The following is a 144,179-nucleotide window of genomic DNA, read 5'->3' as shown; positions in this document are numbered from 1 at the left end:
ACCCTGTAGAGCCCCTGGGAAAGACTTGGCTTTGGCAGGAGGGAGGTACTGAGGATCTGCGGAGCAGGACAGTCCCATGTCTTTCCTCCTTGTCCCTTCCTCCCCACCCGGCTCTTGTCCCTGGAGCAGCTTTCCCCCTGGCTGACAGCCCCTCCGTATCTCTAGGCCTCGGTCTCAGTTAAAGGACTTTTCGGGGGAGGGTCGGGAGGGGAGAGGGGGCCAAGGGCCTGCCCAGCGCCAGGGTGTTTCCTGGGGTGGAAGAAGGAAAGCACTGCTGGATTACCGAGTCGTAGTACCTCGTTCCAACTTCTCCCACACATGTGAGCCCCGGGAGGCTTGGGAAGAAGGCCAGGGCAGGACAAAAGCTCAAGGGGGTGAGGGGAGGGTTGGCTGGAAAGAGGAGCCCTGGGACTTCTTGTAGCTCAAAGAGAGCTTCTGGGCCTCAGGACTACAGACACCCTACGTACCCCCTTCCTCAGCACCTGGCCCCCGGACCTCCAGGTAAAGACAGTGTGATACCCCAGCCCTTCTGCCCCCCACCCTGTCCTCTTTTGCTTCCTGCTTCTTCCCCCAACGCTCCACTGATGGTCTCCAGGCCCTGACCTCATTCATGTGTGCACAGAGGATCCTGGCAGTCTCTGGTGGGGGGTGGGGGGTGCCTGAGCTGGCCAGGCCTCACTCAGGAGGCCAGGGGAGTTTGAAGGTGAGGACGATGGCACCCCCAGGGACAGGCAGACTGCGGCCCCCATCCCGGACCCCCATTTCCTGTCACTGTCTGCTCTCTGGGCATCTGCTGCCACCTGAGATCTGCCCTAGGCCCCTCAGAGCCCAAAGCAAGATTTCCGAAGCCCTCTGCCCTCCCAACTCTAGACCAAAAGCCTCTGCAGCTTCTCCTCCAGGTGGGATTTGAGGTTGGGGGCCTTTGACCTTCACCACGTACATACCCTTGGAAGGCAGGAAGCTGGCACAGCCACACCTTGGGGCCTGGGCTCCCTCTCTCCATGCCAGTGGCTTTCTAGCACCTGGGGAGGGTCTGTGGCCCTAGTTGGACCCCAGGCCTGCCCCCTCAGTGCTCCAGCTGCCCACTCTGGGGCAGGGACTTGAAATCCCATTCTTTCTGAGCAACCACCTCCATGGCCCAGTTTGGGACCACTGTCTCTCGGTCCCCAGGCTCCTCAGGACCCCAGAGTGGGATGGTCTCCCACCCAGCAGTTCCCCCCACCCCCAAGCTCTAGGGGCTCAGCCCCACCTGTCAGTGCTGGTGTTCGGGTACTCACCACCATGTGGGAGGGCCACGCCCCTCTCTGTGCCCGCCACCTCTTGTAGCCCCCTCCCTGCACCCTCAATGCTGCACGGGCCCGCTCCATGGGGCTCGGCAACTCAGTGTGTTCAGTTCCCAGTTAACCACCATTCTGCGGCCTGGCTCTGCCAGGGCCCGGGGCTGCCCTGCCGCCCGCCACCTGCTGCCCTAGGCTCCCTGACTCCATTAGTCCGACACTTGTGACCCTCCAAGAAGTGCTGTGGTCTCAGCAATGCACATGTTTTGTACATGATCGTGTAATTTAAAGGTCTATAAATACAAATATATCTCTCTCAGTTGTGATTGTATGACTGTGGATAAAATCCAGAACTGTGTCAACCTGGCTGGACGTGGTCCTCTTGAGTCTTGTGTGTCTTCCGAACTCTCTAGAGCTATCTGTGGTGGGAAGGTCTGTCAGGGAGGTGGCACCCAGCCTGCCGAGCGCTGACCGGCTGACCGCCAACGCGCTGGGGGACCGAGGGCTGGGCCTTTAACCTTCCAGGACCCTGAGCCCTGTCTGCACAGGGTGGGTGACGGATGGTCTCTGAGACTCTTGAGGCCGTGGCCCCAGGGTTCTGTATGCCTGAGGGATGAGCACTGACCAAGAGCACTGGGGGCATTTGGGGTCCCAAACTCACAGTTCAAGGGTGAACCCCCCAAATAGGTTTTAATTTTTCTTTTTTAAAAAGATTTTATTTATTTATTTATGTATTTGAGAGACAGCAGTGGGGGAGGGAGAGGGAGCAAATGGAGACGGAGAGGGAGAAGCAGACTCCCCGCTGAGTGCAGAGCCCCACAAGGGTCTCAATCCCCGACCCTGAGAGTCAGGTTGCCTTATTTGTGCAGGGGCCCTGCAGACCTGTCGGGGAATACCTGGGCCCATGGGGTTCTGACGGGCAGGTGTGCAGGGGAAGAGGAGGGATCGAGAGTTTGCTGTCGGCACACGAGGTGTCCGTGGATGGGTGTGCACTGGCCAAGGGGTTGTGTGCCTCGTGGCGAAGCTACAACAGCAAGGAGGGTGCCTCACCCCACCCCCCAGATGCCCCTTTCTGGAGGAGCTCCGGCTCCCCACTCCTAGCCTTTCCTCTCCTCCCTCCCAGCCCCAGCCTGAGACCCCAGGCTGCTCCAGGCCCAGGTCCAGCTGGGGGCACGCCAGCAGGTGGCTCCGGGGACTCCGCTTGGGGGCAGGGCAGGAAGGCTGGAGACAAAACCAGTTCAGCAGAGCTGAGCTGAGTGCTGGCCAGGGTCCCAGTCAGCCCCCTCCCTGGGAGGAGGCAGACAGCCGGGGGCCCAGAGAGGCACAGGCCTGGGGCAGGGCCCCCTAGTCCTGTCCCAGTCCCAACTGACAGATGCCAAGCTGTTGTTTGCTCACTGCCAGGAGTAAACTTTCTTCTGGAGACAATAAAATTGCTGGGGGCAGAAGGCAGCAATATGGGGCAGCATTTAACCCTCAGTGGTCCGGGCAGCGCTCCTGGCTCCCAGTCCCGTCTCTTGGGAGCCTGGCATCAGAAGTGGAGGGTTGTGGGGGCAAAAAGTGCTCACCAGTCACAGAGCAAGAGGCGTGGAGGGGCAGAGAGAGCACTGTCCTGTGGGTTCAGTGTTTGGTTCTGCCGCCGATCGGCTGTGTGACTCTGAATAAGTCACTTCACGGCTCTGAGCCTGTTTCATCGTCTGCAGAACAGCAGGGTAGCCCCGAGCTCACAGTTTTGTTGGAAAGGTTAATGACAGAAAACCAGTGCGAGCACCAAGTATGTATTCAGTACTCAGGACACAGGAGCTGGCTGAACAAATGTGACGAGGCTGAGACGTGCTGCCTCCCAGAGAGTGGGTGGGAGGTCCCCATCTCCCCCAGCGCGCAGGACTCTGACCCCCACCGCTCCCCATCGGCGTGGGGTGCTTCACAGGGGGCATCGCAGAGGTCCGTGACTCCCGCCAAGAGAGGAACACCGCAAACAAGCCAACCGCTCTTCCACCCTGTTTGCTGCTGCAGAGCAAGGGTCCCACGGCAGGGGCTGAAGAGCGCACCCTCCCTGCACCCCTGCTATCCCGTCTCAGAGGCCCCCGGGGTTGGCCAAGCAGAGACAGAGGCTCAGGGCCCCCTTGCAAGTCCCCTCCAGCTCCAGTCCTGCTCCCTCCTTTGGGCCCCCACCTGGGAGGGGAGGAGATGAGGGCCATTCCAGGCCCTCCTTGGCCTTGATGGCTCACTGCCTCTCTCCCACAGCTCCTACCAATCAACAATACCTTTCCTTGTCGGCTCAGCCCCAGGAAGCCTCCTTTGACCACCCCAAGGGCACTGTGACCACAATGACTCTGAGAATTGGTGGCCTCGGGGCTGTGCCACTCACTTGCTGCACAGACACTGCCTTGTTGGTTCTCTAGTATCTTTATTACCCATTCCCAGGGGCACCCCTGGCTTCCCAATGCAGGGGGCAGACGTGTCCCAGCACCACGCCGAGCATGGTGCAGAATGGGTGGCAGGGAGCACTGGACTACGAGTGGCCTTGGCTAAGTCATTAGCCATTTGGCTGGCTCTGCTCTGGAAATCCGAGGGTCAGAGGCTGGGGTGGAAGGACAGCCTTCCCCGGGGAGCCATGAATACTGAGGATGGCCCTGGATCCTTCTTCCATCCTCCAGAGGACCGGGCCTGTGAGCAGTCGGACCCGAGGAGGAAGCAACCCTACCCTGGGGTCTCTCGGGCCCCAGAGAGCTCGCTTAGACCCCCTGGGAGCTGTGGGCTGCCGCCTCCCTGACCTTGGACTCCGATGCCAGCAGACTGCCCTCTCCTGCAGCTCAGGCTCTGGCAGAGGCAGGGGCGGGCAGGAGGGAGGGCTGGTGAGGGCGAGTTTCAGGCCTAAGGCCTGGCCTGCAGCCCTCAGATGGGGTGCACAAACTGGTAGACGAGGCGCTGGGAGATGTCCGGCTTCCGGATGATGCCTTTCTTGTAATACTGCCGGATGGAGCGGCTCAGCTTGTCGTAGTTCATGGCAGGCCGGTTCTTGCGTATGCCCCACAGCCGGGCCACCTGGGCGGAGTCCTCAATTTTGAAGATGCCTGAGGGAGCGGGGTGGGGGGGGCATGGCAGGAGGGCAAAAGACCGAAACCAACAGGTCAGACTCAGAAAGCCAAGGGGGCCAGTGTTGACTGGGAGCAAGGGCCAGACTGTGGGGTGGGGGGCAGTGGGAGCATAAGAACTCTTCCCAAGGTGAAGGTCAAAGACATCTGTGCAGAGTGCATCACGGGGCCCAATAAAGTGGGAAATGCTACCTGGAGTCCCCCACCTCCGGAGTGCAGGGTGAGCCTGTGTCCTTTGTTGGGTTATCAGGGGCCCTGAGGGCCTGGCCCTTGCCAGCCTCTGCTTCAGCTGGGGGGTTGGTACTCCTGATCCAGAAGCCCTGCGGGCTCTGCCTTGTGCCCACGCCTCATCTGTCAAGGTCATCCACACCCCCACCACTGCCCCCGCACCGGCAGCCTTCCCCAGCAGTTCCCAAGCCTGAAAGACCTCTTTGCCAGCCCCAGACACTTAAGCTAGCACTGCCCTTTCTGGTAGGATCCACTCAGAGGATTTGGAGCCGGGCTGACCTGGGTTTGAAGCCAAGCTCTGCCATATTATACCATTAGAAGCTGTCCCCTTAGGGCACCTGGGTGGCTTAGTGGGTTAAAGCCTCTGCCTTCGGCTCAGGTCATGATCCCAGGGTCCTGGGATCGAGCCCCACATCGGGCTCTCTGCTTAGCAGGGAGCCTGCTTCCTCCTCTCTTTCTGCCTGCTTCTCTGCCTACTTGTGATCTCTGTCTGTCAGATAAATAAATAAAATCTTTAAAAAAAAAAAAAAGAAGCTGTCCCGTTTCTCCAGTTGGTGGAGGGGGCTGTAATGACTACCATTTTTGAGTGGTGACAGAAAGAGCTTACAGTGGAGCGTGAAGGAGCTGCCCCTTGAGAGGAACTATTACATGGTTTACACCCCAGGTCTCCTGGGAAAAACCCAGGTCAGCATACTCCCTCCAGGAAGCCTTCCCAGATCACCCCACCCTCCCTTGATCTCCTTCCCCTGGAAGTCTATCATCGAACCGTCTCCCGGAAGACCGGCTCACATTAAGTTTCAAATATACACGAGGGTTATGGCCCCTTGTGCAGGAACTTCTCTCTACCCCTCTCTAGCCCCGTTCATCCTTCCCACTCAGCCCAGGTCACTGCCTCGGTGAAGTCCTCCTGGACCAAGGCACAGCTGCCCCCACCACCCCATCACAGCCCTGCCATGCTCTGTAGGCCAGCTCCTTTCACGGCTAGCTTTCCCACAACGCTGCAGGTCCCTCAAGGATGGGAGGCAGCCAAATCCTCCCTAGACCATGAGGACACTAATTCTCCATAAATGTTGCCCAGGCAAGTGTGCACAGAGGAAGTATTCAATGAGTGGTTGTTGGATGAATGGACCCAGTCCATTTTCCAGATAAGAAGACTGAGGTCTCAGTACCCCTAGTTACAGAGGACAGGATGGGGACTAAAACCCAGGTTTCTTGACTCTGAGTGTTTTCCAACACACTCTCTCACGCACACACACATCTAGTCCTGTCCAATGAGGTAATATGTGGCCTTGAACACTTGAAATCTGGCAAATCTGATTGAGATAGGCTGTAAGGATAAAATACACTGAGTTTGAAGACTTAGAATATCTCATTAATAATTTTATATTGATTATATGTTGAAATTTTAATAATTTATAATAGCAGATTAAATAAAAGTATTAAAATTAAATTCATCTATTAAAAAAGGTTTATAATTGGATTATGGGGAAGTCTAATACGGCGTATGCGGCTCGCATGGGGTTTCTCGCTGGACCCCAGCGGCCTCCCCGGTGAAGCTAACAATGTGTCGCAGGCAAAGACTGTGTCCAAGTCCCAGCCTTAGTATGTCCCGGGCACCGTGAGGAGCCGGTGTCCTAAACAAGACAGGGCGCAGCCAGGAGACGGGTTCAGACGTGAACGCACACAGCCCCCGGGCCAGGCCCGGATGGCCCCGTGTCTGGAGTTCAGGGCCACGGTGGGGTCCATGCAGCCTCTCTGCCCAATCCCCAGCCCTCCCCTGTGTCTGGCGCCTGCCAGCAGCGCCCGCCCCCGCCCCCGGTCCCGGTCCCCGTCCAGGGCCCGGCTCACCCTTCTCCTTGTTGAGCCACCGGATGAAACGGCCGTAGCTGTGAGGCTTGAGCAGCAGCTCCTTGAGGAACTGCCACAGGTGGATGGGCTGCCCGGAGCAGGAGGAGTCCACCTCACTGTCGGTCCAGCTGTCCTCGCTGGCGGAGGCTGGGCAGCCGGGTAGGGTGACATTGAGCGGGGGCGCACTCCGCCTGCTTCAGGGGCAGCCATCCCTCAAGCCCCGCCCCCAGACCCCGGGCCCCCTCCCCCCACCACCCTGTGGGCCGTGGCTCACCACAGTAGTGGATGGTCCCGGGAGAAGTCCTCTCTTTCATCCAGGCCGCTGCAGGGCAGGGAGAGAAGGCTGGAGACCCAGGGCAGACTCCGAGGGTGGAGGAGGGGGCTTGGGTGGGACTGTGGGGCCATAGCAACCACCCCTGTGGCCAAGCAAACGGGATGTGGAGGCAGTGGGCTCCTGCCCCCATCACCACCTGGCTCTTGCCTGGCTAGGACTGCTCCTACACTTGCCTGCCCCTGGGCTGGGGTGGGACACTGGTCTCCACTGGTCATATGGGTGGGTCCCATGCCCAAGGGCGGGGGCCTTGATTCTCAGCAAGCACTGCCTCTTCCAAAGCTCATAGCTCTGTCCGGGACATCCGTTGGGATGAGAGACGATTTAAACATCAAGGGGATGGCACCCAGCCATTAGAAATAGGGCGGATGTAGAGATGCTGATGCGAGAACAAGATCCAAGATACACTGAGCACAGAACAGTGCGATTCTTTGGAGCTATTTATGTTACAAAGGGGTGAAAACCACACGTGTGTGTTTGCTCTCTGTGTGCATAGACTCTCTCCAGCACGGTGCCCAGGAAACAGGTAACTGTGTTTGCCTCTAGGGAGGGGGACTGGGGGTCAGGAGTGAGCGGGAAAATTACTTTTCATGGTATTATTTTTCACTATTGTCTTTTTAAAGATTTTATTTATTTATTTATTTGGCAAAGAGAGAGGGAGAGAGCATGAGCAGGGGGAGCAGCAGACAGAGCAAGAGGGAGAAGGAGGCTCCCCTCCGAGCAGGGAGCCCGATGCAGGGCTCGATCCCAGGACCCTGGGATCATGACCTGAGCCAAAGGCAGACGCTTAACTGATTGAGCCACCCAGGTGCCCCTCACTATGGTCTTTTTAGAAATCATGCACATGTATTACCTCACTACTTGTTTAATGAGAAACAGCACAAAATAAACAAATGAACTTAAAAAAAAAAAAGGACAAAGAGGGACCTCATAGTACCCATGGTCCCCATCAACTATGCCATCCGTGTTCCCAGAATGAAACTCCTGCCTTCTAACTTCCCCCATGCCCTGCCCTAAGTTCTGTGGGCTTGAGCGGGGCTGAGAGCGGGTTGGGGCTGGAGAGCTCATCCAGGATCCCTGGAAGCAGTTGCCAGGGGGACTGAGATTTAGAACAGAGCCCAGACTGGGAGCAAGCAGCTGCCGCTCCAGCAGCCAATAAGCCTGGCTAGTGTCCTGGACCGACCGTCCCCACCCCCACCTCCAATCCCCCCTACTCTGTGTCCCGGACCTGGAGCTTGGGAGGCGCTGCTCTCCCAGGCCATGTCTCACCTGATTTCCAGATGTCCAAGTGGGCGTGGAGCACGTCGCCACCCAGAGGGGAGCGCTGGCGGAACTGCTCCTCCGACATGGCACACAGCTCCTTGCCCCCCAGCTCCTGGAAGGCCTTGCCCACAGGCGGCAGCCGGTACTGGTGCTCCGTCCACAGGAGCCACTTCTGCACGTTGCCAGGGCTCCAGTCTACAGGGTCTGGGCAAGAGACACTCCCTCAGTTCCACGGGCGGGCGGAGAGCATCACCTGCATCTCGTGGGGCGCCCCTGGGAACTGGAAGCAGCTTCAGGCCAGGACCAGAGGCTCCGGGAGTGAGAACAGGCCAGGCCAGACAGGCCTGTGGAGGAGGCACCTGAGAAGAGAGGGGAGCGGGAGGGAGGAGCCAGGGCCCTAAAAACAAACTTGGCTCAGGGCAGGGTAGCCTAGGGCCTCTGCACCCCCCACCTCACCAGGACCTCAAGTCTTCCCGACCCCTCCAGGCCCTCCAAGGGGCCTTTCCGGAAGCCCCAGTCCTGGAGGGGAGTGTGACATTAGTGACATTAAACCAGACACCTGAGTTTGTCTCCCAGCTGCCTCTTGCCTTCTCCAAACCCTTCAAGGAACCAGAAGAACAAACAAACAAACAAACAAACAGCTAGGGAGTAGTCCTACAACCCCAACCTGGGCTGCATTTTACAGATGAGGAAACTGAGGCACAGAGAGTACTAGCCCCTTGTCCAACACCCAGCAAAGGGCTGGGTACATAGTAGCTGCTCAGTGCGTCTGCACTGAGTGAATAAATGGCAGGGCATCAAGCCATCGGGGGGTAGCTGTAGGCCTCAGAGGCCAGGAAGAGAATCACTGGTTAGGTCCTGGACGTCCCCCTGGGGAGCTGCTCTGGGCTGAGCCTGGCAGGACACATGGGGGGAGGCCGGGCTGCTAGTCATGGTCCCAATGGGGCCTCCAAGTGCACACTGTGGTCTAAGCTGGTGCCTCAGCTAGGTGACCTGAAGGCTGGGCTACCCCCACTTAATGAACTCATTTTCCTTCCCAGGGTCAAAGCAATTTATTTCTGTCCCCATTGTTCAGAGGGCAGGCCCCTCCTCAGCCCAGTGTGGGAGAGGAGGCACCATGGGAAAACCTCCAGCAGTAGAGACCGGCAGGGGCATTGGGTAACTGGAGGACGGGGTAGGGCAGGAGCTGCCTGGGGCGGGGGGCGGGGGCACACCAGCTGGGATGGTCTCGGGGGATGCGCGGGTCCAGGATGACTCTGAGGAGGAAGGGCTGGGCCTGAGGGATGCCTGAAAGCAGCTGAGACTGCAATGCTCAAAGGCCGGGACCTAGCACCCAAGGAGATGGGTCAGGTCTGCCCAAAGCTGGAGGGACAGTGCAGGAACAGGAGGCTGGAGGCCCACAGCATCAGTGCCATAACCACACTTCCCAGCCCGTGACAGGTACACAGGTGCTGTGTTCCTAGTGCCCCTTCCTCATCAGAGCCCTCATGACGACTGGACCAGGGACACACTTATCTCCGTATCTCTGATCTGCTTCCCTCGCTGTAATGTCAGGTTCCTGAAGAAGGGGGCCCTTGTGTCGTGTTCACCACTTAATCCACCCTCCCCCCACCGTGCTAGAACAGAGCCTGGCATGTTAAGAAACTACTGTTTGTTGAGCATCTACTATGTGCAAAGTGCCATCCTAGGACCTGGGGATGTAGCCATGAACACAACAAAGGAAAATCCCTGCCCTTAGGGTGTGTACATTCCAGCAGGGGAGACAGACGGCAAATACGGTCAATAAATAAAATACGCAGGGTATCAGTACATGCAACGGGAGAGAGAAAGCAGGGAGGAGGAATTAGGTGGTGTATGGACAGTAAATTCAATAGAAACGTCAGGAAAAGCCTCCTCAAAACAGTGCCATTTGAGTCTAGATCTGAAGGAGGCAAGGGGTGAGCCAAGTAAATATTTGGGGGAAAAGCGTTTTAGATCGAGAGACTAGAAGATGCAAAGTTCCTGAGGTATGAGTGTCATGGGAGCAGTGAAGAGCCGGTGTGGCTGGAGCTGAGTAAATGAGGAGAACGTGGAGAGGAGTCCAAGAGGAGGTGGTGGGGTGGACGGTGTAGAGCTCAGGTTCACTGCCCTCGGTAGTCGGGGCACAGAGAAGGTCAGAACCTCCCCTAGGCACCCAGCTGCTATAGGCTATGGGCCACCCGTAGGTGCAGAATCACCAGCACCACTGGGGCTGCTGAGGCTGGGCGGGGGGAGGTGGTGGTGGCCAGAGCGCCGCAGACAGTACCCTTGCGAACCCCCCCACCATCGTGACCTCCGCCCGACTTGTGCCCAACCTCCCAGAGGCGGCCCTGCGGGAGGCCTCACCGGCAGCGATGTTGAGCAGCTTGCAGGCAGTCTCGATGTCCTTGAGCACCTCGCCCACCACCATGGACTGCACCTGCTCCAGGGAGTGCTCCTCCAGCGTCAGCCCCCCCGGTGCCAGGTCCAGGCTGCCCCCGGCGGCTTGGCTGTCGATGACCGGGCACTGCTCGGGCTCCTCGGACGGCTCCTCCCGCGCACTGGCCCCAGGACCCTTGGCGGCCCAGCCGCTGTCCTCAGAGTACAGCATGTCGAAGTAGGAGAGGTAGAAGGCGGACAGGCCCTGCTCAGGCGTGGCTGGCGGGCTGGGGCTCCAGTCCCGTCTCTCGGGCCCCGCCACCCCTGCGGCGGCCTTTTCCAGGCCTGTCCGCAGCACAGTGTCAGGGGGCAGCAGGAGGCGGCTGGGGGACACGCTGCTCAGGCCGGGACTGGCGCTGCCCATGCCGCTGTCGCTTGGACTGGTGGCTGTGTCTACGGAAAGAAGAGAGGATGGGGAATCAGGTTCTGGCTGCTTCCCCAACCCCCCTGGGGGCCACTAAGCTGGTTACGGGGATGAGGGGCTCAGTGGGCAGTGGTTGGGCCTGGGAGAGAGCTGGGGCTTCCGGGTCATTGGGCAGTTAGGACAGGGCTGGGCAGATAGGCTGAGAAAGACAGTGAGGTATAAACGGACAGCTCCCTCACTCCCCAAGGAAGCTAGGGTGGCTGAAAGCAGCAAATCTTTACCCACATGGCACGCTTAAAACAACCTCTGAGGTTCTTGACCTCACTGAAGCCTCACTATTGAAGGCATGATTAGCCCCATTTGGTAGGTGAGCAAACTGAGGCCTGGACAAGGAGTCTTTAACGTCCGGGCCTCTGTCCCTGAACCAGCCCATGCCCAGAGCCCAGTCCACTGCCTTGGAGAGAAAGTTCCTTCTGAGATCTAACCTTAATCTTTCCTGCTATAGCAGAACTTGTTTTCTTTTATCCTTCCCTTAAAGAGGGTGGGGAAGGGAAAAAGTCACCATCACCTTCACCTCCAGGTGAAGGAAGGAAGAAAGGAGCAAGTGAGGGGTGTGATGGGGTAGAATCCCCTCACAAGTCAGGGAGAAAGACCCCCCATTCCCCTCCCACAGGGCCATCTGGGGGGTGTGAATAAATTTCCAGCTGAACACCACTGAGGTTGGGACCGAACACCACCACACCCACTCAGGACTGGATTTCTGGTTCCCACCCCACCTCATCCTCCCCAGAGATGCTGCCCCAGCCCTTCTCAGCTCCCAGGACTCTCTCGTTTCCTCTTTGCCCAGTACAGAGGTGCGGGTGGTGGGGAGGGGGTTTGCTGGTGTGGGAACAGAGCAGTTAGGGTGGGGAGGATGGATGAGATCAGGGGCTGGTGAGAAGACCCATGCTCTGGTTCCCCAGCGACTCACACATTGCCTCCTTCTACTGCCCCAAGGCCCCCCAGGGGTGTACCCCTGGTCTCAACACACAGCTAGAGGCCTCTTTTCCCATCAATCATGCAGTCCACTTTGCCTCTAGGCCCTTTCTCTCTGAACCCCATATTGGAGCTGGCAGCTTGGGGAAGTCAGATGTACATACACCAAGACAGACAGGTTTCTGGGCTGTTCCTGTGATCTGTGTGCCCGGGACTCAAGAATAAGTCCCCGTGGAAGATTATCAACATATATGCACCCTCAGTAAAATCAGCACAGACAAAAGGAACAGAAAAACACATTAAGGCTGAGTTAATGTGTGTTCATGTTCAGAAAGCAGTGTTTCTCACAGTGGGGTGCCTGGACCGGCAGCGACAGCACCCCGTGGGAACTTGGCAAAAATGAAGATTCTCAGGCCTGCCCCAGAGCTACTGAATCAGAAGCTGGGGGAAGCCCAGCAGTGCATTTCAACAGGCCTTGGGGGGGTGATTCTGTATTTGTTCACATTTGAGAATTGCTGCTTTAAAGGCCTCTGACCAGTAAGAGGGAGAGGCTTTAATCAAAGGACTGGTAAGCTCTCCTGGGAGCATTTCTTGTGCCACGCTGGGACTGGGAGGAAGGCTCCCTGCCCATCGTGAGTCACGCTGTGGGATTGACCCGCTTAGCCTTGGTGTTCATTTGCCCTAAAGAGCCCAGTTGGGAAGACACTTCTGGCATCTCTAGGGCTGCTGCTAGCCCATTCCATGCCTTCAAATATCTCAGCACAGGGTGACCTTTCTCTCTGGATAGCAGTTGGGTGACTGGAGCCCAAGTGGGATTTCAACTCCCTCTTCTCCTCTCCCTTGTGCAGTGCCCAACCTTCCCAACTGTACATGGCAGCCGTGTCGTTTCCTGTGGCAGAGAGAATGCCAGCAAGAGAGAAGGGTGTTCCCTTTGACTTTGACTCTCCCTTTCAAGGGCTCCTTTAAGTGACAAGGAAGGAAAGGTCAGGGTGGGGTGGGGTGAGCAGGGAAGGAGGGGGACTGGAGTTGCGGGGGACAGAGGGCAGGCCTGGAATCATTTCAAGGCCTTCTGTGCAAACACACATGTGTGCCGTGGGCCCAACTTTATTTATCTAGGCAGCGCCCACAGCCCGCTCTGCTCCTGGGTCCCCACCCCGGCCTGCGCCCACGCCCTCCCCACTAGGAGGCCCCACCCCTGGAGAGCCCCTCTCAGCCCCCCACCCCTCCCTCATCACCCCTACCTGCCTCCCGCCCCATCCACGTCCCCAGAGCTCCCATGCCTGCCACGTTAGGACAGTCTCTGCCAGCACCCTGGGCCATATGCCAGGAAGACGGGAGCTTTTCCAAGAAGCAGGAGAACACGCTTCTCTCATGGCCCTCCTGTTTGCTTGGCCGCAGCCACAGGTAGGATGGGAGCAGCTGCTGGGTTTCGGGGCACCATGGCCTGAGGGGTTAGTGAGGATGAATGGGCAGGGTGGGTGGCAGCATTCACTCAGTAAGGACAGGATGACATGGCCCTGATATGTCGAGTGAGCACCCTTGTATCCATCCCTCCCTGGAGAGAGGCAGCGTGGGCCCTATTCTCATTCCTAGTCTGTGGATAGGGAAGTGAAGGTGCACAGACCTAAGGGATTTGCATCCAGGTCTCGGGACTCCCGGCCCAGGGCTCCTTCATAGCAGAGAATTCCCACTTCCTCCCCACTCCACATTCCAGCTCCCCCCTCACCTTTCACCTAAATGCCAAGGAACCTGCTCCAAACCAAGGCTTGGTCCCAGCTCCCAACACCTCCCTGGTGAAAAATAAGTTGAAAATTAACCATGTGGTGGGAGGGAAGATCTGACTGTCCACAACTGGGGAGGTGGTGGGGAAAGCTCTGACCCCAGCAGCCCAGATCTGGGGGGACCTTGGTTTATTGGTCAGGGAGCTGGGGGTTTGGGTGCCCAGCCTACCACACTCTCTCCCTCAGGCTCCGGGGCCAGACTCAGGAGGGCATTGCCTATGCCCTGAGCATTCATGCCCATTATCCCCCTTACTGCCCATAACCCTGAGGGACATGGGCTCGAGAGCCCCAGGTTATAGATGTGGACAGTGAGGCTCAGAGGTCTTAGGCAGCTTACTTGAAGTCCCCAGCTGGCCCCATGCAGGCTCTGCTCATTGTGCCACATTCCCTCTGAGGCTTGTGCTCTGGCTGGTCCATTTTCCCAGAGTCCTGCCCACTTTCTGATTGGGCCACTTGATCCTCCATTTCTACCTCCCCTCGGCTCAATCCACCCCACTGTCAAGCTCATTTTCCTTCAACACTCCTCATTGGGCACCCCTGTGCTCAAGAAACTTCCATGGCTCCCTGTGGCCAGCCTTGCACCATTCTAGTGACAGGTACCCACCTCTGAGCCAACCTCCTACCCAGCCCAGATTATCAGAGTTAGAAGGGACCATACATTATGTGATCGTTTTGTAGATCACATATGGGGAAGGGATTCTTTTGTTGGTAAGAGGCAGGGTCTGGACCAGAACCAGGGATTGATCAACATGGTGACCATATCCAGGTTCTAATGACAATGACATTTCTCCCCTGGTCCCCTCTCCCCTGTGCTGTGGGCACAACATGGTTATTTTCTCTTGTGCTGCCATCCCCCTGCCCAAAATGCCCCTTCCCTCTCATCACAACTCAGCGCAAAGCCCTCCTCGCCCAGGAAGACCTCCGCAGCAGGTTCCTCCTCTGACTTCTCAGCTCTCCCCGACTGCGCCATGCAATTCAGCCATGATTATGTTCTCAGGTGATTGTTCGCCCAAGAAGACACGCACACATATGCATTGGGAAAAATGACACTCAGAGAGTGGCAAGGACGTGCCCACCGTCACGGCAGAGCTAGGACCAAACTGGGGGCCTGCTGACCCTCAGGCCATGGCTCCATAGGACTAGGGCCCTGGGACAAACCCTGTGTTTGATCCACATCCTTAGGACGGCAGGCCCGGCCCTCCTACCAGCCTCTGCCAGGCCCGAGGTAATGTCTGTCTCCTGAGTGATGCCTCCAGCTCCCAAACCTCGAGCTGATCTTTTCTGGATTAAACCACATGTCTGGATTAAGGCTCAGCATGTCCTGGCTCCCTTCTGCCCCAGAGGCTCTGGCTCAGACTCCAGACAAAGAAAGTTTGGTAACAGCTGGTGGAGGCGGAGGCCCAGATTCAGGGGGCAGCGGCCAGAGGGATTAGCCCCTTCTCTCAGCACCTCCCACTCCCTCAGGAAGACAGATCAAGGAGAGAGGGCAGAGGGACCCAGAGTTAGAGATTTGTAGCAGCTGTCTCCTGCCACTGCCCCGTCTGTGGTCTGCGTCTACTCTGCCCAAGCCCATCTCCCACACCCTGCTCTGTCCAGGCTCCCAAATCTCACCCCGGCTAGGGACTGCGGGTGGGACAAATGTTCTTGAACCCCTACCTCAATCCCGAGACCCGACTTCCGACTACCCAGAGCTCAGGACCCTGGCTACAGACCCCAGTGAGGGAGCATCAAGGAGAGTGGGCAGGGCAGGGAGGTGACCAGCGCCTGCCACTGAGCTGAGGTGGCCTTTCTCCACCGGGGGGGGGGGGCAGACCCACTCAGGCTTCCCCACTGCAGCCCACTGTCCTGCCCGTCAGTCCCTCTCTCCTTCCAGGCAAGGGCCTCCTTTAACGGGAGAGCCAGGGGACTCTGGGGGGTGTGACTAGGGCCTGGCCAGGAGCCGTGCAGAGTGGGCCAGGGCATGCAGGCCAGCCCCCCAGTCAGCTGGTCAGCACCTTGGAGAGAAGCCGGGACTGCCCAGGCCACAGAGAGTCTGCAGCCAGTGCCCACAAGCGGCCCGAGTAACGTGTTTGGATTCTCTGAACCTTCCCTGAGTCTGGACCCAGCCTCTTCCCTCTACCTTCTCACTCTTCTGCTCCTCCTCCTATACCCCACACTCCTCCCTCCACAGAACCCCATCTCCCTTGCCCTTTGAAGTTGCTCTTCAAACAAGTTAGACCCAAGAAAAGAACCCAGCCTCCTCCTTACTGACCACCCCACTGTTCGGAGTCCTCCCTCTCTGCACGGGACAGGCTTCCTTCCTACCCAGGAAGGTGTCCCAGGCTTGCCACCTCCGGGCAGCCCCAGCTTTTCTCCAGTACCCCATTGTGCCCCTCCCCACGCACCTGCTGCCCCTGGGTGGTCTCCAATGGTAGGAAGAAGGGAGGTGGGTCCCTGGGGGGCGGCCGGGGGGAGAACTTGCCTATCTTGGGCTCTGCGTGAGAGCAGGGGAGGCAGGTTTCTTCTTGGCCTCCTGGCTTTCTCCCACCTCCTCAGATCCCAGACTCGTGCAAGCCACAGGCCTCACTTTCCCAGGAGCCCTCCTCTCTGGAAGGCCGAGGAGCCAGTCAGTGGGCCCAGGAGGTATGTGTGAAGAATTGGGGGTGGGGGTGAGGCTCTAGGAATCGGGGACCACTGGCGTCCACACAGCCTCACTGACATCGCTTGTGACACTTTCTGAGACAAGGAGAAGGCCAACTAAGTAAGCTGCTTTGTGGGGCTCTCACAGCCACCCTGTGGGGCAGTCACTATTTCTCCCACCTGACAGACATGGGCGCCATGGTGACTGAGCACTTCTCTCTTTGCACTTGGTGCTGGGACTTGGCAGCTCCCAGCCCCGAGGGTCTCCCCAGCTGCCCACACCTGTCACTTCTGCTGAGGCCACCCGCTGACCCAGTCCCTTAGAAAGCAGCTCTGGGTGGCATGGAGGGCTGCAGACTGGAGGGGCAGGAACCCAGCTCAGCCCCAAGCTCTCCCCTGTATTTGAGTTTGCTCATAAGGGGGAGGGGGTGTGGCCTCAGCATCTGGAGATGCAGTCCCATCAGGCTCTGTTCATGCTGTATGTGAGGCCCTGGGCAGTGCCTGGGGCCCTCTTCAGTTCTCCGAAGCAGGGGAGTCATCTCTCAGGGCTTTTCTAACCCAGATACTGTCCAGATTCTACGATCCTATGCCCCCATCTTGCCCCTCAGCCTGGCTTGAAGGAGGATGGTGGAGAAAGAGGTGGGCCCCAATTCGTGGCAGACATTTGGGCAGAATAAGGGTATGGCTGTGCCCTCCCCACATCCTTCCTCCTCTGAGACACTCAGCCCCACCTTCTGATCAGGCTGTCTCACAGATCACCCGCCAGGTGGGGTCTCACCCTAGCAGCATCCCCTGCCCACTTCACGCAGTCACCCGAGACCCCAGCCCAGACAAGTCCAGGGCTTGGAGTCACTGATGCTGGGGTGGTCAGTCAGGCCACAGCCCCAGTTTCCAGCCAGGTCAAGTTCAAGACTTGCTTGACTTTCAGGGCTTTACAGAAACTGCAAATCACTTCTCCATTCAACCCCTCATCGAGCACATGCGTGGTGTAAATAAAGGTCATGTCCCAGCACCCCATCGAGCTCCTTTGCCCTCGCTCGGGGTCCCCACGCTCCTGCCTCACTCGGCTAGGCAGCCCTGGCCAGCTGGGTCCCCGGAGGTGTGAGAACACAGGGTTGCACCCGGCTTCTGCCATGGCACTGTGGTTCATCCTCGCAGCCTCCTTGTCGGTGACACGGGGACTCAAAGACGACTGTGTCTCTGGGGTTTGGCAGGACAGACTTTGCAATCTCCCAGAGGTGTGTGAACACATTTGTTCCCCTCCTCGCTCATCTCACGTGCCTCGGCAGCTGCCCCCAGGCCAGGCACAGTGCTGGAAAGGCAGCTTTCGGGTTGGGAAATCCATAAAATCTTGACAGGGCTGAGGGAGAAAATGTGCCTTCAGCCCTAATCACGGGGCCAGGGAGCACACCTCGGGCCTTGGAAGGCGGGGTTCAGGACAAAGGGAAAGCACTCCAACATTGCAGAAAACAATCAAAGTCCAGAATGAGCTGCCTGAGAGGTTAAGAACAGACATTGCTTCAAAAAGAAGTTTAAGGGCGCCTGGCTCAGTTGGTTAAGCGTCTGCCTTCGGCTCGGGTCATGATCCTGGAGTCCCAGGATGGAGTCCTGCATCAGGATCCCTGCTCAGCAGCGAGTCTGCTTCTCCCTTTGACCCTCCACCCCACTCATGCTCTCTCTTTCTCTCTCTAAGTAAATAAATAAAAATCTTTAAAAATAAGAAGGGGTTTTAAATGGGCGGGGTATTAGAGGGTTATTGGGGCCCACCCCCATCTGTGGGTGTCAGCAGGGACACATTGCCCTCCTGTCCTAGAGCCTGAGAAGGGGATGTGGGAGTCCAAGGCGGGAAGATCTTGCTGCCCAGGAGCAGAGAGACCCAGGGCCCCACCCATGTCACTAGTCCCAGGCGCTGAGACCCTAACTGGGCAGTCACCCCCAGTCCCCTCTCCTGAATTCCAGAGCTGGAGGAAGAAGGCAGGGCTCCCCAGTTCTGGTGGCAGCCAGAGAGACCTCACTGTCCCTCACTAAGGTCCTGGGTAGGCTCTGGTCTGTCTGGTTCCCAGCAGTCACGCTCTGGTCCCTGGCAGGGGAGGAGAGGTCAGGAGGGACAAGGAGGCTCCCCCTCCCCCTCCCCCTGCCCCCCCCATCTGGAGGCCCCACCCAGCTGCTGAAAGGTGGGAGAGGAGAATCTGGCAGGGGGCACGTCCTGAGCAGGGAGCATGCAAACGAGGCAAGGGAAGGAGCCCAGCATTAAATGTCAGGAAGAGCCCAGGGCAACTCGGCTTGTGCAAAGTTTGCTTTGGGAAGAGTTGTTCTACCTGACAGGCTGCTCACTTGGCTGGGGGTGCAGGGTGGGGCGAAGAACGGGATGGGGACAGTGGGGGCAGGGTGAGGGTCCCAGACCAGTTTTGAACCCTGTCTCCTTGCTCTCTAGCTCAGGGACTGGTTTAAGTGACTTGGCTTCCTTGGAGACTCAGTGATCCTGCCTATTAAATGGGCTGTCAAGAGCTTGCTTTAAGAGGTTATGAAGATTAAGGGCAAAGTGGATGAAAATTCCTTGTGAATTGAGATGGGCTGAACATTCAGGAAGGTGGCACCTGAGAGCAGGTGAGGGGATGGGGCGGGAAGAGGGGAGGGAAAGGTAGTGGGGTGAGGAATGAGGGGAACAAAGGAAGAAGGTGATGGCAGGTGGAGTCTGGGGAAGAGTGGAGGTTGGCCAGAGAGGGGGGCCCTCTGGGCCTTACCTGAGGTCATCCTGCTCTCTAGCCCAGTCCAGGGCAGCTGTGGGCCTCACTCATCCTTCCCTGGCCTCTAAGAGGAGCCAGAGCCAGGAGATAGTCTAGGGGACAAGGCTGGGAAAACACCCATCTTAGAGCGCTGGCAAATCCAGCAGGCTGTCCTGCCTCCACCAACTCCTACACAGCCTGCAAAGCCCTTGTCTAGGGGCACCTGGGTGGCTCAGTGGGTTAAGGCCTCTGCCTTCAGCTCAGGTCATGATCTCAGGGTCCTGGGATCGAGCCCCGCATCGGGCTCTCTGCTCAGCGGGGAGCCTGCTTCCTCCTCTCTCTATCTCTCTCTCTGCCTGCCTCTCTGCCTACTTGTGATCTATCTGTCAAATAAATAAATAAAATCTTAAAAAAAAAAAACAAAAAACCCTTGTCTAAACTTCTCATTACACAGACAAGCAGTTACAAGTACAGGGAGGAGAAATGACTGGCCCAAGGTCATCCATGGTGGGCCTTAAACCCATCACTTCTTGCCCCCTCCACCCAGAGTGTCTTTGTCCCTAGGTCCGTCTGAAACGATATCCCCAGGTTACACTCAAGCTGCACCACGTCATTTAAGCAAAAAATGTGGATCGAACTCTTTCAGGGCTATTAACTTTACATCTGCAATGACCTCAGCGGTAAAAAGTGGCTTCTCCTATTCCTACCCCCCCGACTTTTTTAAGATTTTATTTATTTGAGAGAGAACATGAGCAGGGGTAGGAGCAGAGGGAGAAGCAGACTTCCGGCTGAGCAGGAAGTCTGATGCTGGGTTTTATCGAAGGACCTCAGGATCATGACTTGAGCTGCAGGCAGATGCTTAACCAACTGAGCCACCCAGGCATCCCTTCCTGGTTTTTTTCTACTTATTGCCAGCATTGCAATTTCGGATCATCAACTGAGCACCTACTGAGTATCTACCCTATTCCCACAGGCTTGATGGACAGAGGAGCTCCATCTCATTCAGAGAGGCCTTGTGACAATCAAATGGCATCACACTTTATATTTTATATAATTACATATATTTATATAATTATATCTTATCACACCTTATCATTATAATCAGTATTTTCTAACAGGTAACTCACAGTACACAAGTCTAGCAGGGACTGAGTTCTCACCTCTGGGTACCCCCATGGTGCCTAGAGCAGAGGAAATGACTGTCATTTCTCAAAGGAGAGGGTGGCTTCTACATCCCTTCCCCCCTGGCCCCCCCACCGCCCTGAGCATCTCCTCCACACTTCGACCTCCTCAGGGGGGCCCTGAGGCTGTCTCTCACCCCACATTTCTGTGAGTCGGGGGTGATGAGACCCCGAGCCAGGAGTCCTTGGCTCCAGCCCCACCCCCAGCTGGGCTGGGCCATCTCCTGCCCATCCCATCCGCCAGCTGAGGCCGGGGGCAGCCTGATGCCTGTTTGCTTTGTTACTCAGCAGAGCAGCTGGTACTGGGGAGATGCGGCTTTATTGGGGGTTGCTGTGGAACTGTTTATTGAGGAGGTGGGGGCAGGAAATGAGGCCTGGTCCCAGCCTTGGCCAAGGAAAAGGAAAAAGGCCATTGCTGTCATACAGGGGACAGGTCCCTTGGGACCTGTGGCCTGGATACGGGCCGCTGGGTGGGTGAGGGGATCCAGGGCTTGCTAGGTGGCCCTGCCCACTCCCCAACACGCACCCCCGGATAGGTGCCCGTGCACATGTTAGCACACACCCCCCAACACACACCCCTTGTCCGGCCTCAGGGGAGCCCCCAAACATCCAGACCCTTCAGCCTTCCACCCTGTCATCACCACCAGCGCTGCCCTCTCTCCCCGCAGGAGGCTTCTGGTGAATCTGACAAAGGAGCATCTTCAAGGGCATCCCATTTCTTTCCTAGTGCACCCAGACTGGGGCTCCCAGGCCGTCGGCTCCCCTGGGTGCTTGAACCTGGGTGCTTTGCCTGGCAGCCCCCCAGACCACCAGGGTCCTAGATCCATCATTGTCCTGCCCCAACCCCTGGGCTCTGGGCCTGGCCCCCTGCTCCAACTTAGAGCCTGGCCCAGAGCCTCAGGGCTTCAGCAAGCCCCTGCCCACTGTGGCCAGGCCCCTGGTAGACCCTTCCCTTCGCAGAGCAGCAGCGGCCAGCGGAGCAGAAAGGTTGCCTGTGTTTTACTAGCCAAGCAGAACTGGCCATGTCTTGGGGGCCAAGGCTCTGCCCCTGGAGAGCGGCCTCCCTTCAGGCTGTGCGGACTGGGCTCAAGGTATGGCCTTGGGGGCTCCCACGGGCTCACGGGTCCGCCCAGGGAGGCAGATGCGCCGCCTGTGCAGGGGCTGGGGCTTCTGAGGGTGAAGGACCCGGATTACAGGACCAACAACACCCAGGGTTCACTTCTGAGCTCGCAGTCCATGCCAAGTCCTGCCCCCTGTCACCCACCTCCCCACAGCTGGGAGGGACAAGCCCCCACACCCAGGCGCTCTGGGTTCCCATCAGACTCACCTGTTAGCTGCCTCGTGCCCAGGGAGTCGTCTGCTGCAGCACCCACCTCGGGGGGCCAGGAGAAGGTGCTGGTAGTGCGGGCCACTGCTGGGTCTCAGCCAGGCATCTGGGGGACCAGTGGGGCTAGGGGCCAGCCGGGCTGGGGGCAGAGGTGGGTACTTGGGTGGGCTGCTGGGGGCCTGGCGCCCTCTGAGATCTTGGGGCCCTGTGCCCCGTAGGGAGTCCTCTGCCCCCAGCCCAGGACCACCTGTTGGCACGGTGGCAAGACCTAGCCCGAGGGGCTTACATGGAGTCTGTGGTGGGCTCAGGGGGCCAGGTCTGCAGGGCGGTGTGGACACGGGCGCAGTGCAGGAATGTGCTGGGAGGAAGTCAAGCAGCCGTGAGATGAAGAGTTGGCCAGGCCTGATTTCCCATTATAAGTAATCCTTCCTTATTTACCTGAACAAATACGCTCCCTGCTTACCTCAGACCACAGGCGGGCTCCTGGTTAACCCTTGCAGGCCTCCCTCTTCTCGATGGGGGATCCACCTGCTGGCAGCTAGAAAACCCATTCATTCATTCACTCATTCATTTATTCATTCACTTACTCACCCATGTTTGTTAGCTGATGCATAGCTACCAAGTTTACACACCAAGTATGTGCAAGACACAGGGGATACATCTAGAGGGACATGGGACGGGACACTAGAAGGGAGGAGCTAAGAATGGGGAACAGACGAGCCAGCTCAGCAGAAAGTCTGAGCCACCATCAGTGGAGGGCTGTGGAAGCATCCAGCAAGGCAAGTCAGAGAGGGCTTCTTGGAGGAGGTACTGTCTGGCTCTCCAGGCCAGGGATGGAGGGAACTTCAGAGAACCCTGTGGAAAAGGACTGAGGGGCCCTTGCTCTCTGTGATGGGTGCAGGCCCATGATGCCCTGGTGCTCAGGAAGGATTGGTAGCTCACTCTCCCGGACCCAGAGTGGGGCCGGCCAGCAGCAGCTCGCCCTCCAACAACAGACCCTGACGGCTGGAGGCCATGAGGTACCCACACTTGACTCCTCCACCTCCATGAGGCCCAGGAGGACCACATAGCTGAGGTCTCGTCTTCCTCTCCGTCCTGCCAGGCCGGCTGAGGGATGTCCCTGGAGGGCAGGGGTTGGCTCTTCCTTTCTCTGGATCCCCTCAGAAAGGCACCAAACCGCTGTGCCCCCGGTTCTGTCAGATGAGATACTGCTCATTGTTGTCTTCTGACGCCAAGGAGCCTGTGGCTGCCCATAGTGAGAGCATTCTAGGGCTGCGGGAAGATTCTAGGCCCTTCAGCACTCGTCGCCTCACCTTAATGCCCGTTGGACTCTTCACCCCGGAGAGCCCTGTGCTTGGCTATTGTCACCGGCACCAAGGTGAGGATGCGTTTCCACAGTCATTCCCCAGAAAAAGTAGGATGGGCTGGAGATCGTACAAAGTCCCCAAATGGCCACGACCCCAGGCCTCAGAAAGACCCCTGATGGCCCAGGTGGGACCTCCTCCAGAATGCCTTTCCGTATCCCACTCCCCTGCCTGGCAGGCAGACTTCTTCTCCAGTCTCACAGAATCCCGTGTGCTTCTCAGCGCTGTGACACAGGGGTAATAACATCCCTGCCTCGTAGGGAGAAGTTTCTAGGTGCTGGGCACTGTTGGACGCTCAGGAGAGAAGGTATTAATCTCACTGTAAGTACTATGACATGGATAAGTACAAGGAGTACTCCCCAAAATGCTTTTTCGACGGACAGGGTGTCAGAAATAGATAGTTACTCCCAATGGCTATTCTCCTGATTTCCTTAGTAAACAAGCCCCTAATTTTTAACTGGGGACTTGGCTACCTGGAACGAAGGCTATCCAGACTCCTTTGCAGCCAGACTGTGAGACCAAGTAGAAGTGTCTTGTGTCAGTTTCTTTTCTTTTCTTTTTAAAGATTTTATTTATTTATTTGACAGACAGAGATCACAAGTAGGCAGAGAGACAGGCAGACAGAGAGAGGAGGAAGCAGGCTGCCTGCTGAGCAGAGAGCCCGATGCGGGGCTCGATCCCAGGATCCTGAGATCATGACCTGAGCCAAAGGCAGAGGCTTTAGCCCACTGAGCCACCCAGTTGCCCCTTGTGTCAGTTTCTAACAGTATTTCTTAAACTGGCTTGTGCCATTTGCCCCTTTTTTCTTGATCCTTCCTCCATCACGCTGCCTGGAATGCAGCTGTGATGGCTGGAATTCTGATTGCCATCTCGGACCATGAGAATAAGCTGGTGGATCACTGAGCTGGAAGGAGCCCAGGTCTCCGAGGACTGACAGCATAAAACCTCCATACTGGCTCTGGACTGCCTGTGTTGGAAATTTTATGAGAGAAATAGACCTTATACTTTTGTTAAGTGTGGTCTTTAATATTCAAAGCCAAGTCTGATCCAGCTGAGACAGACAAGAAGACAGACAGGCAGATGAAGATAGAACACTCTTATAGCCAGAAATGATATCTCATGGCTGGGTGGCTTTGAGAAGTCACCTGGTCATGCCACCAAAAATCTTGGGAAGGTTTCCCTTGAATGCTGTGTAGAGCCTGGCTCTGAGTGCAAGGGAGAACTTCATAGGTCCCTCCAGGGATGGACGGATTTGAATGGATGGACCAAGCTAAGCTGAGCTGAAGGCAGACAGAGCTTCTATCTGGCCAAGCAGAGGGTAGGTGCGTCTGGAAGCTGGGAAGCTCCAAGAGGGAACAAAGGAGAGGACTTTCCATCTGCTCAGCTGGAGCTCGTGTGGGCTAAGGTGATAAGAGGCTGCTTGGAGAGACATCAGTGGTGGGCTCAAGGCAGATTCGGTGCCCACCCAGGACACTCTGTTGGGTCCAGGGGAAGGGAGGGCCAATTATAAACTGTCCTTACCCCAGGAAGAGACTCTGGGGGACATACTTTGATCCATCCAGCATAGTGTTGTGACATAGCTCAGTATTTGACCCAAATACACAACCAGGTTCTGTCACCTGCCAGCTTCATGACTTTGGCCAAGTGTCTGAAGCCTGCTGAATCCCCCTCTCCCCCTCCCCAGAGAACTCTCAGAGCTGTTGTGGGGAGAGAGATAATATTGGTGAAAGTGTCACATGAGCCGAGATACCCTGTCCCGATGCTTTGCTGGCCACCAACCACCTATCACCCAGCTGACTCGTGTCATCTAGCTCCCCATAGCAACCTCTCTAGGGAGATGTGACTATGCCCGTTTTTCAGGTGAAGAAATTGAGGCCAGAATGTTGAAAATGTCTTGCCCTAGGTCATGCTGGGAAAGAGACTCAAACTCAAATCTGGGGTTTCTTTGATTATCCTGTGCCTGATAGCACTCTGTTACTATCCCTTGTCCCCTCAGGGTCAAGCCCCAGATCCCTGGCGTGGGTCACTGGGTCTACTGGGCTACATTTCACCCTCCCCACACCCACCCCCCAGGCTCCTCTGGCCAGCTCCCATCAGGTGAAACATAGCCCCTCTTTTTCTCCCTCCGTCCACATACCACCCACCCGTTGTGGGCACCCTCCAGACCTGGGGGCTGGTACACCACTCACATTGACCTGATGTCTCTTCCTCCCGGGACTCTTCTCTGACCCACGGCGATAGCATATTCTCTCTCGAAGTGGGGTTTCTGAGCTCTGGCCCCAGGGACAGGATGCTGTGACAGTCCGATAGACCAGCCCCCCGGGAGACTTTGCTGAGTGAACATCTGGATGAATCAGTAACATCCTTTGTCTCTTGTGCAGATGGATTTGAGCTGAGTTTCTTCTGCTTGGGATTACTCCCCATCCTTCAAGCCCGTCTCCAGAACTGTCATCTTCAGAAAGCTTTCTTCTGTTCCCTCCAGCCCTCGCAGACCACCCCCCCCACCTTTCCCACTTCTTCGTGCTCTAATATCTTCCCGTGGTTTTTTTCTCCCGAAGCTTCTAACTTGTCTAGGGCAGGGACCCTGGAGCTGTGGCAGGACAGGAACCCGCATACAGACTCTGAGTCCCCTCCTGCGGCACTCCTGCCTGCCACTCACCCATTGCGTGAGTCCAAGAAGAGCGTGCCCCATGAGGGCAGGGCCCATTTACAGGCGGGGTGCTGGCGAGCTGGCTCAGGCCCCCTCTGGGCCTCCCTCACCTCCTCTGTGGAGTGGAGATAATACTTGCTGACCTTGTGGACAGGGCACCGTGATGAGTCAACGTCCGCTGATAATGGCAGCTGGGAGGACTTTGGGAAGGGCAGTCAGCCTTGGTTGGTTGGTCACCGTCCTAGCTTTCTTCCTGTCCCCATCTCTCTGTTCCCCCATCCTCCACCTTGGGTCCTCCTAGGAGCTGCAGCCTTGGGGGCGATGGCAGCGTCAAGGCTGGGCCTCATGCCTGCCACGGAGAGAGGGGGCTGCCCAGCTAACACAAGGCCCTGCTCTCAGTCCTAGGCTCCAGCTCCGATAAGGTGGGGAGACCTTGGGGAAGGACTGCCCTGCTGAAGTATGAAGGGCCTGGGCTGGTCACCCAGATGGGACCGCAGGGGCGGATGAGCAGGAAGCCTGGTCTGTGGGACCCTAGAGACCATGCAGTCCTCATGACACAGAGGAAGACCCTGAGACCAGAGAGGCTAGGGAACAGACCCAAGGACACACAGCCATGACATGCTTCTCTGTTCAAGCTGGCATGCATTTCCTGAGCACCCACTCTAGACCAGGCCCTGTATGGGTCAGGATGGCCAGAAATAGTCTGTCCTCAAGGAGTTCATGGACTGGTGGCTGCAGCCACTTGGCATCTCTCTGTCTCAGAGGGCCCCGATGCCCCCCAGCATTCCTCTGCTGGCTAGCCATTTGTGGGATCACTGGGTTCATCAACACCTATTACCTCAGTGAACTATAGTGAGTGACTCTCCATTCTAGGAGCCGGAGGCCTTCCCAGCTTAGGGCCTCATTCCCCAGGCCCTGGGCTTCCTCATCAATGCCATCTCCTGCTCCTCTTCAGGCTGACCCCTCAGAGAGAGACCCCAGGCCCCTAGCAGGGAAGCTGAGTAGGCTGGCAAATGTTCTCCATGTCTAAGGCCTGGTTGTATACCGCCCTCTTCCCCGTGGCTTCCCCCACCCACCTATCCCCATCACCCATTCACATCTGGGATACCATTGGAGGAGGCCTCACGCCCACACAGGGCCCCAGCATAGCCCTCAGAGGCCCCAGAGTTTCCTGTGAACTGAGCCAGAGTGGGCTCTTGCCAGGGGTGGCCTCCTGCCAGGGGTGGCCTCCAAGCCTGAGGAAGCCGACAGGCCTCTCTGGGAGCAGACACAGTGTCCTCTCCACTGGTTCATCCAGTGGTGGTGTCCTGAGACACAGCCTCGATTCCGGCCTGGTCCCTGCCCCATCAATCCATTCGCTCTGCACACAGGCGGCCTCCTGGCCTGCCCTGGGCCAGGCACGGTTCACTGGGATACAGCAGCGGACTTCACCGGGTTCACATTCTAGAGGGGAAAGACAGAGTTGAGAGTAAATGTAACAAATGAGTACATTATATAGTACTCAGAAGGTGACGAGTGCCATGAAAAATAGGGCCAAGAATGTCAGGGGTGCTGGCTGGGGGGTGGGGAGCAACTTTAAATTCAGTGGTTGGGGCAGATCCCCTTGAGAAAGTGGGATTTGAGCAAACCCATGAAGGAGAGAAAGGCCTGAGCACCACCGTTAATCTGTGAGCATTCCAGGCCCCAAAGCTTGAGCCCTGAGGTAAGGTGGGCCAGTACCGCTGGGGCAGAAAGTGAAGGCAGTGGAGGGACATGAGGCCTGGGAGGCTGTGTGGATGGAGCCAGACTTCAGGGCCTCGAAGCCCCGGCTCCTTCATCTCCTGGCCCTCCCTGCCAACCACCCCACTTCCTGGGCTCACTGGGAGCAAGCTGCCATGCCCACAGCTGTACAGTGTTAATTTATTTAATCGTCTTAAAGGCCCTCTCATTAAATGAGCATGCCTATTTTAATCTCAGTGAGGGAACTGAGGCACAGAGAGGGAAGCAGCCTACAGGGCGAGGCATGGGGCCAGGATCTGGAGCCAAGCCCCGCTCTCAGCCACCACCGGCCCCCTCCCTGCTCGGGTACAGAGCGTCAGGTGTCCCTCCGGCCCCGCTCCGAGTGCCAGGTGCACCCCCGGCCCGTCGTCGTGGGGGGTGGAGATGGAGGGGCCGCGTCACTGCCCACACCTAGAGCTGCCTTTCCCCCCATTAGCGCAGAGCCAGCAGGGCCTTACAAAACCGCAGTCCCAGATAAGAGCACAATCGGAACCTGTTTTGCTTGCAGGCCGACAGTGGGGCTGGGCAGGCGGGCGGTGGGAGGCAGGGGGAGGCCGCTGGCAGCGCCCGGGCCCTGCTATCAGCAGCCCTGCCCACCCCCTTCCCCATTAGCCCCTTTGAAATTTACCCACCTTATCGGGCACAGGCTTGCCGAGCGCCGGCTTGAGGGCCTTTGTGTCCAGCTGCGGAAGGCTGCCTTCCGCCTGGTCTGGCCTCGGCCTCGAGACCACGTTGGGGGTCCGGGATAGGAAGGAGGACCTGGCCATCAGACACCAAGGGGGCCTCCTGGAGTGCACGCACACACAGACCGCGTGGAGGGTGTGTGCCTCCCTGCACCACTGCCCCTGGCCTTCCCACGCGCCCCTGCCCTGAGCCCGCAGGACCCTGCGCCCTCATCCCTTCCTCCAGACTCCTCAGCCAGTGGTTCCTCCTCCTTCTCCTCCTCCTGGCCCTCCTCAGCACCCCATGCCTAACCCCTCAGGCACACCCTCAGCAAATGTTTATTGAGCACCTACTAGGCCAGGCGCTGGGGCGCAGCTGGTCAGAGAGACCAATCTTTCTCTCCTGTGGAGCTGACGTTCGCTGGCTGGGAGAGATGATAAATAAACACAAATAAGTAGCACATGGAGTGTGTCAGGTGATAACTGCTGCTATGGGAGAAAAATAAAGCAGAAACATGGGCATGTGTTAGGGCAATGTGTGTGTGTGGGAGGGCTGGGGGTCAGGGAAAAGCCTGTCTGCAGCAGGGATGCTTGACTCAAGATCAGAAGGGTTCTCCCCTGCTCCCCCCTCTGTGGGGTTAGAACCACAAACACAGAAGGGCAGCGCCCGGAAGATAGAGATCAACCAGTCCTACAGACTCCTTTTTTTAAAACTGAGGCTCAGAGAGGGCAGTGAAGGGCTCAAGGTCACGCAGCACAACAGCACCAAAGCCCAACAGGAGTTGGAGCCCAGTCAGGACGCTTCCCCCCATTCTAGCCGCCCCTCGCCTGGGGCACCACTAGGACCCTAGGCAGGACAGTGTGGCCATTGCTGGGTGCCTCTGGGGAGTTCTGGGAGGGCAGATGCTCATGGCCATAGACTCTGCCTTTTGTAGCCCAGGGCCTGCCGGGTCTTTTTGAAGGATGAGAGTCTTGCCCCCTGCCTAGTGTCATGGTCCTCCCGGCCCCTCACCCACCCCATGTACTCCCCAACTTTGTCTGGACATCTAAGCGTTCCAGATGTCTGACCTCAAGGGCGTGTTCTTCTAGGAGAAGCTCCCTTCCTCCTCCCCACTGCCTCACTCCCAACACATACCTGTTCTTCTATGAAGGGGAAGGGGCTGCATCTGCTGGCAGGTAGCATGTGGGGTCCTGGGGCCATGAGGCTGATGTGCAGACATGTGCCCGATGGGCTCAGAGGAGACAGGCAACAGAATGGATGCTGAAGTTAGCTCGAGCCAACTGGGCGGGCAGCTGGGCAGGCCATCTCCGGGGGTTCCTGGGGTTGTGGGGCATCAGAGGTCCTCAGGGCGCGGTTTCAATGGGACTGAAGAAGCCGAAGGCAGCCGGGCTGCTGGGGAAGCGCACTGAGTCTGGAGACGGCATTCAAGTTCCAACTCTGCTGCAGTCTCACTATGTGACTTTGGGCCAGTCGCTTCCCCTCTCAACTTTCTTCTCTTCTCAGTAAAAGGGGAAAGGTCCTTGGTCTTCAGAGGGATGTTATAGGGAGCAAATGACAAGACAGGAAGTGGGAGTGCCTGGCATGCTGGTGGCCTGTCTGCAGTGGGCTCTCTTCCCTGCGGGGACATCTGTGTCACTCAGCCAGACTATGGCCTAGGTGTAGGGAGTACTCAGCATGTGCCAAGTACTGCAGAGCCTTTTTACTTTTTTTAAAGGACCCACATTAATTGGATTTACCATAATCCTAGGTGTAGGACACACACTTGTCATATATGCACAGCACTCTCTTAATTTTTCATCATAAAATGAACACTGTGAACCCACCACCAAACCAGGACCAAGGTTATTATGAGCAATGTTACATGTATTAACTCCCTTATTTCTCATGTCAGTCCTATAGTTTAGCTCTGAATTGACCCCATTTTATAGATGAGGAAACTGAGGCACCATGGAAAGCTTAGGGCACCTGCCCCACTGGGCAATGCTGGAGATGCACTGGGTGTATTCTTCCAGTTGACTTCCTTTTCTGGGCTTCAGGAAGGTGGAGCTCTGGACAGTGAGGTCATCACAGGACCCCTACCCTGGTCCTGCCAGGCTGGGTAGCTCAGCTGAGCAGCTTACAGCCACCAGCCAGCTTCCTTCCCCTGCAGGCCCCTGTCTGCCACCTGGGGGAGCTGTGAGGAGCAGCCTCTCTGGTCTGCGGTCTCCCTGCCTACCTGGGGCTCTCCTGGCCCCTTCTTGGCCTCCTAGAGGTCCCCCCCAGCCCAGCTCAATGACACGAGAGCCTGGTGCTTCTAACAACTCTCCTATCCTCTTTCTTGGTGGTGCCCAAGAATGAATGAAAGAAATTAAGTGAATCAATGAATGAGGCTGCTAGAAGAGGGAGAGGGGTATTACACAGAAAAATGGAGGGGAGAGGGGTGGGAAGTGGGCAAGGTAGGACTCAGCATTGAAAGATGTCCCTTTGCCAGCTGCCTTACTCAGACCTTCCCATCCTACTACTGCCTCTGTCTTAACCTGAGTCCTGCTCCCTCCCCCTGGGTGACTTCCCAGGAAACTCTGAAAGCTAACATAGCTGAAGTTGCTCCAGGGACCTGGGGTGTGGGCGGGACACCCTTGCTGGGCAGCAGCAGCCGGGAACTGCTTGGTGCCCTCCCCGGCTGCCAGGAATGGCCAGCCCCAGACAGAGGCTTGGGGAGGGTTTGGCACCCTCAGAGGTAGACTGAGATTGGGAAATTCTGGGGCCTGAACTTTTTCAGCAGTGTCTAGATGCAATGTTGGGTATAGGAGCTTTCTTCCTCACATGTGTGGGTCCTGACCTAGATGGGGAACTGGTCATGTCTTGAGAGTCTACTAAAAGCTGTGGACTCCCCATCTCTGCACACACACACACACACACCCCACACACAATTCCAGGGGCTCACAGGCCCTCTGAATCCTCTCCACGAACCCTGGATTAAGAGTCCCCATCCTGGATGGAGTGTACTATGTCAGCAGGCCTACCCGATTCACCTCCCACTCACAGCAAAACGTGTGGCGTATGGTAAGTGCTTATGTGTGTTTATTTCCACAAGTCAAGGGACATCAACTTGTTGGATGAAGGAAAGGGGAGCTGCGGGGACTCACACACTGGGTCAGAGTCAGAGCTGGGGAAAGGGAAGGGAAGTGGGGGTAGCTGAGGCTGTCACTCCGCTGCTTACAATCCCCCCATGGCTCTCCATGGCCCTCAGGGAAAGTGGAAGGCCTGGGAGGCTCTGCCGGGTCAGCCCCAGTCGTCCAGTTCACTTCTGCTTGCAGCCCTACGTCAGCTTTAGCCCCAGGAGCTGCCAGGAGCTCTCCCTAAACATTTGCTTCTTCTAGCACTTACCGAGCATCTGTGCAGGCCCCCCTGTTTCAGACACTGGGGGTACTACAGGGAACCAAACAGGCCTTGCTCTTGTGGGGCCGACAGTGGCTCTTGCTTCCCAACTTGCTACATACCTTGTCTTCAGAATCCACGAGCACCATCTCCTCTAAGAAGCATTCCCTGATCCTGCCGTTCTCGAGACCCTGAGACGAGAGCACGTATCCCGCCTTACCAAGTTAGTCCCTCTCCCGGCCCATCTCCTGCGCTGGGCAAGGAGTCATAGAGACAGGGCTTTGTCTAATTTGTCTGGCATGGCTATGCATGGAGTAGAGGGATGGATGGATGGATGGATGGATGGATGGATAGATGGATGGACGGACGGACGGATGGACGGATAGGTGGATGGGTGGTGGGTGGATGGACAGAAGGATGCTTTTGTTGGGGCTGGGGCTATCAACCAGGAAGTGGGAGGGGAACAGGTGCTGGGCTGAGGTAGGCCTGGGAATGTCCCTGGGGAGGACAGAGGGTGTGGGGAGGGTGCAGGGCTGGGTTCCCTCCTCTTGGTTCCCGTGTGAGACCTAATTGCCCTGGACAACAATGGCCATAGCCTTGTGGGAAGGAAGGTCAGGGGAGGAGTGACAGAGGATAGGATTTGTTTCCTCCTCTGGGGTTTCCAGCCGCTCTCACCCCACCCTGGGGCTCCAGGCAGAGGCACCCTTTCCCTGAAGGGACTTAAGCCTTGCCAAGCAGGGAGGCCTGGAGGACGGGTGGGCAGCGCAAGACCACCTGAGTGGGGCCTCTGGGGGGCAGGGGGCATTGAACTCTTACCTCCCTGGGTTGGGACCTCCGTGTCACCAGCTTTAGGATGGGCTGAAACTCAGGGCTCTGAGTCAGAACCCAAGATAGCCACAGAGAGAATATGGGGACTGCTTGGGGTCACACCATGGGCTGGGGCTTGACTCGTGGCCTCTGCTGTCTCCATGCTTGGCCCAGGCCTACCCAAGTGATGCCAAGCCAAGGAGGGGCTTCCTTGAGGATCGCCCCCTCCACCTAAGGGAGGAACAAGCCAGGCCTGCCTCTGGGGGTCCCAACCAGTTGGAGATAAGCACAGGTCAGGCCTGTCCCTGGGATTCCAGGGGTGCAGCAGAAACAGGACAGGGTCTGGGGGGAAGGGGTCTGTCCCTCTCCTTCCCACCATCCCAACACTGTGACTGCCTCCCCGCTCCCTTCACCACGAAGGCTGCCCCTCTCCCTTGGCTACCATCCTGGAGGAGGAGGAAGGAGAGAGGAAGAGAGAGAAGAGAGGCTGGCGAGGGGTCCTGGGCTCAGGTGTGCAAGGACTGTAAAGGGTTGGGGGTGTGGTGTGAACGCACCAGGACTCTGCTCTGCTGGACTCTGGCTCTCAAAGGTTCAGCCTCCGGCTGAACTAGTCTAAGGATTCATTTTACAGGGAGAAAAAGCCCAGAGAGGAAAGGGACTCACTGAAGGTCACACAGCACTGTAAATGCTTGGCTTATGGAGTTTTTGCTCTGGTACCAGGCATTTTCCCCTGTGCATTATATGTATTACTCCTGAATCCTTCCAGCAACCTTATGAGGTTGTACTATTATAATCCCCATTTTACAGATGGAGAAACTGAGGTACAGAGAGGTCAAGAAGGTTGCCTGGAGTCAACAGGTTGAGTAGAAGTGCTGATCTCTGAGCCTAGGTGGCTGGGCTCCAAGGCCTCATTCAGAATCCCATGGTTTGTTGCCTCTTGCTATAGATGCCAAGTAGGAGTCTCGGTCTGTCCTTGGCTACTACCTGCTGTGTGGCTTCAATTCAGTCTCTCACAGTCTCTGTGCATTTATACTAATAAATGTACCAATAACATGACTCTTGGCATTTATTGGATGCTTTCCATGACCCAAGACCCATGAACAAATGCCTTTTCTATGCAATGTCGTTCATTTTCACAATAATCTTATGGGGTGGGTATCATAACCTCCATTTGCAGACGAGGAAACTGAGGCCCAGAGAAGTCAATTAACTTGCCAGGACACAAGCTAGTAAGAAACAGCTGAACGCAAAGCCAGCCCAGCCCAAGCTGATCACGACTCTGTCCTGCCTGTACACAGGCCGGGTGGGACGAGGGGTTCTCCGTCAGTCCCTGGAATGTCATTCTGTCCAGCCCTCCCCCCACCTTTGGAAGTCTCTTGCCATGTGTGCCCTTCCCTGGACCCAGCAGCCCTCCTGCCCCGCTGATGACCCGTGCCCCCTCCTGCTACCTGACGCCACTCCTGCGTCACCATCAGGGAAGCCAGCATCCCCGCACCCTGTCTGGGACGTGGTTGGCAGCAGCTGCAGGAAGCAGGGCTCCCACAGCATGTCAGGTGTCCCTCATAAGCCCTCTCCCTGCTCTGCTGGTTCCGTCTCTACTCAGGCCGGCTGTGTGTCCGGCAGGGCGCCTTGCCCTCGGGGAGCTGGGACCCGGGACCCAGTGTGAGCAGGAAGGACTCCCAGAGCAGGAAGGGGGCTCTGGGAGGCTGGGCTGGCATCCAGGCTGGGGCGGCAGAGGGCCAGGCCTGGAGGGAGGAGCTTGGACTTGGACGGAGGGGAGGGAATGGACACGGACATGTGCGGGAGGCCCCGAGGAGCTGCTTTGTGGGGAGCCTCTCACTGGTGAGGCACAGACAGGAGTGGGAGAGTGGACAGACAACAGCGGGGGTTCTCTTCTGATTCCCATTTCAGAGATACAGAAGCTGAAGCAGGGCAGAGGTGAGGTGATCTGCCTGAGGCTGGGCAGAACAGCTGATGAGAGCAAGGGCCTGCCTAACCAGCATCTCATCTCGGAGCCTGAGGCAGGAGTGGGTGGGATGTCTGGGGGCGAGACAGGAGCTGAGGCTGGTGACTCTCTTCACAGCCCCAAAGCAGTTGGGCCAAGGGCCTGGACCAGGGAGCTCAAGACCTAGCTCTGCCTCTGACTTGCTGTTCAACCTTCACCAGTTCCTCGCCCTCTCTGGGCCTCGGCCTGGTCCTCGGAAAGCCAAGAGGCTGGATTAAACAGTCTGTCACTGGCTCCCTTGTGGTCTCTCCTTATCGTTGCGGGAAGGACTCCCAATCTTCCCCTCACTGAATTTACTCTCTATCACCATCCCCAACACTGTCACATTGAGTGGGTAGGCCCTTTCATAGCTTCTTTCATTTCATCTCCACACACCCTTGTGAGGAACCTTTCATTTCCAGTTTACGGATGAAGACATTGACACCCGGAGAAGGGAGGTGGGAGAATGAGGAGCCAAAATCTCCATGCCCTTGCCTCTCCTCCCAGCTTAGGCGGTCAGCTGGCCTAGGGGAGACCAGGACTGGTTTGTCCTCCAGCCCAACAGACCTGGGGGAGGCCGAGTTCAGGACGGGGTGCCTCTCACTTGGCCTGAGGCTGCTCAGGGCACAGCGGGGCCCCTGGGGGCCTCTCCAGCACCATCTCTCCATGGGCTGGCCTTTCCACATACAAGGGCTGCCTGTGGGCATCCTGGTGGGTTGCAACGGCTCTTCCTCTGCACTGCTCCATCTGGGAGCTCTTCTGGGTGCCCTCCAGGAGGAGGAGGCCCCCCCTCACTAGGTGGACAAGAGCCACAAGGAGAACACGCACAGACCCTTGAGATTCTCAGCACTTGACACATTTTAACTGTTTAAGCCTCACATCCACCCTAGGAGGTGGGCACTATCAACAACCCCATTTTACAGATGAGGGAACTGAGGCACAGGAGGGGTTCCATTACTCTGCACAGCTGGCAAGTGCAGAGCGAGGATTTAAATTTAAACCCTGGCAGCTTGGCTGGAGAACCACCAGGCTCTACCCCCTTCCAACGCACATGAAACAAAGGAAAACAATAGTGGACAGGCAATCTGTAATTACCAATTTAACTGTATAGGACAGACTCTCTGTGCCCAAGAGAAGCTGAGTGGGGAGGCAGATCAAAGTTTCCAAGAAGAAGGCCTGAGTCCTGGTGACCGAGCTGTTGGAAGGGGTGGGTCAGGGCTGAGGCACAGGTCCTTCTGGTAAAGATGTTTGATCCATTCGAGTCCCTGGGTCTCCGTCCCATAGGTGTCACGCACTTTGCCCAGCCCACCTCCCTGTCCCCACGCCCACCTTGACACTTCCATTGCACAGATGGGAAAACTGAGGCCTGAGCTCTGTCCAGCACGACCTTCTGATTCCCAGAGGGTGGTGGGTGTTGACTGAAGGGATGAGTTTCTGGGGCCTCAGGAGGAAGAGCTGTGGACTCTGAACCTCAGTTCTCCAGGCTTCTTCCTAGTTCACCTGGGGAAGGATCCCCCTCCTCCCCTTCTTCCTCCCTGTGCTCCACTGTGGTAGGTAGGGGCTAGGCAGATCTTTCAGCCTTCACAGCCAGCCCAGGAAGGTGGCCATTATCGCAAAGGGAAACATTTAGAGCTCAGTGAGTTTCAGTCTTGCCCAAGGTCATAACCACTGATTGGAGCGGGTCAGTTTGCCTCTCTTGAGAAGGGGGAGAAAGGGCAGAGAACAGAGAGGACAAGAGAGGAGAGGGGAAGAGGGTGAGGAAGGGAAAGGGGAGTGGCGGGCTCTGGTGTCCTGAGCCCAGTTCTCACAGTTCCCAGCCCAGTCTAGGGCCTAGGTCTCCCTGGTTGGCTTCCCTCCCCCTTCCCAGAAAGGACAGACTCCAGCCTTGGCCCCAGGCATGAGGCATGGTGGGAGGGTTTCAGTGGGGTGTGGCCTCTGGGGAGGGGCAGGGGAGGGACTGTTTGTTCCTGGATGGCCCAGGTTCGGGGATGGCTTTATGGTGCCATCTGGAAGATGTGACACGGGCGGACCTAGCTGGCACAGGGCCAGGGCAGGGAAGGGGGCACTGGGGCACAGTGGTGAGCTGCCCCCCAGCTGTTGCCTGGCCCAGAGAGGAGGGTGGAGGCCCCTGGTGAGCATGAGCCCAGCGTAGTCTGACAATGATTCTGTGAAGCGGGAACTAGTCCCATTTCATGAGTGGGGACACTGAGGTGGAGCAGATCTATGAACTGCCCAAGGTCACACCTGGCCAGGTAATGACATTGGAGCCCCTGTGCCACCCACACACCCACCTCTCGGCCACACAGGTGCAGGGCAACCATAGCAAGCCTGGAACTGGAGGACTTGGCCCAGATGCTCGGAAACCTGGGGCGAGGGTCTCTACCTCCGTAGGGCCCACTGGATCAGAGGGAGAAAGAGCTGAGACTATTTGTGAACATGGTCTCTGGGTCTCAGTGTTCTCATGTGGCGGGGGTGGGGTGGCGGGTGCATTCTCTACAGAGGGTCCATGGGAGGCCCCAGGAAGCCTCTGTCTGAGAAAACGCATCATATGTCGGGAGAGCATAATTACTGAATAACAGAGTGGACCCTGTAAGCAGGGTCAGTCCTTAGCTTCTCAGTGAGGAGTATCTTTGGTCTTCCTAAGGGCCTCAGAGGCAAGGTCTCCTGCAGTAGGACTTGCAGAAAGAGACAATTTGGGGGCACTAGCACCCCGAGGCAGCTTTCTCCATGGAGAAGTGTGCTCAGGGCTTAGGGGCTCTGCCCTTGACACTGAAAGTTACTTCTCTCCTATGGCAAGTTGAGAGGTAGTGCTGGCCCCCTTCCAAGCCCGATGAGAGGCCAGGAGCTTGTGCCTGGGGATGTGAGGATCCACGTGGAGGGAGGCCCTGTCTCTTTTGTGAGGCGTCCACCATTCAACTACACACACGGGACCCAACCCACTAGAGAGCACTGCTTAGGGGACCCACTGGGATCAGTCTTGGGCCTTCCACATTTGCTAGGTCTGTAGACCCCACAGCAACTCTGAACGCCTCTATATGGATGTAGGACCTCCTACCCATACACCCCTGTGATTCTTTTTGTCCCTTCTCCAGGCTTGGGTCAGTCCCTGGGCTGAGGGTCCTAGCACCTGTCGCCTGCCCTGGGCCCTTCCATCGGGAGCTGTGTTCTATCACCTGCCTCTCAAAGGTCTACAGGCTTTGGATTCTGGGCCACTTTGCTGAGGGCTACCTATATTTATCACACACACTTACTGAGTGCCGTGTGCCTGGTGCTCCTTGACCACCTGGTTAGCCACTATCTACCACCTTTCCCTGGTTTATCTTCTTGGAACTTAGAGGAGCCTGGTAAGACCTTCTTAGGTTTTGGTTTGTGTGATGCTATCTCTCCCCATCAAAATGTCAGCTCTTGGGGACAGGGACTGGATCTGGCTTGTCCACAGCTATCTCCAGTTTAGGTCCCTGCTGAGCAGGGGAGTGGGGAGGCCCTGCACTTCCCCTCTGATGGACATCATAGGCTGGTGTTCTGTGTTCTTTTTTTTTTTTTTTTAAGATTTTTATTTCTTTATTTAACAGAGAGAGAGATCACAAGTATGCAGAGAAGCAGGCAGAGAGAGAGGGGGAAACAGTCTCCCTGCTGAGCAGAGAGTCCGATGTGAGGCTTGATCCCAGGACCCTGAGATCATGACCCGAGCCGAAGGCAGAGGCTTAACCCGCTGAGCCACCCAGGCACCCCGTGTTCTGTGTTCTTAAAAGTAACTCCACTCTCCCCGTCTTCTACTTGAACAACCCTGGGGAAGGGGGTTCTGTTACTGGCAACCCCAACAGGATCAGAAAATGTGCTGTGGGCTCCTTACCAGAAAATAGAAGGGTGGGGGTGAGGATAGAGGTCCCCACAGGTGGCGGGAACACCATGGCTTTATTAAGGCACAGAGATGGAAGAGTGTAGGGCATTCACAGGGAAGATAGTGCTAGTTGCCTCCCTAATATCCACTCTTTCCTCTCTTACTAATGGGATCCCAAATTTCCTGGATAGAATATTGCCAGCATTCCTTGTGGATGGAAAGAATAGTCAACCAAGTTCTGGCTAATGGGATATACATAAAGTTGTTAGGCAGGGATTCCAGGACAGTTCCTTAGAAAGGGGACTGATTCAGTCTTCCCTTCTTTCTGCCTGGAACTGGGATGCGATGGCTGGAGCTGTGATGGCTACATTGTGACCATGAAGAGGTTTTGAGGATGGAAGCCAGCCCTGTAATTGCCTTTGGACTTTACATTTAAAGAGAGAAAATAAATCCCTCTCTTTTCGAAGACACTGTCTTTCAGGACTATGTTACTTGCAGCAGAATGCAATTCCTAAATCACTTAAAAGGGTCTGTAAATAACTCCTTCTTTGCCATCTCCTTCATCTAGATGGTCTTGGGTGACCATTTTCCTTAAGGAGGTCTTTGAGAAGCAAAGCTGATGAAGGGAAGGGGAAAAGGGCCTAGATGTGGAGGCAATCCTGGGAGGAGATCAGGAGGTACCCAGGAGAGAGGCCCTCTAGTGATGAGCCATGCCTGGGAGTATCCAGGGAGGCTGGAGTCCAAAGGGACCTTAATCTCAGCTCTCATCCACTGTTCTCCTCAACAGTAATTGTGCAGATAACCGTATGACATCCACGTCGCATACGAATCTCCAGTAATACCACCCCATTCCGAAGACATACAGCCAATATTTGAAAGTGCTCTAATACCCAGGAATTATGCGAGGGTCTCCCTTATGGCAGCCCTGCCTGCTGGATCTAGAAGGGTCATGGCCATGGACCGAGGTCATGGCCAGCCCCAAATGAGGGTGGCCAGGCCAGAGGCATTGCTGTGACCAGACCTGGGGGTGACAGCAGATGCTCCTCTGCTGGTTAGGACAGGTCATTGAGGGCAGAGTGCTCAGGTGGACCCCATGGCTCATGATCTCACATTGTGGGGGTGAAGAGACAGAGTCCAGAGACGGGAGACTGGTTCCATCAGTCCCACAGACCTAAAGGTGGGGCGAGGTGAAATGCCAGAATCTACGTTTCACAAAACCACCCTGGCCTCTAAAATCCAACGGGCACCTGTGTCTTTTCCCCTTCTTTGGCTGTTCTCCTTTTCTGGAACGCTCTTTTCCCAGACATCACAAGGATCACTCCATTGGCTGCTTCACATCTTTCTTCCAACATCACCTTCTCAGTGGGGACCTCCCTGATCTCCTGTCACTACCCCCTTCTGGGTCTCCATAGCCCTTCTCGCCAGCCAGCACACCACACATTTCCCACAGTCCAGCCCCACAATGCCGAGTACTTGGGTCTGTATCCTCAGTACGTGGGGCGGGGCTGGCCTAAGGTAGGGAGTGCTTGATACTGATGTGTTAGCCGAGTGAATAAGAGAAGGGACGTCCAGCCTCACTAACAGCGTTTCCACAGATGGAGGGCGTGCTGGAAATGCTTGAATGGCTCCTTCTAGCGCAAAAGTGTCCTCCCGTGTGTCCCCTGTCCCCACGGACCCAGTGGCCCCCCAGGGCAGGAGCTGCACAGCACAGAGCTCACTGATCCTTTTGAGCCAAGACGCTCCCTTTTAAGGGCCGACTGAAAACAAAGCTGAGATTGTCTCTGCAGCTCTCCTCCTGGAGAAAACAAAATAGGCCCTTCCCCCTCTTGTGTGACCGTGGCCTCTGTGACTGTGAGGGTGTGCACCTGCCTCACTGGGTGCTTAGCGTGGTCGTCCGGACTCAAGTAGTCTAGTCTGGTCGTTTCTTAGTGTGTGACTGTGGGAGTAAGCCTCAGTCTCCAGCCTCTTAAACGGGAATGATAATGGTGCTGATCCTGTCGGAATCCTGGCCCTTCCGAGGGGTGGGGGCTGGGGGGCTCGATTGGGAAGGAACATCAGGGAGCCTGCTGGGGGTCCTGGACATGTTCTAGACCTTGGCCTGGGTGATGGTGGCGCAGGGTGTTGGTAGGAAGGAGTTCATCAAGCTGCACCTGTTAAGTTTTGTGTTCTTTATGTATGTATAGAACAGTAACAGGATAGCAGCGAGGCTGGAACAGAAAAATTAAAATAAATAAAAACGTACCAGCAAGAACTGTAATAAGCACCACCTAGGATTATTACATATGAACATGTGCACACGGGGGTGAACTTCCTGTGGGCACATGGGGCTGTGAGATTACATGACCCCGAGGCCACAGTGGTACGTCTAGCTAGGGACTACGGGAACAAGTGGGCACCTGTGTCAGCATGGGGGTGCACGTGCGTGGTGTGAGTGTGTGTTCCTGCATGAGGGGAGCACAGCAGTGCACACCTATGCCGGATTCTGTGCTTGTGAATCTGCCTTTGAGCACACAGGCGGGGAGGCCTCTGTTCCTTGGACTCCAAATGCTGAGCCCATGGGACTGGGATACAGCTGTGCTCCTCACTCCAGGTAGGTGGGAGCTGGCTGCCACAGGGTATGCTCCCCCATACCCACCTCATGCAAGGGGAGGCAGGCGACTGAAGGCCTGGCCAAGGGCTCCTAGTCCCCCTTCCCTTCCCATAGCTGTAACTTTTCAAAGATGCAAATTCCTCCCCACTTGATGCAAAAGAGTCCTGAGAGCCAAGGCTTCCTCCCCTGGGGCCCAACCACTGCCACTATGATTGGACCCCACCAGAGGCCTGGCTGCCCGGCTCGAGGACCTGAGCCAGCTGGAGTCTGTTCCTGTGTCGCTGTGTCCCAGCCACTGATTCTTTCTCTCCCCTAGGGGACCATGGCTCTCCCTGCTGGCCCAGGTGTCCTGGAGACAGCCTGGGCTGGGAGTGGCCACAGGGGTGGTAGGACTCTGGGGAAGGCAATGCCCTCTCTGACTGAGCTTGAAGGCTCTTTCTGGTCTCATATTTGGGATGCTATGGAATGGTCACTGTCCCCAAGTCAAGGCTGCTGGAGAGATTCCTGGCTGTCCCAGACCCTCCTGTGTGCCATATTTACTATGGGCCCCAATCACAGGCCTTAGCCTCTCCAATGGCCCACTGGTGCTCACTTTTCCCATCTCCCAGGTCCCATGTCCCCACAGCAACAGGCGTCTTCATCGGCCCTGGATAACACACATGGGAAGGGGTTGCTGGGAGGGGCACGATGCATACACAGACTGCCCTTCTGACCTGTCTGGGTAACTACTGCCCCACCAAGCAAGCCTTCACCCCCAAGGCTTTTGGGGGAAGTGTCCTCAACTCTCAGGAAGCCGGGAGGTGTGGGAGGAGAAAGGTCAGTGAAGGAAGATGTCCAGTGGATTTCTGCACTGACACCAGCAATGGGCGTGAGGAAGGGGTGCCAATGCCACCGTGGTGCCCACCTGTGGCCTGGCCTCCAGCCCTGGCCCTGGTACTGATATGGGCCCTTGAGGGCACCTGGAAGCAAACGTGTCAGCCCCACTGCCCCACCCTCGGAAGTGGTAAACCACAGCGGCCAAACCAGTTCCCGAGTGTAAGTTCCAGGCTGTCATTCTCTACCTCGGGCACACCCGTGACACCCTCTCCCTCCAGGAGCCCTGCCACTGTCCGAGGTCTGAGCTGGGCTGGCCAGGGCAGTGTCCGCCTCCAGAAACCAGCTCAGTCCCCCATAAGGTGGCCTCTCCTACACATTCGTTGGTTTCACCACTCAACAAATGTGTATTGGGAGCCTACTGCCTGCAGTGCCGACGCGGTTCTTCCCCTTAGCGCTCCTTCTTAGAGGGAATTAGGATCCCCTAGACTCCCTTCCAGAATAGTCCTTTCCTGCAACCCAGCTCCTGCCCCAACTCAAGAAACAGCCGCAAGGATTTGCTTGAAATGAGGGCAGTGGTATGGGGAGAGACTCCCGAGCAGGCTGTGGATTTTTTGGCCTCTGCCTCTCAAATGCCCAGTGTCCCAGGCTCCTCTCCTCAGGTCATGAAAACAATGGCTCACTTCATGTCGGACACTTACCATGTGCTCAACTTCTATGATGGGTTTCAATTCTCACACCGCCTCTGGAGCTGTCAGGACAGTGAGCTTCTGAGTGCGTAAGCTGACCAGTCCCACCATGGAAACGCAGCAGAGCCTCGTTTCGGGAACGCAAGCTCATCTACCTGGAGTTGGGGATTAGGGCCAACGCGACCAGGAGGATTGGGGATCTGGAAAACATGCTTGCAGGGGGAGCCAGGCCTGGGCAATGGCCATCCTTTCCCAACATGGCCTGGGCCACAGGGCGCCCTCTGCCGGCCTTGGGCCTACCCTGCACCAGCTCTGAGGTGGCTGTACTCCCAGCGCCCCCCAGGGACGTGCTCTCCACACATGCCCCAGAGAAGGCATGCCTCAGATCTCAGCTGCAGTCCTTCCTCCGCCCTTGCTGTCCCATTGCCCTCAAACTCTCTGGGGGGCCTCGGCTGCTCAGAAGCCCCAAGCAGTGACAGCCCAGCCTTTCAGGGATCTTGGAGGTCTCAGCTGCTGACCAGGGCCAGGTGGGGCCCCCATCCAGACACAGCCCCCATCTCCTTTCAGACTTCCCTTTCCCACAGCCTAGCAGGAGGAACTCCTAGAACTTGGCTCCAGGGCCCTAGACTGTCTTTGGGAGGACAGGACCACAGGAATGAAATTACAACCTACCAGGGTCCTGGCTTCCCTCCTCCATGGCCCTGCCACCTGGCTCCCAGGTGAGACCACTCCCGGCCTGGACAGCAGGTAGCCAGCCCCTCATGCTCTCTACACCCACCTGCAGGAATGACCAGCAGAGAGGGCTGGGACAGAAGGGACTGCCGGGACAGGAGAGGTCAACTGCAGCCCTCAGAGCTCTGAGTCTGAGAGGGTCTTCTCGGTCAGAGAAGATCATCACAAGTTAGCTGGGGCCACGAGCAGACTTTGAGGGAGTGTTGTTGACAGATGAGGTCAAACCTGGGGGCACTCCTGGGATGGAGATCTCCTCTAGTCCTGAAGCTCTAATTTCCACCTAATGATGACGACCCCCACACCGTGTCCCCATCTCCCCAGTACAAAAGACTTGCCTATCCGCCTGCCACAGATGCAAACGGGCATCTCACACTGCACAGGTCTGGACCCGACCCCGGATTCTACCCCAAGAGCTGCTCCTCGGGCAGTCCTGTCTCAGGGAACAGCAACCCCTCCATCTTGCATGCCGTCCCCCTCCTTGCACTCCGCATCTTACCCACGGGCAAATACTCTGGCTCTGTTTCCCAAGTGTTCTGAGGATCTAATCACTGCTCCCCACCCCACTGACAGCACCCAGTCAACACTGCGTCTCCCCACTTCTCCCTTGTAACCTACAGTGTCATCTCTTTTAAAGGACGTAGAATGTGTCCCTCTCCATGCTTACAGACCTCCAATGGCTCCTGTCTTGCCCAGAGTGAAAGCCAAAGTCAGGTCAATCACCTCAAGGCCACACCTGACTTGATCCCCCCTCACCTCTCTGACCTCATTTTAAGAAACATTTTATTTGAGAGAGAGAGTTCTCACGACCCTGAGATCATGATGAAACCAAGAGTCGGACACAACTGACGGGGCCACCCAGGTGCCCCTGACCTCATTTCTTACTACTCTTCTTGCTCACTCTGCAACGGCCATTTTCCCACCTCAAAGCCTTTGCATTTGCTGTTCTCTCTGCCTGGAACCTTCTTACTTCACATATTTGTGCATGTTAATGAAGGCTTCTCTGGCCCTCTCTAGCAATCCTCTCTCCCTCACCAGCACTCCCTGTCCTTCTTTGCTTTCTCTCTCTCCACAGCACCCGCCACCTCATAACGTATTACATCTGTTACTTGTCTGTCCGCCCTGACTACAGGGTCAGCTCTATGATAGGGACTTCCGTCTCTTTGGCCACGGCCCTATCTCTAGCACCTAGAACGGTGCCTGGCATACAACTAATGCTCAATAAAAGGGTGATCACACAAAAGGCAAAGCAGCAAGGGCAGCAGTGTTCCCCCCAACAGTCACCAGGAAGGCCATTCTTCTTACCCCTCCAGATAACGTACAAACGGCCATAAGAAGGAACAGTCCTGGGAGAGGCGCTGATCTCCTTTCAGGGTCTCAGTACATCACCCTCCCTCCCACCCTCCCATCCCTCCGTCCTTCAGGGTGAGCTCAAGTGCCGCTTCCCCCCAGACACCCCTGGGCTAATTGGGGGCTGCTCACTGCATATGCCTGCAGCACCCGCACTTCTGATCTCATGAGTCATGACACTTAGGGATTACTTGTCCGTCAGCTGAGCACCAGGCCAGCCTGCCCTGGACCGTCTCGTGGTTGTGAGCATTAAATGAAGTAATTCATACAAATAGTTTAATAGGACTTGGCCAAAAGCTGTCAACCAATATAACCACAATTATAGTGGACACACCAATATTTGTTGTTTGTGACACAAACACAGTACACTAGAAGTGATGCGTAAGCCAGAAATCACAGCCTTGGATAATCCCTGGGAAACGCTGGGGAACCATGGCCCCACATTCTGAAGATCACTGTTCCAAATGCTGAGGATGACTGTTCAGCTCCCTCAGATTCTAGTGGGCCTGGCTACATCTGGCTCCGTCCCAGAGACCCAGGGCGGGGGGTGGTGGTGGTGCTGGCAACCCCTTTGGGCATCCTCTGCCGTCCGTCCTGGACGGGTGTGGGCTCACCCAAGAGCTTATTAGGCATGCAGAATCTTGCTCTCTTCCCCAAGATTTACTAAATCAGAAGTTGCATTTTAACATGTTCACATTTGAGAAGCACTGCCTCAGATCACAACATCTCAGACTAAGGGCAAAAAAGGATATTCACCAACCCACCCCTCAAACCCAAGAGCTCCATCGAAGTCCTGGCTTTTACACATGGCCACGTCCATTTTCTCGAGAAGGCATCTGAGACCCCTGCTAACCTGTCAGAACAGGTGGACACCCTGACCCCCAACCTCAAACATGTTGTCCCGGCTCAGAGCAGCCTTGCCTGCTCCCTGCTGCATTCCCAGGAGCGCTCTCCATGTCTGTTCTCTTGGCCGCCACAGGGCTGGACACCAGGTGGTGTCTGGGAAAGTGGCCGGGTCACAGCCAGCAGGTGAAGGAGGCACCCAGGTACAACCTCAGCTGGGGCAGGGAAGTGGCTAGAGGACCTGTTTGTTCTGCCACGAGGGTTGGGCCTGGACCACTGCAACTGCCTCCCCTGCACCTCCACCCCTACCCCAGGCAAGAGAGCGCCCTCCCTGTCACCCAGCCCCCGTGGGAATGGCTCGAGCCAGGAGCTACCATCAAACCTGCTCCCACCTCCCAGGGCCTGGTGACTTCTTGACAGGTTACAGCCCCAAAGACAAACAGATTCTGCCAAGCAAATAAGTGTCCAGCAGTAGGGGTGTTGAGGAAGGCCTGGGAGTGGGTCTGAGCTGCCAGAAGACCCAGGTGACAGGGTGGGGGCTCCTCTCCTGCAGAGAACAAACAGCCCAGGGCACCTGGAAGGAAGCAGGATGCTGGTGTGCTATCACGGCACTGGTTGGGGACTGGGAGGAGGGCACTCACCACAGGGGTCTCTGGGCCGGTCTCCCCCTTCCCGGGCCTCCGTTATCGGGCTAAAGGGAGGAACTGGAGTCCTATATTTAGGCCCGTAGAACAGAAACCAGTTCTCCCATGGTGCCTCCATTTCTTTCGTCAATCTGTGGCCACCGGTTCCCTAAGCTGTCTGCGGGGAGATGGCCTCCCCATCCTTTAGAACACATGGTTTTGCCAGCCGGAGTGAAGGCCCAATGGGGGGATCTGCAATTAAGCGAACTTCATGCCAGCATCTGGGAGCCGAGGCCATGGGTCTCAACCTGTGCGACTCAAGCAACTCCCTCCCTCTCTGGTGTTTCTCTTCAACACAGAGGATTATGTGACTAAACAAACTTGAGTTCTGAGCTCTTAAATGTGCTACAGCCATGAAGAGGTGGGTCCAGGGAACCCACCATTTGCTGTCATGCCAATTAAGTGCTTTTCATGCTGTCTGACCACCATGTAAGAACTGCGTTCCCCACCTGCCAGAGGCCCAGCTGGGGCTGGAAGAGGGACTCCCCAACTCAGCCTTTTCTTCCCAGGAGGAAAGATGGCCGTGGGGCTCTGTATTCCACCTGTGCTACTCCTCCACCTGGGCTATGGACCCGACACACGGTAAATGCCCAAACAATGTCTGATGGCCAATCAGCATGAACCTGGCCGCTACTGCTTCTGTGCTGGGCATAGCAAAGCGCTCAAGAGATGCACAGTACCCTGAGGACCTGAATATCCTTGGAAATAGTTTCCTCCCCTTTTTGGTCACTGAAGCCAGGAAGGGCAGCAGATCTAATTACAACCCCAGGATGAATGTCCCAACCATAATGACCCTCAGGGTCCCAGGTTCCCCATTTGCAAAAGGAAGACCCAGGAACCAAAAAGTGCACATCACAAACTCACTGCGGGGGCAAGCAGATACACAGGTGCTTGAGGGCACAATAAAACTCACTGACACACATGAAAATAGTTTGTGTGCGTGTGTGTTAATTTAATCATACAAATATTCATTTATACAGTAAGGAAAAACCTCCCCATCTTCATCTCCTCCCAGGCACCATGAGGCCCCACCACAAACACCCACCCAGCTTGCTTGCTACACACCACTGTCCAGGTGGACGGGGCAGCCACGGCTGCTCCAGCATTCACCCAAGGAAATGAAGGAAAGGCAAGGCAGGGTGGGTTGGGGAAATCAGCTTGCATTTCTGAGCCCTAGCAACCCCACCATCCTCTCCTGCTGGGGCTCTAATTGAATTTGGGGATCCCATCTTGGCCACCCTCAAGCTACATGAGCTGTCTTGGTGAGCGTCTATGATGAGCTTAAAATTACAGACAATCCTTACTGGGGGAGAGAAGGCTGTTTCTTGTAGAAAAATACACCAAATTCAACTGCCCCCGTGGCAAAAAGAAAAAAAAGGCATGCACGCGTACACACATCCACACACACCTCATTCCATGCACACGACAGGTTCTTCCCAGCCCTGAGCCCCTCTGCCTCCCTCACTGGGCCCAGGCCCCTAAGGATGCCGTCTGCCTCCTCTCATGGGTGCCAGACACTGGTGGTCCTGCCCAGAGGCAGCCTGCCCTTTGGGGAAGAGTCCGAGAGGAGCAGAGCCTACTGTGGCTGAGAGGGTCGCTTCTACCACCACACTAGGAGGGGGAGGAGAGGGGCTCCGGGCACTGCTCAGAATTCAAACCAGTGAGAGGAGACAGAATGAATGGTACTGGCAGCCCCCAGCCCTGGGGAGGGGGGCATGGAATCCCTGACTCCTAACACACGACTTGTGCTTGCTCTGCCCTCTGCAAGGAGCTCCCCTCTCCAACGTGTACAGAAACGCTTTGCTCTTGGGAGGGGAGTCAACGTGCTTGGAACAGTCATGTTGCCTACAAGTAATAGGAGGAGCAGGATGCGTCTGGCAGAGCCGGACTCACTAATGGTGACCTATGAAAGCCCCTGCTGAACAAAGGCAGGCAGCCCCTCCTGGGCAATGGGGAAGGTTCACCAGGTGCAGGGCCGACGAGGAAGCCAGGAAACCAGGCGATGTACAGCCTCCCATGATCCTGCCAGCAACAGCTGGAGATGTGCTGTTTTGAGGGCTGGGCATGTGTGGGCTCCAGGGTGGCCGTGTCCCAGGAGGTTGGCACCAACAGTAGTGGCAATCTGGGCCTAACAGGGCCCTCAGACAAAAGTCATGGTGAGCCCCTGGCTTGAGCCAGTGATGGCCTGGGCACCCAACGGGGACTCCCCTCTGTTCTGCTCAGGAACAGGGCACTCATGTGCACTGAAAATGGCTGCTCCAGTGTGAGTCTTAGTCCTATCCCAGCCCCAGCTGCCAGACCTTCTCGGCGGGTTGGCTCCACCCTCCCCCAGCGTGTTTCCAGTGGACCAAAGTGTATCCCCCCTTTATTTTTTGAGAGGTGGGGAGGTGAAGGAGGAATTTCATACAAGCTTTTCTCCCACAATCAAGCTTTAAAAAACAACAGTCTCAGAAGAGGATGAGGAGGAACAAACAACACACATTTTTGGAACTCAGACACCCAGACAGAGACAGACGGGCAGGCAGACCCTCACCCACACACCCAGGCTATATGACCCCTTGCAGCCGCTCATCACCTGGCCTCCCTGCTAGTCTCACACCCCCAAGATGGGTGGAGGTGTGGGAACAGGCCGGTGACCTGGCAACCGCACCCTAGATCCACATCCCCGGCTAGCAAACCAACCAAGACTCGAGGGAAGGAGGGGGTGAGAAGAAAAGAGAAGAGGGACTTTGCATATTCTTGTATCTTTGGCAGACAGCTGTTCTAGCCTGGTTCAAGCTTCCCATGGAGAGGTCCACAACTCAACCTGCTTGCAATCCACAGGATGCTAGTGGGGCCACGTGCCCAAGCGGGCAGCCAGCCAAGCAGCGTCTGCTCCAGCTGGGCTGCCCCTCGCCCACTGCCGCCCACTAGCCAAGCATCCTGCTCAGGGTCGGAGGGCTCTAGTTTCATCACACTGCGGTCTCCAAAATCACACAGTCAATAACTGCGGCCCCTCCCCATGGCCAACTCCCTGCTTGGGGCTGTATTTCCATACCTTAACAGCTCAGCCTCCACTAACAGGCTGCGAAAATACCGCAAAGGACAAGGGGCGGGAAACACAGGGAAGGGAGTTGTGTCACAACAGAGAAGCCTGGACACCTTTCACCTGCCCGCTGCACACTTGCTGGTGAGCTGCACCAACACCCATGTGCGAGCACGTGGCACACGTGTGTTACGCAGCCCGGAGGCACTGTTCCCAGAGTGAATGGGGAGCCACTGTGTATGAAGAATCCAAAAGAGCAGTAAGCGTGATGGCATTCCTCTCTGCCAAGAGAAACACGGAAGAAAAGCAATCTGAGTTGTCGTAAGTGTGTGCAGAAGGACACCTCTCGGCCTCAGAAACTTCCATGTCGCCCAAGATCTGTCTTCAAGGCTTCCTCTGCTGGCCACACAGGGAAGTTTGGTCTTCAGAGAGGTTCTGATGGTAGCAAGCCACAGGGGTTGACGGATACAAATGTCCAAGGTGTAAATCAACAGAAGATTAAAGAGAAAAGAGGAGGAAAAGGGTGATAACTCATTGGCTGATGCCATTACAGACAAATGGGGTCCAAGACTGCTGGAGCCGGGCGGCACAGGAGAGGCCCTCCTGCGGCACGGGCCTGCAGAGTCCCCCAACATGCCACACCAGCTGGTAACCTGAATCGCCTCCAGAGCAAGCAGCTATTCTAGAAAGGGTATGTTATCCCTTATCGAAAGAAAAAAACGGAAAGTGGGGAAAGGGGAAAAAATTAACATGTGCTCAAAACTACAACCTGTCTGTAGGCAAAATAATTTTTGTTTAAAAAGATGGCTTTTTTTCCCCCATTTTAAACTTTTTTTTCCTTCCCGAGTGACCTAATGACTTGTTAGACTGACGCCTAATACACAAAACCCAAGGCGGCTGCATGGGTTTCTTCTTAGTAGCCTCAACACCATTCCGCGATTCAGCACTCACACATGCATACTGAGTTTACTCAAAACTAGTCTGTTCTGCTTCTTCTTCTTCTTCCAGGATGGGGGGACGGTCAGAGCCAGGGGTCCATGCGGTGTGGTTTGCAATCCAGAGGAACCCCTTGCCCTCCCCCCCCACCCCAAAGTCAGGCCTTCTGTCTTTTGTTAATTTTTCTTCTTGCCGATGCCCATTTAAGACTGGCCGAAGGGGTAAGGCCCGTGGAGCCCCTGGAAGAGAGTGAACACAGTCAGTGATGGTAAACAAAGCAGGTACAACTTGACAATCAAACCAAGTAGAAGAAGAATCTATAGTCCCCAGTGAGCCAGAAGGAAGCCCCACGGCACAGACAAGGCCCGAGGGCTGTCCTTGCCACGCGAAACGTCAAGAGGCCAATTCTCAGCGTTGCCAGTTGCTAAGCAGTCCCACTCCATCACGCCGTCAGGTAAGAGGGGAGGCGGTGGAGGGGGACAGTCCTCATCTTTCAACAGCTGCATCAGCGCCAACTTTGCCTTCCTGCTGGACAACAAGTTCTCAACCTCTCTGCTAAAGATCCCCATCCACCATTTTCTGCACCTTAACCTCAGACGTAGGCTACTTCTGGCTAATGACCCTTATACCAACAATAAGATTGCCGCAGAAATGGGAACTGTCATTGAGCACCTAGATAACAGGCATGGTACTCAGAGCTTTGTATACATTGTCTTTAAACCTCATCCCATAGGGGCGCCTGGGTGGCTCAGTGGGTTAAAGCCTCTGCCTTCAGCTCAGGTCGTGATCTCAGGGTCCTGGGATCAAGCCCTGCATTGGGCTCTCTGCTCAACAGGGAGCCTGCTTCCCTTCCTCTCTCTCTCTCTGCCTACTTGTGATCTCCGTCAAATAAATAAAGATCTTTAAAAAAAAAAACAAAAAAAACCCCTCACCCCATAGCCAGATAAGGATTCCCACTCCTTTATTATTATTATTTTTAAAGATTTTATTTATTTGACAGCGAGAGATCACAAGTAGACAGAGAGGCAGGCAGAGAGAGTGTGGGAAGCGGGCTCCCCGCCAAGCAGAGAGCCCGACACGGGGCTGATCCCAGGACCCTGAAATCATGACCAAAGGCAGAGGCTCAACCCACTGAGCCACGCAGGTGCCCCTCCCACACTCCTTTAATTCATGTCCATCTGACTGCAGAGACTAAAAGATCTGCTCCAAGTCACATGGGTAGGAAAAGGCAGAGCCAAGGTTCAAACCCAAGTCTAATTTTTCAATTAGCAATAATCGCGCCTCGGATAAACCTCATTGGCTATGATACTGCCACCGCAAGTATCCCAGCACAAAGCTTCAAGTCTGATTTTTGTTCTCCCACATTGCCTCTCCCCTGTCACATGATAATAAGGTTTATTTTCAATTCTCAAAGGTATTTTCAGTGCCACTTGTCTGGGTGGAAAAGGCTTCATAGTCTCACTTCTCCCTTATGATCAGAATGAGACACCAAGATGTGCCAACACCAAAGGCAGTGGCATGAACTTGCTGAATGACATGTGTCTCCCTGCACCTTCCCATCCTGCTTCAGGAGTGTGCTCCTTGGAAAGACCCAGCCAATGCCAGGACCTAGGAGGCCAGAAGTTAACAGGTGACCAGCCTCCCTAGTGTCCTACACCCTAAAGTGGCTTACAAGCAGCGGGGCCCTTGGACCAAAGGGACCAAATGGGTACCAAGAGCAGGTGTCTCAGCCATAACCGTGATAAATGACCGGAGAGCATTTGCTGATGCTTGAAATCTACCTTTAGAATCCTGAATCTAGGGGTGCCTGGGTGGCTCAGTGGGTTAAAGCCTCTGCCTTCGGCTCAGGTCAAGAGCCCAGCGTCCTGGGATCAAGCCCCACATTGAGCCCCACATCAGGCTCTCCGCTCGGCAGGGAGCCTGCTTCCCCACCTCTCTCTGCCTGCTTGTGATCTCTGTCAAATAAATAAATAAAATCTTAAAAAAAAAATCCTGAATCTAGGCATAATTAGAATAAGAAGGTACAAGAATGATGGAGATGAAATTTCCCATTAGCTTGATGGGATGCAGGCAGTCAGAATTTGTCTTAAAAAAAAAAAAAAGATACATTTCTTTGTGGAGGGAAAACAGTGCATGGCTGCAGGGTCGCCAGTAATTAGAATCTTTTTCAGTATGACTTTGTTTAGTTTGCCTCCATCTCCCCAGCACCTAGCATGATGCCTGGCCCAACAGGCACCCAATAAACATTTGTTGAATTAATAACTAAAAGAGGACAGGTGTTTCCCAGCCTACTACCTGGAGTGTCAGACACCTCCGGAGTCACAGGAATACTGGCCCTTCCAAAACCAAGTTTTGAGATAGCTGCTTAGGCTTGGGGACACAGGTGTCTGGGAGTCATGCCACCATCTGGTCACAGGCTCCTAGGTCCCGGGTCTCAGGGGAAGCAGGACTCTCTGGAGGTGGTCAGGCTAGAGATGCAAGACCCTCCCGTTCCCACTGCAGCAGGATGTAGTTGGAGCAGAACTGAGAGGTGATCTGGGTTCTACTCCCAGCCCTGCACCAGCTCACCAAGTGACCTTGGGTAAGGTCTCTTTCCCTAAGAGGAGCTCAAGTTCCGCTCTAAATCTTCCCAAGATTTAAAGTTCTAGGAGTCAGGGGCACCCGGGTGGCTCAGTTGTTAAACATCTGCCTTTGTCTTAGGTCATGATCCCACGGTCCCTGGATCGATTCCTGAGTCAGGCTCCCTGCTTCTCCCTCTCCCACTCCCCCTGCTTATGTTCCCTCTCTCACTGTATCTCTGTAAAATAAATAAATAAAATATTTAAAAAAAATTTAAAAGTCCTAGGAGTCAATACAGTGCCTGGCTCAGAAGGCTGAAAAATAGGCCTCCAAGAAAGAATACCCCCTCCTTTGGTCATGCTTAGGCCAGAGGTCAAATCTGCTAAGAATAGGGATCATGAGATTAAAGTTTCTGTAGTGTTTTCATGGGAAGACACTGAAATCACTTTTGATTTTTTTCCTCCCCCAGATCAAGCCTCAAAAGACCAGAAGTATGTTCCTAGCTGCTTGGTGGTTATCACCAAAGAAATCCCGACCGGGCAAATCTGGAGGAGGGGCAGGCCAGTGCGAATGGAGCATCAACAACATGCCAGATGCTGCTGGGGCACTTTAACCTATTCTTTTAAATTCTCACAAAGATCCACTGAGACAAGCCAAGATCTCCAAACTCAGAGAGGGAACCCACTCAAGGGCACAGAACTGGTAAGAGCAGTGGTGTTTAAAATGACCCCGTGTCTGCCAGTCCCCAAGCGAACTACGCCTCTAGCAGACAAGCTAAGGCTGGAACCATTTCAGCGGCCATGTACCACCCGATTAACAAGGGTGGGCTGGGGGAGTGAAGAGCTCTCTGTCTCCATTCTGCAGGGCCTGATCGGAGGTCACATGCACCAGAAAAAGAAAGTATAGAAGCTTAAAACAAACTGTGCTCAGTAGTTCCCAGCACTTGTTCATTCAGAACTATCCAAGGAAAGCAATAAAGGCCTAGAATTCCCACAAGAGTTGGAACCAATACTATGCTCAAAGGTCTCTGTGCAGGAAAAAAAATGCAGAGACAAAAGAAAACCCAAAAAACAAACAGCATTTATTTTCTATGAAATATTTCCCCCTTAAATTTAACTGTTTTCCAGACCAAAGTTCCCTACACTTCATGTGGGCCTTTATAATGCAAGTAACAGCCTTATAACTTGTCTGGAGTGCTTGGAGAAGCGAGTTTGTGACTTTGCCAAGGAGCTGTTGCACATTTCCATTTTACGGTAAATAAAAGGGGTCCTCTGCAACTGGTAGAGAGAGGAACAAAGGCATGTGAGCATTTTCAGATTTCCACGTGAGTGCTCTGGCCCTTGGACATTCAGTGAGGTATGTAACTAGCTCAGATTATGGATCTGTTGACCCTCTAACTTAGTGGCTGAGGTTCTGTGCCTTTTGCCGGGGAAAATGCTACCTAATTCCCTTTCACACATAGAATGGCATATTAGAAGTTGTTGATGTTCTACTGGTGCAGAAAGGTGGCTTGAGAACAAACTCTATTCCCACCCACCCACCCCGCCAAATTAACTACCATCACTTCGAGGAAGGGAGAGGGAGCCAATTCTATTTCAAAACGACTTTATCATCTAGACTCCCCACATGCAGGATTATAGGTGTTACAAATGGATCACAGAACACAGGCAACACAATACCAGCTGTGGAGGAAAAGCCTGGCAGAGATTCCAAGAACAGCCTGTCCAGGGCGTCCTATGGCAGGAGGCCAAGCAGGAAGTGCCTTTCCTAACAGTGGGATGGAGGTATACTGGACAATCCATCCACATTTCAGGTTCCACTGGAGTTCCAAGACCCAGTGTAACAGGTTCTGGTGGCTGATGTCTCCAACCCCAGCCTAAAAACGGAGTTTGGCAATAATGTCTATTCTCTTCTGGGGCCTAGCAACTCTTCAAGCTCTATCCACAGGAGAAGTAAAGGTCAAGTATTTTAACTAACTTGGTATCACATGACACCTCTCCTAAAACAGCTGTGCCTCTTCTAATAAGGAAAACAGGGATAGAGGCATCAGGTGGTAGTTACCGCAGAGCCCTGGATTAAACTGACTCAAGTGAAAATGGAGGCCAGAGGCATGACTGCAAATCTCAGGAGCCTGATGCAGAAGGCTGCCCTTCTCTCTGTGAGGAATCACTTCTCACCACTTAGGGACTGGCAGCAAGGCTGGCTTTATCCATGCTAATAGAGGGTATGAATAATCAAACCCTAAAAAGAAGTCCTGTATCTGACTCTGGGTCTAAAGGCCAGTTCCCCAGCACCTACCTGAGCTGCATCGTCTTCAAGACTTTCAAAGGCTGCATCTGCTAGGGGACAAAAAAGTGTTTCTGGCAAAGGAGAGACAGCCTTTAGGTCCACGGGGACTGAGGTGTTGCCCGTGTGCTCAGTCTTCCCTAAGCTTTTCACTCAATGGCTGTCATAGCGGTGAGCCCTGGGACCGAAGTTCTTCTTGGCTACACTGCAGGCAAGCCCTCTCTTAGAGCATGGAAACGCCAAACCCACCAGCTAAGACAGAGATGCCTCTCTGTTCTTGGTGTCTGGGAAAAGGACCTTGGCCTCAAGCCGGCTGAATCATCACAATAGTTGGGCCAGGTCCTGAGCTGCACTTCCACAATGGAGAAACGACTGAGAGCCATCATTTGGCTAATATTCTCAAATATTTTAAAATACTTTTAGAAGACAACATTTATAGACATAAAGCATAAGTTCAGTCCCATTCACCACAACCTCCTAGAAAGACAACTTAAGATCTAGTACTTGTGATTCTGTTCTCAAGCAAACCTAAAAATAATCTTGCTCTGATTTTTCATAACAGTATAGTTGACCCTGGGGACCAGCAGAGTCACTCCCAGCCAGTGATCTGGTTATCACTGATCTTACGTGAGTGCACACTTGCCATAGTTCTCTTAAAATTAAAGAGAAATCATGGCAACTTTTCCAAAAGACTACTAAAACTATCACTCAGAGAAAACACTCACTGTAGGCTAAAGTGTTTTTAAAAAGACAGGACACTAGTTCGGTTTCGGCTGGAATATTTTTTTAAAGTTCCTCCATCAGTTTCCAATGGCAGGACGCACAGGGCTACCAGGAGAGCAAGCTGCCCTTGAAGAGGGTTTGGAAGCTGCTTCTGCCGATTCTTGATGCCTTGCATCCAGTAAGCTGCAAGTGTCAGTAACACGAACGACTCTGCCCTGGTGAGCCATCTGTTTTTTAACATTTAACGTTCCGGGGTGGGGGGAAGGCTGAAAAGGCTATTGAAACAAGGGTGTCTTACAAGGGCTTTTGGGGCTATGCTTTTTCTATCTAAAAGCTAGTTGTTTAGATAAAGCACCACAACATGGAAACTTTCATATATCTGTCTTTATTTTGCTCTTCTTTGTGATTTAAATAAATAAAAGGGCTCATACATGTTAACAGAAAGACAGGAGGGTATGCGGCAGGGCAAGGGAAGTAACACGCTCTCCGTGTATACTGATGGCAGCATCAGATACCACCACCGGGCCCTCTCCTCCTCACTTCCTGTGCCAGTCCTGGACAGCGCTGCATCCGCCTAGTGCTGCTTTTGTACCACTACGTACAGTGAATGCAAACACAGAAGAATACAGGGTTTAGTACTAAGTTCTGTCCTGATCCTGTACTGCAAACACGGCTGGCTCCACTGACCCAGCCCTCAACAATCCTGTTAGTTTCTCATTAGTGAGAAGTCCCATCAGGTCTCTACCAGAGTCACCAGCAGGGCAATGAGGGCTGTCTCAAGAATATTCAAACCATGACCCTTCCCTCCATGGCTGCTGACCGCTCAAGGCGGCTTCCAACTTGAAGAGCAGGGCCACGCGAGTGGGACAAGAACTGCAGCAGACGCTTTCACGTTGGTGCTCCAGCCCCTCATGGGACAGTCCTCAAAAATTTCAAAGACATATTTTATGCACTGGCTAAGGATGAGTATGAGAACCAGCCAAAGGAAAGAAAAGAAACCTATTTTTATGCACGAGGGCAAATCACAGGGCAGGTCCGTTCACGGTCTTCTTTCTGTCTGTGCCAGAACTGCTCCAAAGCTTGACTCAGTCAATAAGTGTATGAATTTATTTTCAAAAAGACCTGCAAAACCACTTTTTATACTTACCTCTGTACAGTTTTTTCCTCTTGCTCTTAACTAACTTCTACAGTCCTGCTGGGGACCTTGTCATCTATCCATTCATCCTCTCTCTACCCATCCATCCAATCCTTCATCATGCAGCCCTCATTCTCCCTCCATCACCCATCTTTCCATCCTCCCTCCAGTCTTCCTCCCATCCATCCAGAGCTCCCCACGGCCAAAGGCAACTCCCAGAGCATTCACCTACCCTGTGGCAAATGAAGAATATCACCATAAAGAATAAAACATGAACATCATTGTGAATGAAAACCGATTATTTAAAGGAGGATACTGGGGCTGGGTTGGACTTCCCCTTTCAGTAAAGACTTCAGAAAAAGTTATCTGCAATTTGGAATTCTAGCTCCCAAATCCCATGTGTGAGCAAGCGTGCTAGAATCCAGGTAGGAGGTGGGCACACAGAGCTCTCTCACGGCCGTCCCCTGGGGGAGAGATGCTTCCTAAAAAGTAAGAAAGACCTGATAAGAGTATCCCTGGGAAGGCTACCCAACAGGAGAGCAGCTTATCCAAGCTCCTAGCCCTGTCACCACTGGTGCAGGCCGCACTGTGCGGATTCTGCTGAAGCACTGGGTGAAGCTATTGGTCCCATTTCCTCTTAGAATGTCCATGTGAACTCCTGTAACCTTCCATCAATTACCCCTTCCTTACAAGCTACTGTGTTCTTTCTCCTCTCTTACAATTATTCACAAAATCACCCCTTCCCCCACCCCCCCCTGCCAACTGTCTGGATGATTAAGGTAGGAGAATAAATGGGACTCTCCTTGGTCTCATATTTGCCTTCATCTTGCCCTGCTGAAGAGCATTGTTGTCACTCTGCTTCCTTCCACCTTAAACACTGGCTCTCCTTTGCTTGGCTTTCAAAGGTCTTCCTTCAAAATTCACTCCACCCCCTTTAAGCACACTGCACTCCATGGCCAGCCTGGCCAGTGTCCCGTGAACACACCCTGCCTGTGGATGCCTCTGGGCCATCCTACGTGTGATTATTCTTTCCTCCAATTCAGTTTGAACCTATCATCTGCCAAGGTACCACAGCCTTCTCTGTCCAAATTCATACGAACACTTACTTAAAAGTCAACCGGAACTCAACATATTCCTTTACTGGCTGTTAGTGTTTCCTATGAGCTGTCACATGTATGTGTCAGACAGAAAATTCTTTGAAGATGAGGATTAGCATAGTCGAGCACCTAGAAGGCCTCACTTATTAACTCAATAATATCAAAGCTATCTCTGTATAAGGCAGAGTTTAAACTGGCCTTTGGGCAATGAAATCACAGCAAAAAGCCCAAGACCCGCAAGCTTGCAAGTGGACATGTCCGCAGCTTTGGAAAATGTCTCCCTTGCAGTTGAGCTCTAAGTAAGCCCACATTTCCGTCCTGAGGTCCAACAGCTCCCAGCTCATAACCTTGCGTTCCGCACCTGTCCTGCCTGAACCCAGCTAGAGCAGACTTAGCTGAGAACAACTTATCTGAAACCTGAGCATCTATAAAATTCTCACACTTCTGCATTTCACTTACCTGTTTTAACCTGTAATTTCATTAGTTCGACTTTGAAAACTTCCATTAGAAATTAAAATGTGAAATTCAGAGCCTAGGAAAGAAAATGCACCCTTACTAAACAAAATAAAATATTCTGGCAATCCTGGGAACACTGGCCTGGGTTTCAGCTACCAGTCTAAAACAATGCTCAGAGCCCCAAAGCAAATAAAATGGAGCTGAACAGCTTTGAAGCTGTTGAGGTACAAAAGGGAGAGTTCCTGGAGATACTTTTTATTCTCAGTCAGACAGTAATGTTACAAACAACAAAAGACATTTTCTAAGGCTCATAGTGTTTGCTTAATTTATTTTTAAAATGCACACATGACCCATGCCAATGCAAACACCAGCAAAGCTGGGAGGACTTTCCTGGCTCCTCTGGGTTTTCAAAAGAGAGTCATGGTAATATCATTAAACCAGAGTTTCCTGACAATCCCCTTCTGGTACAGAACGTTCTAATCGGCCAGCAAATGGGGCAGGTTCCTCTGTTCTGCACTGCTTCCTCCCTGGTCACAAATTCTTCTGGAGCTCCTAAAGATGAACAAGGAAGTCTCTACAACCTGACAAAAAGTGTATAAACCTCAGGGAACAACCAACAGACTTTGCTTCTGCCAGCAAACCTCATCTGAGTGTGGCCTAGAAGAACATTAGACTCACACTGGGTCCCTGGGTTCCAGCCCATGCTCCACCCCTAATTTGCAATGTGAATGTGAGCAAGTCACTTACAACTTCTGTATTATTTTGTCCGATGAAGACTATAACAACAGAAGTCAGGAGACTGTTATGAACTGAGAACAGGTACAGTAAATGTGCTTTGAGTAACATAAAGTGGTTTTGTTTACATGCTGGACAGATAGTATTAAGTCCAGTCCGGTCTTTGGACCTCTTCTCTACCTACGTCAATGGCTCACAAGTAGGGCGATTTTGTCACCTCCCCGCCCAGGGGACAGTTGACAACGTCTGGAGATATTTTTGGTTGTTACGCTTGGGCTTGGGGAGGTACTATGCCACATACTGGATAAAGGCCAGGATACCGCTAAACATCTTATGATGCCTTTAGACACCCCCCACTCCCTGCCTCAAGACACACCTGGCCTAGTGTCAATAGTCTTAGTACTCTGGCTGAGAAACCCTGCTCTACACTCATCACTTAGTGGACTGCAGCCAGTCTCACAGCATTAGATATAATCCATGTCACAATTCTGCAATTTATATTTCCACCCAGACCTCTCTCCTGAACTCTATATGCAACTTGGAGTACAACAGTGCACTTGATATCTCCATTTGGATATTTAAAGAAATCCCCAGTGTGTCCCCAAAATGGAACTCCTGCCCTCTCCCCATTTTTTTTTTTTTTTAAGATTTTGTCTGAGATAGAGAGCGGAGAGTAAGAGGGAGAAATAGACTCCCTGTTAAGCAGAGAGCCCAGCGTGGGGCTTGATTCCAGGCCCTGAGATCATGACCCGAGGCAAAGTTGGCGCTCAAACGACTGAGCCACCCAGGTACTCCCTCTCCCCACTTCTACCATAGCCTTTTCCCTCTCCACTGATGGCAATTCCATCCTTGTAGTTGCTCAGGTCAAAAACCTTGGTGTCAACTTTACTCCATTCTCACTTACATCCTGCTTCCTAAGGCAGGATTACCTCTCTGCTCAAAAGCCTTCAATGGTTTCCTCTGCCCTCACAGCAAAAGTCCAAAGCTTTAGAAGGGCCCACAAGGCCCTCCATGATCTGGTTTCCATCCTCTAACTTCATCTTTCTCTACTCTCCTCCTCCTTCACTCTGTTCCTTAAACAAACCAGGTAAACCTCAACCTCAGGGTTTGTAATGGCTGTCCCTCTGCCTAAAATTCGCTTTCTATAGATAGCTTTTGCAGAAATAAAATCTGACTTTAAAGGGGATAAGGTAGCCCCCCCGAGTATGTTCTAGTCTAAAATATTAAGCATGTTCAAAGGGAGATTTTAGGTTCATTCCAGAAAAGTAAAACTTTCGAGACTGTGTCTTTTGACAATAATAAAGGAATACAGACGGGTTTTGTGACTTCGAGAGATATAGGTGTTACCGTCACAAGAGTGACTTAACGGAAATTTCAAATGTCAACAAAAATCTAAACCTAAGTGACTGTGGAGGTTCTAGGGACTCTTTCCATGGGAGGCTAGAGAGATTGCTTTAGGTAGAATAGACATTTTCACAATATTTGTTCTTCCAATCCATGAGCATGGAATATTTTTCCATTTCTTTATATCTTCCTCAATTTCTTTCATGAGTACTTTATAGTTTTCTGAGTATAGATTCTTTGCCTCTTTGGTTAGATTTATTCCTAGGTATCTTATGGTTTTGGGTGCGATTGTAAATGGGACCGACTCCTCAATTTCTCTTTCTTCTGTCTTGTTGTTAGTGTAAAGAAATGCGACTGATTTCTGTGCAGGGAGGCTAGAGAGAAAGACTGGTTTCTATAGTTGCCACAGAAGCTGGTGAGGGGCGGGGCTTTAGTAGTAGAGAAGTCACATAGTATTTAGTCAACAACTGGCTTGATCTTCACGTGAAATGCAGCACTATTATTATAGAAAGCTCTCTCTCCCTAGCCCACAGCTGTTAGCTCAGCTGGTAAGAATATGAACTTGAACACTATTTATGACTGGGAAGCAATGTAGTACACTGTTAAGAGAGCAGGCTCAGGGGTTAACAACACTCGCTTTTGTTCATATCCTAGTTTTACCATTTCTAGCTGCATGACCTTGAGCAAATCACAGAACTGGTGTGTGTACTTCCTGCCGCAGCAACTACAAAGAAGGGAAGAGAGCAGCCGCTGCGCCCCGTGCTGCTGCGTGCAGTAAATGCATCGGACACTGAGCCTGCTCCCTCTGAGGAGCAAATGCTGGGGGCGGGGAGGAAGGGAGGTCACCGGTGTTTGTGTAATAAACTTTGCACAAGTACTTGGCTCCTTAAACTATGTGTATTGATAATTTTAACAATAAAAATTAAATGTAAAAAGTTCTCAGCACAGTGCACGGACACAGTAAGTGCTCAATAAATGGTAGTTTGATAGTTCTGATTACTGCATTTGGACTCTACATGGGGGTCCTGTGCTTCTGCTACTTGCGAAAAGAAAACAAGAGCTGGAGAAAATATCAAGTGACCAAGTTTTCCTTCTAGTTTCTCTTTGAACCTTTTTTGAACCTTGCACGAAAGGGTCAGCATCTGAGAGCAAAAATTCAAGTCTCAGGGTAGTGGGAAGGTCACACTGCCTTCTAGCGCCTCATATAACCAATTGGTCCAGCTACAGACACCAACCACCCACCTTCTGGTCAAATTCAGGGCCCTCTGAACTAAGCAAATATTGAACCCAATTCCATTATGTCACCCCAAACTCACCCCTTGTCATTATATTAAACTGACTGGCTACTTCAAAGTAGATAATAAGATCCACTAGCCATTATATCCTCAGGCCCACAGAGCCAAGGATCTGCCTTTTGCAAACCTCCCCCTGTAACCTCTACCATGATTTCTAAACTCTCACCTAAACAGGGAAAATAATTCCTCTAGGCCTTAGTCAACAGATAGCAGGAGGTCAGGAGAGAGCGGACTTCCAATGCAACAAAAGCAGACGTACTCCTGCTCTAGCTGCAGATCCAAAACATACTCAAGGGTGGCTGTCAGACAGAGATAGGAAGAGAAGCAGGTGGGAATGTGGGCAGGCAGGGCAGATGGCACTCAGCAGTGGCTGACACTGGAGGAGCACGATGAACCTCCCCACAAAGATAATAACAAGTTTCTCCTTCTGAACCAGCATTTGGCGGAAGTAATAACAGTGGCTCAGACTGTAATCCAGTTTAAAGGAGGAGTATATGACATATACCAGCTCCAAACATTTTTTTTAAAGTAAGAACAAAACACAAAATAGGAACCATAGGCCAAGTAACAAATAAATGAATTTGGGATTCTTTTCAGCTCTCCCAGTGTAAATTATTACTCTTTTTTTAGAGAAAGGAAACCAAGCATTTGGCCTTCCTCAAGTACAGCCCCTTGGTTTTTGACAGCCACACTCTTATTACCATCTGGCCTGAATCAGACCGTTTGGTGTCTTTTTCCTCTGTAAGGCCTTCTCAGAAAACATTTAGAGATTAAAAAAATTACTGCTAAATTTTTTTTAAAAAGCATCTAGGGGTGCTTGGGTGGCTCAGTTGGTTAAGTATTTGCCTTCAGCTCAGGTCATGATCCCAGGGTCCTGGGATCAAGCCCCACATCGGGCTCCCTGCTCCGTGGAGAGTCTGCTTCTCCCTCTCCCTATGCCCTCTGTCCTGCTCATGCCCCCCCCCCCCCCAATAAACAGAATTTCTTTAAAAAAAGCATCTAATTTCAACAGGACTTATTTTCTCCTTCCACACCTCTATGAATTGTTTTTGTTTTTTTTTTGTTTTTTTTTTTTTCCACTATTCTCATACTGTCCAAAGCTATACTGGCCTCCAGGGATGAGTCAGAGAGCTAGAATTCAAGGCAAGATTAGCCTTGAGCCAACCGAGTGAGCACCTATCCTACTGGGACCGTTTGTCCTCAGAGCCTCTTGAGCTAATCACATAAAAGGGTTCAGTAAAACAGCATCTAACCTTCATCAATACTTGATCTGACTGTTCACATGGGACAAGTCAGCCACAATTGAGCCGACAATGAGGTCAGCCAATTTCTAACAAAGGCGAGGAGTCAGATTTATGAATATTTGGAGCAGGTCAGCATATACTTACTTTTCTGACTCCTTTTGACAGCTCTCACACAGGGGAGGGGCCAGGCCCTCTGGGTTGTGGGATGGAGCTAGAGCTGGCATTCCCACCCAGGGCTTCCCCCCCAGACACAGAGCACTGAGTCCAGAGAGCTTATGGTTATTCAAGTACAGCTGGAGAAGGGCCCCTGGGGTGTCCAGTTCCTGGCACTGACATATGTGCCATTATTTTGACATATCCATGCAGCCCTCACAGAGCAGGTGCATGAAGCAATCTTTTCATTTCATCCTACCAACCTTAACAAGTTAAACTGTAACTACAGAGGCAGCAGGAAACCCTATCTGCCTGTTGTTTTAACTGTGGTCTCGGGCTTCCAAGAGCATTATGTTCTTTCCCAGCCTTAATGGCAGGCAGGGAATTTCTTTAGAGCAAGTAAAATCTACTGTCTACTCTGATCCCTGACCCTAGGGCATCAGGTACTCCTCCTCCCCATAAAGATGGCATCTGGGGCGAACTGAAAACACATGCCCCAACTCTAGAACTCAGGGGTTTCTTTCATTCTTTCCACTCATTTACAAATAAAAGGGTGCTAATTATTATAAACACCACAAAGTTTTTGCACCCAAGTTCTTATTTTTACTAACCAGGAAAAGAAGTCACTACTTGAAAGACTCATGAACAAGGTAAGTCTTCAGAAAGAAGATGCCACGGGCAATCTTCGGTTTACGTGAGAGGCACTTATCTTATTTCAACTCTGCTGTTTTTTACTCCTTGATGATACTGATCATCAACTCAGTAAATGCCTTCACTCACCACAGCCTCCAACCCAACTGGAGGATCTAGGGAGAGCCCAGGTTCACTTACTAATAATACACGTTTTAATAATGTGGCACCCTGGACTGGAATCCCAGCTCTGCCTCTCAACAGCTATGGAATATTGAGCCAGTTCCTAAGTCCCCTGGAGCCTTTGTTTTCCTGTCCAAAAAATGAGCGACTATATGTGAAGTACATGGAAACACAGCTGGCACACAGGATGAGTTCAAATCTAACTCTGGTATACCTCATCTCACCACTGTGTCAGGTACACCCCTGAGCAGACTCAAAGGAAAGCACTGCAGATGACTGAGCCCATCTCTCATCGTCTGTCACCCACATCTCCCAATCACAGGTCTCTTAAGCATTCTGCCCTCAGCACTTAACCTGTTCACTGTCTGTCTGTTCACTTTCTGTCTTTCTAAATGTATCCTTTGAAAAGCCCTTTCCATCAACTGAATCTCTTCTTCCTCTCTGCCCTAACTCTAATCCACAGCCATACACACAAACTGCACATTTTGACTGTGTTCTTGTCCCTCTGAACTTCTTGATTGAACTGTTCTGTAATTGCTATGTCCATGTCTCATCTTCCCTACTGCACTGTAAGCTGCTGACAGGGATAACTTCTTTCATTCTTCAAGTCTCCCACTGAACAGTGGACACTGATCTAAGCAGTGCAGAGATGTGTTAGTAAATACTGATTGCTGTCTGTCTACACCCTAACCCTGCTCCTGAGGAGACTTAAGAGGTGGAGCCAACTCCACTTTAACCAGAAATGCTTTCAGAGAACTTGCCAGATGCTCACGGAAATACATTCTGAATACGAGTCTGCTTAAATTAAGAAACAAGAGGGGCACCTGGATGATGCAGTCGGTTAAGCAAGGGTTTGACTCTTGATTTCGGCTCAGGTCACGATCTCAGGGTTGTGATCTCAGGGTCATGAGATTGAGCCCTGCATGAGGCTCCTCACTCAGCGAGGAGTCTGCTTGTCCCTCTCCCTCCTCCTCTGTCCTTTCCCCACCTCTAAAAATAAATGAAGAAAAAGAAAAAAAAAAGAAACAAAGAAAAGCAAGAAACAAGGGAGGCTCCAGTTTCTCTTTGGGACCTAAGTGCTACATTCTCAATTCATTATAGCCAACAGTCTCTGAATAGCACCTCCAATGAGAGTCTTTTCTCTGGTTCTTGCAAATACTACTTCTAAATGATTCTACAGAGTTCATGAAAAAAAAGTTAGGTGACATACCATGAATTCATCAACCACAAGAAATCTTAATAGCTTCTAGCCTCACCACAGCCCACTCCTTCAAAAACAAAACAAAACAACATGGTAGGACCTCACTAAGGCTGGTAGGTAATCCATCTTGACCCCTGCCAACCCCATTCCAGCTCTCACCCCCCAGGCCAGGGCAATCATCACAGAACTGGAGAAAAGACATCAATCCCTGAAGGAGCTGCAAACAACTCACAGGTTCACAACTTAGGAAGATGAGTGCATGCCCTGGTCAGGCACAACAGCCGTCTCCTAAGACCACAGTGACTACTGCAGCCAGGGAGCTCACAGTTGGGAGAGGGGGGCTTCCATTACACAAAGCACTGGGGAAACTGGCTCTGCCTCCTTCAACTCTCATCTTCCCATTAAACTCAGCTGCAAATTCCAGTTCTAACAGGACATGCTTACCCTAGGGCTTGGCTCACCTACCACCTGAAGAGTCATACTCTGGATGGTTAAATTTAAGGAGGAAAAATCTGGAGAAATAGGAGCTTAAATGAAATCTTTTATTACAGTGTTATGACATGAAATCTTAACTCAAATACAGGCAAATTTACTGTCTTGCCGATTAACTTCCTTATATCCTGTACATTAACATGACTCCACAGAATCCTTTACAACCACCATCCAAACAACCAAAAAAATCAATCCCTTGTTATACCACTAGGGAATGAAGTCTCTCTTACTAGACCGTGAAGAGAAACGGGATTCACATCATCAGGTTTCTTTTCTTTCTCTTTATTTATTTATTTATTTATTTGACAGAGAGATCACAAGTAGGCAGAGAGAGAGGCGAAAGCAGGCTCCCTGCTGAGCAGAGAGCCCGATTCGGGGCTTGATCCCAGGACCCTGAGATCATGATCTGAGCCGAATGCAGAGGCTTAACCCACTGAGCCACCCAGGCGCCCTCAGGTTTCTTTCCTTAATTCGCCTCTTGATCTGGACCATATATAAACCATTAGAAAAATACCATTCTTAACAACAGACAAGCGATTTGTCCCTCAAATAAACATCAGTTTTATTTTTTCAAAATTTGAGGGTAAATGCCAACATGACCCAAGGGCAGACTTAACAGTGTTACGACTGTATAGATGGGATGCTGGGCCTAATACACAGCATTATTAATCAGAGAAGAATGCACAGGAATGCTCACCGGCCCAAGCCACATGAAACACCTATAACATGAGCTCTCGGCATCAGGGCTTTACTCAACAATCCAAACCAACAACCAAGAACCATCATCACCCTTAGCAGAGTGTGGAAGACACTGTTTAATCAGCTAGCAAGGAGAGAAGCAGGTCAAGAAATCAAACACCCAGAAGAGTGTCTCAGAACAATCAGAATACTTAAAATCATGGTCAACTCAACAAATAAATCTCTCACTTACTGCCCCATACATAAAAAGTCAAAATATCACTTGGGCCACTCTGGGTTGTAGATAAGGAGGTAGATGGGCCATAAGAGACTGAAAATAGATCGACAAGAAGACATGCAAACAAGATAAGTAAAGCAAAAGCCCAACAATAGTATTTAGGATAAAAAACAGAGTTTGTCTTTTTTCCTTGGAAAAACAAAAGCCCCACCCAAAGCCAAAATAAAAACAAAAACAACAAAGTAGGAAAAGATTCCAAAAGCATCTTGCTGTTCTAGGTTTAGTATACATTTACACTGGAAGGAGAGCTGGTGATATTTTGACTTTCATTTTTTTTAAATGCTAAAGGTAAGAAACCTTGTTCTTTCAACACCCAAACCAGAGCAGAGAGACAGTGGTAAATTATAAATGTGGATAAAGTAACATCCACAGGACATGAAGATGGGGGGGGGAGGGGAGAAGGGGTAGGTTTTTGTATTGTTGTTGTTGGCAGGAGAGCTAAGCAGTCTTAAAGAACATTCTAGGCTTCTAGGTTTGCCATGAAAGGGTATCACAAGTCCCAAGGCCCACCACCTACCCCTTCTCCTCTTCTCCGAGGGCACCTACCTTACTGTAAGTCACTACTGATAAGTTGTTTGCGTGACTGCTGGGGGACAGATTTACAGAGTTCTGTGAGAGTCTATTCTCATCTTGCTCGGTTTGGTCAGGAGCAGGAGCCCATGTGTTTTTGCTGATCGAGTCGAACCCGGAACCCCCAGGGTCTTTTAAGTTGTTTTCATCTGATTGTCGGTTCTTTTGGGGAGAGGCAAACGGGTTGAAGTTTCCTTCTACCTTGCGATGTGGCTGTGTGTTGAACTCCGTTTCAAAAGATGACAGCTGCTGCGTTACTCCTAAAAGTCCACCCACCTCCACACTGAGAATCACCCAGATGACATCTGAAACAAAAAGGCAACTCGCATCAGTGACAGGCAGACCCTCAAGGCCCAAAGCGGCCACCACCAGAAGCCCGAGATGCCACCCAAACCATAGAAGAAATGTCCTTTTACACGCTAATTTGAAAAGCAAGCTGACAAAGTCACCAGTACATTTGTATGGCATACATTTCTACATTTGTGGTAATGTCACGTTCAAACTCCAGTACATATTCAGTACAGGTCTGTGGTAAGACCCACGAAAGTATTTGTTAAAAGGTTACCAGTTGATTCTGATGCACAGCCATATTTGGAAATCACTGCTCCAGAGAACAAAGATCTATAGATAGAAATCCAAAAACTATTTTCTCAGAATCATAAGCTCTTTGTGGTTTTTGCTTTAGCTTGAATGTATGTAACTTAGAAAACACAGGGCATAATTCTTAAGCCAAAAAATACTTATAATTTCTAGAATTGCAACTTATCAATGACCCCCTCCCCCACCTCTCTGAGCAATTTAGAGTGACAACATATTGTCCAAACCAGGACAACTGAGAGTAAAGGGGGAACCAATTAATAATGACACCAGGACACATGTGTAAACCACTAACCCTGACTATTAAGGGAAATATCACCTGGGGTTTTTTTCTAATGATCTATGTGATCAAAGGATACCAAAAACTTAGTATGCCCCAGATTTTCTTAAATAATCCAATTTAACACCAACCCTGCCTTTGTCATATAGGGAAACCCCACCATCTACACTGAAACCATAAGAGATTTGTTTTAAAAAGATGCACCACAGGACTTTTGGTCATAATACAGCTATTTCCTCAACTGCTGGAGCTAAGGGTTCAAACAGAAGAATAAAGAGACAGTTTCCTTCAATGTTCTGCATCTCAATTTAGAGAACAGTGACATCAACTTTCCTGCCGGAAAGCTTTTAAAAAGCAAGCTACAGAGAGGCCAAGAAGCTCTGACGTGTAAACCCAGCTGAAACAAATGTGAAAAGCTATCCAAGACTCCTAAATAACCGCTGAATGGTTGATAAGAAAAGGCTAATGAATTTCATCAGTTACCTACACCAAAATAAAGATATTAAGAATAGGAAAAAAGGGGGCGCCTGGGTGGCTCAGTGGGTTAAAGCTTCTGCCTTCGGCTCAGGTCATGATCCCAGGGTCCTGGGATCGAGCCCCGCATCGGGCTCTCTGCTCAGCAGGAAGCCTGCTTCCTCCTCTCTCTCTGCCTGCCTCTCTGCCTACTTGTTACCTCTCTCTGTCAAATAAATAAATAAAATATTTTTTAAAAAAAAAAAGGAAAAAAGAAATCCACCAACTAAAAAGAATAGTGAAAGAAAATGAGGAAAACGCTCTTGGGCTGTGCTTATTCTCAGTTTTCAATCTGGGGTCGATATCTGATGAAGGCCATAAATACTCAATTTGCATTCCGTGGTTTGGGAGCCCCATTAAAAACTTGGTTGCATGTGAACAAACTTGGTTGCTAGGAGCCAGAAGCCTAGTAAGTGGAGACGCAGTGACATCTGCTGTTCGCTTCTGGAGTTAGCAGCTCTGCAGCCACAGGCCACACAAGCATGACACCCAGGAACGGTAATCTACCCGACACAGCTTTTCTGATGGCAAATGTGAATCCTCATGTAAACGAGGGTGACAGAAGGTCAAGCTGTTGATTAACATTGTAAGCCAGGATGTGCAGCGTGCCACTTCACTCGGAAATGTGGAATGGTGCCAGGAATACTGGGTCAGAGGACTTTCATTCAAAACTCTTAAGTTGGTCTCAAAAACCAACATGACTTAGGCCTTAAAAAAAACAATTCAATGGCAGGAGGCTGAGGGAGATTCACGCCATGCTTTCCTCTCCTAGATTTCTAACCAAAGGCAACATTTCTTCACTCTATTATCGTTTTCCCCAAACAGATGTGCCCTATCTTACATTAATTTTTCTCTTCTTTCACCCATCTATTTTCCAAAGTCCTTTTGTAAGTACGTGATATGTTTTACACACTCAGGTATAGGTCATATGCTTCCTTCACTTTGCTCAGGAAACTAAATGCTTATGAGAAGAGATAGGACAGTTTTCTGAAGACTGTGATCAGTATATGAGACTAATGAGATATTTTCCCCCTGGTTTTAAGAACTACCGTTTCTTTCATATAACTCACTGGACCATATCATACATAAGCCACCGCACTCTCTTCACCTTGGCTATTCTTCTATACTGCTCCCAGATTTTACATAGTAGCTCTAAATAGAAGATCATTTAAGAAACCAATGATTTACAAACACCAACAATGAACACTCCAGTTCTGATCCTCCCGAGTTATTACCATGATGGGTCATTATGAACAGCAAAATATACCTTCTACATGGTACAATCTAACCCATCTAGATACTACTGCTAGCCCTCATGTTTCAGATGTGTTCATCCCATGCATACTGTGTGTGAATGAGTGTGTTAATCAAATAAAAAAAGGGTGATAAAAATGGGCCAAATAAGCTTGTTTCAAGAGGCTGACCATCTCCAATTCTTGCCAGAATGCCTTAATTTCTGTTATAAGAACTGCCAGCCACGTTTTACTATTTGTGATGATAAAATCATCTAATGGAATGGCTGTACTTTTTACATAAAGGATCTGAAGTATGGAGGCAGAAGTGATGGGTCCAAGATCAGACTTCAAGTTAAAATGTACATGATGACTGAGAACGCTCAATTCTCACAATAGCTTTTATAACTCATACTTATTTTTCCTCAATAGGAACTGGGAATCAAGAAGAACCCAGGAAACTACAGCTATAGATAAGGAGTCCCATTTCCCAGGCCATAGTATCTTTACCCACAAACATATATGATCTTTGGTACCAATAACAAGGATGGGCCAACAGGATGTCCTAGAAAAGTAGCCAATAAAGCAGACTCAAGTGCCAAGTCTACACATTCAGGGCTTAGTAAGCAAATGGAGAAACTGATTTTAGAGTGTCTTGCCTTAAGATGTTTTTCAAAAAGGACCTGAGCCAGGACTCTGGAGCTAAATGGTACTGTAAATAGTTTCATTCAACTTCTCCCTTTTACATATAAAACCTTAAATAAGTATATAACTTTAATGATAAGTATAAACTTCCTTTCGTAGAAATGTGTAATAAATTACTAAAGAGAGACATGAGCTTTTTATTTCTTAAGTTTAGATTATTAGACATGCAGAGTAAAAGGAAAATATTTTGGGGCTCTTGGGTGGCTCAGTCGGTTAGGCATCCAACTTTTGATCTCAGCTCAGGTCCTGATCTCAGGGTCATGAGTTCAAGCCTTGCATTTAAAAAAAAAAAAAAGGAAAATATTTTACTTGAAGCTCAACTCCATAATCTTAATGAACCATGCAGACAGACAAAGACATCTCAGATTATGGTAGGAATGTTAAAAAAAAAAATACTGCGTATATCTAAAGGCTAGTATCACAGATCAAATCACATGATAATAAACATGAACAAACATCTATGATTTGTCCACTACAATAGAATTGCTAAAAATCAGTAAAATATTCAAACTGGCAAATTTGTTTCTTGTGGGGTTATGGGTTATAATACATGCACAACATGGGTACATGTATACTGGGGTTGAATAAGTAAATGAATAGTGAAATGCTGGGAGCAAGGTTTCTTACTGTTGAAGGGTATGACAGATGAGCAAGGAAGGAAGGCATTCTAAAATGAACTCTGTGGTACTAGATTAAAGTCAGAGACAGCAGTATCAACTCACGTTTATCTTAATATATACACAGATGAAGAAACACAGAAACAAGGATAGATACATCTGTTTACAGAAGGTAGTATATATACACGTTACCCACCTCTGCCTGCTGAGGAGGCCTAGTGGTTTCTGAACAGTATTGTCTAATAAAAAAAACAAGTGTTCCTCAGAGAAATGGCTGATTCTGGGGCTAAGACATGGAAAATATAAGATGAGCCTAGAACATCTTTTTAGTATCAGAAAGTAAGAAAGTGTTAAAAAGGAGGAAAAAAAAAGGATAGGAGTATGTCATAGGGATACAGGAGATACCTGAAATTCTACATATCCCCCAACACATCCTGAGTGTGGGACAGACTTAGTGATTTGCTTTCAAAGAACAGAGTAGAGAAAGAGAAAAACGGTAACTTTATAACAGAGAAACTGGCAACCAAACAATTTAATCAAGTGACCGATGTTAGTATCACCAGTGATATTATGTAATTATCAGGTACCCCCTGGTAAGGCACTTCACCGCTGTTGTATTCTTCCCAAAATCTATACCATCAGCCTGAACTGAGGAAAACATCAGAAAAGCTCCAAATGGGGTACATTATAAAGGATACCTGCCGGTATTCCTCCAAACGGTCATGGGTCATGAGAAACAGGAAAGACTGAGAAACTGTCACAGATCAGGGGAGAGTGAAGGTCAAAACAACTACACATAACATGGTACCAGAGACTGGATTCTGGGAACAGAAAAGTCATGAATGGAACTGATAAAATCTAAATAAAGTCTGTGCTCACTTTGGCAGCACGTACACTAAAATTGGAATGATACGGAGGTTAGCAGGCCGCTGCTCAAGGATGATATGCAAATCCATGGAGTGTCCCATATTTAAAAAACAAACAAACAAAAAAATCTAAAGTCTGGAGTTCCTTTAACAGTAATGTGCCAATGTTGAGGTCTTTATTCTAACAAGTTGTCCATTCAAAACTAGACATGAGTTCACTCCTATATGCTCTCCTTTCCTAGGCAACCCCTTCTCAGTACCGCAGTGAGGGCCAGTTAATAGTCTTCAAACAGAAGGAACAGCAATAACTATACAATTGAGCCATCATCTTGATGTGGATGTTAGGGAGAAGGTACCCAGTGTCTTCTAGAGCAGGCATCTGGCCTGCACAAGATGCAGACAGAAGTCACTTAAAGCAATAATCTGCCACATCAGTATGTTGCACTTGGGTCTGGGCTTCCCAAGGGAAAAGGCCAGGGGACTTGAGAAAGCATAAACTTTTACAAATTCAGTTTACAAAGACACCTCAAACTGGTTCAAACTGTGGCTCAGACTGAAATCTTGTAGGCTTCTGATCCCTAGAGCAAAAGCCTTGGGCTTCTCCCAAGGAGTCATGAGACAAGAATGCCACAACACCAGGAGACACACAGCCTGGGTTGAGTCAGCACACACATGGAAGACTACCATGGAGGTCACGTCTAGGTTTGGAGGTGGTGAATTCAAATCCTTCCTAAAGCTCAAAGCACAAAGGAACCTCGCATGTGCCCTAAGGATTAAGAAACCACTTGGATCGGAGAGGTACACAGGCTCTAGTCAACTGCTGGGCTACAAACTATAGGTTCACATTTCATCTCCATAGGAGGGCTGAGTACGTACTGCCTACCTTCTGTGACAGAGGCTTGAGAGGAGAGTTTGAGCACTGCCAATCTATGGACTGAAACATTCCCAGACAGTAAGCAGCGTGAAGTCTCAACTTAACCTGTGTATGTCTCTTGGAACTACCAAGGCAGGAGTGTGTGTGTACCACTGGGAAAAGGAGGCACTTCCAATTGTCAGCACTAAATCTACCTAGTCTCAACTTCCAGTCTACATTTCCACATTATTTACTCAACACAGAACGGCCATGACAATGCCCAGGCACTCTGATACTGTCACTTTATCAACACACCACCTATCTCAGCACCTAAGTGGGGAGAAGGCAGAGCCAGACTCCAGTTCCTCAGCTGCTCCGAGTGACGGCTGAACCACTGACACTGCTCAAACTCTGTTCCCTACCCATCCTCACTCCCCACCCCACCTTGCCACAAATGTATTAGAATCTTGTTCCTTGGTTTCAGTATTATTCTCAGGAATTTCCTTTTAAAATGCAAATGACCTTCAAAGGAATATATTAAGCTACCTTAAACTCATCAAATCAACCACTAGGCTCAAGTTCATAAAGGGGAGAAGAAAAAGGCCTAAGAAAGAGCAGTGGAAGCCTGGATGAGACAAGATGGTGAAGGGTCCCTGGGGCCCCCAATATGGTGAGGGGCTCAGAAAGAAGAGTTGAAATGGCAACAATAAAGAAACTATTCCTACTTCACAATTTTCCTGAATCATGCCCTATTGAAAAATTATGAGCTTTTATGTTAATTTGGGGGTGGGGTGGAGGACTACAGTGATCCTTTAACCACTCAATTACTTGCTTCGGTCTTAGGAAACAAGAATCTCTACTTCCAAATCCAGGAAATCAGTGCCATGGAACTGAAAGAGTAAAAACATCTGAGATCAAAGATGAAAATCAGCTCAGAGTGAAAAAGAAAAAAACCCTGCCCTTAACTGGGCTAGAAGGACAGACACTTATAAAGGCAGGTGCAAAAGTAGGTGAAAACATGATTTCTCCCAAGGTCACGTAGCAGCTACAAAATGCCCTAACAACCCTCTGCGAGACTACTGCTTTCTTACCAATGATACCCGCAGACCCATTTTTTTGTAGCATCGATTACTGAGGACTGCTCGTTGTTAAACTGCCTGTCTCAAAGTAGCACCAAACCCTAATTAATCCTGACTTCTAATCCTGCCTCAGAAATAGCAACCAATCCAAAACTGACCATTTCCCTGAGAGCGTTCTCAGAATCCCTCAGCAGGAACCCAAACCATACGAAGGCAGCGTCCCTCCTCCCTCTTGTGTGGCATTTCACAGTTCCGCTGGAGAGCCTGCTCTCACGTATTACACCAATAAATTCTGGTTGTGTCAGACTTCGGGTTTGTTTCAGGTGACCTTTGAAATGAGAAGCCTTCCTCTCTTCCCCCTCCCAGCTTCAACTTCCAGACACAGAGCCTTCACCCCTTCCTAATTCCCTGCTTGGGCAGACCACCCCCTCCTGCACGGGCCGGAGCTGGCCCAGCCATCAGCTGATACCATGGGAAAGCAGAATGCATTCATTCAATGAAACGGAGGTCATAAAAAAGAGAGAAGGAACAGCCTCATGAATAAAGAAAACCCAAGAGTATATGGTGTTCTAGAAGCCTCCTCACAAGTGTTCCAAGGAGGACAGAGTCATCAACTGGGTCCAGTGCAGCTACTAATTCAAGTAAGGTTGAGAAGTGAGAACGAAGCATTGGAAGTGGCATCACGTAGGTCACTGGTGTTTTGAAAAGAGCAGTTTCAGTGGAGCGGTAGGGACGGAGCCCAATGGAAAGAATTTAGGAGTCCAGAAATCAAGAGGTGGAGATCGCCATTTCCGATTGAAAATTTTCCAAAGAGTTCTGCTACGAAGGAGAGAAGCGAAATAGGGAAGAAACTGGAGAAAATAACAGCATTATATTATATGCAAGAGCAAGAAATTTTTAGAAACCTGAATGTCCATCAGTAGTGACTGGCTGGAAAAATAACACATCTACCTGAGGGGAGACTCCACAGCCATAAAATAGAATGATTTCTACAGTGATCTCTAGAATATATTATTAAGTGAGGGGGGAAAAGTAAGATGCAGATCAGTATCTACACAGTTATCACACTTTTGTGTAAGAAAAGGATCAAAATTACATATATTGGCTAGTATTTGCAAGACAAAGCAAAACAAACAATGCTGTACAGATAAACCATAAATGAACAAATAAAAATGGATATCTGGCTGAAGGAGGCGGTAATGGAAGACTCCTCTAAATATATCATTCCTAAACTGTGACTCAGAAATAGTAGAAATGCCTTCCATACTGAGAAAAATAAACAACAACAAACAACAAGAAGAAAAAAAAACAGGGGCCCCTGGGTGTTTCAGTTAAGCATCTGCCTTTGGCTGGGGTGATGATCCTGGGGTCCTGGAATCGAGCCCCACATCAGGCTCCCTGTTGAGCAGAAAGCCTGCTTTCTCTCTCCCACTCCCTTTGCTTGTGTTCCTGCTCTCATTGTCTCTAATAAATAAATCAAAATCATAAAAAAAAGAAAATAAAAAAAGAAAGAAAACAAAAACAAACAAACCTAGGTCAAAGGGAGACAGAGAAAGGACTGGAGATAAATTTTGTAGGATGGTGACTGGCATGGATAGGTGTACAATAAATGCCAAATTATTTATGCTCCACTACTTAGCACCATTTAAGTAGCATTAAAACACAAACAAAAAGGGATACCCGGGTGGCTCAGTCTGTTGAGCTGCCTTCAGCTCAGGTCACGACCCCAGGGTCCTAGGATCGAGTCCCATATGGGGCTCCTTGCTCAGGGAGCCTGCTTCTCTCTCTGTCTGCCGCTCCCCCTGCTTGTGCTTTCTCTCTCTCTGACGAATAAATAAAATCTTTTAAAAAAATGTTTACTGTGTTGCCCTGTTGGAAGTTAATCAATATTAAGATTAAATGTCTGATGACTGGCTATGTCTAACTATAGCTGAAGGACCATAATGGCAACAGGAAACAAAAAGCAGAAAAGACCTCCTTACTTAAGCAAGTTAACATTTAATGTTGTAATTTAAAAATGAATTACTTTGATAAAGATTGGGCATTAACTTCTCAGTGAACACCACCTGTGGTATGGAAGACAACACAACAAAATAGTAACCAGTTTTCAATCAATCATATTACTTCACAGCAGTCTGCTCTGTAGACCACCTACATCAAGGTCATGTGGCTTACATGTGAAAAAATACAAATTCCTGGGTCCCTAACTACAAAGAACTAAAAGAGGTTTCATATATGAAATCTAAGAATTCAGGATTCTACCCTAAAGAAGGGTATCTAAACTTTAACTTTCCCTCTTTATTCATTAGTTTCCCTGAAAGCAACTAGAGCACTAACTCCTTCCTCTGAAAACTGACAATTAAAGGTAAAGAATTAAGCATTTAATCTAGCCTTATTACAAAACTAAATTTCAGAATGTCACTGTTGATGAAGAAAATGTTTTGTTTTGTTTTTTAAATCTCAGAACTACTCTAGCTAATGTATGTGGAAGAAATAATCACTTTGTAACCCCTGATGAAATGATTCAGGCAATAATCATCAATGAATGAAACCATTAAGTAAAAGGTTGGTTGACAGAGAAGACCTCTGCAATGGAGGGATCAGGCTATCACTACTATCAAAACCTTTTGATTGCTCTTAGCATCACTAAAGCTATAACAATTTTCAATAGCCAAAAAAATTTTGAAAAAGAAGGAAGCTGGAAGTCTCACAATTTCTGATTTCAAAATTATAGCATTACAGTAATCAAAGCAATGTGGTATTATTAAAAAGATGTACAGACCAATAGAAGAGAAGAGAGAGTTCAGAAGCAAGCCCTCACTTATAAAGTCAAATGATTTCTGACAAGACAGGCAAGGCCATTCAAAGGGAGAAAGAACAGTCTTTCCAACAAATGGTGTTGGGAAAACTGAGTATCATATGCAAAATAATAAAGTTGGACACTTACCCTCACACCATACACAAAAATTAACTCAAAATGGGTCAAAGACCTAAACATCACAGCCTAAGCTATGAAATTCTTAGAAGAAAACATAGAGAGGAAGCTTCATGAAACTGGATTTGGAAACCATTTCCTGGATGTGACAAAAAAAAAAAGTACAGGCAACCAAAGAAAAAATCAATTGGGCTACATCAAAATTAAAACTTCTGTGCATCAAAGGACACAATTAACAGAGTGAAGAGGCAACCCACAGAATAGAGAAAGTATGCGAAAACTGTGTATTTCATAAGGGGTTAATACCCAGAGTATTTAAAGAACTCCTACCAAGGGGTGCCTGGGTGGCTCAGTCATTAGGCTAAGTCTGCTTCGGCTCAGGTCAGGATGCAGCCCTACATCAGGCATCCCTGCTCAGTGGGGTGTCTGTTTCTCCCTCTTCCTCTGCCCCTCCACCCACTTGTGCACTTATTCTTAATTTCTCTCACAAATAAAATCTTTAAAAAACAAAAACAAAAACCTGATTAAAAAACAACTTGAGGGGCGCCTGGGTGGCTCAGTGGGTTAAAGCCTCTGCCTTCGGCTCAGGTCATGATCTCAGGGTCCTGGGATCGAGCCCCGCATCAGGCTCTCTGCTCTGTGGGGAGCCTGCTTCCTCCTCTCTCTCTGCCTGCCTCTGCCTGCTTGTGCTCTCTCTCTCTCAAATAAATGAATAAATAAAATCTTTAAAACAAAACAAAACAAAACAAAAAAAACCAACAACTTGAATAGACGAGCTGAATGGCCAACAAGCACATGAAAAGATGCTCAAGATCACTAATCATTAGGGAAATGCAAATCAAAACTACAAGATACCACCTCACACCTACCTATTAGGATGGCTACTATTAAAAAAAAAAAGAAAATAAAATAACAAGTGATGGCAAGGATGTGGAGAAACTGGAACTCTTGTGTACTGTTGCTGGGAGGTAAAGTGGTACAGCCACTATGAAAAACAGTATGGCAGTTCCTCAAAAAATTAAAGTGTCATATGGTCCAACAATTCCACTTCTAGGTGGATCCCCAAAAGAACTAAAAATAGGCTTTCCAAAGAAATATTTCCATACACATGTTCATAGAATTATTTATAATACCAACAGGTAGAAGCAATCCAAGTGTCCAATGACGTATGAATGAATTCTAAAAGTGTGGTATATACATATAATTGAGTATTATTCAACCTAAAAAGGAAGGAAATTCTGATCCATGCTACAACTTGGATGCATCTTCAGGATATTATGCTAAGTGAAATAAGCCAGTCACAAAGGACAAATACAGTCTACTATAGGATACCACTTACATGAGGTACCTAGAAGAGTCAAATTCATAGAGACAGAAAATAGGATGGTGATATCAATCAAGGCTGGAGAGAGAAATGAGAAGTTACTACTTCATGGGTACAGAGTTTCACTTTTGCAAGATAAAAAGAATACTAGAGGTAGATGGTGATGACAGTTGCATAAAAGTGTGAATGTACTTAATGCCACTAAACTGTATACTTAAAAATGGTTAAGGTGGTAAATTCTGTTATGTCTGTTTCACAACTAAAACAAACAAGCAAAAAATACGCTGAAGCCCAGTAACTTTAAGTTAGTTGCTCAAGGCCAATCAGTAATAAATCATGTGGCAGAATCAAAAACAATGAAAGTCAGCTCTTTTTAATCCTAATCTAGTGCTTATCTATAACACTACGCAGCACTCCCACCCCTGGTCAGTTTTGAGTGTTCCATCAACCAGGAAATAGGTAATAGTTAAGGGAGACTATTCCTGGCACTAAAGATGGAAATACTAACATCCTCATTATTTAAACTTCTATAGACTACTAATAAAGCATAATCTGAGTGGGTAATAGCACAACTGCAGAACATTAAGATAGATTGCAAGTATACTGAAGCAACTTAAAACACTAATTTAAATTTAAGTACAATCAGGTTTAAGAATATTGCAGGGAATTAAAACTATAGCTATAGCACATAAATAGCCAAACTTACACAACTGGCATAAAAATATACAGATTAAACTGACATTTTAACAATCATTTTGGCAATTATGTTGAAAAGCATTTAAATATAACACTGGATAAAAGGACTTAATATTTAAATATTATCCATTTTATATGCAAATAGGTAGAAAGATGGCTGGTGTTCCCATCCTTTCACTATTACTGCTAAATTTCTCAACCAGTCTGACTGGGACACACTTAGAACTTCTTGACACTTACAGTATTTTCATCAAAGGATAATTTAAAATAGAATATTTGAGCAGAAGTACTTCCAAGTAAGTACTTAGTTCATAAGAAAGTCACATTTTAGACTACCAACTGGTTTACCTAATTCAAACTTAAATACCTTTTTTTAAAAAGGCCATTCCTCTTTGTACACATGCTTCTAAAATGAAGCTTAATTTAGGACTCTGATACTTTTCTATGGAGTTACTATGTATGTTCTGAATATTTAAAGGCATAACAACAAGACATAGACTCCATTTGTCTTTTTTAGAAAGTCAAACCTTATCTTTGACATAATTTATGGACAAAAAGTACAAAACAGCAGTGCTGATGGTAATTGGTTATTCCTGGTGAAAGCTTTTCTGTCCCAGAGATCTGGTAATACACTACATTAACTCTGATCTCCCTTCCCCCTCCTCCTAAAAGAGGACAGGCTTTGTTTCTGGCTTCAGAGAAACTGCTGCCAGTCAACATCACCATCCAAGCAGGGCCAGTGCAAAAACTAGCAAAACAAAACCCCTCCCCCTCATGGTTCTCTCCAAAGAGAATTACATTACAGACATCACAGTCACTGACAAGTCAGAGTCAAAGAGAGTGACAAAGCAGAACTTCCTAAATGTTTCTTCATTCTCCTCCTCCGCTCATTTTTCACTTTCTCCTTCATTTCTTTGGTCTGGCACAACTCACACGAGCACCCTGTCCTCTTCTTCATTTCCATCGCTGCCTCTTAATAGGCCAAATTCTCTTCCTGGCTCAAATCTGGGCACAGAGCTTTGGAGAAATGAATGAGTACTCTCATCTTTAAACTGAAGTAGGTCTAGCAACATCCACACACGTGGCATCTTAGGGCTCACTCAAGACGATCTAGACTTCTCAACTCTACAAAACAAAGTCCATCTCCCCCCTCACTCACCTCTGAGGTACACAGCAAATAGAGATGTCCCTCTTAGGCCCCTTAGTCTGGGCCGTGATGGCCTGCTACTCATCTCTCTTCCAGAAATATTCCTCAGAGTACTATCACCTCTAATCCACTTCCCATTCTTTCCCACACAGAACCCTCACCCATGCAGGCCAAACCGGACAAGTCACACTCAACCAGACTTTATGCTTCTTTACTGCAGTTTGGAAATGTGGCGCCTTTCCCCTATCACCAAGCTGAATCTATTCAGTTAAAATACTGCAGACTAGGGGCGCCTGGGTGGCTCAGTGGGTTAAGCCTCTGCCTTCGGCTCAGGTCATGATCCCAGGGTCCTGGGATCGAGCCCCACATCGGGCTCTCTGCTCAGCAGGGAGCCTGCTCCCCCCACCCCACCGCCTGCCTCTCTGCCTACTTGTGATCTCTGTCTGTCAAATAAATAAATAAAATCTTAAAAAAAAAAAAATACTGCAGACTAGGGAAAGCCCTTCCAGACCATTTAACCTGGAAAGTTATTTCTTAATGTTTATTATTGAGAAGTATTTTTAATAGACTTTATTATTTTTCAAGACTTTATTTGCAAAGCAGTTTTTAGGTTCACAGCAAAACTGAGAAGAGGCATGTACACATTCTGCCACGTATGTACAAGTTCCTCCCTCTACCGACATCCCACACCAAAGTGGTATTTGTTATAATAAATGAACCCACACAGGCACATGTTGTATATTCCATGGGTTTTGATAAAAGCATAATGACATGTATTCACCACTATGGTATCACACAGAATAATTTCACCACCCTAAAAGTCCTGTGTTCCGCCTATCCCTTTTCCCTCCCTCCCCCAACCCCTGGCCATCACTGATCTTTTCATTGTCTCCAGTTCTGCCTTTTCCAGAACGTCATATAAGAATCATACAGGATATAGCCTTTTCTAAAAAAGATTTTATTTATTTATTTGACAGAGATCACAAGTAGGCAGAGAGGCAGGCAGAGAGAGAGAGGGGGAAGCAGGCTCCCCGCTGAGCAGAGAGCCCGATATGGGGCTCGATCCCAGGACCCCGAGATCATAACCCAGGCTGAAGGCAGAGGCCTAACCCACTGAACCACCCAGGTGCCCCAGGATGTAGCCTTTTAAAATCGGCTTCTTTTACTTAGACATAGGCATTTAAAGTTTCTTCATGCCTTTTCATGGACTGAAAGCTCACTTCTTTTTAGTGCAGTTAGTATTCCATTGTCTGGATGTACCTCAGTTTATTTATCCATGTACCTACTGATAGACATCTTGGTTGCTTCCAAGTGTTTGCAATTACAAATAAAACAGTTATAAATGGGGTAACTGGGGCGCCTGGGTGGCTCAGTGGATTAAAGCCTCTGCCTTCGGCTCAGGTCATGATCCTGGGGTCCTGGGATCAAGCCCCACATCAGGCACTCTGCTCAGTGGGGAGCCTGCTTCCCTTCCTCTCTCTCTCTCTGCCCCTCTGCCTACTTGTGATCTCTGTCAAATAAATAAATAAAATCTTTAAAAAAAAAAATGGGGCGCCTGGTTGGCTCAGTGGGTTAAAGCCTCTGCCTTCAGGTCAGGTCATGGTTCCAGGGTCCTAGGATCAAGCCCCACACTGGGCTCTCTGCTCAACAGGGAGCCTGCTTCCCCCTCTTCTCTCTCTGCCTGCCTCTCTGCCTACTTGTGATCTCTATCTCTGTCAAATAAATAAAGTCTTTAAAGAAAAGTTATAAACACAGAAAAAGCATTTTAGTTTTATAAGAAACTCCCAAACTGTCTTCCAAAATGACTGTACCATCTTTCATTCACGCCCACAATAAAGGAGAGTTCCTGTGGCTCCACATCCTTGCCAGCACTTGGTGTTGTCAGTATTCAGGACTTGGGGCATCTAATAGGTGGAGAGTAGTAACTCGCTTTAATTTAATTTGCAATTCTCTAATGACATGATAATGAACATCTTTTCATATGCTTATTTGCTATCTGTATATCTTCTTTGGTATGATGTCTACATTTAGGTTTATGATCCATTTTGAGTTAATTTTGGGGAAGAATATAAGGTCTGTGTCTAGATTAATTTCTTTGCATGTAGATACTTAGTTGATCCAGCACCATTTGTTGAAAAGACTATCTTTTCTCCATTGTCTTTGGTTCTTTAACAAAGATCAGCTGACTATACTTGTATCCATTTCTGGACTTTCTATTCTGTTCTATTGATCTATTTCTTTATTCTTTCACCAATACCAAATGGTCTTGATCCATGTAGCTTTGTATAGTAAGTCCTGAAGTTAGGGAATGTCATTTCTCCACTTCTCTCTCCAATATGAGTTGACTACTCTGGGTCTTTTATCTTCATATAAAATTTAGAATCAATCAGTTGATATCCACACAAAAGCTTGCTGGAATTTTGACTGGGAATGTGCTGAAGCTATAGATGAAGCTGGAAAGAAATAGCATCTTGAAAATATTGTCTTCCTATCTCTCTACTTACTTAATTCTTTGATTTCTTTCATCAGAGGTGTTGTTTTCCTCATGTAAATCTTGTTCATATTGTGATAGATTTATACTTAGGTATTTAATTTTGGGGGGATCCTAACATAAACAGTAATACACCTTTAATTTCAAATTCAAGTTGTTCACTGCTAGTATGCTGGAAAGTGGTTGACTTTTACATATTAACTTTGTATCTTGCAACCTTGTTATAATTGCTTATTAGTTCCAGAAGTTTTTGCCATTTTTTCAGATTTTCTACATAATCATGTCATCTGCAAAAAAGCACAGTTTTAGTTCTTCATTCCTAACCTATATACCTTCTTTCTTTTAATTGTTTTATCACATTAGTTAGAACTTCCAGTATGACACTGAAAAGCAGTGGACTTTTCCTTGCCTTATTTCTGATTTTAGAGGGAAAGTTTCTAATTTCTCACCATTATGATGCTAGCTGAAGGGTTTTTATAGATATTCTTTATCAAGTAGAGGAAATTCCTCTCTGTAGCTTTCCAATAGTTTAACCATGAATGGGTGCTGGATTTTGACAAATGGTTTTGAAGAGAACAGGTCATTTTTCTTCTTACCCTATTGAGGTGATGGATTACATCACCAGTTATAATCAATGAACCCACACAGGTGAATGGTGAACCAGTCTTGTGTACTGATAAGTATGATAAGATACATACTCTTATCATAGTATGTATACTTATTTTTATATATTGTCGGATTGGGTTTGCTACTATTTTGCTAAAAATATTAGCATTTAGGGGCACCTGGGTGCCTCAGTTGGTTAAGCATCTGCCTTCTGGTCAGGTCATGACCTCAGGGTCCTGGGATCGAGTCCCGTGTCGGGGTCCCGGCTCAGCATGCAGTCTGCCTCTCTCTCTGCCCCTCCCCCTGCTCCTGCTCTCTCTCTTTCTGTCAAATAAATAAATAAAATCTTTAAAAAAAAAGAATATCAGCATCTATGTTCTTGAAAGGTAACAGTCTGTGTTTTCTTGTAATACCTCTGTCTGTTTTGGGTATGAGAATAACGTTGGTCTTACAGAATGAGTTAGGAATTCTGTTTCTGTCTTCCCTCTGTTTCTGTCTTCTGGAAGAGATTCCAGAAAAGTAGTATAATTTCTTTCTTAAGTGTTTGGTAGAATTCCCAGTAAACTCATCTGAGCCTGGTGTTTTCTGTTTTGTAAGGTTATTGTTGATTCAATTTCTTTAATAGATAAAAGCATATTCATGCTTTCTATTTCTTCCTGTGTAACCTTTGGCAGTGTGTATCCTTTGAGGAACTGGTCCATTACATCTAGGGACAGAGTTGCTCATAATATGCCTTTACTATCCTTTTAAAGTCCAAGGGATCTGTAGTAATGTTCCTTCTTTCATTTATGTTAGTAATTTGTGTCTTCTTTTTTTTTCTTAGTAAGCCAGTCTAGAAGCTTACTGATTTTTTTTTTAAAAGATTTTACTTATTTGACAGAGGGACAGCACAAGCAGGGAAAGTGGGAGAGGGAGAAAGAGGCTCCCTCTGGAGCAGGGAGCCCAATACAGAGCTTAATTCCAGGACCCTGGGATCATGACCTGAGCTGAAGGCAGATGTTTAACCAGCTGAGCCGCCCAGGCACCCCTAGAGGCTTACTGATTTAATTATCTTTCAAAAAACCACTTTTTGGATCTGCCAATTTTCTCTACTGATTTTGTTTGTAATTTCATTGATTCCTACTCTAATTTTTATTTTTCTTCTTCTTCTACTTACTTTGGATTTAATTTGCTCTTCTTTTTCTAGTTTCTTAAGGTAGAAGCTTAGAGTATAGATTTTAGGCTTTCCTTCACATTAAGCTGACTATTCTTCTGCCTTGGGTACTCTACACAATTGTTCAACACCTTCCTGATTTTAGGACCTAGAATCTTTGACTCTACTACCAAGATCCCACTAGAACTCCAAAAAACAAACAAACGAACACACACACACATACACAAACAAAAAACACCAGACACTAGGATGTCTGAGGTGACAAAAGCCTTAAGGAACATTTACTAAGAAGTTAATACAAAACAAGTTAACAGTGGAAGAGTAATTACTGTACATGATTTCACAATATAGTCAGATGTTTTAATAATAACAAAAAAGCTAAAATAATAATAGCATCTAACACTTAATCAGGACTTATCATGCCAGATGCTGTTCTATAAACTTTTACATGCATTAACTCCCTTAATTCCCTCAAAATGCTATGAAGTAGGTACTGTTTTCCTTATTTTATAGATTAAAAAAACCCAAGTCACTGAAAGATAAAATAATTTCCTAAAGATCACATTGCTAATTACTATTAACTAGAAGTCAAACCCAGATGATATGACTTCAGAGCTCATGCTACTACTCTCTTACCCTATTTTACTAAAAAAAAATTCATGAATTTAACTATAAGTGAGCCAAATAAGCATAGTTTATTCATTCTTAGCAAGCAGTCCAGATTCTATTTCTCAGATGGTTGTCTAATACATTTATTATTTGGTCACTATTTATACACTTTGCCCCACCTCAGCAAAAAGAATTAACAACCCACAGAGATAGAAAGCACATTGTGGTTTCCAGAGACTATGACAATAGTGAGTGACTATTTACTGGGTACGGGGTTTCCTTTTAGGGTGATAAAAATAGCTGAAGACTGCACAATACTGTAAATGTACTAAATGCCATGAAGTTGTACACTTTGCCATTTTACTGCAATTTTTAAAAAAAAGAATTATCTAGGGGCACCTGGGTGGCTCGGTTGGTTAAGTGTCCAACTCTTGATTTTGGCTCTGGTCATGACTTCTAGGTTGTAAGATCAAGCCCTATGTAGGGCTCTCAGCTGGGTGTGGAGCCTGCTTAAGATTCTCTCTCTCTACCTCTCCCTCTCCCACTCCCTGCCTATCTCTGTCTCTCTCCCGCTCTTAAAAAAAAAAAAAAAAGAAAGAAAGAAAAAAAAGAACTATCTACAATATTTTCATTAATAGTAATCCAATGAAATGGTATTCAACTACTAAAAATTTTGTTTTTGAAAGTACTTAATAATGCGGAAAGGTACTAAAATGTTACTGAGTAGGAAAAAAAATAGTTTACACAACTATATGTAGCATAATGTCAAATTCAAAAAAAATTTTTTTTGTTTTTAATACTGGATATACATTAACAGTGTTTGTATCAATATAGAAAAGTAAATGTTTTGTTTGTTCTTTATATCTTTTGTATTCTCTAAGTTCCATATTTCTGTTATTGTCAGAAAAAATATACTTCTTTTTTAGGTTTTATTTACTTATTTATTTGAAAGAGAGAGAGAGTATATAAGCTGGGAGAACAGCAGAGGAAGAAAGAGGAGAAGCAGACTCTCTGCTTAGCAGGGAGCCCAATGCAGGACTCGATCCCAGGACCCAGGGATCATGACCTGAGCTGAAGGCATATACTTAATTGACTGAGTCATCCAGGTGCCCCAGAAAAAATACACTTTTAAAAGAATTTAACTGCAAATAACTAATAAGTTTACCAACATAACAGACCTAAAAGTTCCTCAAATAAGAGAACAAACAGAAAACAAATAAAATGGTTGAACTAAATTTAAATATATCAATAATTACACTACATGTGAGTAGTCTAAACATACTAATTAGAAGACAGAGATTATCAGACTGGAGAAAAAAAATGGCCCAATTATATGCTGTCTCTAAGAAACTGCATATATAAGACACAGGTAGGTTGAAAGTAAAAGGCTGGAAAAGGATATATCATGCAAACACCAATCAAAGAAAGCTAGAATGGCTATATTAATATCAGACAAAGTAGACTTCAGAGCGAAGAGAATTACCAAGGAAAGGGGGACATTACACAATAATAAATGAGTCACTCACTTAGGAGACATAATTTTAAATGTGTACACACCTAACAACTGAGCTTCAAAATGTATGGACCAACCCCTGATAGAACTGGAAAAAAAAATACGCAAATCGAAAGCTGTAGTTGGAGACGTCAACAATTCTTTTGCAATAACAGATAGAACACTATTAGACCAAACAAACAAGCAAATAATAAAGACAGAGAAATTGAATGTCCTCAACCAACTGGATCTAACTGACATTTATATAACACACCACTCACAACAACAAAATAACATTCTTTTAAAGTACGCATGAGGGGCATCTGGGTGGCTCAGTGGGTTAAAGCCTCTGCCTTCAGCTCAGGTCATCATCCCAGGGTCCTAGGATTGAGCCCTGCATCGGGCTCTCTGCTCAGCGGGGAGCCTGCTTCCTCCTCTCTCTACCTGCTTCTCTGCCTACCTGTGATCTCTGTCTGTCAAATAAATAAATAAAATCTTTAAAAAAAACAAAGTACACATGAAATATTCACCAACAAGACAGACTGTATCTCCTGGGTCAAAAACATCTTAAATTTAAAATAACTGAAATCATATAAACTTGTGCTCCCTGACCATAATGGAATGAAACTGGAAATGATTAAACAAGATAACAGAAAAACTGCCATTTGGAAATTTAAAAACATGCTTCTATATAACCCATGACTCAAACAGGGAATCTCAAGGGAAATTGGAAAATATTTTCAACTGAGTGAAAATAAAAATACAATTATTTCAAAATCTGGGCTATGTAGCTAAAAGTAGTGCTAGAGGGAAATTTACAATTGCTATAAAGTAAGTGCTTCTGGGCCCGCACCCCCAAATTCTTACAATTGAGACCAAATCTCCAGTGTGACTGTATTTGGAGGTAGAGTCCTAAGGAGATAATTAGGTTATGAGGATAGAGCCCTCAAGAATGGGTTTACTGCCCCTATAATAAAAGCAAAAAACAAAACCACCCAGCGAGCTCCCTTACCCCTTCTGCCCCGTGAGAACATAGAAGACAGCCTTCTGTGAACTAGGAAGCAGCCCCGCACCAGACACCAAATCTGCTGGAGTCCTCTAGAACTGTGGGAAATGAACTGCTATTGTTTACCACCCATCTAAATCCAAAACATTTTGTTATAGCAGCCCAAACAGGCTAAGAAAATAGTATTAAACATCTACGTTATAAAAGAAAGGTCTCAGGTCAACATTAACTTCCATCTTAAGAAACTTGGAAAAAGAATAAAATAAACCCAGGGGCGCCTGGGTGGCTCAGTTGGTTTAGTGTCTGTCTTTGGCTCAGGTGATGATCCCAGGGTCCTGGAACTGACCCCCACTCACATAAGGCTCCCTGTTGAGGGGGATGCCTGCTTCTCCTCCCTCTGCTGCTTCCCCTGCTTGTGCTATCTTGCTCTGTCAAATAAATACATAAAATCTTAAAAAAAAAAAAAGAATAAAATAAACCCATATCAAGCAGGATGAATAAAATTAAAAGCAGAAATCCATGTAACTGAAAACAGAAAGAAAAGTCAATGAAACTAAAGGCTGATTTTCTGAAAATACCAGTAATATTAAGAAATCTATCAAGAAAAAAGGAGAAAGAAACACAAAACATCAAGAATGAGAGAAGAGGGATGTCTAGGTGGCTCAGCTGGTAAGCATCCGACCTTGATTTTGGCTCCAGTCATGATCTCAGGGTTGTGGGATTGAGCCCCACACTGGGCTCTGTGCTCAGTGTGGAGTCTGCTTGTCCTTATCCCTCTGCTCCTCTCCCCAGGCGCATGTGCTCATGTGCTCTCTCACTCTCTCAAATAAATAATAAATAAATAAAATCTTAAAAAAAAAAAAAGAAAGAATGAGAGAAAAGATTATCACCACAAAGAAAGCATTAAAACAACAAAGGGTACTGCAAACAAATCCACACGCAAAAATTTGACAATTTAGTGAAAACAACCAATTCCTTGACATTACCCAAAGTCATCCAAGATGGATAACCTGAACAGACCTAGAACTATGAAAATAAACTGAATTAGTAATTTTAAATTCCAAAAAAAGAACCCTCCCAGATGGTTTCACTGACAAATTCCTTAAAGAACACCACCAATGCTATACAATTTCTTAAAAGAAAAAACAATAGTACAACATGTTAGAACTTATAGAGCTGCATGGTCCAGTGAGGCAGGCTACTGGCCACATATAGCTATTACCCAAAATGTTGAAATGATCCTATTTTGGCTATACTGACATAAAATGTATTATTAAGCATTTAAAAAAAGATTTTACTTATTTGAGAGGGGGAGAGAGAGAGAGAAAGAGAGAGCAAGAGCACAAGACCAGGGAGAGGGAGAAGCAGACTGCCCGGTAAGCAGGGACACTGGGACCATGACCTGAGCTGAAGGCAGATGCTCAACTGACTGAGCCACTCAGATGCCCTTATTATTAAACATTTTTAAAAGTCCTCAAATAAGACTCAGGTCAGAAATAGGATCTGTTTTCTTAATCACTTCTGATTTCTAAACATAAAAGAGAAACCAAAGCTAAAAAGGAAAAATGACTTTGAAGTGGCTATTAAGCCACACCCTAAATTGCTTTAGAATTCAATTGCTCTCAGAATCAAGTACAAGCAAAACTCTAAGAAGTCAAGAAGTGGGTGCCTGGGTGCACAGTTGGTTGAGTGTCCAACTCTTCGTTTCAGCTCAGGCCCTGATCTCAGGGTTGTGGGACTGAGCCTTGTGTTGGGTTCCAAGCTCAATTCAGAGTCTGCTTGGGATTCTCTCTTCCTCTCCATCTGCCCCTCCTGCTTGTGTTCTCTTTTTCTCACAGATAAATAAATAAATAAATCTTTTTTAAAAAAGGAAATCAAGAGGTCACTGCAAGGACACGGATCACTACAAAGGGAAATCCAGAGGTTAACAGGTGCACAAAGCATCCTTTTCTAAAGTCCAAACATCCAGTATTGACATTGTCTTTGTAAAGAAAGGGAAGCACAAGCTCTTTAAAGATAAAAGGAGAAAAATAAAGAGAGCTTTAAAAAAAGTGTAAAGATTACAGAATGAACTAATTTCTAACTGATAAATATCTTTGCCATTTCAAGGAAAAACCCCTTTGAGTATTATGAGTATTACTGAGCATCATTACAGAAACAGAATGCATTTGCTTTTCAGTAAGGAGACATCCTCCTCAAAGAGTCCCACCTTAACTACAAGTCTAAAGGGAGGTTTCTAAAAATAATGACCACATTCTGAGCAGTAACTAAGGGACTGCATCTGAAAAACTAAGATATCAGACAAAGCTTAAGAGACCAATACATTAATCATTTTAGATGCTAATCATCAGTCTGTTACAATTTTCAGCAGGTTTATAGCACATACTGATAAATTAGGTATTCACCATGATTTGAATGGAAAGCAATTACTCCTGCTTCCCTACTTTTATCAAAGATATGATCTGGCCTGCTTCAGTAGAAACTGTACACTGTACTGCACTTCCTAAAACTTCCCATCACACAGTAATTCCATAAAACCTTAAGAATTTCTCAGGTGAAGCAACTCAGCATACATGTGCACATTTTTTCGCAAAGGGGAAATGTACATACCCCTCCATTGTTCTTTTTCCTCATTTTTATTATTTTAGAAATGAAAAGAATCATATGACCAAATATGTTCACTTAATATAATGGCTCTACCTCTCTCCCTGCAAGGAAGGTAATCATTAAGCCAATGATGCATATTAAAATCACTATCACCTAAGAATTACAGAAATGCAGTTTTTTTTTTTAAGATTTTATTTATTTATTTGACAGACAGAGATCACAAGTAGTCAGAGAGGCAGGCAGAGAGGGAGGGGGAAGGAGGCTCCCTGCCGAACAGAGAGCCCGATGCGGGGCTCGATCCCAGGACCCTGGGATCATGACCTGAGCCGAAGGCAGAGGCTTTAACCCACTGAGCCACTCAGGCGCCCCGAGAAATGCAGTTTTTATGTGTTTTGCTATGATGGGGCTATACTAAGTAACTAAGCACTTTTTAAGTAGATCCAGCCCCAGCTACAGCCCTTACCAACAATGCATATGCACAGAGGTTAAGGATTCTATATACATATTTTTTTAAAAGCAAGTTATGTTTGAATAGTTAATCTTTAAAATTGTCAGGGATTTTAGAAATATTTCTTTTCTATTAAACAAGAAGAATATTTATATTCTTAAGAAAGAATTATATTTGGTTAAAAATATTTTTAAGGAACTACCTCTAAATTTTGAATCCTTGAAACCTAACATTCCAGATTAAAGAAGTTTCTGTTAACAAAAGGGTTTTTGCTACAATAAGAAAAAAAGATGCTGCTTTCAAATTATACTTTCCCGTCAATCAAATAATAAAACTAATTATGAAGCAAACTGCTAGCACTAACACCACACATTAAAACTACTCACAGTTGGATTTCAAAGCAGTTACAATATCTGATGATTCATACTTGGACATGCAAATATTTTATTTACTACATATTTTATTACATATTTTATTTACTACATGCAAATATTTTATTTACTACCTTTTACATACTTATCACTGTTTCATCTGATTTCTTGATTTTCTATGCTGCGAACAGGTTCATGACACACATACGTGCATTTTAGAGGGTTAATCTGACTAGTACAGCCATTTCACATTGCCTTTGACTCATGTGGAACTACCTAGACACAACCACCAAATAATTACCACCATCTGGTGGCACTACTACCAAGAGCAGGCTTTCCTTCTCTGAAGCTAAAATAGCACATCACCTTATAGACTTGATATAAAACCTTACAACATAAAGATATTTAAGGATTTCAAATTCATTTACATTTGAAATGTCCCTCTAAAAATAAAAACATTTTGGGGCACCTGGGTGGCTCAATGGGTTTAAAGCCTCTGCCTTCGGCTCAGGTCATGATCCCAGGGTCCTGGGATCGAGCCCCACATCGGGCTCTCTGCTCTGTGGGGAGCCTGCTTTCCCCTCTCTCTCTCTCTGCCTACTTGTGATCTCCATTTGTCAAATAAATAAAATCTTTAAAATAAAATAAAATATTTTAAAAAAATAAAAATAAAAATAAAAACATTTCCCACACAAGTCACAATCAGCTTAGGCTAGCATTTCTTCATCAAAAAAGAAATCTGTTGTTCTCAAGGGCTACTCATATTTCTGATATTACAGAATTGTACAGACCAGAATTGAAACACAGACTGCCTTATTGAGGATCTTCTAGAAGCAAATGAGCAACCTTTTGAGTCCAACATATAAAGACAGAAGTTCTAATATAAGGTCAACTAAATAGACATTTTCCCAAAGAAGACATCCAGATGGCCAAGAGACACCTGAAAAGATGCTCAGTATCACCAATCATCAGGAAAATCCAAACCCAAACCACAATGTAATACCATCGCACACCTCTCAGAATGGCCAGTATCAAAAAGACAAGAAATATCAAGGTGTTTTTGTTTGTTTTTTAAGTAGGTTCTATGCCCAATATGGGGCTCAAAGTCATGACCCCAAGATGAAGAGTCACATGCTCTACTGAGCCAGTCAGGTACCCCAAGAAATACCAAGTTTTGATGAGGATGTGGAGAAAAGGGAACCATTATACACTGCTAAGAATGTAAATTGGTGCAGCCACTAAGGAAAACAATATGAAGGTGCTTCACAAAATTAAAACTAGAACTCCCATACCATCCAGGAGGTATTCATCCAAAAGAAAAATTAATTTGAAAAGACATAAACACCCCTATGTTCACTGCAGCATTATTTATAATTGGCCAAGTTGATCAACAGAAGAATGGGTAAAGAAGATGTGGTAAAGAATGGGTATACACACACACACACACACACACACACAATATTTCTCAGCCATACAAAAAAATGTAATGAATGAATGAAATCTTGCCATCTACAACAGCGTGGATGGACATAGAGGGTACCATGCTAAGTAAAATAAGTCAAAGACAAGTACCATATCATTTCATTTATATGTGGAATCTAAAAATGAAACAATTTAACAAAGAAAACAGAACAGACTCACAGATACAAAGAACTCTTGGGTGCCAAAGGGGAGGGTAGTGGAGGGATGGACAAGACAGGCAAAGGGGTTAAGAGGTAGAATCTTCCAGTAATAAAATAAATAACACAGAGGGATGTAACGTACAACATACAGAACATGATCAATAATGTTGCAGCAACTTTGTATGGTGACAGATGGCAACCAGACTCACTGTGCTAACCATTTCATACCATATATAAATATCAAATTACTATGTTGTACACCTCAAACTAAAACAACAGTATGTTATTTATTCTTCAATTAAAAAAAAAAAAAGCGAAAAAGGTGGGTTCAATAGGCAAGAGGGAAAGAGAAAGGGCAGAAGTGCCGAGTAAAACAGCACCTAAATGGAAGACACAGAGTGGAATTTAGAGAAGTCTATGTGAAACCAGAGCTGCTTTTACAACACTGACCAGTTAAAATACAGAAGGATGAGGAGGGACAGTCCTGCATCACCTGGCTAGGAAGGACACTCATAACTGGAGGAGGTGGAAGAAGAACTTAAAAAAGTTTTAGGAAATAAAGAGTGTGGTTTGTAGAGCGTACCCAGTAAGTTTTCTAACATGTGGGACATATTATGGTTTAGGAGCTTTAATCAGGAAAGTTCCAGGGATGCCTAGGTGACACAGTCAGTTAAGCATCCAACTCCTGGTTTTGGCTCTGGTTATGATCTCAGGGTTGTGAGATCAAGTCCCCACCTCAGGCTCCCTGCTTAGTGGGGAGTCTGCTTGAGATTCTCTCTCTCTCTCTGCCTCCCCCCCACGCACCTGCCCTCTCTCTCTAAAATAAATCTTTAAAAAAATCTATAAGGAAAATTCCATTTCTAATCTCTGAGAAACTAAATGGACAATGTGTAAGTATTTAATGTACAAGTGCAATGACCCTAGAGACCCATGTGAACTACTAACAAGAGCTACTTCAAGGGGAGAAACCTTCCTCAGCACGTGATGATCACACTATCACTTCATCTTAGCTTACTTCACAACCAGAATGCTTCTGACTTAGAAGGAACCATCACAGTGCAGGGGTACATCTCTCCTACGTAATTCTGGAAGAGGGTACTCCATTATTGGAAGGAGGCATGTTACTGCTGGTATCAAGACTAAAATGGTGATACTCATGCTCCTTACTGCTTCCCAAGAGTCAAGTGTCCTTAGTTTTCTTAAGAAGTGTGCCTCTCCCAGCAGGCAGGAACTCCTTGAGGAACACTGATATTTACCCAACAATCTAAGAGTCGCTTCATCAACATTAACCCCACTTCACTGCTAACTTACTCTGGAAATGTGGAGAAGACCTGGGGACTATATACTGAATCCTCCCTAAGCCCTGACAAGTATTCACACCCTTGAGCCAAAGTTTCCATGTGAACCCCATAGAGTAATGAGGGCCAAATTAATCACCAAGGCCATAAAACTACTTTACTTAATTTGTAATAATTCATAAATAATTTACAACCTTTATGAACCCTAGACAAATTATTAATTATCTCTGGTCTTTAGTTTCCTCATCCATAAAATGTAACCAATACTTCCTTCATAAAAGGTAATCTGTAATGTACAAAACCCAATACAGGGCCTGACATATAACAGGTATTAGACAACAGGTTGCTTTTACCTAAGAAGCAGAAGTCTGTAAATAGAAGATAAAAGAAAATGTTTGAACTTGAAAAATCAATCTGCCAGGAAATCAGATACTTAGTGGTATTCAACCAAGGGGGTTAGAAACATGTGTGGTGGGGCGCCTGGGTGGCTCAATGGGTTAATAAAGTCTCTGCCTTCAGCTCAGGTCATGATCCCAAGATCCTGGGATCAAGCCCTACATCGGGCTCTCTGCTCAGCAGGCAGCCTGCTTCCCCCCCCCCTCTGCCTGCCTCTCTGCCTACTTGTGATCTCTGTCTGTCAAATAAATAGACAAAATCTTTAAAAAAAAAAAAAAAAAAGAGGGGCGCCTGGGTGGCTCAGTGGGTTAAGGCCTCTGCCTTCAGCTCAGGTCATGATCCCAGGGTCCTGGGATCGAGCCCCACATCGGGCTCTCTGCTCAGCAGGGAGCCTGCTTCCTCCTCTCTCTCTGCCTGCCTCTCTGCCTACTTGTGATCTCTGTCTGTCAAATAAATAAATAAAATCTAAAAAAAAAAAAAAGAAAGAAAAAAGAAACATGTGTGGTCCAAGAGGAGGGTTGCCAGGAAAGATGAATATGTGAAGCTAAAGTATTTAGTGAGAGAGGGCCAAGGGTGGTATACACATGCCCCACGTGATGAAGAACTGTCCACACAAGATGCCAAGAGCACCTCTCAAGAGAGACTCTGAGAGAGCACAACCCATTTTAAATGAGGTGAGGGGACCCATTTTATAAATTATTAAATATAGCAAAAATTCCTTTTGAGGAAGAGAAATGAACTGAAACATAAGTGTTTTTATAAAAATAAAGAAAATGATTCTTTCTAGAGAAGACCATCTAGAGACCGTAAAGGAGACCACCCACCAAAAACAAAACAAACAAGCTTTGCTGTTAAGACAGAAAAACGAGACACAGAGTAGTTACCTAACTTGTCCAAGTTTATGCCCAGGCAACCTAAGCTGACTTTCCAAACTCTTTCCACTATGCCACACTTTATGAGCCTGCAAGGTGAGACTTCACAGAAAAACTGAGAAGAGCCAATCACAGTTAACAAGGCAGTTTATTTTCTTTTGTGTGTTCATAGTTGTGGTTTTATGTATACTATACTCACATTCTGCGAGAAATTTACCATCTCTGCTATCAGGATGTGTTATAACCAAGAGTAATCTGGATTCAATGAAATAGTAGTTTGTACAATGAAATTAAATTCTTTACCAGAGAAGATGAACTGTTTGCAAACTCTATACCACACAGCACAAGAGGACATCTGAACAGGCAACAAGGGTTAAGAAGGCTCCCGATTCAACAAAACCAGTTTCATTTTTAGGTTTTCCCTTTATTTGAGGGGGCATTCATATATGCTCTTATAAAGGAAAGGATTCTATTGATTTTTAAAAAATGCTTTGAAAATCAGGGAGCCAGATCAATTATTAAGATCTCTTGAAAGTATTAGATTTCACAAAATCCTGAGAAACAACTCACAGATTATATGACCAAGAAAGGTTTAAATTCTTTATTGCCTCCAAAACTAGTATATTTTATACCCCACCTACTTCTAGAATTGGAGGGAATGTTACAAATATAAATTTTAATGGCCAAAACAGTGATAATTATTTTTATCGTTAACACTGAAACATACAAAGACACACACGACCAGAGATCTCAAACACTAGAGAACAGTAAGAAGCAATTATTTTTGCATCAAAGGGATTTTTTTTTTTTAAGTCACATATGTGGTCATGCTCCTCCCTTACAAACACTGGCATTCTTCTAAAAAAAATCTCCACTCTGCTTTGGGCTCAGCTTTTTGAAGTTACATAGAAAAATAAGACATGTATCACCTTAAGTTTTAAAGGTATTTGGGACACTCATCAAATAACTGGGGAGAAAGAAGTAAAGTGCCAAAGAGAGGCAAGGGAGTAAGAGATGCAGAGAAAATGCAATTGGCAGGGGGCGAGGGGATGCAATGGGAGCTCAGCAGTGGCAGAAACTAGTTGACCCTTGAACAATGTGAGTTTGAACCTCATTGGTCCACTTATATGTAGATTTTTTTCTTTTTTTCTTTTTTGATAAATACAAGAAAGTACTGTAAATGTATTTTTGCTCTCCATTTTCTTTTTTTTTTTTTTTAAAGATTTTATTTATTTATTTGACAGATAGCGATCACAAGTAGACAGAGAGGCAGGCAGAGAGAGAGAGAGGAGGAAGCAGGCTCCCTGCTGAGCAGAGAGCCCGATGTGGGGCTCGATCCCAGGACCCTGGGATCATGACCTGAGCTGAAGGCAGAGGCTTTAACCCACTGAGCCACCCAGGCGCCCCGCTCTCCATTTTCTAAGTAACATTTTTTCTCTAGCTTACTTTAAGAACACAATATATATTACATATAACTACAAAATACGTATTAATTAACTGTTAATGTTATTGGTTAAGATTTCTGGTCAACAAGGCTATTAGTAAAGTTTTTGGGGAATCAAAGTTTTCAGTTGTGCAGGGGTGTCAGCACTCCTAACTCCCCATGTTATTCAAGGGTCAACTGTACTTCCAACTGTGCAGGTACAAAGGTTATTAGAAGGAGTGGCCTGTTCTGGAAAACAGTGGGGAGGTTCCTCAAAAATTTGAAAACAGAGCTACCCTACAACCCAGCAATTGCACTACTGGGTATATACCCCAATGATACAAATATAGTAATCCAAAGGAGCACCTGCACCCCAATGTTTACAGCAACAATGTCCACAATAGCCAAACTATCCATCGACTGATGAATGGGTAAAATGTGGTATATATAGACAATGGAATATTCCTCAGCCATCAGAAAGGATGAAATATTGCCATTTGCAATGATGTGGTTGGAACCAGAGGGTTTGTGCTAAGTGAAATAAGTCAATCAAGAAAGATAATCATCATATGATCTCACTGACATGTGGAATTTAAGAAACAAGGCAGAGGACCATAGGGGAAGAGAAGAAAAAATGAAAAGACGAAACCAGAGAAGGAGACAAACCATAAGAGACTCTTAATCTTACAAAAGAAACTGAGGGTTGCTGGAGGGGAGACATGTGAGGGGTAGGGTAACTAGGTGATGGACACTGCAGAGGGTATGTGTTATAATGAGCACTGGGTATGATATAAGACTGATGAATCACAGCCCTGTACTCCTGAAACAAATAATACATTATATGTTAAAAAGAAAAAAAAAAAAGTGGCCTGAAAAGAGAGTCTGGAAGGGAAGGGACAAATTCTACATTCTGATACATGACTGCACATTCGTTTGTCATTCAACATATAGTTCACAGTGTAGTAGGAGAGAAAGTAAGTAAACAAACACCTAAAATACAACGTTTGAAGTATAATAACAAGCCCGTGTGTAACATTAATGAAAAAAGGAGGGAAAAATTTCCATGGGGTCATGAGGAGAGTAAGCAAGGAGGGAAAGGGGAGGGAGGAATGGTGATTTCATCAGGGCCCTGAGGATGAGCAGGAGTTTACTGGAAAGAAGAGAAAAGATATTTCTGGCAATAGGAACAACACAAGCAAGGGCATGGTGAAGTGAAAGCATGTGGTGTCTTTGGGGACTGGCTGTGGGGGAGTAAAGAGGAGACTGACGATGAAAGTGAAAACGAGGCCAGATCGTGAGGAGCTTTAAGCCCCACGCCAAGGAACTGGGCTTCAGTACAGTAGGCACGAAGGTTTTAGGCAAAGAATAATGTCATATAAGCACTATGAGACACCCTTTCTAACATTAAAATTTTTCAAGGCTATAAAAATATGTAGTTTCCACTGGATGGAACAACATATAGAATATTAATTCCAGGATCCCTTGAAATCATGCCACTGGCCCTGAGTCCAGTTAAGGGTTCCCAGAAGACAGGAACTATTTACTATTTATTTTTCTTTGGATTACCAGGACATGGGATACAGTGGAATCAACAGGAACCGGTTTGTGATGAAGAACAGTTTTGAGACTGAACAAAAGATGACTCCAAGGTTCCTGCCTGATCACCTCAATGGGGTGCTGATGAGAAGAATGTTAAGTTTTGCCTGGAAGACATTAAGATTCAGAAATCTACAAGATATCCAAGTGTTCCATCCATAAGCAGTTAAAACACAAGTTTGGGGCTCCAAAGAGAGTCTGCAGCCACAGATATGAATTTGAACATTGCTATGTTCTGTAGTGGTGAGAGCCGTTGAACCCATGTGGATGGATGAGGTCACTGATCATGAACAGGACCCAGCTCAGAATCTAACAATCCCGGGGCAAATAGGAGACGAGACAGAGAAAGATCAATCAGAGGAGGAGAAACAAGACAGTTATCTGGTGAGTCTAGGAAGGTACACAGTTCAGAAAACATTTGGAGGGGCGCCTGGGTGGCTCAGTGGGTTAAAGCCTCTGCCTCCGGCTCAGGTCATGATCCCGGGGTCCTGGGATCGAGCCCCACATCGGGCTCTCTGCTCAGCAGGGAGCCTGTTTCCCCTTCTCTCTCTCTGCCTGCCTCTGCCTACCTGTGATCTCTATCTGTTAAATAAATAAATAAAATCTTTAAAAAAAAAAAAAGAAAAAGAAAAAAAGAAAACATTTGGAGTATGGTGTCAAATGACAGAGGGTCAGTTAGTAGGAAGACTAAGTGGCTGCTGGATTTGGAAACTGGGTAGTCTCTGATTTTCATTTCTCTGGAGTGGGTAAAGAATAGACGGGGCTGAAGCACAAACGAAAAAAGGAAAGAAGAGGCAGTGCAGCTCACTCTGCTCAGTGAGTATGGCAACAAAGAGGAGACAGGTGCTGACGGGTGCTCTGCTTGGGAGAAGGACACATACTTTGTGCATTATCTTTTTTTAGAGGACTTCTATCTAGAGACTCTGAGAACAGGACTGCCTTCAGTATTCTTACAGCACCTACTAGATTATATAATAAAAAGAGCAGAGCTACGAAATTGCTGTATAGAGATGCATGATATAGATCTCTCACGTACTTCACTAAATTTTAACTAAAGTGCCAGTGTAAAAGGGAGAGCACTAGACTGACCCAATTAGGCAGTCATTAAGTTCAAGTCATTTACCTGCACGGAGTGACAGATGAAAGAGGCCACACCTTTTTATGTCATTTGACAGGCTCTGTGAGCAACGCTGGGAATGCTGTAAGATGTTACCTTAATTCCTTCACCCTGGGCTGCACAAGGACATACTCACCTCCATAGTAGAGTCCTGTAGCAGTGCACATCCGCCACTGTCCCTGATACATTCCTGCTCTGCTGGGGCTGCACATCTGGACGCTGACATCTGCAATCTCTTGGGGCTCTAGCGATCTCACCATCACCATGTTCACATGTCCAAATTGGTCTCCCCCGACATATTTAAGACAAACCCCTGGAGGCCAGGCCTCTGCCCCTGAGTTCAAGCAAAAGAAAAAAATGTTAGGCAATTAGTGGTCCTAGGATGGGTGCAGTTCATTACAAAACTGTAGAAGAGGCCTCTTTCTCTTTCGCACATACGTGAACATAGCCACATATCCTTGAGCTACATAATGTCACAAGACTGGCCAGAAGGAATTATCAGAGTTAACAACCTCTGACCAACAGTCTATCCCTAAGATAAGGCACAAATGACCAAAGCAAGGCAGTTCCTCAAGAAGATGTGTTTCAGGGCACCCCAGGGGAGGTCACACATTACACTGAATCCATGGAATCTGAGAATGATGTTCACGAAGAGCCATGGAAATGAAGCACAGACCCACATCTTTGGAGGCCTGCTTTCTTCACTAGGAGGTAACACATGCCTATTTTCACGAGAACTTTTTAAGCTCACATTCTAAATAAAAATACATCTGATTATCCCCAGTTTTTCTATCAAGGCAAGTGGATGAAACATGTGAGGGATAATTTCTATATTCCTTTCATTTTAAAACTTTTTCCCTGATGTACAACTTTTCCTTCTGGAGTCCTTAACTATGAAAAGACCAAGGTGCAAGAGATTCTGCAAATACGAGACAGAGGAGTCAAATGAAAGTTTCATTTTCAGGTTCAAACAGTAATGGGGTAAACTCCCTTGGTAACAACACACTGAACTGTGGTCTCAGAGGTGATGACACCAGCCAGAGGTACTGGTACAAAGGACAGGAATGGCAATACAGGGACAAGGCACTGGCAGGAATGTCTTTCCTCCTTTGGGAGTGATAAAGATCTTATTTGGGTCCCTCCTTCTGTGTACCTGTTTCCATGCAAACTAATTCAAAATGAGCAATCCATATGTTGGCTTGTTCTGACAAGTCACAGGGCCACACAGAGACTAGAGGTTATCTTTCCAGTGAAGTCTCTCCAATATATTTCTTTTTACTGTAGACAGAAGCCTCTGTATCTTTTGGGGGTATATATACATCCATTATTAAAATAAATCACCGTGAAAAGGTGGACATGGCAGGAATCTAAGGACAAAGCACACTTGAAATGTGTCTCCTGAGAGTATTCTAGGATGCCTTGGTTCCTTGTTCTCAAAGTGCCAGACTGGTTTTGATATACCCAGTGAAAAGCGAACCAGACAGAAAGGCAGCTACAGCTCCACAGCTGAGCTCACAGCCCCGTAATGAGCGGCATACTCTGTGGCTCTTGCACCTTAAGGGGTGGCAGAGGAAGCAGTGGGCACAGTGTTTTGTCAGACCCACTTAAAAACACACCTGCCAGCAAAGTGCCCTCTTAAGTTAACACCATAAAGGGCAACTGCTGCTGGTGGAAAGCTTGTGGATGATACCCTGGCCAGACATGCAAATTGTTTCGCATTTCTGGGGCCTATGGTCTTGGCAAAAGTGTATTTGTCTGAGGTCAAGAATAGTAGCAGCTGGCATGGAAGACCTTGGAAAATGTCAGTCTCTTTAAAGACCCAGATCCAGGAGGAAAATTAAACTGCTGTGTTAGGGGTGAATTCAGAATTATTCTTTCAAATGCACACACACAGACGCACAACACCTGTAACAAGATAACATCTGTTTGTATGAAAACCCAAGAATGTGTCTGTTTTTGAACTTCTAAGAAAGTAAGGAAAACCAAGACTGTCTGGGTGCGGGAAATACTTGGCCGTCCTGAGCAGACAAGCACAAGCAGCTGAGGCGGTCAGAGCTCTCAGCTATGCAGAGAGAGAGTGCTTCTGTGCTCCCTGGAGACCGAGTTAGTTGGTAAACATTAAGTGATTAACAAGTTATGCGGCTAGGGTCCTGATCTAATTTTTTAGTACGCCAGACACTTTATTCATGTGGTGCTGGGAGAGCTTGTTGGAGAAAAAATTGGATGAATTATCCACCATCAACTCTAAGGTGTTGATTTGCTATAAAGTGAAGAACCAATCATTTACCTTCTGAGACTTACCAAGCACTCACTACAATTAGCTCTTACAGTCTAGTAAGTCAGGTAACTCTAAAAAGATTAAAGATACCAATTCTTAATACAGAAGGGAGGAGCGCCTGGGTGGCTCAGTGGGTTGAGCCTCTGCCTTAAGCTCAGGTCATGATCTCAGGGTACTGGGATGGAGCCCAGCATATGCTCTCTGCTCAGCAGGGAGCCTGCTACCGCCCCCACCCCCGCCCCACCTACTTGTGATCTGTCAAATAAATAAATAAAACTTAAAAAAAAAAAAAAAGGAGGAAGAGAAATAGTGTTGAGCTGTTATGGACCATTAGCATGCCTAAAATCTGAATTTGAGAAATGTAACACAACAGGGCTTCAAATTAAGTCTCAGTTACAAACTGGTTTGATGGGGGACAGATACATCTAGAAGAAAGGAAAGATTAACCTATGTTTTATGACTTTCCAAGTTAAGTATCACAAACACACACATGGTCAAGGCTATGATTCTTCAGTTATCATGGGAATATAATTTTATTTTAAAAAAAAGTAAAAACAAAACAAAAAAACCCTGACATATGGCAATTTTGAGATGACAGAGAACATGGCAAAAATGAAATAAAAGTCCATCAGTTCCAGAAAGCCTGGACTTACTAGGGATAAGTGATTACACAAACAGTTGGGAGATAATAACGAACATCCAAAGATCAATGAGGAAGACAAACCTTAATGAAGATCCCCTATTCTTTTTAATCCCTAGAAGTTGGGAGACTGCATTTCAAATTGAGCTGCAGGCAAAAAAGGGAACGTCATTGATCCTATCACCATTTTATTCCCATACCTGATGTAAAGTGACTGGAATATAATAACATCTGCTGAATGGATGAAGCAGAATTACCTTCTCTACAGTTGTGCTGAAGAGAAAGGCAGAAATTAACTATTTTAAGGACCCAAAAGAAAATGGAGAAAACAGTTGTTCTTTTTCAAGTTTTCTCAACTCATGCTTTATGTTCACAAAAAATAAAGTTGACTGTGAAGCCACTGCCTCACATGACAATCACCAACTACTTCGCCGAAGTCCAAGAAATACCCGTGTTGCCATGACCCGCTCAGCTTAACATTCATGATGGCTGCACAACACAGCGTGGTTGTAACAAATAAGAAGCTAAAGCACTGATGAGGGAAATTGTTCCTTTTCACATTGGAGGGGCAGTTTCAAATTTTTACTTTCAATTTAAATTGTAACGTTTCCTGTTCAAGGTTCCCAAGCTTCTAAAATTTATATGGTGCCAAAAGCTTGGATCCTGGGATTCCGCATCTAAGTCATTAAATGTCTGGCTTCTGTTTTTCCATGGTCTTAAAAGTTGAATTTTAAACAATGTGTGACATTAGCTTCTTTGGGGAAACTGCCGGGACAGCCATATGTAGTTCCTGCCAATCTCATCTGTTGTATATTCAAATGCCTGGCATGCCTAAAACATGACAGCAGAGAGATACCATGAAAATTATTTATAAAACTATTTCAGTGAGCACTTTTCTCTTAACAGAAGATTATGAATGAGAGTAAAAGAGCCAGAGGAGAAATAGCTAAGGCCTGTTGTATTTCTGAGTTACCCTACTTCCAGAAAGAACTTAGGCCAGATGAGAATGATGCTGAAGAACCAGTACACGTGCGTGCTTTCCCACTTTCTCTTTACTAACATACCTATCACTTAGTTATAGAAGGCCAGGTTCTCCTTAATCAAATGGTAAGCATGTAGCTGACAGATACAAAACTATTTGAAAATGGATGAACAATTTTCAAAAGGATAAAAAAAACTATGTGTTCAAAGTAACCTGAAGGGTAAAATTGCCAGGCAATTGTTGCCCAACTCTTCAAGAAGTTTTCAGGCACAAGAATGGCCTTTCACAGGAAGAGAGACTGCAGATCCAGAGGCTGTTTTAAACTGGACTTCCCACGCAATACCAAGTGGAAAAAGCAGCCAGCCCCACCAACACAGCTTTTCTCCAACATGAAAGAAAGGTAGGCTTTTTGGAGTTCTGATTTTACATTTAGCCATTTTATATCAACTCCTCCCAATCCCCTACTAACTCAAGAACTGCCTGGCGAATAAGCAGATGTATCAAGATTTCTAACATACAAAATGGTTTCTGTGACAAAAGAGTATCTCAAATATTTCGGCGGTATTCTAAGAACTTTTAATATTTAAAAACACTATAAAGAATTCACAGAAAGGCAGCCATTTTAAGTGTTTTTACTATAAATAAGCAAAGTCTTGATTTTTTTAACTAAATAGAATTTAATTCATGTGAAGTTTCAAAAGCAATTTTGATCAGCAACTTAGCAGGTTTTAGTAATTCAGGCAAAAACATGATGAACAGAAGCTGAACTTAAGAGACTGTTTTAGGGGCACCTTGGTGACTCAGTCAGTTAAGCATCTGACTCCTGATTTCGATTCAGGTCATGATTTTGGGTCACGGGATCGAGTCTCATGTCAATCTGAGACAGGCTCTGCTAAGTGCAGAGTCTGCTTGGGATTCTCTCTCTCCCTCTCCTTCTGCTCCTCCCTATGTGTGCTCACTCTTGAGCACATACATACATACACATGTACATAAGATCTTAAGAAAGAGAGGGATTATTTTAATATTTTTAAAAGCCCACATCAGGAAAAGTAAGAAATTAAACCCCCCAAAAAGGAAAGAAATAAGGCAAAAATAATTAAGCTTTGAAAAAAAGAACTTCAAGAAAAATAGAAAACATGGCTACTTTCCCATATAGCCAAGTGTCTCTCAAACAAACAATGCCCTACACCATTACAACCAAAAGGGAAAAGAAGCTAATGAAAATCTTATAAAGCCACGAATGTCTCCAGTCATCTACAACATTGGGTCGATCCAGATTATATGCGTTTCCTCAGTGACACACTAAACTTCCATCCAAGGGAGAGTTACTTTTAATTAAGTCAGAAAAATTAAGAATAACAATTTGGTACATTAATTACTATATAAAAGGCTAGCTTAGTCAATCTTTCCCCATCATAAAAAAAAGTAAAGTACAAAGAACTAAAAAGTAAACAGTCAATAAAAGATCACTTTTACAGGTTTATTACATCAACTCACATCAGATCACCTTGCTAGATAGGGTTCCCCCCCCACACACAAATTTTTAGCTAAAAATGCCTTCTGCCTAGTTTCCATCTCTCAGAATTCCTCTGTTAAGTCCTCAGTAACAAGGAGGTTAAAGCATCCTGATCTGATCAGCAGCATGAATAATTATTGCACGAGACAAGCAACACTAAACCCACTCAAATTAAAAAAGTCATTACAAAAGAATTTAACAAGCAAAAGGTAATAATTGTTACCAGACACATATTCAGATCCTTTTTTTCAAAGAAGTATTGCTAACTTATTTTTAATTTTTCTTAAAGTCAGCAGTATATTACAACAATGCTTCTAAAAAATTCTCAATCTTTCCATCTTTCCCATTCTGAGCAAATCTCACATTTCTTACCCTATTTTTCAAAGTTGGTATTAACATTTCAGAGAGATATCTCAATGAAATTTCATAAAGTATCATCCTTGCACCTACAAAGAAAAGAGCTTTCAAAAGAGCAGATGCTCACAGCTCTTTCTAACCACCTTGTTCTATTCAAGGATGTACCTCCTCTAGCCTGCTGGAAAGAACTGGAAGATTAATTAGAGCAGAATTAAAATGATGGAGTAGAACTGTACAGGTGGAGATAATACCACCACCACACACAGGCCTAGTTCCTGGTATCAAATGAATATTGAATTGTGTAGAGACCATCAAGACCTAAATTAAAAAAAAAAAAAAAAAAAGATCTGAATTATTTTTCCTGTTCTAGGGCAGGGGACATTTCACTGATGTTTGGTCATCACACCAGTACAAAAAAGTATTACATCAGGGTGCCTGGATGGCTCAGTTAAGCGTCTGCCTTCCGCTCAGGTCATGATCCCAGGGCCCTGGGATAAAGCCCGGCATCAGGCTTCCTGCTCAGTGGGGAGTCTGCTTCTCCTGCCTCTCCCTCTGCCCCTCCCCACCCCACCCCGTTCCTGCTTTCTCTCTCTCTCAAATAAATAAAATCTTAAAAAAAAAAAAACACAAAAAAAACCAGTCCTACATCATGTATAAGAAAAAGCTCAGAGTTACAAAAGCATATAAGCATATAACTTAAGCTAAAACATTTCCTTGTTTGTTTTAACTATTAAAAAAAGAAAACAGGGCAATGAAGAATTGCCCATTATCCATTTACCGGAATTCTGGATCCGCCATGTCTTTATAAACTGAGTATCAGGAGGTATCGACTCCCCTTCTCCTATGGTGACATCTTTAACAAACGACATAGAGGGCACACTGATGTTTGGGCTCTCAAAGTCATAATAGGCGCCAATTGCTGCTTGTAGGTTCCTACAAACAAAAAGAAAAGGCAAAAGATTTTTAGTCCTGTCCAGGGTATATTACCTTGATTGTCAAAACAAATGGAAAAAGCCTGTTTCTCACAGTTTGGTATCGAAACAAAGGCTCCTGGTATATAAATCTTTAGAGCCACTGATTCTGAGGATCAACAGGAAAAGCACTTGAGACCAACAAACTTGAGCACCACTTTCCTCTCAAGTGCCCACATAAAAAGTAAGACACATTAGCACCATCAGTAACAGGATGAGGAAATGTCCCTCTTACCCACAAGGATAGCAAGTATGGGTAAGGAAGTCAATTAAGAGAGTGCTCCTCTACAACCATGACGGGAATTCAAAAAAACTCTATTTTAAAAGATATTCTAATTATTTAATTTTTTGAAAAGGCAACACATGCAGATGGTTCAAAAAGTTTTATACAGTGAAAAATAGCCATCTTTTCTTTCCTACACACACAAACACACACATAAACACATGTAACTGCTCACACTACTTTCTTCAATATCCTTCCAGAACTTCCTTGTGCACATACAAGCAAATAATATATATTCTTATTTCTACCCCTTTTACACAATTAGTGGCATATTTATTACCACTGCCCTCTGCTTTAGTACCATGGAAACATTCCTGTCAGTACATAATGAATATCCTGTTTTTTACGGCTGTATCCATTGTACAGATACATCATTATGTCTACTTCTGAGCTTGCTTCCAATCTTTCTTTCATAAACAAGCTTAAGCAAACACTGTTTTTATATACATGCAAGTGTATCTGTAGGGTAAATTCCTTTAAGCTATACTACTGCTGGGTCCAAAGGTATACATTTGTTGTTTTAACAGATACATTCTAAACTTCCCTCCATAAAGTTGTACACTTACTGCTCCCACCAAGAAAGTATGTGTCTATTTCCCCATTTGCTCATCAACAGTGTTCTTCTAAAGTTTTGGATTTGTGTCAATCTGACAGGTTAAAAATAAGATCTCAGTGAGAACTTAAAATTGTTTTCTCTCATTGCACAAAAGGTTAAATATCATTTACATGTTTATGAGCCATTCGTAGTTTCTGTTCTGGAAGCACCATTTTGTAAATGATGGTGTTCTTTTTAATTACTCATAAACCCCCTTATGTCAAAAGGAACTACCAAGCACACAAACCAGAGTCCCTAATTGAACTGAAACACATGATTGACAGTGCATTCATCCATGCCAGAAACCAAATGCCACTAAGGGGTTTAAGCAAGCTGTGTTCATTAGAGAGATCAAAGAAATTGCTAGTAATTACATTAACTGCTCCTCTTAAGATCTTACTTAAACTAGTGACATCATCTCCAGTCCCCACAGTAGACAACAACACATATTGCATTTTTCTAAACATAACCCAACCATAAGCCAATGGATTCAGTGGGTTGTTTTTAATTATGCACAAACATAGCATGAAATAAGCTCTGAAGGTATATAACTGTTCAACAGACATACTATTAACAGCAAATACTTTTCTGCTGGGGGCCTGCCTGCTCCTCCAGGTGTTTGCAGCTGCCAGAAAGGAAGGCTATATTTAGAGCAGCTGCTTCAGGTCAAGCCTCACGCAATGGTGGCCTGTCATTTTAGTCAGTAATGACTGGAATTACACCACCACCAACTGCCTGCCTGTTGTGTGCCTACGAGATAAAATTTACACGGAGCAGAGCTGGGCCAGGGGCCAAACTGCCTGTTTGCCTGACCATTCAATAGGAAGGCTTGGACTTTAGTCTTCCCAGCAACTTCCTTTTGTAGCTGAACGTGACTGGTCAAACCTGGGGACACCCAGCCTCTACCACCGACAAAGAGGCCCTAGGAATGTATCTGGAATCAGCCTTACATTTCGGAATTAGGGACAAAATGAGGAAAAGATAAGTGAGCCTAGTTTGCATTTTGTTCTTCTGAAAACTTTTTGTAAAAGCTATGTGTCCATCCTTTTATAAAGGTAATTTTTCTGCTGCAGGAACTCTAGCAAGTAGCCTGCTGAATTGTTTTCTGTTCACTTGGCTGTAAAATATGCTTGGGAGGGAAGAAACTATTTGTGCACTCAGGACAATTGCCAATTCTCATCCCCAGCATGTGTCATATTTCACCACTTGGCTCTGCCTGATATCAGAAGGGACTCAAGACCACTGCAGTAGAAAGATGAACACGTTCAGCTATCCTACTTAGACAGATCCGGCCGCCTCAAATCTTGTTTCACACAGCCCAACTCACCCCACAGCCAAGCCAACAAAACTATTTATTTATACCTGTTTTGTATAGGTAATTCAACCAGAGAAAGATTAAGAAACACTTTTAAAGCCCAAAGTGAAACTGAAAGTAGTGAACTGGACTCCTGGCAGGAAGCAGGAGTGGAGGATGACAAAGCAAATTAATTTCCCAAGTACAAGGCCAAGGGTGGACTTTAGCCCAGTGGTGCTCTAACCCATTCGGCAGGTACACAACTTAAAATGTGGGTACGCAGCTTCTTGGCACTTGGACCACTTAGATCACCACCCTACTGGGCCAACCACTGGCAGAAATAGACCAAACAGCTCCAACTCAGTGTGAGAACAAGCAGATATGAGTGCATGTATTCCTGTTCAAATCAACACACTCAGCTATTATTAGCCAACAAGAAGTTACATGTGAAATAGAACTGGCTGAGGAAATGGGAAAAGGAAGAACATGGACTCCTATTCAGCCCAGTCTGAAAGTTTAAACTTCCAGTTTCCTCCAGTTTTTGCTCAAAGAAGTTTTAAATTTGATTTCAGATTAAACCAAAAGGACCCTAAAGAACAAAGGCAGGCAGTGTAACTGAGGAAAGAGGCACGGGCCAAGACGATGGTGATGGCTATGAATATGCTTAATGCCACAGAACTGTACACTGCAAAATGGTTAAAATGGTAAAATTTAAAGTTGCTTTGTTTGGAGGCAGCTCCTATGCCTGGCTGAACAGCTTTGAACAAGCAGCTATGCATCTATGTCCGCTTACTCATCTACAAAACTGAATTTTTTATATCAGAAGAATGGCTTAAATTTTATATTACAAAGTTAGGCAATGATAAGATTGGCTGTGAAGATTGGATGAGACAATGTGTGTAAATGCCCCAAGGTCAGCATTTAACCAATATTTAACTAATAATGAGCACTTACCCATGTGCTAGGCACTCAACCCGAGACTAGGGATAGAACAGAGAGCAAGATGGGCAAGGCCTGTTCCTTTACACAGCTTATAGTCCAGCAGACTTCAGCAAGCCAGGGACATTCAAAAAGGGTATCTCCAACTGTCTCTCCCACTGAGGTTATCAGCCCAAGGCAGCTTTTCCTACTTCAGTGAAAAATGGGTTTGGTGCACAACAGTTTCAAATGCACTGATAATCAGGTTAATATGATTTGGAGTAGAAGAATTTGGATGTTGGTATGTGCTCCCTGATAAAATAAAATTTTGTAACTCAAAAGCAGTATTGTCCAACATTAATTTTATAGAGGAACCCACAAATGCACTGACAGGTAAATAACGTGTCCCATGCTAGACCATCAATTAGGAGGATTTATTCAAAGGCATAAAACTTTTAGCTTATCCAGAGCTTTCCAATTATCTAATAATATTCTGAACACCTTTCTTAAGAACATAATAATTACCATCATGAATTCCTTTTTAAAATATTTATTTATTTATTTATTTATTTGAGAAAGAGCCAGAGCAAGAGAGTGCCTGAGTGCACAGGCACCTATGGGGGTGAGGGACCAGAGGGAGAAGGAGAGAATCTCAAGCAGACTGCTCCCTAAGTATGGGGTCTGGCTCAGGGCTCGATCTCACAACCCAGAGATCATGACCTGAGTTGAAATTAAGAGCTGGACACTTAACCAAATGAGCCACCCGGGCGCCCCCACCAACTCATGAATCCTATAAACAAATTAGTTGTGGGGCACCTGGGTGGCTCAGTCGGTTGAGCAGTCGCCTTCGTTCGGGTCATGATCCCAGGGTCCTGGGATCGAGCCCCGCATTGGGCTCTCTGCTCAGCAGGGTGTCTGCTTCTCCCTCTCCCTCTGCCTGCCATTCTGCCTACTTGTACTATCTCTCTGTCAAATAAATAAAAATCTTAAAAAAACAAAACAAATTATTGTAACCCTCCCCAGCTGAATTACTGAAAATGGCCAAGCATCTAATCTTACAAAAATTCACAAACACATAACATTTATGTTTGCACTTTGTATACATACACAGGTCAGATTACCAATCTTACGAAGGAAGAAAGTCTTCTATCTGCTGAATATACAATCAGGAACGTCACCCGAAAATATGGGGGTAGAAAAGAGTTAAGAAAATCAGGAAATCAGAATTAAAAAGGGGATGTCAGAAGATTAAGCAGATTCTCAGGAAAATAAGATTAGATACCTTCTCTTTCCATTCTCTAAACAAGAAACTAAAAAAGATCCAAATTAGTCATGAGAAAAAGAAAACTACCCAAATTCTGGACACAAATTAAAATGGGAAATCAGAATAACGAACTGATCCAGTTAAGCACAAACAGCATCTCTGGGCTGTGAGCAATACTTACTCCCAACCACAAGAAGTTTCTCACCTCTGGAGTGCCAATTATACTCTGCTAAGGCCACAAGCCCACTGGGAATCTCTAATGTGACTGAAATTATCTCTGAATGACTGAAACACCAGACTAGAAAAAGGATCAGCAAAGTCGAAAACGTTCTTAATAGGGCTTTCCAACATCAACTCGAGGGGAATCAAATGTAGAAGATGAGAAAGGGGGGTCAAAAAATAAGTACTTGTGACTACCATGAAGAAACTGAGAATTTCATGAAACCAGAAAGAGGACAGCACATAGGCAACAGGAATTGGGCTGAAGAAGGCTCAGCATTTTCAAACCTAAAAATTAACTCATGGATGATACTATTTAATCTGTGAAGACTGTGAGAAAAAACTTGTAGAAAATTTCATTAAGAGGAGTAAGTTCACACTAGCATTTACCCGCTTCTTAGAGACCTAGCAAGTCCAAGATTGTTTCTTCTCTCTACTTTTCCTGTCTATTTGCCGTTCCATTAATTTTATTAGTTTTTAAACCTGGTACTTCTAACTACCATCAGCAGTTATACCCTTTCCAAATAGAAAGTAAAGAACAAGCATTCTGCTGTGAAAAGACAAGGAGGTGGTAGCACTGTTCCTAGATTTAAAGAGACATAACCACCAACACAATACGTGGTCCTTGAAGTCCTTGATTGGATTCCGATTCCTTAAAAACACAAAAGAGGGTTATAAAAGATACATCTGGAGACAACTGAGGACATTTAAACATAGGCTAGGTATCTTTTACTAATAAAAAATTTTTGTAAAGTCTCTTCCTATCTTAGTTGTGGTTATTTAAGAGAATTTTTAGAAGCATGCTGAAATATTTAAGGATGAAGAGTGTTGATGTCTGCAACTTTCAAATGATTCAAAAAATATTTATACAGAGAAAACAAATTATGACAAAAACGTTCACCACTGTTGAATCTAGGTGGTAAGAATAAAGGTAAACACTACAATTCTTCAAAATTTTCTGTAGGTTTGAAAAGTTTATACTAAAAAGGCAAATGGAAAAAAGAGAGAGAGAGAGAGAGAGAAGGTATCCTTTTTTCCTGCTCCTGGAAGTCAAGAAAATTCAGTGAAGACAATTACTGCAACTGCCTTGGGAACATGAAGAGACCTACCAGGAACCTCAGGGGACCTAATGAGGATGTGCCTGATAAGCTAAGGATGCAATCAGAGGGAAAAACTGTTGTGTCCTTGATGATATAAACCACTAAATTAAATCTGGCAGCCCCAGAGTCATCTTACATTGGGCATTCTTGTCATCTGAGATAATAAAACTGGCTTAGAGTTTGTTTCTTTAGAAAGCAAGCAAGCAAGCAAGCAGATTCTAAGTACTGAGCAAATTCAACACTAGCACTGCAGAAGTTTAGTTTCTAAGTGCCTTTGGCTAATGGGTCATGATCAAACTATTTTTCCTCTTTTTACAAAAATTAAGGTGAGATTCACATAACATACAACTAGCTACTTTAAAGTATCTAATTCAGTGGCATTTAGTATTTTCACAGTGTTGTGCAACCACCACCTCCCTCAAGCTCTAAAACTTTTTCATCACTCATACCCACTAAGAACACCCCATACCCATTAAGTAATCATTACTCATTCCTCCTTTTCCCATCCCACCCCCCCCCCCACCATTCCCTGGCAACAACTAATCTTCTATGAATCTGCCTATTATGGATAATTTACATAAAGGGAATCATACACTACGTGGCCTTCTATGTCTGGCTTCATTCACTTAGCAATGTTTTCCAGATTCATTCCAAGTTATAGCATGTTAATCAGTATTCTATTCCTCTTTATGGCTGACTAATATTCCATGCTATGTACATACCACATTTTGTTTAACCATTCATCTGTTGATGGGTATTTGGGTTGTTCCTACTTTTTGATTATTATGAGTAATGCTGCTACAAACATTCATGTACAACTGTCTGTGCAAGTATATGGCTTCATTTCTTTGGATACATACCTCTGAATAAACCTAGGTCATATGGTAACTCTATGTTTAACTTTTCAAAGAATCATCAAACTGTTTTCTGTAGCAGCACAACCATTTTACATTTCCACCAACAATGTACAAGTGTTCCTTCTTCTCCATGTCCTTGCCAACACTTTTTTTTCCCAATTACAACTATCCTACTAGGCATGAAGTGGTATCTGATGGCTCTGATTTGCATTGCCTTAATGACCAATGACCTTAAACATTTTTTCATGTACTTGCTGGCCATCTGCATATCCTCTTCAGAGAAATGTCTACTCAAATCCTTTGTTCATTTTTTGACTAAGCTTTTATCTTCCTGTTGTTGACTTTTAAGAGTTCTTTATATATATTCTGGACAGCTGACCCTTATAATATAGATGATTTACAAATAGGCTGGTTTTTCTTTTTCTTAATAAGGTCCTTTGAGGAGCACCTGGGTGGCTCAGCTGGTTAAGTGTCCAACTCTTGATTTCGGCTCAGGTCATGATCTCAGGGTGGTGAGATCAAGCCCCAAGTCTGCCTCCACACTCAGCATGGAGTCCGGCTGTCCTTCTCCCTCTGCTCCTCCCCGTTAACCCCTGCTGAAGCGCACTCTCTCAAATAAAATCTTTAAAAAAACAACCATGTCCTTTGATACACAAAAGTTTTAATTTTTATGAAATCCAATTTATCTAGTTTTTCTTTCATTACTTCTGCTTTTGATGTCAAATATAAGAAACAACTGTCAAATCCAAGGTCATGCAAATTTATCCCTTTGTTTCTTCTAGTAGTTTGATTTTTTCAGCTTCTATTGTTCGCCACTGATCCATTTTAGTTAATTTTTGCATAAGGAGTAAGGTAGCAGTCTAACTTCATTCTTTTGCCTATGGTTATCCAGTTGTCCCAGCACCACACATTGAAGAAGATCAAAGATTTTTAGAAGAAAAAAACAGTTGGGCAAACTCTTGGGTATGGGTGGGATCCTGCTCTATTTAAGACCCTCGCTCTTGGTGACACATGGCAACTGCAATCAATGTGATGCTCAGATTTGGGAAATCAAATGGGAGAAAAAGTGGAGACATGCATGGCACCCCACCTTGAGTTGAGTATGGTAATCCTTATGCTCAAGATCACCCTAAATGGTACTTCCTATTCCCACCAGTTTCTAGGACTAAAGAAAGCAACAACATTTATCTAAGGATCAAATTAAAAGATAAGCACAAAGTTTTTCCCTCTCTGCCTATCAGTAAGTATGCAGTATTTACCCATTTATTTTATTTAAGTTTTAACTCATTCATGACTGTAGTACTGGAAACATAAAGATAAATAAGACAAAGTCTTTACTACAAAGAAATGCTAAGTCTATTAAGAAAGATTTGGGAACAATTAATCACAACTCAATGTGGTGTCAGAGGAGAAAAATAAGCAAGAACTATGAAAGTACAGAGGAGGAAATACCTAATTCAAACTAAGGCATCAAGGGAAAGCTTCATTGAGGGAAAGGTATAATATCAAAACTGATAGCCTTGGGGCGCCTGGGTGGCTCAGTGGGTTAAAGCCTCTGCCTTCGGCTCAGGTCATGATCTCAGGGTCCTGGGATCCAGCCCCACATCGGGCTCTCTGCTCGGCAGGGAGCCTGCTTCCTCCTCTCTCTGTCTGCCTCTCTGCCTCCTTGTGATCTCTCTCTGTCAAATAAATAAATAAAATCTTTAAAAAAAAAAAAAAAACAACTGATAGCCTCGTTAACCACTTGGAGGAGTAGTGAAGGAGCAGTTAGAGGGAGAGAATGTGCAAAGGCACACAGATGAAGGAGAGCTGTATTCCTCTTTTCTCTGGGAACCGCCTTCCTTGTCCCCAGGAGAACAGATATAAAATAAGACAAGAACATAACATGTTGGTAAACGACTCTGCTCCAAACCACAAAGGATTAGTCCAGGAATGAACACCTGACCCAAAGCAGAATCAATCTCAATGCTTCCCTGAGAATCTTTGGACTGGAGCCGAGAAAGAGCAATCTCTCCCTGAGTACCTGCAGCTCTTAGTGTCATATTTTGCCCACTGGAAAAGGCACAGAAAAGCAGTCTTCAGAGAAAAAAGACCACAAACTCACGAACAACCAGAAGAGAGAGGCCTGACAACATTCAAGTCCCTGGTTCTGGCTGTTTCTGAAACCCAAATGAATTTCTAATTTACGTTCTAAGATATCCTCACAGTATCTCATTACTTATTCTCATTTTTATTTGAGCTAGTTTGACAGGGTTCTGTTCACCACCTCCAATAAAAGACTGAACTATTGCAAAAGTGACAAACCCAAAATGTGTAACAAAGTTAAAGTGAAATAAGGCCTCACCCATCTCAGGCTGGGAAGTCCAGTAGTCCTCGTGTATAGCAAACCAGTTGGTTACACTCCATATGCACTCCCAAGCTACATGGAGCTTTATGAGCTTTGGACAAGAAAAGAAATTGCTCACAGAAGACTGTGCTAACTTCAGTAAAGTTCTGCAAAAACAGTCCAATCTGTGAAACACAATCCAGCCCAATCCAGCCTCCTAGAGAGGAGATGTGACACATAAGACAACAATATAATGATTAAGCAAAGGCCTTTCTGCCTATAAAGCCAAAGATCCAAAACCTCTAGTAGTCAGATAATCACTTTGCTCAAGTTCAGCAACTGAATTCTTTGTGCCACTAAGAAATCTGAGACCCTGGATGACTACAATGTAGACAGCCCCTTTCAAAACACTTCTCACAGCATTCCCCCAAAATGCCATCCCCTCCCCTCATTATAAAGCATTATTTGACAGAAATGCATCTGGGGGGGGGGCCAATATCCAGGGGTGACATTCCATAGAAGATTTGAGAAAGCTCTAAATCCAGAATTTTCCACCCAGACCCTGATGTAGGAAGATAAGCAAAACCAAGGAGAATTAGACCTGGTCCCAGCTATTCTCTTCAGCAATCGCAGAGACTAAAAAGCCTAAATACTACTAGAGTTGGCGGTTATCAATGGAATGAAACAGGATGAAATGGAAGATAAGCAGTGAACTGCAGTTTTAGAAGAGTTCTCTCAGCAGGAAGCTGGAATTACTGTACTCCTAGTCAAACCCTAGATCCAAAAAGTGGCATCTTGCTGGAAGGGGAAAGCTAAAGCAGGATGGCCCTCATAAAAGGAACTATTTCCCACCCTGCGCCTATAGCCCCCATGCTCCTCCCAAGGATGGTCCTAAAGAATAGTGGACATGGGGAATCTTTTTGGGGCAAGCCAGGCTAAAGCCTTCAATCCTCTAGCAGTGAAATGAGTTAACAGGGGACCATGAGACTTGCTGATTGTATTACACTGCTCCTACCTGCAGAAGACAGTATATGCTCTGTATTCTTCTGCTTATATCCCCCAGGATGAGAATAGGGCCTGTCACATAGATGGTGCTTAATAAACGGAATGAACTCATAACCAAAATACAGTATTTTTCCTTTCTCCTTTTTATCTGGTTTTCTTCTCATGTTCATATATTGGAACTCTAAGACAGAGAGCAGGGGAATGCCAACAACAACAAAAATCTATCATTTAGTCCACAGGCTGCAGCACCATGCAATGGTTTATCTGGACCAATCAAGACCAAATTAGGGAAAGCAGAGCTACCATCCTAAGACCCTCAGCTGGTGGGGTGGGCACCTTAGACAATAAGTCACAGTATGATAGCTGGACCTGAGTGGGTAGGGGTCATCTCCCACTGGGGAGGAAGAGGAGAGCATCTGTAGTAGTTACTTGTTTAGGTAATGCCCTCACTTCCACGTATGACTCCTTAGGACAGAGTGAGGTCATTCCACAGTTAATGTGAGGGTGGGGGAACCCCGGAATTTGGAACTGAGAGTTTTTCCCACAGTATCTGGGCCATAAATACACATTTGGGAGCTTTTGACAGTCATGATTTTCTTCACCAGATAGAGACCACTGCAAACAACTACATAGAACATACATAAAAGAAACCTGAGGGGGTGCCTGGGTGGCTCAGTCGTTACAGCCCGTGATCCCTGATCTCAAGGATGTAAGTTCAAGCCCCACGTTGGATATGGAGCCTAGTTTAAAAAAAAAAAAAAAAACACACACACACACACAAAGAAAGAAAGAAAAGAAAGAAACCTGAGATATTTTAAAGTCCAGTTTTTCCTAAAGCCCAAACATATGCGGGTCTTTGGGTTCTGTATAACATAGCAACATCCTTAAAATACCTCCCTCTACTCCAACACACACATCTTTAGCAATATCTAGTTTGAAGTGAGCTTGTTACCTGTAACATAATAGGCCCCAGGTTAATTCAAAATCACATAGTGTGTCCAGGGATAGTCTGTATGTGTGGTGCAAAGTCAGTTACAAGAGGCAGAAAAGGAACTGGAAAGATAAATTAAAACTTAACTCAGGGGGCACCTGGGTGGCTCAGTGGGTTAAGCCTCTGCCTTCGGCTCAGGTCATGATCTCAGGGTTCTGGGATCGAGCCCCACATCAGGTTTTCTGCTTGGCAGGGAGCCTGCTTCCCCCTCTCCCACTGCCTGCCTCTCTGCCTACTTGTGATCTCTCTCTCTCTGTCAAATAAATAAATAAAATCTTAAAAAAAAAAAAAAAAGAACCCTTAACTCAGATCCAGTAATCCCATGTTTGGGTATATATCCAAAAGAACTGAAAGCAGAATCTCAAAGAGATATGTGTACATCAATATTCAGAGCATTATTCATAATAGCCAAAAGGCAAAAGCAACCCAAGTGTCCATCAACAGGTGAATGGGTGAATAAAAATGGTATATGCATACAATGGAATATCACTCAGTCTTAAAAAGGAACATGTTACATTCTGAAACATGGATGAACTTTGAAGACATTATGCCAAATGAAATAAGTCATCACACAACAAACACACACACAAATAAGTACTGTATCATTCCACTTATATGAGGTACCTAGAGCAGTCAGATTCACAAAAACAGAAAGTAGAAAGATGACTAACAGGGGCTGAAGGAAAGGGGAAATGGAGAGTTACTGTTTAATGAGTACAGAGTTTCAGTTTTGCAAGATGAAAAAGTTCTGACATGCTTAACACTACTGAATTATATACTTAAAAATGATTACTATGGTATATTTTATGTGTACTTTACCACATTAAAAAAAAATTTAATTAGGATGGGACCAATATGTTTCATTAAGAAATGTGGACTCCTAAAACCAAAAGAGAGCATCTAGGAGTGCCTGGGTGGCTTAGTCGGTTAAGCATCTGCCTTAGGCTCAGGTCATGATCCTAGGGTCCTGGGATTGAGCCCCACATTGGTCTCCCTACTCCACAGGAAGCCTGCTTCTCCCTCTCCCTGCCACTCCCCCTGCTTGTGCACACTCTCTCTTTCTGTCAAATAAATAAAATCTTTTAAAAAAACTAAAGAGAGAGCATCTAAAGGTTAAAAAATAACTTTATTAAAATATAATTTACATAGCATAAAATTTACCCATGTCAACTGTACCATGTAATGATTTTTTGGTAAAGTTAAAGTTAAAAGTTAAAGTAAAAAAGTAAAAGTTAAAGTTAAAGTAAAGTTAACTATAAAACCATCACCATGTTTTAGAACACTTTCATCAGCCCCATAATGCCCCACTCCTCCATAATATGTAAATGTTAGGGTACATAAATTAAGGCTGCTAATGAGCTGACCTGAAAATGGGGAAATTATCCTGGATTATCGAGGGGAACTCAATGTAATCACTTCTCTAAGAGTGGCCTGAGGGAACTGGAAGAAAGAACCAGGAAGATCACCACGTGAGGGCTCACACAGCATGCTAGCTTTGAAGATGGAATAACGAGGCCATAAGCCAAGGAATGCACGAGGCCTCTGGAAGTGGGAAAAGGCAACAAAATGGATTCTCCAGCAAGAGCACAGCCCCGTTAACACTTCGATTTTAGCCCAGTAAGACCCATTTTGGACTTCTGAACTTCATAACTGTAAAATAGTAAGTTGGTATTTTGAAAAAAAAAAAAAAAGTATTTATTTATTTATTTGAGAGACAGAGATCACAAATAGGCAGGGAGGCAGGCAGAGAGAGAGGAAGGGAAGCAGGCTCCCTGCTGAGCAGAGAGCCCGATGCAGGGCTAGATCCCAGGATCCTGGGATCATAACCTGAGCCGAAGGCACAGGCTTTAACCCACTGAGCCACCCAGGTGCCCCAAGTTGGTATTTTTTTAAACTACTAAGTTTGTGGTAATTTATTAGAGCAGCAAAAAACTACGAATGGTTGGCTATTTGTTTTATTATTCTTTCTCCTCTATTATATATTTGAAATTATTCATCATAAAAGGAAAAAACTATGAATATGAAAACAAACTAAAGAAAGATCACAATTAAAAAGGTACTGAGTCATTTCCTTCATCACAACTCTGCTTTCAAGAACTCAATTACTCATTAGAGATGAGTATTTAGGAGTAACTCCCATTTTTCTGGTCCCCAGTTTAATAGTCATGAATAGCTTCTGAAAAGGTAAACAATAACTAGGTTCAGTGCTAAATGAAATTTTTGAAGACACTAACTAGAACAACGGCCCAGAGGAGACATGAAAATGCACAATACCAAAGATGTCCCAGAATGCCAAACAGAAAATGTGATTCAAACAAAGCTATCTTCATAAACAAAACATCTGTGGTTTATTGTTATTCATGAAACTTTCTTTGGGACATAATTTTAAGTAGCAGTTATGAAGTGATCAGGTAAATCTATAATTAAGTATGATTTTCAAGAGTATGTTTACCTAACAGGAAACTTACACAAGCCAGCAGTGGTCGTATGTGTTCTATCCTGCAGCTTAGTCAGAGAAGTAATGCTAGAAACTTTGGGGGATTTTTATTTTAAAAAAAGGAAAAAGTGCCTAAAGGCTAAGTTGTAAACAAACACTCCATTCTCCATTCTCCAGTCTAGCTGCTGTTTCCACATACAGAGGAAAATGCATGGACTTTGAAAAGAAATACCACACACCTTTTATATACACCATTGATTAAAATGCTCTTGCCTTTGAGATTTCTCAATGGCACACTACTGGGGCCAGATTCAAAGCCTCTTCAGTTTCACCTCTTCTAAAGAACAAGGCTGACCATGCCATCTTTGGAGATAATATAAAAGTCAACCTCAGTGTACCTCATCTCCAAAAATACATACGACGACACACACCTAAGAGAGAATTTAAAGCCCTTATGTTATCAATCTTATTTTCTCCCATAAGAACAAAAAAGTAAATAAACCTTGACTAAGTTCTATGCAATATAATAAAGCCAATGCAATGTTATCATCACCACCAAATAATGCTACACAGCATTAATGCCAACTCTACTCTTCCTTCAGCCAACCCATCTCCAAATACTCTATGGCTATATTTGGCTACTCTCTGGTACATATGAGATAGGTACCTTTAAAAAGCTTACTGACATACTTACAGCTAGTAGATTATATTAAATTAGATGGAACTTGGAGAAATGTGATAAAGGCAGATGATAGCTCACAAACCTGAGAAGACCAAGCCCCTTTTTCTTTTACACAATAATAAAATGACAGTGTAAATATGTAAGAGATTGCTGCCATTTTTCAGTAACCAATCACTGAGAACAAACAAGGAAGACAACATTTAAAGACAAGGTCCTTTAAAAGTCCTAGGACAATAAAGCATCTAAAACTTTTTAAAAAGCCAAAAAAAAAAAAAAATCGTAGGACACTTGAAAACAATCTCACATATTCTGTTAATGTTTTCATGCTCTAGGCAACTAGCTACAGATGAGAAGTACTCAGGCCTAGACAGCTCATCCAACTATGGCAATTCTTATACATTACAAAAGAAAAGGAATTTTTAAAATAGCTAATTAGGGTACCTGGGTGGCTCAGTTGGTTAAGCATTTGCGTTCTGCTATGGTCAAGAGCCCAGGACACCTGGACCAAGCCCTGTATTGGGCTCCCTGCTCAGTGGGGAGTCGGCTTCTCCCTCTACCCCTCCCCTCTGCTTGTGATCTCCTCTCTCTCTCAGATAAATAAAATCTTTTAAAAAAATAAAATAGTTACTTATATGACACGGCATACTTGCCACCAGTTAGATGACTATTAAAAAAAAAATCATAAAACCATCAAAAAAAACAAAACAAACAAACAAAAAAACAAGAAAAAAATCTACCTGATTTGGTTCACAAAGAAAAACTAATAAAAACACAGGGAAAAAATTTTTCTGTAGCTTTTTCTGATTCTTTCTAAAAAAGAGTGGTCTCTCAAAGAGAGAAAAGCAAGCAAACACACCAAAATAATGGAAACACTGAAGGAACTTTTATATTTCTAGCTTTACAAAAAGTAAAGGAGATCTCTCTCTCCAGCACCTTTTCTTTGGATCTTCTGTGGCTGAGGGTAAAGCAAATACATTTCATGGCACCACTATTAAGATATACTAAAAAATAACCAAAAATTTTCTTCTTTCAGCATAAAATCTTTTATTTTAATCTGGTAAATTCCACTTAAAAATCAGCAATATTTTCACAAAAGACATGCCAACTAACAAACGAAGGAACAAAAGAATTAGAAAATTACCTTTTTGTAACCAAACAACTCAGAGCAGGGATCATCTATGGATACTAATACAGTTGGGAGAAAGAGTGCTGGGGGGGAAGGATATTCTCAGTCTCTCACAGATTACTTATTAATTACAAAGAAAAAAAAGAGGTAGACACTATCATAACTAAATACTCAAATTCAGCATAATAATGGGACAAAAACTAACAGCATATGCCTCCGAATGTGATACAACGGAAGACAGAGAATCATCCATGTATTATTTCTAACAACAACAACAACGCCGACGACGACGTTTAACCTGAACCTGTGAGGAAGCAATCAGACTCATCAACAATCAAACTAATCAACAGGACACTCTAGAGGGCAAATGGGCTGAACTCTTAAAAAATGTCAATGTCATAAAACATCCAAATGACAAAGGTGAGGGAAACTTGTTCTAGACTGAAGGCAACTAAAGACACATGACAACCAAATGTAATTTGAGAAGTCTGAGAAGATCCTGGATTTAAAAACAAAAACAAAACACAACAGAAAAACCCCACATTATAAAGAGCATTTGGGGAAGAAACAGGAAAATCTAGATATGGAATATATATTGGGTAATACTATTCCTAGAGAGTGACGAAAATATTGCAGTAATGTAGGATGATGCCATTGTTCTTAGGAGATATTTACAGAAGGACCAAGGGGTAAAATGTCATGCTGTCTGCATTTTATCTCAAATGGTTCCACAAAAAAACAAAAGTGTATAAATCCATACACAGATTTTTCATATATTGCTGGTGGGAATATAAATGGTAGTTACTCTGGAAAAGAGTTTGGCAGTTGCATAAAAAGTTAAATACAAAATAGCAATCTATTCCTAAGTATCTACTGAAAAGAAATTAAAACACACATCCACACAATCTTCCTGGAGAATGTCCACAGCAATTTTATTCATAGTAACCAAAACATAGAAACAACCCAAATGTCCACCTACTGGTAAATGGATAAACAAAATGCTACATATCTATACAATGGAATACCACTCAGCCACAAAAATGAAGGAAATACTGATATATAAACAGATGCCTCACAAACATTATGCTAAGTAAAAAAAAAAAAAAAAAAAAAGATACAAAAGACCACATATTATATGATTCTGTTGATATAAGTAGAGAAAAATAACTTCTTAGAGATAAAAAAAAAAAGATCAGCGGCTGCATGAGGTTGGGGGGTATAATGGGGATTAACAGTAAACTGGCAGGGGCACCTGGCTGGCTCAGTTGGTGAAGCTTATGATTTTTTTTTTTAATATTTCTTTTTTTTTTTAATTTTATTTATTTATTCGAGAGAGAGACAGAATGAGAGAGCATGAGAGGAGAGGTCAGAGGGAGAAGCAGACTCCCCATGGAGCTGGGAGCCCGATGTAGGACTCGATCCCAGGACTCCGGGATCATGACCTGAGCCGAAGGCAGTCGCTCAACCAACTGAGCCACCCAGGTGCCCTGAAGCTTATGATTCTTGATCTCAGGGTTGTGGGTTCAAGTCCCATGTAGGGTGTACAGATTACTTAAAAATAAAATCTTAAAAAGAAAAAAACCAGTAAACATACAGAAGAAATCTTACTGAAGTGGTGAAAATATTATACAACTGGATTATAGTGATGGTTGCTCAATTCTTACTAAAAATCAACTATCCATTTTAAAAGGGTTAATTTATAATATGTAAATCAAGCTTCAGTAAAGGTGCTTAAAAATAAAGCAGATAGGGGTGCCTGGGTGGCTCAGTGGGTTAAAGCCTCTGCCTTCAGTTCAGGTCATGATCTCAGCATCTTGGGATCGAGCCCCACATGGGGCTCTCTGCTCAGTGGGGAGACTGCTTCCCCCTGGCTCTCTGCCTGCCTCTCTGCCTACTTGTGATCTCTCTGTCAAATAAATAAATAAAATCTTTTAAAAAAAATAAAGCAGATGTGGTAAAAATGGCAATTATATAGGTATTCATGTATTAGTCTTTCAACTCTTCTATAGTTTTTAAATACTTCAAAATAAAAAGTTGGGGGATAGGGGCACAGATAGGGTGGCTCAGTCGTTAAGCGTCTGCCTTCAGCTCAGGTCATGATCCCGGGGTCCTGGGATCAAGCCCACATCCGGCTCCCTGCTTCATGGGAAGCCTGCTTCACCCTCCCACACCCCCTGCTTGTGTTCCCTCTCTCGCTGTCTCTCTCTCTTCCTCAAATAAATAAATGAAATCTTTAAAAAAAAAAGTTGGGAGGATAGATCAGAATGAACTCTGCAAAACACCCCCCACCCCCAAATTTAGTGTCTGTAACTGCAGATTATTGCCTAAAGGAGGTAGAGGATATGCGTAACATGACTGTGAAAAGATTGAGGATTAAATAAAAGAAGAGCACAGCACTCTGGAATCTAGGGCCAATTTTTATCCAAGGATTTAACAATTCTTCTCAATTTAGGTGTCATTTTTTCCTAATTGCACAAGCAATGCATATTTATTGTAGAAAATTTAGGAATTACAGTGAAAAGGAAAGATTAATAAAGTGTAAAAAAAGAAAATAAAAACCAACTGAGAATAGCCAAAGGTAACCATTAATAATCTGTTCTTCATCCTTCAGGTAAAACAGTTCCATTTCAGCAAAGGAAAGCTATCTGTATATAAATCATCACAACTTGATCAATTAGCATGCTGAAATTTTATATCATATCCCAACAATCCCATAAATCATAGTAAGAATGAAAAGGCAAAATAAAGTTTAGATGTAAATCCAATGCTTACCTTTCAGCTTCCAATTAAAAAATGCATGCACTAGCTTCAGGTCTCCCCCCAAAACCCTCCTAAAATACACGTATGATGCTCTAGGTTGAAAGAATATTTGCGCCTCCCAAAAGTCAGAGGTTGAAACCTAACCTCCAATATGATGGTATTAGGAGGTGGAGACTCTGGAAGTGATTAGGTCATAAAGGTAGAACCCTCATGAATAGGATTAGAGAGGTCTCCCTCCCCTTCCACTATGTGGTGTTTCAATGTGAAGTCAGCCATCTATGAACCAGGATCAGGCCCTCACTAGACACCAAATCTGCTGGCACCCTGATCTGGGACTTCCCAGCCTCTAGATCTTCTGAGAAATAAATTTCTGGTGTTTATAAACCAGTCTATGACAAAAGAAGACAAATGGGGGAGGGGATCATAAATTCACAAGAATAAAGTGATCAAGTGAGGAAGCAACATTTGGGGCCCTGGAAGGTAGACAGACAAGTAAGTGGTAAATGACTGAGCCAACCTGAGAAAGCTGAATCCTCCTCAGCCAGCAGTGGGGAAAAGGAGAGAAGCAACCCGACTGAAAATGAGGATTCCCAAAATTTCAGGAATTAACAGCAGTGGGTACCCTACAAGTGAAGGTGAAGATCCGGATAAAAAAAAGAGAGATGTATTTGCCTAAACCCAAATGTTAGAACTGTCTAAACACTACATATGAAGGCTGGTGAATGCCTCACCCTGGAGGAAACGGGTGGGGCTTTTTAAAGCTCTCACTAGACAAAACTATAGTCAGGTCCATAGCCTCCAATTCACTTTCTGTGTCCTACTTTTAAATAGAAGTAGACAGCCAAAAACAACCAAATACTTAAGGTAAAGTATCGAATATGAGAGAAAAGGACTATAGCAAGAAATGGAAACTTGAAGAAAACAACACTGAGATCTCCCAGAAAGTAAAGCAAAAAAAAAAAAAAAAAAACACCAAAAAACTGTCAAAAGCTGAAAAGAGAAAAAGACAGAGGACCAGACCAGAAGGTCCAATACCTAAAAAACAGGAGATCTAAGAAAAGAGAACACAGACAATGAAGGGGAGGCAAACAAAGGATTAATTCAAGAAATTTCCCAAGAACAAGAGGGCAATTTCCAGATGGAAAGGGCTCCCCAAAGCTAAGCACAAGGTAAGAAAATACATGCTGAGATGTGTCACCATGAAACTTAGAATACCAAGGACACAGCAAAGTTACCAAAAGCTTCCAGAGAAGGAAAAGACAGGATTTATACAAAGAACAAAGAATCAGAACATTTCTACTGAGAAACAGAAGACTAAGGAGCAGAGCCTTCAAAATTCCAAGAAAAATATTTCCAACCTTGAAATTGCTATCTAACCAAAACTGGGATATCAATGAAGCATCAGAGTAAAATATAGTTTCAGAATACAAAAGTCTCAAGTTTTATCTCCTCTGCACTCTCAGGAAGTTTAAAAAAAATGGGGTCCAGGAAACAAGGTTTCCAACAAAGGGTGGGGAGTAGGAGAAGTGTGAAAGAAATCCCCAGGGTCCCAGGGGTGGTAAGAGCTGTGCAGCACACCCAGAGCCCAACCAGTCCAGATCAGAGGAAGTGAAATGCTCTGCAAGAAACTTCTTCAAAAAGGTAAAACTGATATGACACTGTCTGAACTTACCAAGAAGGGATTCACAGTTGGTAAGGGCTTTGAGGGTAACTTAGGGAAAAAATATCTAAAAGACTGAGCAAACCAAGAGTTAACATAATTATTGCCCTTGGGGCAGCAAAAGATTGTACAAAAAAGGAAAATGAATCTAAATGTACTAATAGCTCAAATGTCAATAAGCATTTAAACAGTTAAAACAATATAAACACTAAAAACTGACTTAAATTACGAATGATTAAAGTAGAAGAATGGGAGAGAGGGTGAGTGAAACGAACAACTTCCATGTGCCAAGCACAGCTCTAAATCTTTACACATATTAACTTATCTAATCATCAGATAAAAACAGATATTGTCCTTATATATGAGAAAACCAATGCACACAGAGGGTAATAATTTGCCAAAGGTCATACAAATAGTAAGAAGCAGAAGAGCTTTGAACTTTTTTGCTCTTCACCACCAGCTGGCTATCAAAGAAAGAAATCCTCATCTCCCAGTAGGGAATCAACAGGTAATGGTTAAAAGTGGGGGGGGTGGGGGGGGATAAATCAGCAGAGAAACAAAACCTCAAAATCAGCTGGAAGAATTGAAAAAGACTGATTCTGGGGAATGAAAGAAGGAAAAAGGGGTCTAGAATCCCTGTTCTTAATCCCTGCAGAACTACTTTACTTGTAGAAACTATGTGTATTTATAACTTAGATAAAATGAAAATTAAATTATAAAAAGAAAATGTACTTGCCCTCAAAAATACCTTTTAAGTAAATCTTAAAACTTTAATCAACCCTAGAAAACTGGACATAAATACCAATACAACAAAGGAAAAAGTGCAAAAATAAGCCCACATATATATAAGCATTTAATACATGATAAAGATAGCATTTCAAATCTTGGGAGGGAGATGAATTTCTCAAAAATGGGAAAAATGAATCATCTGAAAAATCTGTTAGATACCGACCTCCCACCACACTGTCAAATGTATTTCAACTATATAATGTATTTCAACTATATAAAAGGTTCACATGCAATTTTGCAATGATAAAGAAAACAGAGGTAAATAATAATTACGTAACAATTATGTGGGGAAAAGACTTCTAAGCATGAAACCAAAAGCAGAAATAAAAAAAAACTACTGGTTTCAACTTCATAAAAATTCACAAAGTGAAAAAATGTTATAAACCAAGTTAAAAGACAAACTAGAGGAAAGGCAAGTATTTAGCGAGATGCTCATTTCCTTAATATGCAAACAACTCAAATCAATGAGAGAAAGAATAACAATCCAATTGAGGTAGACAGGAAAACACTAGTAAGTCATAAAAAAGCACAAAACGCCTCAATAAAGCTGGGGAAGATTACAAATAGTCAATAAAGGTATGGGAAGATGTCCTACCTCATCCATAATTAAAGCAATATAAATTAAAATGAATACATTTTTAACTTATCAAACCAGCATCAATATAAGGACAAAGATCATTCTTGGGTTGATAAAAGTGTGTGGCAAAACAAGCACTCTTGTACACTGATAGTAAAAATAAACTTGTTACAATATTTTTGAAGTGAATTTGATATTACCTATCAAAATTTAAATTGCCCATATACCCAACCCCAGGATTTCCACTTCTAGAACTGTACCTACAAGTATATAAACATACCTGTACCACAGCAGCTTTATAAAAGCAAATACCTGGAAACTAGCTGTCCATTAACAAGGATACATTTAAATAAAATATAGTCAGCCACAATGAAATAAATACCACGCACCCATTAAAAGAAGTGACGTCCACAGCATACTGTGAAGTTAAACTAATCTGAGAACAGTACGTATAGTATGACTCCATTTGCATGTGTGTGCGTATGGGGGAGGAGATGAAACTCCTCTCCTATACCAGTGATCTACTGATCATGCTCTCCCAGTTAGAAAATCTGCATCTACAGATCATGCTCTCCCAGTTAGAAAATCTGCATCTACAGATCATACTCTCCCAGTTAGAAAGACTCTTGACAACTGAAGAAGATGATTGATCTGAAATGACCTGGCCTAAAGTCCATACTTGACAATGTATCAAAGTTTGTTTTAAAGCACTGTGGAGAAAATTTCCAACAAGACCTAACATTTAAGACCTAAAGACATCTATCAAGAACTACTTTCATTGATTTTTAACTATCTATACAGAAGACAGTTCTTTTTCAGGGAAAAAAAAAAAAAAACTGTAGGAGGAAGGATTTAAATCTGTATGTAGAACAGAAAGAAGTATAGCAATAACTTCTCATTAACATACATATGGACTCTGTGACCACTCTGATCAAATACAGGCTTACAAAGGCACAAGGTGTCTCTGAAAAAAAGAGTAATGGCCACTTCTGGAGAATAAGGTGAGAGAGGGAAAACACAGGGATTTACATACTATGTAAACTTTTCACCAGAAACCTGTATTAGTTTTATAATTATGTAACAAAATAAAATTCTGACAAGTAAAAAAATAGAAAACTGAAAAAAATGCACAAAATATAACTCACACATATCAATTTTTAAAATGCCAAAGATATAAAGAAGCAAGGACATTTACAGGTATTAAAACTATGTAGAACAACATCTGGGAAGGTACACAGGAAACTGACAGTAGGTACCATCTCTCACAGAGACGGCAAAACCTAGAATTAAAAAAAAAAAACAAACCTATCTTTCACTGAGAAAACTTCAGTACTGTTTGAATGATTATGTTGTTCATAATAATGATTATTTTTTAATGTATGTAGAATATTCAGCAATAAAATAGTACAATGAATTTTCATAACTGACCCCTGCTACAACGCAGCTAAACCTCGAAAACAGCATGCTCAGGAAAAGTAGCCAGCCACAAAGGCTAAATGCTGCACGTTTACAGTTACATGCAATATCCAGAAAATGCAAATTCAGGAGAGAGACAGCAGAATGGTGGTTGCACGGTTGCGGGGGAGGGGACTGATCACAAACTGGCATAAACCTTACTGGAGGGGTGCCTGGTGGCTCAATCGGTTAAGAGAACAACTCTTGATTTCTGCTCAGGTCAGGATCTCAGAGTCGTGAAATCGAGCCCCACCCCGGCCTCTGCACTGGGAGTGGAGCCTACAGAAGAGTCTCACTCTCTCTCCACACTCCCCGCTTCCCGCTTCCCTCTTCCCTCCTGGCCTCTAGCATGATCCCCATCAAAAAACAAACAAACAATAAAAGTAAAATACTGTTCTTCCAGTGAGAAAAAAAGATTGAAAAAACAAAAACAAAAACAAAAAAAGAACAAGACAAGGGTGCTTGGGTCCCTCAGTTGTTAACTGTCTGCCTTTGGCTCAGGTCATGATCCCAGGGTCCTGGGATAGAGCCCAACATCCAGCTTCCGGCTCTCACTCCCCCTGCTTGTGTTCCCTTTCTCTCTCTCTCTCTTTCTTTCTTTCTCTGTCAATTAATTAATTAATTATTAAAGGGGAAAAAAATTAATGACTGTGAAATCAGGATGATGGGTACACAGGGTTCATTATACTTTTTCTTTCTGTTGTTTAAGATTTTATTTATTTATTTGACAGACAGAGATCACAAGTAGGCAGAGAAGCAGGCAGAGAGAGAGAGAGAGGGAGGAGGAAGCAGGCTCCCTGCTGAGCAGAGTCTGATGTGGGGCTCATCCCAGGACCCTGGGAACATGACCTGAGCTGAAGGCAGAGGCTTTAACCCACTGAGCCACCCAGGCACCCCTCATTATACTTTTTCTTTTTCAAAATAAAAATGTAAGTCTATTAATAAAATAGCCAATGCACACACATAATACTTAAGATTTCATTAAGCAATCAAAGAAATGCAAACTAAAACATGTAATGCCTTTTATCTATCAGATAAAGCTACACAGCAAAAATTAAAAATTATCATTCCCAGAAAGCAAGCTTTCTTTTTTTTTTTTAAGATTTTATTTATTTATTTGACAGACAGAGATCACAAGTAGGCAGAGGCAGGCAGAGAGAGAAGGGGAAAGCAGGCTCCCCGCTCAGCAGAGAGCCTGATGCGGGGCTTGATCCCAGGACCCTGGGATCATGACCTTAGCCGAAGGCAGAGGCTTTAACCCACTGAGCCACCCAGGTGCCCCCAGAAAGCAAGCTTTCTAATATGTAACTGTTTAGATTTTTGTTACATACTTCATGAAGGCAGTCTGTCAATGTTCAAAAACCTTCAAGAGGGCATTATCTTTGACCTGGCAATTCCACTTCTAAGAATTTCTCCAAAATAAATATATAAGCTATACACCACAATTTCTTAAAACATTAATAGAGAAGAAAATAATTAGGCAAGCAGACGCACATTTGTAATAGTGAAAAACAACAACAATATCAATAAATGGCTTCTTAACTAAGTTACAAAATAAGTAATGGAATACTAGCAGCCATGAAAAACAGACATAGCAAAGTATCTACGCTCAGTGAAAAAGCAGGCTGTAAAGCATTACGTGTTATATTTTAACTTAAAATATACATCATACATATATATATAGATATACCCATATATATTTATTGATATATATACTGATATACCCAAACTGACAGCTGAGTAGTATTACAGGTGGCTTTATTTCTTTATTGTCTTTCCTGAACATTTCTGAATTTGCTGGTTTTCTGTATTCAGTATTACTACTTTAACAGTCAGGAAAAAAAAATTCCTTTCCAAAAAAGCTCACTTCCTGACCAAAAAAAATGGACAAAGGGCATGTTCAGCCAATTCATAAAAGAAATACAAATGCACATTTAGGACATAAAAGTACTCATTAGAAATGACAAAATATTAATTAAAACAAGTCACATTTTTTTAATCTACAAAACTGAAAAAAATTCTTTTGATTATAATATGCTGCATTGATGAGGTATTAAAGGAACAGTTACTCACACAGTAGTGGTGGAAATACAAATTAGTCTGACCTTTACGAGAGAGACAATTTGGCAATTAAATATTAAGAGCATTAAAAGCCATGTTTATCTTTAGCCCAGCAATCTAATTCTAGGAAAAAATTCTAAGGAAATAATTAAGGATACAAGCAAAGATTTACCTACAGGGATATTCTGAGTTTATAGTGATAAAAAATTAAAAACAACACTGATATCCAACAAAAAAGTTTATTAAATTATTCTATATCCATGTAACGGAATACTATGAAGCCTTTAAAAGTAACAGTGTAGAATCGTATTAAAAATGTAATAGTCATATTTTAAGTGAAAGCAGATTATAAATAGTGTGTGTAGTAGTTGAAGTGTATCCGCCAAAATTCACATACACCCAGAACCCCAGAAAGCGATCTTATTTGGAAATAGTCTTTGCAGATGCAATTAGTTCAGAAGATGTCAGATTAAGCTGGGCCAGAAATCCAACTGACTGGTGTCCTCCTGGGGAGACACACGCACAAGGAAGAAGGCCATGTGACTACTAAGGCAGAGAGATTGGAGTAAAGAGCTACAAGCCTAGGAACCGCAAGAAATGCCACTGGAAGCTAAGAAGGGGTAAGGGAGGGTTCTTCTCTAGAAACCATCGGAGGGAGCACAGCCCCACTGATGGCCTGACTTCAACTTCTAGCCTCCAGAACTGTAAGAGAACAACTTTTTGTTCTAAACCAACTGGTTTGTGATAATTTGTTATGGCAGCCCTAGCAACCCACATGGTGTATAAAACACAGCAATGAGGAGCACAGCCTCTGGTTCCAAACTGCTTACATCTGAATCCTATTTCTACCACTTATTACCCATGTAATCTTAGGCAAATTATTCAACCTTACTGAGCCTCTTTTCCTTTTCTGTAAAATGAGGGTAACAGTATTTATTTCCTAAAATGATTGTGAACATTAAATTACAGAGTAAACAATCACTTGAAACAGTACTTAGAATACAGCAAATACTCCACTTTTGTAAAGCGAACAGGTATACATATTACAGTATGTATTACGAAAATACAGATGAAAAGATTTAAATTATTTATCTCTGGCTCCTGTGAGTGTGGCTTATTTTTGTTTTCTTTTTGCTGACTGGCACTTTCTAGCTTATCCACAATGATTTATGTCACAATAAAACTTTTTATCATTATAAAATAGTTTTTATTTTAAATTTTAAAAAATTTAAAGGCAGCTGGTTCCCAGTTGTATGCAAAACCCCATCCCTCAGCCAGTGATTTCTATTCTCCCAAAGCCTATTATCAAAGTATTAAAAAAAAATTAAAAAGCAAAATTTACTTTAGAAAATGAAAGCTGGGGTGCCTGGGTGGCTCAGTCAGTTAAGCATCTGCCTTCAGCTCAGGTCATGATCCCGGGGCCCTGGGTTGGAGCCCCACATCAGGCTCCCTGCTCAGCGGGGAGTCTGCTTCTCCCTCTCTCTCTGCCTGCTGCTCCCTACCCTCTTTCTCTGTCAAATAAATAAAACCTTAAAAATAGAAAAGAAAAGCTGACCAGAAAGTACTTTAGAAGCATACTGTATCATTCAATCAATTGAGTAGTATGCTCTTGCTCCACAATAGGCTGGGAATCACTGACCTCAAGCACAATAATACAAGTGTGAACCCCTGGAAACACGCACAGAGCCAAGGCTTATACATAAGAAAACACAACTGTTCTTTTTTTTTTTTTTTTTAAGATTTTTTACCTATTTATTTGACAGAGAGAAAGAGCAAAAGCAGGGGAAGTGGCAGGCAGAAGGGCAGGGAGAAGCAGGCTTCCGGCTAAGCAGGGAGCCCGATTCGGGGCTCAATCCCAGGACCCCAGGATCATTACCTGAGCAGAAGGCAGATGCTTAACTGGCTGAGCCACCAGGGGCACCACAACTGTTCATTTTTTAAAGTGAGTCTTTTAAAATCCAGTACATAGTAAATTCAGTGGGGCTAAGTTCCGTATTTGGAATAAACTGCTCTCCTCCCAAGATATATATTAACTTTGACAAATCATTAGAAAACCACTCACAAAATCAATTACCCTTATAAGTTAAAAGTGTATTAGTTTCATCTGCACAAGGTGATTTAATAATAAGAATTAAACCTTTTCTGTGAGTTTCAGTCGTGTCTGGGGTCCCTAAAAAGTTTAACTCATAAAATATGTTCCCTGACAATATCTCACAAGCAAATTCAGATGAATTCACTAGTTAACACATTTTGCTCTTAACACAGCAAAACAAAGTTTTAATAATCACATGAAATTAATGGATGAGAATCTGTTGCTCAATACAGTGAAGAAATTCTACCATATTTGAAGAGATCAAATCTACCACTGCACTTTTAGAAAACTACATACCTATTTGATGATCCTATCCAAGTATCCTGACAACTAACTCAGTACAAGGGCTGTGGTATCCACTATACCAGATAGGAAGAACAATTATTCAAATTACAACACCGTTAAAAGATACACACGCACAAAGAAAATTTTCTAAGTATATGTGCACATACATGTGCATGCAAAATCTATAGACATGAAAATTTTCTAAAAGGTACAGAAGAAATACCTCCCAGCTCAGCCTGGAGTTGGCTTCTCCTGCTCCCTCTGCCGCTCCCCTCACTGTGCATGTACTCTCTCTCACTCTCTGTCTCAAATAAATAAATAAAATCTTTAAAAAAAAAAAAAAAAGATATGCCAGAAAGTTAGAGGCAGATAAATCAGAACCAATCTTTAGAGGGTCCAGAATGTCAAGCTAAACTCTATTCTTTATCTGGTATGCAACAAGGGCATTGTTAAAGGTTTTTAAGAAAAAAATGGCCCAGATCAAAGCTGTGATTTAGAAAGATTAATCTGGTAGTGATAAGCCCACAAAATGGGTTGGAAGGGAGACAGCCGGTGTAGAAAGCCAATTTAGAGAGTATTCCTGTTAAGGTGGTAGCAAAGGGAATGGAGAAAAGAGCTGCGAAGTACACTGTAGGGTGGAAACGAATGGGTTTTGGCAATGATTTGAGGTGTCCAGGAACAAGAGAGCATTCGACAGAATTCAGTTCAAGCCTAACGTCTAGGAGACTAATGGAGCTATTAAAAGAAAAGAGAAAAATCAGAAAGAAAAGCTGGCTGGTAGGATGAGGAAAAGGATAGACTGACCTTTTAAAAACATAATTAGTTTGGGGTGCCAATAAAACATCCATAATATTTTCCCCCATCAGAAAACCTTGCACAGGGGCGCCTGGGTAGCTCAGTGTGTTAAAGCCTCTGCCTTTGGCTCAGGTCATGATCCCAGGGTCCTGGGATCAAGCCCCACATCGGGCTCTTTGCTCGGCAGGGAGCCTGCTTCCCCCTCTCTCTCTGCCTGCCTCTCTGACTACTTGTGATCGCTGTCTGTCAAATAAATAAAATCTTCAAAAAAAAAAAGAAGAAGAAGAAAAGAAAAGAAAACCTTGCACACTTTTCTGGTCTAATTTTTACATTTAGCCAAAGACAGTATTTAATACAAGTAAAGGAAATAATGCAGAGTCAACGAGAAGCCAGTTCCAGAGCATCTGACATGATCAAAATTAAGCTACACAGGATTAAACTGGACTCCTACCTCACACCCTATACAAAAATTAACTCAAAATGACTCAGTGACCTAAATATAAGAAGTGAAACTGTAAAACTCTCAGAAGAAAACACAGAAGAATCTTCACAACCTTGGATTAGCAATGGATTATTAGATATAATGCAAAAAGCACAAGCAACAACAAAAAATTAGATAAACTGGACCACATCAAAATAAAACTGTGCACTGAAGGAAATCATCAAGAAAAATGAAAAGATAATCTACAGAATGGGAGGCAATATTTGCAAATCACATATCTGATAAGGATCTAGTATCCAGAATATATAAAAAACTCTTACAACTGAACAAAAAAAAAGGACAAACAATCCAACTAAAAAAAGCAAAGGACTTGAATAAACACTTCTCCAAGAAAGTATACAAATGCCTAAAAAGCTTATTAAAAGACATTCAATATCATTAGTAACTAGAGAAATATAAATCAAAATCATAATGAGGTACCACTTCATAGCTATAAGAATGGCTATTTTTTAAAAAAAGAAAATAACAATGGTTGGCAAGGGAAAGAGAAATTGGGAGAGACCTTTGTTCATTGTTAGGGGGGATATCAAATAATTCAACCGCTGTGGAAAACAGTTTGATGGTTCCTCAAAAAGTTAAACATAGAATTATTGTACAATCCAGCAGCTCAATTCCTAGGTATATAACCAAAAGAAGTAAAAACAGGTACTCAAATACATGGACATACATTTTCTTAGCAGCACTATTCACAATAGCCAGAAGTTGGAAATGGGTTGGCTATCTATCAACAGATGAATAGATAAATTGTGGTAAGAACATATACTGAAATACTATTTAGCCATAGAAAGGACTGAAGTACTGATATATGCTATACGACATGGATGAACCTTGAAAAACACTAGACACAAAAGGACTAGTACTGTATGACTCCCTTCATATGAAATATCCGTAATAGGAATACGCATAGGGAAGAATTCAGACTGGTGGTTGTCAGGGCAAGGGGGAGAAAACGGACCTGGGTGGTTGCCAGGGCTTGGGTTTCCAAGGAATGATGAGCAACTGCTTTAACAGGTGTAAGGTTTCCTTTTGAGGTGATGAAAATGTTTCACTAGACATAGGTGGCAGCTACCACACTGTGAATACATTAAATGCCACTGAATTATTCACTTCATCATGGTTTCATTTTATGTTTCATTGATTTCATCTCAATTTTTAAAAAACCAACAATATTCCAAACAAAAAGTAAAAATAAGCTCTATGTCTTGTCATTTCTGATTCCATTTGTCACATTCTAGCCAAGCCAAGATCCTAGATGGCTCTGCTCCACTTGCTCTTTCCTGGTTTCACTCAGGAAACATCCTCTACCTCCAATACACTGCCTTTCCATCAATTCAAATCCCCTAATTATTTCAAAACTTCTAAGAACACAACTTGCCCATAGTAGTCATTCAATCTTCGTGAATCACTGGTTCTATTTGATTCAGTCCATTCCTACTTGTTCTGAAATTTTATTCAGTTAATTTAGTATTGCTAAATGAATGTTTCCTCATTATCCCAAAACTTTTCTCTGATCATTTCAGACATGTTCTTCTCCTCTTAGTGCACAAATTGTAATAGTGGCTGTCTTCTTTTTGCATTACACTGTCTGCTAAGGCTCTAGCCAAAATACATTGATTTAAACACTGTCTGGTTGGTAGTTTTTGCTGTTATGTGCTACACAAACTTTCTGTGGAAGGAGCAGGAAGATAAGAGATGGCAAAGAAACCACCTCCATCCACCCTCGTTTTAACAGAGACAAGTCCCCCAGCAACGCTGTTTGTAAAGACCTCCTGTAGCACAACAATGTACTTTTTACTGCATTCCTTTTAAAACTAAAATGAATCTAGATGCTTTATTTGTAAACTTTTTTATATCATACCGAGAGTCTCAACTTTTATGTGCCACTCAAAAAGTTAAGAACAGGGTGGAAAAGAACTCCAAACCAAGAACCCTCAACCTTCTTAAAAACGTCACAGAGCATGGGACACCAGGGTGGCCCAGGGGGTTGAGCAGCCATGTGCTCAGCAGGAAGTCTACTTGAGATTCTCTCTCTTTCTCTCCCTTGGCCCCTCCCCCCATGCTCTCCCTCTCCTTCTCCATCTTCCCCTCTCCCACTCCTGCCCTCTAAATCAATCAATCAAACATTTTTTAAAAAGTCAGAGAGTGCAAAACACTCTGTCATTAAGTGTTATGCAATCCTTCCCTACCCTCCTCCCAGAACTGCTGCTTGGCACACATTATATTCCAGAAACCCCATACTAATATCGTGGTTTATCTGTTATAAAGGGACTTGTCCTAGACTAGTGTGTATAAACCAGAGATTGGATCAGAAACTGATATATCATGCAGGTCACGAGAAATGGATTAAGATTAGGCTGCAGAGGTACCATGAAATAAGAGATACAACTGATTTTCACATCTAGATTCTGATTTTGCTTCATTGTGTCAAATACACCTTTATTTTATCTAGTCCGGTACCTCTGACAATCTTGACAAAGTCAACAGGACATGACTGTATAAAAATGTTTTTCCCTAGTTACTTTTCTAGAAAGCATCTGTTCCACCCACGATGGGCACATGTAATGTTCCAAAAAATACACACTACTTCCTGAAGACACCTGCAGGTAACTAGTATGTTGCAACACCACAACTGCAAAGCACCAGCCAAATGAACAGTCAACACTGGCTATATGCTAGTCAAAATTATTGTATTTATACCTGTACCAAAAATAAGGCCAGTATTAATTCCGAAGTTAATGTCCTCTAAATATCTAGAAGTATTAAAAAATAAAATAAAATCTAGGGGCATCTGGTTGACTCAGTTGCTAGAGCATGCAATTCTCGATCCTGAGGTCTTAAGTTCAAGCCCCATGTTGGGCATGGAGCCTACTTTAACAATCAATCAAATCAAATCGAATCGAATCAAAATAAAATCTGAAAGTGTTATTTGCTTCTTGTCACAAATGCTAAAGAACAACTCACTTTAAAAACATGAGACAAATGATTTTGAGGGCCAGAAGTGAACTTAAAATCTTATGTGACACTCAACTGTACACTTAAAATTGGTTAAAATGGTTTTATGTTAAATTTTTTAAAAATCATACGGAAGTTCTCCTCTGAATCATGTTGGTTCCCCCTTAAAACAAACCAATCTATTCAGCTACATTAAAGGATGAGAAATCACTAAATTGAATGTGCTTTAATTATAAATGGTTAAAAAGCTTCAGTGATTTGAATTAACAGAAACTTTCTGACCTCTTAAAGAAGGTGTTTATTAGATAGTCTTCATCTCCAAGGAGGATATATGCAATGAAAAAGTTTTAAACTGTAATAAGAGAAATTTAGTTTTGACAAAATTCTAACTAGAAATGTAATAAAACACTATAATAAGGTATCACACAAATCTCTACCCTCAGGGATGCAACAATAAGCTATCTGGGAAGGATTATATGCAATTCTTCAAGAAAAACTGGAATGAACTAGAGAATCTCTTAAGCCAGCTTCCAGTTTCAGAACTCCAGGTTCTATACTCACAGCCCAATAATGTCTCTGCAAGACATTCCACCTACAGAAAGTTCTAGTAATCTACGAGTCATTTCAGTTGGCTGCAGATACTAGGTCTTTTCACCACACCATTTATTCACTTTATGTACTCACTTAGGAACTGAAAATTGACTACTTTTGTTAAGAGGCAGTTCCATCAATCTCCAGCAGCATGGCTGCCTGCCAGCTCAGGTATAAACACTTCAAAAATGCTTAAACTGAAATATACTTCGTCCCAAATTAAGCAAATAGAAATATCTACATAATGCACAACAAGCTAAAGACTTGAGGGAAAAATCCTTTATAGGGTAGATAATTTACAAGACCAAAACATTCAATTCAGTCAGTTCTTCAACAGCTTCTTAAAAAGTTGTCTGTTACTGACAACAAAAAATACTTACTTTTGAAAACAAAAGCATAGTCTTTCCAACCCAAGTTTCATTTTAGAAAATTATGGCCTTCATTTTAAAATAATGATTTTTAATTTACCACATTATTTTCTAACAGTTATCAAACAACTGAATGGTGGTTATTTATTAAAACCCACGGCAGGCACTTACGAAGTCATAGTAAAGTTAATCATCTCAAATTCAACAGGTTAATCACAGCAATTTGAGATTTTGCCAACCTGTATTAGGACGATCTCAACAGTTTACAAAATTGGACATTTAAATGACACTTAAAAACAGTACATTTCTATATATTAACACAAATGTTGTGACAAGTACACATGCATGACTGTATTTATTTTAACTAGATTTTCCTAAACAAAAATTCAGCAAGACAAAGTACAGCCAGGTCAAAATAGGAATCAAAATACAATACTGGAGCTAACTACTTTCATTAGAAAGAAAAGAATAGCAAGCCTCACTCCCTTCAGTTCAAAAATAATTTTTCATTTTATAATCAAAAATAAAGAATATGACTTCTATGGCCAAAAAATAAGGTAATATAGCTTAAAGCTGAGTTATCACTTAATTGCCTGGATTCCTAAGCAGCTACTAACTTCTAAGTGCTTTAAAACTTGAACCCATCTTTTAATGGCTCACTGCTTTGCTTAGAAATGTATCACACCTTGATTTATACAAAGATGCCATCTCATTAGAATACATGCTGCTCTGTTAATAATTGTTTATTAAAAAATTCAAATAAAATTTTTATAATGCAACTATAATTTTTAAGTTATTTTTTTTTTCTTATCCACACTGTGCCTCACCTTTCACAACACCGAAAAACATACAATCTTAGATGTTAAACAAACACACCTCAAACATATAAAATTCAGTACACTGGTTCTGTAGCCATAATTATACTAATAAATACTGACTCTAAAGAACTAAAAACATATAGGGGCAGGGTTTAAATGGTACGACTCACAAGGGGGTGGGGAGAAATAATGATCCTTCCTACCAAACTGGCAGCAACAATATGCCAAGTTTCCTATGCTGAACTAGTGTAAACAAGGAAGAAAAAGAGCTGGGGGTAGGAAGTAGGCAGGCAAGAGAACCCTCTTCAAGATACAGCTTTACTTCTAAATTTCACTAGTGTAATACCTGTTCTCAGTGTTTCCAATAACACCTACCAAGGACTATTTAAACACCATAGGCTGGTCTTCTGAAAACTACTGTAGGCTGTAGTCCCCCTCTTAGATAATCCCAGATATAAAAGATAGAAGTGGGGATCACAAATGCTTCTTCAATTATAAAGACTATCTCCTGCACTGAATGCCTCAAAAAAGTTTTCTAAACATTTAGAAATTCAATCCTACTCTTGCCATAACAATCAAGTTTAAAAAACTAAAATAACAGGGCCTACCAATGATGCTAAAAAAAAAAAAAAAAAAAAAAAATCACACATCACCTTTGGCATGACCACAGCTACAAGTAAGATGATAAGATGAGCATCATTCCAGACAGGACTAGAAGAGGAATGGGATAAAGACTAGGCTTACCGCCTCTTTTTTTCTGGCATTGCCTGAGGCATTCAGTGGACATGGAATAAAGGGGAAACTGGTTGTATAAGTGATGCCAAGAGAAACAAGATTCCACATGTCAAGGGACTGAATGCCCAAACACTGAGAGCAAAGGGCACTCATCCCCCCTGGCTTTCTGACAAAAGAAAAATGAGTTGTTTCACCTGAAATCCTTTCAAAGGAACTCTAATGGTCTCTAGTTTATCACTCACCCTAAGTGAACTCAACCGCCCTCCTAAGAGAACAAGGAGAAGCCCTGCTTATCAAAATAGCAAGTGCTACACATACTAAGCTAAGAAACACTCCTTTAGTCTAAGTGCCATGGTCTTCTGCCCCAATTCTACAAGGAGACTCCAAGCCAAAAAACTTGCTTCCCAGCCTAAGCCAAGTTCTCCATTTTCCCAAACATCCCAGACAACCGAGCTTTACTTCAGATAAGCCCTTCTCCATTCTGGCCTTCTGGAGTCCAGGGCTCCACGGCCCTCAGAAAGTTCCCTCCTTCAAGATAATGTCCTTTCCTTCACTTTTCCTAAGGGTTTTCCAGACCCTGCCCTGGCATCCCACTCCTCCCTGGCACTACTCTTCAGAAAGTCGTCTCTCTTACCGTACTCACTTGTCCTCCCCCATAATATTTTTTTCCTTTTCCCTATTTGTCCTCGAATGGAGAAACATACACACACACACACACACACACACAAATATCTCCCAGGTCCTAATTCCCTAGTCTCTCCCGTGCCCCAGGTTCTTCCATAACACCTAATTCTCTCCCAGAGTGCCCCCTCACCCCTGTCTTTCTCAACCCTAACTCCATACCCCAAGTTTTTTTCCCACTCCCCAAATTCAGATCTCCTGTGCTGTTTACTCCTAACCAACACCGCAGCCTCTTGCTCCCAGGTCTACCCCTATGCCTGGATACTCAAGTCTTTCCCCCTCTTTCCACGTTCCTCGGCCCCCAATTCTCTGCGGAACCTCAGGAGCCCCTCCCCAGTCTCCCTTCCGCCCCTCCTGCACTCCGTGGCCCCCGATTCCCCCTCGTACTTCCTCTCTAGCCTTACTCAGCTCCCAAATTTCTCCCATGTCCCGGAGGCTCCCCCACACGCCCTCCACGCCCGGAGAAGGGGGTGCCCCTGAGTGCCCGCCCGGCCCGCCCTGCCGCCGCGCTCGGGTGTCCCTTCCCTTCCCCGCGGGCCCCAGTGCTGGCGCGGCGGGGCCGGCTCACCAGTTGGTCATGTCCAGGAAGAAGGCGCAGCCGGCGGGGTTGAGCTGGAAGCCGAGCAGCCGCTGGAACTCGGAGATGAGCACGTCCTTGTCGGTGGTGCCCAAGCAGCTGAACTTCTGCATCAGCTCCGGGTCCAGGTCCACGTCCATGCCCTCCATGGCTGGGGCCGAACACCCGCTTCTCCGCCTCCTCAAAACCGAGCCGACGCCGCCGCCGCGCCGCCGGGCCCGGGGACCGGGAGGGGGCCCGCTGCTAGCTGGCGCCGCGACCCCGCTCCTTTGAGGTAGGCCCCGGGCCTCTCACCGCCTCATAGGGATAAACTCACTCAGCCACTCACTCACTCTCGCTCCCCCCCCTCCCACCCCCCCCAGCGCCGCCGCCTCCGCCGCCGCCGCCGCCTCTCGCTTCTCTGCCGCCTCCGCCTCCTCCCGCGCCGCGCCCACTGCGCAAGCGCCGCCCGCCTGTGCCCCGCCCCTTCCTCTCCGGGAGCCCCGCCCCTCAGTGGCGTCACAACCCCGTGACGTCCCCCGCGTGACCTCACCGCGGCGGAGCGACGGGGCGGGGAGTGGGAAGAAGGGAAGGGACCGCCCCATGGTTGGGGGGTGACTCCTGGCCTGACCTTCTCCTCGCCCCGCCCCCACACTCAAGGGGAGGAGTTAAAGCCCGGTGTGTGGGGAGAGGCTCCGGGAAGTCCGTCTACTGCAACTCCACCATTTTGCAGGTGAGGAAACAAGTCTGGGAGGAAAAGAGACTAGGGCAAGGTCAAGTATCAAAGTGCACGCAGGACACAGTCTTCTTGGCCAGGGGTTTGCCCCTCACCCTGGAAGGGCTTGGTTGCGTAAGTTTTAAAGAGCTGCTTTCCTGGATCGGTAGTGCCGTGAATCCTTGGTTCCCAGCCACACTTCGTAGTGGTTACTACAATTTCTGTTTCTGTTATGCAACAGTAGGATCAAGTCTCTGGAAAGTGAAGGAGGCCTGGATACGAACATCAATCCCAGATCCAGAAAGCAACACACGTAATCTCCCACCCATTCTGTCAAGACCAACCCTCTCAAGATAAACGATAAGTCACGAGAATTTGGTATGCCTTTTTCTGTTTTTAAAATAGAAAGAAAAATATTGCTGTGCATTATGATACACCTGCCTGGTCAAGGCCCTATTCCAAGATCAAAGAATGAGAAACGCAGCAAAGAGACCATCTTGTCTACCCCCTTGCATTCCTACTTGCCCAACACCGCTACATCCAAAAGGGCAAAAGATGAATAAGATATGGCCTTCTCTCTTCAAGTAGCTCTCTGTTTTACAAATAAGTAAAGTGAGATCCAAAAAGCTTTGATGTCTTGTCCAAAAATATAGAATAATAAAACTAGAACCCACCTTTCAGATCCCTAATGGGCTTTGTTTTGCATAACAATTTCAACAGGAGACAGCACTAGAGTAATCGTCTGGGTTGCAAGGTTTTAGAAAGAGAAAGCATTTTGCCTCCTTCCGTCCCAGTACCAAACAAGACTTAGTAAAATGTAATGGCTTTAAAAGCCTGGGTTCTGGGTCACACACATTTAGGATTCAAATTCTCATTCTGGCTAATTATTGATAATCACAGTGCCTACCTGGATAGGATTGCTGTGAGAGTTAAATGAGATAAAATATGTGAGCTCAATACAGTGCCTATTCCATAAAAAACACTTCAAGAAATAACTACCATGGCACAAACATAAGATGACTATGGGATTAGACAATGGTACTAGTAGCCCAGGCCACTTCTTCACCTGGCTCCCCATCTACTTCATTTCCCTTCCTCGTCCTCTATTAAAATATTAAATATGTACACTTTCTCTTCTCCAGTGATTTTTTTCCCTCCAATATGATTATCTTATGGGAGACAACTGTAACAGCATACAGGTATAATACTTACTCATACTCTACAGTAGTTATTAACATTTTATAAGAAACTGGTCTTAGGCCTCCAACACCTGTGTGAAAGCTTAGATCACTGCCAGGGCCCAATTTTTGGGTGGCCACAATGTTGCAATATTTTACCAATATTAAGGAAAATTCTGTCTCTCTCAGAGGTGAACACATGTTGTCGCAATCTTATGAATGATGGAATGGGGACACAGATTATAAAAAATCCCAGTATTAGACTTGAAAGAAACTGAGATTGTCTAGCCCAACCTCCCTATTTTACAGATGAAGAAATTGAAACCAAGAGAGAGAAACTGATTCACCCAAGATTACACAGCTAGTAAGGGATCTCTAAACACCCAGTCTACCACTCTATCCACTATATCCTGCTACAACTCCCTTTATGCTTTGAGTTCAGTTTGGCCTTATGTACAAAATAATCAGAAATTGATTTTAGTCTATTCACTAAAACTAAGTTAACTTGAAATACCCATGGATTAAAGTTGTGTTGACCAAGAATCCAAAAGAAGAAAACATTATTGGAATCCAACAACTCCATTAGAATGCCAACCTAAGAGAAATAACTTTTGGCCAACCCCATGCAGTACTAGGGGTGTACTAGCTCACACACAAACAGCCCACATAATGTAAAGAGATCCTTGCAAATAAGAGACGCAAGTGGCTCAGAACTTTTGTTCATGGCAGAAGTTATCTCAAAGGAGTGCAACTACTCCTCAAGTGAATTCTAAAACACTGTGGGGGTATTTTGGATCTCATGCGATTGGAAGTGGTACCCCGGCCATTAATGTCTTGAGGACCAAGGATGCTAAACATCTGTAATTCTTGGCACAGTCACCCACAGTAAAGAACCGACCGTTCCTATCCACTGCAAAAGCACTGACCAAGGTGGCCAGCACATTAAGTATGAAGGAAGAACCAACCTCTCCGTCCTCCACTGAATGATTCTCTGATGGGATGGGGTATGAAATGGAGAAAATGAGGTGTTGCCCAATCAGGACATTCACAGAAATGTGAGTTTCCACTTGAATCTGAGGGATTATTAACACATATGGTTCTGTTGTAATGGCTCTGCAGCTTTGTTTTGTTTTGTTAGGAAGAAGGCATGGAGAAGGACCGGGTGAGAGACAATGGGACAAATTGCTGAGCACCACCCTGAGGAAGAAAAGCTGATGGCAATATTCCAAAAGGGCTTCTAGGTAGTATCTTAGAACAGTGTCAGGATCTATGCCTGGAGATGCCACTGCCTGGAATATGCCCAAGACCAGCCAGTTTAAGTCTGAATTTCTTGGGCTTGTGATCTCATATAAGAAATTTAAATGACCCCCAAATCTCCAGACCAGGTCAGTTTTAAAGTTTCTTAAAGGAGTTAAGCCATTCTATCACTGTCTAGCCCAAAAGTGATTCATCTTACCAGGGTAGCCGAGATTGCCTCCAGATTGCTAAGTCCTTAAGATTCAGAATTGCCAAGACCAGATAGTACTATTATACTACAACATTACTGATTAAGAGAACAGACAGAGGCCAAATAGATATGATAATAGCAACTTGTAGTAGAGATCTTTGGGGTATATATCCAAACTGTGATGACTTCCTTTTCTGCAAACCATTAATGACCCTCTTTGTGGCCTCTAACAATGTATCTGCCCTACATGGCCTTGTCCTTTAGCCCCCTTGATTGGACAAGAGGGAGATGCTTGACTTAAGATCAACCAATCAGATTCTCACTCCCAGGAATTTGGAACTGAACTGAAATTATTTTCTGGAACAGGCCTGGGCTGTTTACTTGAAAGTGAATGATAGAAATACAGAAAAGGGACCATCTTTGTAGGGCACCCATGAAAATGAGATAATGCCATCTGCAGAAAGAGAGAAACAGAAAAACAGAAACAAAGATGAGAGACCTGAAGGCTTGGGAGAGAGAAGTTCCTATCATCCTGAGTTTTGGTTATTCAGCTTCCCTTAGATTCCATGAAATTCTCCATGTTCCATTAAAAATACATTATCTCTTAGGGCACCTGGGTGGCTCAGTTGGTTAAGCAACTGCCTTTGCCTCAGGTCATGATCCCCGAGTCCTGGGATCGAGTCCCGCATCGGGCTCGCAGCCCCATGGGGAGTCTGCTTCTCCCTTGACTTCTTCCTCTCATGCTCTTTCTCACTCTC

General features: G+C 45.9%; 2 protein-coding genes across 4 annotated transcripts; both read right to left on the bottom strand.

The window, feature by feature from the left end:
• Nucleotides 1–3,669: 3,669 nt before the first annotated feature.
• Nucleotides 3,670–10,865, bottom strand: SPDEF (SAM pointed domain containing ETS transcription factor). Its single transcript, XM_080806409.1, has 5 exons — nt 10,407–10,865; nt 8,049–8,246; nt 6,723–6,770; nt 6,449–6,595; nt 3,670–4,351 (listed from the first exon to the last, which is right to left on the bottom strand). The coding sequence occupies exons 1-5, from the start codon at nt 10,840–10,842 to the stop codon at nt 4,173–4,175; spliced, it is 1,008 nt and encodes a 335-aa protein (XP_080662535.1). The 5' UTR covers nt 10,843–10,865; the 3' UTR covers nt 3,670–4,172.
• Nucleotides 10,866–46,500: 35,635 nt separating this feature from the next.
• Nucleotides 46,501–140,518, bottom strand: ILRUN (inflammation and lipid regulator with UBA-like and NBR1-like domains). Of its 3 annotated transcripts, none has more exons than XM_080805369.1 (5): nt 140,094–140,518; nt 105,115–105,269; nt 98,700–98,897; nt 66,589–66,917; nt 46,501–49,772 (listed from the first exon to the last, which is right to left on the bottom strand). In XM_080805369.1, the coding sequence occupies exons 1-5, from the start codon at nt 140,249–140,251 to the stop codon at nt 49,737–49,739; spliced, it is 876 nt and encodes a 291-aa protein (XP_080661495.1). In that variant the 5' UTR covers nt 140,252–140,518; the 3' UTR covers nt 46,501–49,736. The 3 variants fall into 3 exon arrangements, with proteins under 3 accessions (XP_080661495.1, XP_080661497.1, XP_080661496.1); XM_080805371.1 differs by having other exon boundaries at nt 66,814–66,917; nt 140,094–140,504; XM_080805370.1 differs by lacking the exon at nt 98,700–98,897 and having other exon boundaries at nt 140,094–140,483.
• Between the last annotated feature and the right edge of the window lie 3,661 nt (nt 140,519–144,179).

The sequence above is a fragment of the Martes martes genome, assembly GCF_963455335.1.
Source record: "Martes martes genome assembly, chromosome: 6".
NCBI lineage: Eukaryota > Metazoa > Chordata > Mammalia > Carnivora > Mustelidae > Martes > Martes martes.
Note: the sequence above shows the minus strand (reverse complement) of the source record. Positions and strands in the feature narration are given on the sequence as shown.

What these genes read in the sequence shown, in the direction of transcription:
- SPDEF (XM_080806409.1), bottom strand. Translation starts at nt 10,842, where the DNA reads ATGGGCAGCGCCAGTCCCGGCCTGAGCAGCGTGTCCCCCAGCCGCCTC. An exon ending in CTTGGACATCTGGAAATCAG is followed by an intron (nt 6,771 to 8,048) that starts GTGAGACATGGC and finishes CCTGCCCTGCAG; the next exon opens with CGGCCTGGATGAAAGAGAGG. An exon ending in GTGGCTCAACAAGGAGAAGG is followed by an intron (nt 4,352 to 6,448) that starts GTGAGCCGGGCC and finishes CCGCTCCCTCAG; the next exon opens with GCATCTTCAAAATTGAGGAC.
- ILRUN (XM_080805369.1), bottom strand. Translation starts at nt 140,251, where the DNA reads ATGGAGGGCATGGACGTGGACCTGGACCCGGAGCTGATGCAGAAGTTC. An exon ending in TTCCTGGACATGACCAACTG is followed by an intron (nt 105,270 to 140,093) that starts GTGAGCCGGCCC and finishes TTTTGTTTGTAG; the next exon opens with GAACCTACAAGCAGCAATTG. An exon ending in ATGGCGGATCCAGAATTCCG is followed by an intron (nt 98,898 to 105,114) that starts GTAAATGGATAA and finishes GCTTGAACTCAG; the next exon opens with GGGCAGAGGCCTGGCCTCCA.